This window comes from Hyperoodon ampullatus (genome assembly GCF_949752795.1).
Source record: "Hyperoodon ampullatus genome assembly, chromosome: 2".
Lineage (NCBI taxonomy): Eukaryota > Metazoa > Chordata > Mammalia > Artiodactyla > Ziphiidae > Hyperoodon > Hyperoodon ampullatus.
In genome coordinates, this window is record NC_136915.1 from 193,043,981 (window position 1) to 193,165,876 (window position 121,896).

General features: G+C 35.7%; 2 protein-coding genes across 4 annotated transcripts in view; one reads left to right on the top strand and one right to left on the bottom strand.

Moving 5' to 3' along the window:
• KCNT2 (potassium sodium-activated channel subfamily T member 2) overlaps nt 1-3,776 on the bottom strand; it is a gene marked incomplete at both ends in the record, with an annotated part of 353,426 nt that extends 349,650 nt beyond the window's left edge. For all 3 annotated transcript variants that reach the window (XM_079727058.1, XM_079727057.1, XM_079727056.1), the window contains one exon: nt 3,682-3,776. In XM_079727058.1, coding sequence (XP_079583184.1) covers nt 3,682-3,776 — 95 coding nt within the window. The remainder of the gene's footprint in view (nt 1-3,681) is intronic.
• A 27,458-nt stretch (nt 3,777-31,234) lies between these two features.
• LOC307066761 (complement factor H-like) lies at nt 31,235-120,842 on the top strand (the record flags this gene model as incomplete). The annotated part of the gene is made up of 27 exons (XM_079724007.1): nt 31,235-31,292; nt 46,777-46,962; nt 47,408-47,513; nt 51,400-51,476; nt 53,019-53,210; nt 55,197-55,367; nt 60,767-60,940; nt 64,431-64,619; nt 65,059-65,235; nt 73,278-73,460; nt 75,308-75,484; nt 79,380-79,556; nt 80,347-80,529; nt 80,637-80,816; nt 83,187-83,366; nt 87,994-88,176; nt 97,104-97,313; nt 98,036-98,209; nt 98,910-99,086; nt 100,138-100,311; nt 103,405-103,587; nt 104,046-104,234; nt 113,665-113,754; nt 115,593-115,787; nt 116,144-116,320; nt 120,012-120,194; nt 120,646-120,842. 27 exons carry the CDS (start codon nt 31,235-31,237, stop codon nt 120,840-120,842), a joined length of 4,542 nt encoding a protein of 1,513 aa, XP_079580133.1.
• Nucleotides 120,843-121,896: the final 1,054 nt, after the last annotated feature.

Genomic DNA, 121,896 nt, shown 5'->3' on the forward strand with positions numbered 1-121,896 from the left:
GGATAAATGACCATTAAAGAAATATTATACAAACCATTTAAATTAGATTTTTGTGTTCTATTCAGGATGCCAAAAAAGTAAACACGCATTATATATACAACAGACATCCCTAAGGCGTAAGCAGTGTTGGCATTTAGCAACTCTCAAACTTATTCATGGCCTCCCAGAACTAATGTTATTCCTATGCTAAATTATCTTCACTGCTCTAACTCTTTTCCCTTCCGTGCTACTTAGAACAGGATACCAGAATGCAAATAAGGGAGAGGTAATTATGTAAGGACGCACTGACCTATACGTTACATAGTCATTCCATATATTTCACATAGAATACAGATCTATCACATATACATTATACATATACATACATATTGCATGTATTTTAAGTGTGCGTCTGTTTCCCTACCAAAAGGCGGTACAACATAAACGTAAGTGAACTATCCAAGGCTAGTTCACAATCTACGGTGTGGAGTACACACTTCCTGTATCCTGGTAGACCCACCAATATTCCCTCTGTAACAATACCCTTTCACACAGCAGTGATATGCCTCACTCATTTTCACATGCCATCCCAACATATCCTACTAAGATTGAATTTAAAATTCTTAAAATGAAGGGCGGGGTAGAACATGTCTACTTTCCTATCATCTAATTCCCCCATCATTTCTAGGATGTGACTCTAGATGGGGAAGGTTTCCAGCCTGATCCAGATTCCCCCAGAAGAAGACCTTGAGTTAAGGACTGAAGCCTAAATAGCATATTTGGGAAATGATACAGAAAATACCAGTTAGGGAGAAGGGGGAGGAAGCCAATAAACTCGCAGTACCAAGCCATTTATCACCGTGAGCCAGCTAGAGCTGAGTCCCATTGGACACAGTGTAGAGAACATGCTCCAGAATGGTCCCAAGCAAGGAACTAGGAGGCTAAGGTATTTGTCTAACAAATCCGTATTTACTCAGTGGCACTTCTGCCTTGCTCTCCAAGAGTCCCTGGTGTGCACCTGAGGCTAGGAGAAAACAAACAAAAAACCTCAGACAGGCAGAGGGTGTTCATAGAAAATATCCAGAGAACATGGGCAGAGCAGTAGATGCATCTGTTGTTAGAAACTGTCTACATATTCCTGTATGAAAGACTACTTCCTCCTCAACTCTGCAGGAATTGAGTCCACAAGATAACTGAGTAGAATAAGATTGCTATTCAGCCTTAATTGCAAAGAGGAATCTGTGACAATACTAAAAAGAGAAGACTTTACTTATTGCATATTAATTTAAGATTCTGAAGAAAATTTTAAAAGTTGCAAACTTTGAGTCATAGGTGAAGAAGAGAACTAACATTAAGAGCACCTCACCTATGCTAGATGCTGTAAAATTATTCTTATAAATTCAAATTTAATTAAGTGGAGGGAACTTCGGAGCTTCTTGAGTAATTTCAGTCACAAAGTCATCTTTACACTTGTAAGATATATCACCAACACAAGAATTTAATTTCCCAGAAACTGAGTTTCCTAGTCCTTAAAATAATTACCTACAATTCAGGGACTATGTGAGGATCGACTGAGATAACACATATCATAAGTTAACATATACATGTGTTTATATATATATATATATATATATATATATATATATATATATATGTTATCCACACACATACATATAAGCATATAACATATAGCATAGTTAACATATAGCACTAGCCAAGTACTTAGTACCAACTAAGTGTTAGTTTTACAGAAATATCTTACAGAAATAAGATTACTGAATTTCATAATGGCTGAATGACTTGCCCAAGGCCACTCAGGTAGTGAAGAAATAAGCATAGGATTGAAACCTGTGTCCCTATTAATCAAAGGCTCTTGTCTTCGAAGATGGACAACTAATAGAACCAAAACTAAGTTTTCACGGAGCCACAAAATTACCTTTAAAGTGGACCCACCACGTTTGGTTCAGTAACAATACCAACAGTACATATGGCCTAATTTTAAAGTTAAAGTTGGTCTAGCATAAACTTTCATTATAATACGTATTTTAAATAAACGTGCAAAACTTTTTTTAACATAGCAACGACTCATTTAGGAAGCAGTCAACTAACCAAACTTCTTAATTCCTGAAATATAACTGCAGCACCCCTAGAAAAGTGAAGGCAACCACATGAACAATTAGTATCTGGGATACGATGTTAAAAAAACACAAGCAAACAGTGCTACCACCACCAAGTCCAAAATATGTACTCCATGTGCTCAGTCCAGCTCACACTTTTACAATGAGGGTTTCTACTCTACATGATGATCCTGACCTCCTGAAGTAACAAATACAGATCCAATTACGATGAACACCTCACTGTACTTCAAGAGCCATTGAGCTAAGTTAATATAGTTTATCTAAATGTCAATTAGCATTGAAATCTGTTTAAATATTCTTTTCTTCATCTTCAGTCAACCAGAACACCTTACATTCCAAGCATACTCATAAATTGGTATTTGTTCTTTAATTTTTTACCAATATATATGTTTTTGCCTAAAAAGAAGAGATTGAACTGAAATATTATCCTCTACAAAACATCCATACCCCTTTAAATTACTAACATGAGACCAAAGAAGAAGTCCACAATTGATGCTCAAGATAAAATCCCCTGTGTGTAGGGTAGGGGTTGGTATTGAGAGCTGAGATGGGAAGAAGAGGAAGGAAGGTATTTCCCAGTGGTTGAACAAGAGATTCTGAATGGGACCAATAATGGATCTTTTATGCAATTAAAATAGAACATCAATACCAAACTGAACTTTAAGGGAACATTTCAATTGAGTTGAAAGACTACTTAGTATACACATATTATTTTAAAACAAGGAAATGTGGCATGTGATACCTAAATGACTATTTTGGAAAATACTAAATTCAATGAAACATAAAATGTGCTTCTTAAATAATAATAATAAGACATAGCAAGAGGAATTCCAGAAGTTTAACTAGGCAAAACAGTGATGCTATAGATAAAACACATGAGCAATATTATTATCATTATTTACGAAAAGGTTGGATCATACTATACGAACACCATTATTAATAATAGTCATAGTTACCCATTCAAAGTGAGTATTTTCCATTGCCAACGCTGTCATTTTCACTAACTACCTGTTACATATTTAAACCAATTGTCTACCTGCGTCTTCAAATGTTTAAAAAGCATAAAATTCCCAGTGGCAAGTGTCTTGACACCTAATCAAGACAAGACTGACACGGAGTAAGTAAACAGGTGGGTGCAGGTGATTTTAAGTTTCTAATGTGCTTTTTCAATCAACTTGGATGCATTTTCGAATTTGGTTAACAACACCTAAGGAAAAAAAAATGAAAATTGACTGGCACTGATATTGCGTGCCATTTGGATGTAATTGTACCTCTCACGCCAGCCTCATACACACCCTAAGAAAGCACAGATAGACAAAAGAATAAGCACAAATAAATGCAACAAATACATTGCAGGGATCAGAAAGTGAAAAGGCAAAGAGTTCCTTGCCTACAGCAATTGCTCTAGAGAGTCAAAATGGAGAGACACGTCAAAGAGTCCCTTTTCCTCCCTCCCCCAGCCTCTGGCTCCTTTCCCTCCTCTCCCTCCTTTTCCCCTTCCAGCCTCCCCATCCCTCCCTTTTCCAGCTGTATCTACGGAACCACAATGCAGCACACCACTCACCTGTCGTCGTTCTGCCATCCTTGGTCCCCTAGCAGCAAATCCCGAAACCTGTACCTGGGAGGCAGAGGGGGCACTTCGCTCTCCAAATCAACCATCCTTCCTCAAAGAGTGGGAAACGTAAAACAACGAATGGAGGCGAGGAGGACGAGAGAAAGAAAATATTGCGGAGTAGAGGGCGCGGACTAACGAAATGCGGGAGACGGGCTGGAGCAGGGGAAGGGGCCTGGGATGGGGGAGGGGGGTCTGCTCCCAGCCGGAAGCTGAGGCTGAAAGGGGCCGGCTCCTCTCTCCTGAGGGTGTGATGGGGATGATGCAAACCCAGCCCAAGAGCAAAAGTCTGGCTCTGACAAGAACCAACGCTGCCAAGGAACCGCCCCCAGGATCGGCGCCGCCTCTGGTCCCCAGGACTCGGGGGAGGCGGGAATGCAAAAGTTACTTCGCCCGAAAGAAAAAAGAGAAAAAACGCTCGGTGGCTAGAAAGAGGGGAGAGGGGTGGGCGTGCGCTCAGCGTTAGGGTGAAGCACTTTCCCGCACGGCGGGCGGCGAGAGCCTCCTCCGAGGACAGCTCCGGGCAGCAGGTTCCCTCAGGCGGACGCCCCGCACCGTCGCGCAGGCGCCGGGGGTCCCGGGGTTGGAGTCCCCGCGCAGCGGACGGGCTCTCCCCGTGGGCGGGGCCGCCGCGGAGGCCCCGCCAATGAGACTCCCCTCATTAGCATAACGGTGACGGCGGTGCCTGGGGAAGACCAATGGGGGCGAGCCTAATTAGCGGGTTCCAGGGCTCCAACCCCCTCTCTGGAGGAGGGGGACGCGCGCGTGGAGTGTCCCCAGGTCCCCCAGCTCCTTCTCCTTGGCCGTCTCCAGCCAGGTAGGCGGGGTAGAAATGGCACGCTCCGGCAGAGGGAATCCCCGCTCCCAGCCCCAGGAAAGTCTTAGTCTTTTTTCTCACTGGCTGAAAGCAAGGGAGGTGTTTCCCTGATCCTGAAGAGAATGAAGGGCCACTTTAGGCCGCTGCAGAGAAACGATTAACGCATGGAGGATGACATACTAGGAAATGAGAGCTGCTGCTACTCGTGGTGCTGTGGGCTTCCAAGTGACCTTCACCTTGCCAGGTGTGCTCTTGTTAGTGGCCCACGCAGTCAGAGGAAGGGTGAACCCGAGGGTCCACAGCCTGTTTCTCAGTATGGACCGCAGCTTATGGGAACCTGCTGTGTATACAAGCCCTAGTCCTATTTGCCTATACTGTTTTTGCACCAAGAACCGATTCCATCAGGGTACGTACAGACACCAGATATTTCCCCTCTGAGAGACTCAGGCCTGAGGATACAAGACTATCGCGGCCCGTGCCCTCAGGAATCTCATCGTTTGCTTGCAGGAACAAGCTTATAAATGAAGTGATACAATACGAGACACAGTAATCAAGCAACATATAAAGAGTTTTGGAAATACCTGTAAGATAACACACTTTTTCATGCAGGGAAGGGTCAAGACATAGAAAGTGAACTAAGTCTTCTATTCTAGTTTGCAACTTACTCAAGGGAAGGGAAGAAAGCAATGGAGTGAGGAAAGAGAAGCCTATGAGTAGAGGCAAAGGGATATTTTTAAATGTCTGGTTTATTCAGGAGACAGTGATTAATCTGGTATGATTAAATTCTCAGTGAGGTCATGTAGTGGAGGGCTTAATACAGAACGTTAGAAATTCAAGAAGAAATCAGCAAAAAGGTAATAGCAGATAAAATAGAATGAGTACCTACCTAAAGCTGAAGAATCAGTGGCAACAGATGTCTCTGTCGTCCAGATCCAACCCATTCTTCCAGACCCATCTCAAATGACATCTCCTCTATTAGATTTCCCGATGCGTCCAGCTGGTTACAATGCCTTCTTCCTTTGAACCCTTCATACCCTCTGTGAGTATTTTGCTTGTAGTGCTTATTATATTATGGCCTGCTGTGCATTTTTCTACATCTTATCCCGCTTCCTGTGGCTTATCTCTCTTAGCACAGTGCATTCAAAATGAGTAAAATCTTAACAATGTTGAGATGCATTAAAAGCTTTTAAAGACAGTAAATTAATCTTTTTTCACATTTGCTTTCGCTCCAAAGTTGTGTATTTATTTATCTTTTTTTGCATGAACTTTTGTCATCCCTTTGCCAAATGAGAAAGTTATATCCCTACATTGTTAGTTGGGGGGAGATGAGGCAGGAAGAGAGAGAGAGAATATGTGTTTTATATTTTGGACCTTATCATCTGCTATTAAGATAGCTCTGTGAAGTTTCCTTTTTTTTAACGTTCCAGGCTAATATTTATATTTTTATTTATATCATTATAGTCTGCCTTTATATATCTGGCAGAAATCTGAAATATTTAGGTATCAGTAACAGACTCAGAAGCAAGGCGCTAAAAACAGGAAAAAAAATAGATGTTGAGACTCCTGCAATGCTAGAGATTAGAGAGTAAAGCAAAAGCATTTGACTTAAAAGAAAGTTGTGTTATGCAGCAGCTTCCCACTAGCTATTTTACATTCGGTAGTGTATATATGTCGATGCTACTCACACTTTGCCCCAGCTGCCCCCTCCCCCCATGTCCTCAAGTCCATTTTCTATGTCTACCTCTTTATTCCTGTCCTGCCCCTAGGTTCATCAGTCCTTTTTTTTTTTTTTTTTTTTAAGATTCTATATATATGTGTTAGCATACGATATTTGTTTTTCTCTTTCTGACTTACTTCACTCTGTATGACAGACTCTAGGTCCATCCACCTCACTACAAATAACTCAATTTCATTTCTTTATATGGCTGAGTAATATTCTATTGTATATATGTGACACATCTTTATCCATTCATCTGTCGATGGACACTTAGGTTGCTTCCATGTCCTGGCTATTGTAAATAGTGCTGCAATGAACACTGGGGTACATGACTCTTTTTGAACTAGAGTTTTCTCAGGCTATATGCCACTAGTGCAGTATTGTGAAGCAGTTATACTCCAATAAACATATATTTTAAAAAAAAAAAGGAAAGAAAGCTGTACACCTTATTTTGGTGTCACCTTTATGGCAGTCTTAATTATTTGGCTTCCAAGTGCCCAGAAAACATTTTAAGAGGGAGCAAGTACCTCAGAAAGAAAGAAAGAAAAAATAGAATAAGTAAAAACTTGCTCAACTAGTAGTGTCATAGCCCAGCTGTTAAGGATACAAAGGGTACAAAGGACCCTACTGTGTCAAAGCAGGTGGAGACCACTATGTACCTTAAAATTGTCACAGTGAACAATCTTATCTTTCTAAGTTTAAGAAAATTAAAAGAATAATGCAATCTAACAAATACTATCCTGACATTCTTAAAATATAGCAATATTTGGACATTGAAACTTAAATTTGTAATTGGAAGATCCTTTGCTGTCCATTCTATTTTTTTGTCAGTTTTCTGAAGGCAGACTTTTCATTTTTTGTCATTAATTTTGACTTTTAGCTCTCCCACCTGTCTTTCTATACTTTTTTCTCTTTTTTTGTCATGTCATTTCCTGCTGTTAAAATATATTTTCCTCTTTCACTCTTTTTATCTTGGTTTCCTTTTTTTCATTGTGCTCTTTTAATGTCCTATTTCATAGACTCTTTTTCTCTCTCTCTGTGTGTGAAAGCTTTCATCCTACTATAACATGAAATTCGATTTTTAGAAACATTTTTAAACTTGGTTCTGTACATTACAATTTTGCACCTTACTCACCGGTGTTCTTAAGCACCTTAATCAACATCTAGTGTAGATTAGAGCAATAGACTAATTTGGTCCCATACTACTAAGAGAGTACTCACCAAAAATCTTCTGAATTACAATGGTGATGGAGTAGAGTATGTTAAGAATGAGAATTAGGGAGAAGATTCATTCCCTAGTTTAAGAATTTTTCTTTCCAGAAAACACATTTGAGAATATCTTCTAATTTCTTTAAAAGAAAAACAAATTGTTTTTTTAAATTGTTGATTTCCAGTACACTGATTGATTATATTAATATTTAAATATAAAAAGAAATGAGTCATTCCCATGAGTGAAGAATGATTTTACTTACAAAAAAAACAATTTCTTGATAATTATCTTGTGAATAATGAACATAGCTGCGAGTATAGAATAGGATGGGTTTTTTTACCCAAAAAATATGTGCATATTACATCTGTTATTTTTATGACAACATTTTCAAAACTGTCAATGATTATGTCTACCTAGACCTGTAAAAGCTATTTGAAAATAAATTTTAAATAGAAAAAAAATAACTTTCTATGGGTTAGACTACTTACTTCATAGATGCTTCATCTGTGTAGGCAGAAAAAGACAGGATAATCCACATCTATTCAGCATCACTAAGCTACATAGCAACATCTCAGTGTAATGGAGAGAGATGTGTTCAATTATTTTTTTTAAACAAAGATTCATGGATTGAACCTCTCATAGTCTTAATGGGGGAGAGGAAGACCATCCAATAGTTACACTAGAATGTGGCAGGTCACACTCATTAGCACTGGCAGCCTTGTTGCTGAGGAGCTCAGAGAGACATATTCTGGTTTTGGAAAATCAGGGAAGGCTTTGTGGAGGAGCTCACATCTATACTGAAGGATGAAAAAAGTGAGTGAGTAAGAGAGGCATCAGCAAGTATACAGGTACAGATAATGGATATAAGAAAGCAATGGTAATTTGAGCTCAGGGTCTGTATTTAGATGGGGAGGGGGCAGAGAGGAGGGAGAAAAATTGGCAGGAAGATTAGCAGCCAGAAGCTGCCTTCATTTATCATCTGGAGAGGCCAGGCAGGTCATGCCAACAAGTTCGGGTTTCAACTTGTAGACAGTGATGAATCTCTTGAGGATTTTTAAGTAAGTAAGTGACAAAGCCCAGTTTATATTTGGAAAGACCACCACGGTTAGCAGTGCAGATGATTGATTGGTGGGGAGGACAGGAAGGGAAGAAAGGAGACCATTTATGAGCCATACAGTATGTCAGGAGAGATATGCCAGTTGTCTGAAATGAGGCAGTGGTTACAATGCAGATGTAAAGGAGAGGACAGATTTGTAGGAAATTAGGAAGATGGTACTGGCAGGACTGGATAAGTGAGAGAGAGAGTATGAAATTTAATGGGGAGTGAAGAATCGATGATACTTTCCAGGCTTCTGGGATGAGTAAGCAGGTGAAGAGTTTACTGTTGGGTGAGATAGGAATATAGAAATAGGTTTGAGTGAGAAAATGAGTTCACTGTGAGCCATCTGCAAAAGGGAGAAGTCAAGAAGGTTTGAATCTGTGGGTCTGAATATAAGGAGCAAATTCTTATCCAGACAGAAAAAATCAGGAAGCATCATATAGAGGGATAAATGCACCTGGCTCGAGGCACTGGGAGAGAAGAGCAGGGCAGACACTGAGCCTGTAAAGGTTCCTGGGAAAGGGGATGGGCTGGAGAGGTGGGAGGGATGACAGAAGGGAATTCAGCTTCTACCCCCAGCGTAGAGACGGGTATTTCTCTATTTTCTTAATTAGTTTTATTATGTGACCCTTGATTCAAGCTAAAATAGATTCTATCTGCAGGAAGAAAAATGTAACAAACCCTGCCCTATATTCTAAGCATGTCCAGCCACATGAGCAGAATAATTTTTATTTCAGCAACACTGAAAAGAGGAAGCAGTAGAGAGAAAAGGAAAAGGCAGACTATCATAACTGATTCACCAATTCCACCTGAAACACACAGGTAAGTAGTTTAGAGGAAAGCCATCTGGAGATTTATGAAGATATTGTGGTAATTAACATGATTTACCCAACACTTCTAGTGGTTTTAGTCATTCTAAAATTAAAATTTGTCCGAGAGGCAAAATCTGTGTGTGTACTTTACAGTGGAAGCTTGTCAGGAGTTATATTAATTTAATATATTAATATAATATTTTATTATGAATGTATTAAGAGCAATGTCCTCTGTGAGCTTCCTTCTTGCTTCCTTCCCTTTTCTCAAAGCTGTCCCTCGACACACATCTTATTCAGCGTCACTCTTAATGATAACACACATCATCTCCCTTTACCTGCTTCTAAACTCTCTTCCTTTGACTGAATTTTTGGAAGAAGAACACAGAGCCAAAGGGGGAATTATTTAGTATCAAATGTGATTCAATACCTTCGAAGCATGTTATCCGACAATAATCCAGGAATCACACCCACATGAGTCTTCTACCTACAAAACAAATATATTTTCTGCAGGGAAAAAAATCTCCAGCAGGTTTGGAAAACTCCAGTTCTCATCTTCGATCTACCCATCCTTATGTTGCTAGGGTCCCAAATCCAGCTCACTGGTAGATCAAAAGAAGCACCCTGTTCATGTTCATTCCTCCACCTTCACCCTTGTCATCTCAAAACCTTCTAAAACAAGTAATGGCAGCTACGACTTGGCCTTTTTCACAAGGGTTGTCAATTAGTGGGTGATCAACAACCATCTAGTGAGTGAGTGAGAAGCTACATATGTGAATGGATTAGGTCGTATCCTTGTCATTCTTCAAGCAAAAAAACGCACAAATGCTAAAAAATTAATAGCTACAGTGTAACTGTTATGTGCCAGATATTATGTAGGAGATTCACAACAATCATGAAAACCAAATAATTTTGTCCAGTTTTGAAAGATAGGTAAACTTAGGCTCAGATAATATCACCCAGAGAGGAGGTGCTAGGCCAAGATTCAGAACCTTGATTTTCTGACTCCAAAGTGCATGTTCTTCCCAATAGAGCTGAGAAAGAGGTTTATGGTCAATAACTAGTAGATATCTGTGTTTCCCGATTGGTCATCTAAATTAAAATAAAATTATAAAATTGCCCAGTCAAAGTCCTACTGATCCACCATCATTTACCTCCTTTTGCACCTGAGGGACTTCCCATCACTTGTTTGTTTTCCCTGAACTGTATTCCCCCTTCTTGCCACGGCTGCCTCTAACTTCCTTGTCACGTCATCAGAGAAGACTCTTCTAATCATCCAACACGGAGATGCTCTTTGTGTTTGTGTTTCCCTAGTCCTCCACCGCCACTATGATCGATATAAGCTCTATGAGGGCAGGGGCCTTGTTGATCTTGTCAGCATGCAGAACAGTGCCTGGTATATAGTATGGACCCCAAAACAGAGTTTGCTCAGTGATAGAAAGGAAAGTAAGGCGGAGTAAAGGAAGAGAAAATGATTCAATAATCTTGTTGAATAATTGCCTAGATTTTTCAATTCCAATATGGGAAAATTGCATTGCACATATAGATATTATTTTTCTGTGTGTGTGTACACATGCATGTTCATGTGCCATGCTTAACTAAGTAAGGCAAGCCAATTTAAAAAGTGTTTTATCACAGCCTTATATTAGTTGTAATAGGTCCTCTCTCATGAGGGTGTGATTTGAGAAATAGAGTAATGTTTGCTTGCAAGAAAGAAAAAGTATATGGGGTATAATCTCTGCAATTAAAATGGTTTTACTTGTATTGAAACATTGTCTTAATTTTTTTATTGATTCCTCCTATTAGAAATGTAATTTACAAGGAGGAAAACTTTTGATGATTTCTGTGTTATTTCTATAATATATTAACAACTTACACAGTTACTGTATGTCCATTCCAGTGTTAAAAATGACCCCAGACTCATTTGTTTAAAATTTATAATAATTTGACAATATTTTATATTAAAAGAATAGATATTATTCTCATTTTGAAGATATTAGATAGAGGAAATGGAAAGCTAAAATAAATCACTCAATACCCATTTCCCTATAAATGATATGGAAGTCCAATTTTCCTGATTATTATGTAGTGTCCCTAGGCTATGAGCTAATAGTAGTAATTTTCATTGCAAATAACATGATGGTGTAAACACAGCACATAAAAAAATCAAAGAAATTAGAAAAATCTCACACTTTTTTTCACAAATAATAATATTAGATACATTGAGGTTACCAGTGTTTATGAATACCTAAGACTGGACACTCATGCATTTTCTTTAGCTATAAAGCTATGTTGTAAATATTAATTATATTGTTTTCATATACCAAATTTTGATCTTATTTTCAGATAGCTCTCCACTTTAAGGTTTTAAATGGTAGCTCTGCGTCCATTGCCATCTTGATTTGTACCATTTGAGTATACAAATTATAAAATGTGTATTTACTGTACATTTTTCTATTGTCATATAAAAATAAGAATGAAACAAAACTACAAATACTAATGCTAATGTTAAGATGTTGAATACTCGTTCTAGGGATTGAGAAAAGAGAGGGAATCATTAGGCACGGCCATTAGCAGCAACTGCTCAGCCTCAGTTGAGCCTTCTATATTCAGTCTTCAGGAAAATAACAAAATTATAGAAAATTAGATATATCTTTGAAGAGATTGCAGTTTAAAAGGTGATATATTATTAGTGATTTCACACTTGGTAGGTATCTGAAAAGTTATTATTTGAAAGTAGTGAGTCAGTATGTATCTCATTTTCAATGTAAATGCTACCTTTTTTACCCCTAGGTCACTCCAACCCGAGGGGTACAAAAGTTGTGTCCTATCTTTTACACACACACACACACACACACACACACAAATAAAATCTTAATAAATCCTTTCCTGCAGTTACATCATTTAGGCTCTGAATTCCAGAAGTGGGCATAATTTGGCATAAAACCTACCCTTTCGCTTGACCTCCCCACGTACCTGGTCCCATTGCCCACCAACCCATCCACCCAACTACCTGAAAAGCAATATTCTTTGGTGCTCAGGTATACACGTTCCGAGTCTGGACTGCTTGGATTTACACCCTGACACTGGCATTTATCTGTTGCTTGACCTTGGGCAACTTAACCACTGTGCTTCAGTTTCCCTATCTACGAAATGGAATAATTAGAGGACTTATTTTTTGAGGATCAAATACATTAACACGTCTAAATATTTTAGAAGGGTGTTCACCACATACTATGCCATTGTTATTACATGTGTTTTTCAAAATGTAGGCATCTTCATTTTTAGGAGTCTTTTCCTTAATATAAACTCGTCTTTGCTGTTTAGCAACTAATGAATTTAATTACGCGTTTCCAATTTCACACAACTGGTTGAACAGCTTTGATTACCTTTTAAGAGATAAACTATGTACCCTCAGAGCAATTGAAGCAACGTAAAAATATACTAAAACTAAAAAGAAAAAAATATCTGGCTGCTCTGTGATTCTTCTGAACTCCCATGGAAATAATAAATATGGATAATCAGAAAGTACTTTAAATATTCTCTAGTTAGAAGCCAGATCATGGAGGCTTTTAAAATTAAAACAAGCATCTTGAATTATTTTCACATGCAAAGCAGAAAAAAATACGCACCATATTGAGTTCAGATGCAATAAGCTGTACATGTGCTACAGAACTCCATGAGAAATGCAATTTTTACACTGGCTTCACGCAAACTTTACAGTTGCAGAAAATAAGGATATGGCAAAAAGCAATCTGGAAATGTCATAGCCAAATCAATAATTAGGAGGAAAGGTGACCACCTCCTACTCAAATATCAATACAAAGTATATTGAAATACTGATTAGTGTGAAGAAATGCAATATATAATATTTGATAGTATTACGATGAACATTTTTAACAAGGCATTCACCAAGATTTAAGAAACATGAATAAGAAACAACTTTAATTTGTCCTTTGCACTTCTATTTCTTTTTGTTTTGCCTATAAGCGTATACACTCACTTGGATTTAAGCCCTGAGAAAATCACCACGTTGCACAGGGTAGTACAGAATACCTGAATGCTATCATATGTTAATGACCTGACAGCCAAAGTGAGTTTTCAACTAATTTCTTGAAACATTAGTAGATAATTTTCCTAGGAGTTGACTACCAAATTCTCTAAGATCATACTTTCTCTGTGAGTTACCTGTTTTATTCAGACAGTCTTTCCAAAACAATTTATCCAGTTTAATTATACTAGAACATGGTTCAGATAGGACCAAGACTATAAAAATAATAAATCAAATAGCTTTGTTTTGAAATTTCCCACCTTCTCATTTTCTTTCAATGCTTTTTTGCTTTGCTAAGGCTCAGCTCCCTGATCACAGATGAAAGACCGATTCCAAATTCCTAAGTGAAATTCAGTTATTAGAAAGAGCAAACTAGAAGCTAGGTCTTTTATGCTAGAGTCATGTGAGAGCAAGTGAGTAGGAATGAATCAAATAGGAAAGAAAATAAAGTTGCCAAAATTGTAACTCAGTAGTAATAAAGAGACCATGTTAGAGATTCTGCAAAAGCTGAATGGGATTCTGAAGAAGATCCAAGTCAGTAGATCAAGTCAAAAGTAAAATGAGGATGCTCAATACAGAGGAAATATCCTAGGTACTGGGTCTAGTTAGATAGAGCAAGAGAAGTTATAGGAAGAGGGACATCAGAGAATATTGAGTTATAGGAAGAGGGACATCAGAGAACATTAAGGTGAATATGACATATCCAGATTAGCAGATTATTAATTCTCACGAAAGGAAATTTTGACACTTAGTCAAGGCTAAGGGCCAAAATAAGCTGGAGTGTCACTTAGGATGTTCTTGATTATTAGTAACAAAATACCTGATCTACTATGCCATAAAACATTAAAGAAATGTATTATGTCATATATGGAAAAATCAAGTAGAACATCTTTAGCCAAAGCTTGATGTGGTGACCTAATGGTACCACAAAAGACTTAGTTCCTCTGCATTTAATTGTCCTGCCTTCTATATTCCTTCCTGTGATTTCAAGATGCTTGAAGAAATTCAGAGGACTAGTTCATTCACTTCCAACAGAAACAAGAGAACATCTTGAAACCTAGGATTCCAAGCAAAACTTGGAACTGCCAGAGTAAATATCCTGGTGTTTGGTTTTCCAATCTGCAGCTAAAGACTAAAGATCACTGAAATAGCCTAGTCTTATGGTTTGTTCTTTCCTCCAATCCTCTTCAAAACAAAACAGAAGAGGCTTCAGGGACTCTGCACATACTTAAAGTAGAAATGCAAATCCTTTCCCAAGATTATATTGCAATCAGGATATTGAAAGAGTACAGCCCAGCTAATTATATTGGACTTAAGTTTTGCTCTACCAACATCCTGTTTTTGTACATAAAAGTCCTACTGTTCTCATTTGATCTCAGTGGAATTCAACACACATTCTTACATAGCTGCATGATCCAAGTTGGGTCAAAGAGTATGGACAACAGGAAAGGGCAATCTTTCATGTATGGATATTGGGAGTGATCAGTTCTCTTTCTGCTGGGGTTTCTACGAAGTTATGTGTGTCCTTCTTGTAAATAACTTGGAACTGACCGGACTTTTGCAGCAATACAAGATATTTTTTAAGCTTCTGGGGCTGGCCATGACTAAAGTAAGCATGATTCTTAGAATACTCAATCATAGGAATCAATAGCTCTCTTTTTTTCCTTAAGATGGTTTGAATTTCTATCATTTGCACCTGAAAAAAAAATCCTAACCAATAAATAAACTTATGTCACATATGACAATCTCCTCAATAGTGCTATGAATAATTACCAGTCTTTTTTTGGTCCCATACCAGAATCACTTCCTAATAAAACTAAGTAGTACAACAACTTTATATTTTCTTTCTCAGCAAATTTCACTGCTGTTTGGATGCTAATTTTCACATCATTGGCATGGACTAACATTCCATATGCGAGTCCCAAATTTTACATTCTGCAGTATTCAAATCACCACCACAAAGCAGTGCACCACCTGATCCTACAGAAAAATGTAAAATTGCATGATAATAACAGACTTTAAAAGATGAGCAAATTAGAAAATATTTTTACTGACTGAAGTTTTACCCAATTTCAGAGAATTAAACATTGTTCCCTTCTGTAATTTTATCTATTTCATTCTATAATGCAAACTGAAAGAACAACCAAATATAAAAAATAGAGACTGCTATATCTTCCATGGGAACAGGAGATAGTCACAGTCCAAATCACAACCTCCAAAAAGAAATTAAAGAAAAATATTATTGGGACCAAAATGGCAAAAGGTGATAAGAGCAAATGCAAACTCCTAGAGACACCTTAAATAGTACAGAGGTCCTTCAAAGTAGAGACAACAGCTCTAAAAGGATCAAAGATACCTGGAATGGAGGTGTGACCAGAGTACAGGTGTCTAAAGCAAGCCTGAGAAGTGAGGGAAGGCTAAATAAGAAGATTCATACATACATCATCTTTTCGGGAAGCAGACAAGAAGATAGAGCATACACCACAGTCATTGTGGTGACAGCTAATCAAAGTCCATGAAAATTAATTAATAATTGTGAGATATATCATAGACACCTGAAACATCAGGCTTTACTGTGAAAACTCAAGATTTTCTGCTTACCAGGCAGGGGAAAGCTAATAATGAGTGGAAACATTTACAAAGGAGATGACAAAACAGAGGTGTCCTAAGCTTCCACTGCTTTAGTTTACACCTCTCAGCTTTAATATATTTCAGCAGACACTTCAACCAGATGTATGTGTCCCATTCAAAATTAGTAAAAGTCAGAAAGAAATAAGCATAGATGACATACTCATAGGTAAAAAAAAATAAACATGTAGGAAAAGAGAAATGTAAGAAGGCGAGAAAACTATCAACAAAGTGAAAAGGCAACCCATTGAATGGGAAGAACCTATTTGCAAATGATATGTCTGATAAAGGGTTAATATCCAAAATATAAAAAAAACTCATACAGCTCAATAGCAAAGGAAAACGAGTTGAGTACAAAATGGGCAGAAGACCTGAACAGGCATTTTTTCAAAGAAGTCATATAGATGGCCAACAGGCACATGAAAAGATCTCAACATCACTAATCATCAGGGAAATGAAAATCACCTGGTCAAAGTTAATAGACCAATGACAGAATGGGAATCTGACATTTACAATACCTAAAATCAATGAGGGGTAACTTTAGACTATATTAGAAATATATGATATAAGAAATTTCTGCATATTTACAATGAAATATATGATTTCTCATTAAAAACATAAAAGGGATATGAACAGGAATTTTGTAGGAAGGGAAAGGAAAAAAGCTAATAAGTATATGAAGTATAGAAAGCGATGTTTACACACATTAATAACTAGAGCAATGCAAATTAAAACAATAGTGAGATATGAGGATACAGGGAACTTCATGTACTGTGTGGGAAGAGAGAGACAGGTATAGCCATTCTGGAGAGCAGGTAAAGTGACTTTGGACTAGAGAGTAAGACTGTATCCACTGCTTCTGGACTTCAATTTTAAAAAATACATAATAAGCTTAAAGTAATGATTACATAGCAAAAAAAAAAGCACAAACCAATGTTTTTGAAAATATTGATTTTCAAAGATGGATAAGGAATTTTACAAAGATAAAGTTCTATTTCTTAAGCAGGGGTAGGTTTGTTTCATAGTAATTCTTCATTATATGTTATAAATAACAATGCATATGTTTTAAGTGTTGAATAGAAATTTTAGGAGGAAATGGGAAAATCTTCATATCTTTGTATAGCAGTATAGAAAAAAAAACTGTTGAGTAGTATAAAACTGTTAAATAATTTACCTTAAAGTAACTTAAACAGTGCATTATCATTACAAATCCACAGAAAATTGCTAAAATGAAAAAATCACACAACACTGAGAAGCATTTAGAGAAACCAGAACTCTCACTTATTGCTGACAGAAATGGACATTGGTGCAACTACTTTAGACAACCCTTTGGCAGAATTGACTAAATCTGAACACATGTATATCCCACAATCTAACAGTTCCATTCCTAGGTATATATTTTTATGGGAAATGTACAAAACTGCCCAAGGCAACACTATTTGTAATGGTCAAAAATTACCAAAATGCCTATTAACAGCTGAATGGATAAATAAATTGTTGTTTAGTCACCAATTGAATATGATACAGCACTGAGAAAGAACAAAGTACAACTACCCAGAACAAGGAAAAGAAATCTCACAAACATAAAGTTGAGGGAAAGAAGCTACAAAAGAGTGCATAGTATATGATGCCATTTATATAATGTACAAAAACACTAGTTTTAGAAGTCAGGATATTGAAGAGGGACTTCTAGAATGTTGGTGGTTTTCTGTTTAACGATCTTGTGTTGTGTACAGTTATGATCCATGATCATTTATATATAATTCTTCAATAAGACATTTTATCAAAAAGACCTTGCTAAATAGACTTATAATCACTAATTTAAGATTTTTTTAAGAAGCATCATTAAACACACGGCAATGAGTCAAAACTCTACCATCCTTTCCACATAAGTACAATCATTGACACCTGAAGGTATGGAAATTTAGTCTTCTTTCAAACTGCTCACAAAATGTAGTTCAGATATGATTATTCAACCTATGCATGCCTCTTTTCATTTGATATGGCACTCTGTAAGCAAATGCTTTTACTAAGAAAAAATATATAAACTTCGCGTCACGTTCCATCTGTCTTTGTTCCTATGTGAAATTTCATTTACAAAAGAACTTCTTTGTTTTCTGTCCTTTAAAAAATAAGCAAAACTATTTTAGCTGTTAGAATAGTGATTACTCCTTGGGGAAGGAATGGAGCATGAGGTGGCTCCTAGAATGCTGGTGTTGTACTGTTTTTTTATCTATATGCTGATCACATTGGTGTATTCACATTTATAAAATTAATTTGCTTTATATATATGATTTGCACATTTTCTGTATCTGTGTTATAATTTAATAAATATTTATATTTTTAGAAAAACAAGCTTAGGAGAGGACATTGGTGGAGGATATAAAGGCTATTGACATTTTCTCTGTCTCTGTGCTATATGAATGATTAAAATACCACATCTTATTTTGTAACTTAAAAAGGTAAATAAAATTACATTTAAGTTAGTTAAAAAATAAAAAGCATCCTATGGGCATCCTGGGGACAAATCATGCAAATTAGAAAATAAGAATAATATTAAAGTCTTGCACATAATCATATGTTTAAAATGAGTGAAATAATGTTTATGAAGTCCTTATGAAAAAGAAGTGCAATTCAAGACTTTTTAAAGACTTTTTATATTCAGTCAAGTTGACATTTTAGTATAAAAGAAATAAATTCATGAATATGCAAGAAATCAAGGAATACAGTCCAAAAGCCTGTCTTTAAAATTTGATTATGAACTTCAAGGAAAAAAATCAAAATTAAGATCTCAATAACAGAGAAGCCACAGTTGGAAAGTACCAGTGATTTAAAAAAAATACACTCAGATATAAAACTAAGATTTTCAGAAAATGGAAAAATTAGTTATGAAATTGAGCATAAATGTTAGAACCACAGAATACATGTTAAACCGAAGACAACCAGGAAGCGATGAAAGGAGGGTGCTGGAGTTACACAGCAGAACTGACATAGTTTTTATATTAAAAACATGCCTGGAACCTGACTTGGATGATGAAATGAGAGCTGAGGTGACTTGTGTGATCTCAAGGCAGAAGCTTTAAGAAATTGTATGCAATTTGCATCTCTTTCCCTCTGCCCTAGGGACTGGTAGTCCCACATGGCCTGGACCCTGGGGTTAGACCAGCATGTACTGTCAATCCATGGGTTGCCTATTAAAAACAAGTAGCATGAATGAGAGAGAATATAAACAAGTGTAAACTATTGTTACAGAAACATATTTATAAAACATAATATTCACTTAACTGTTTTGCACTTTGTATATTGTATGCACAATTACAGTATTTTGTATATGTTTGCATTTTTTGTGTTTGTATTTTTACATATAAAAACAAATAGAAATATCATCTTCAGCCATTGAGATTCTAGGATATCTATTGCTACCACTTTATCTAACTGCTGGGAGGGATATTTGGGGCTCTAAAATGTTCCAAGGCACAGTGCTGACTTCTGGAACCTGGGAGAAAAATAGGCCTTCAGTATTCCTGCATATCAAGAAAATATTAGTTGACAATCAAAAATCATCAAACACATACAGATTCTTGCCTTCAAGAGTGAGAATGATCAAAAACGAAAACCAAAAGATTGACAATCACATGGACTTTAGATACTGAAATTATCAATCAAAGAATATAAAATGTATAACTGTGAATAACCCAAAATGCATGTGAAAGAGAAATAGAGGAAATAAAGAGAAGGCATAATGTATCTCTAATCTGAGTCTGAGAAAGAATATATAAAAGGAAAAAGAGAGAACTCTTGAAGAGATCATGGCTGAGAATTTTTCAGAACAAATGAAGATAGGAAGCCAGGAACACAGAAGGCATGTAAATGACTAAGTATACATCTACACCTTGGCATATATTCATAAAACTTAAGGACACCAAAGACAAAGAGAAAATTTTAAAGCAGGCAAAGATAAATGACAAATCACCAGCAAAATGAAGATGACTGGACTTAAGATGCCTTTCAAGCAAAGATGGAAACTATTAAGGTGGTGGAATGCTCTCTTTATATAGCTAAGAGTAAATAAAATCAGCCTCTAATTGAGAATGTAGAAATACTATCTTTGAAGAAAAAATATTAAAAAATTATTTTTAGATAAAAAACTAATAATTTACTAAAAATAACCAATTCAAGTAATAATCTCACCCAGAAACACCTTCACTGACACACCCAGATATAAAGTCTAGCTAAATATTTGTGTTCCCGTGACCCCGTTAATAATTAAATATAATTAACAATGAATGTTTCTATAAAATAACAACAGAAGGATAGTCTAAGGTGCAGTTAAGTTGGTAAATCTATAGATATATTTAAATAAATATTGCTTTTTAAATTTATAATAATTTTTAAATAGCAGTGTTGAAAGAAAGTTGTTCAATTATTGAACAATAGTAGCATGTAAATTGGGAAAGGCATAAACAGATATATTAAGTATTAAAATGTTCCCTTGTTGAAAGGTGAGTAAAATATGGATTAACTTTTTATTTATAAAATTTAAAGGTAATCATTTAAATAATAAAAATAGACATAGAAAATTGAATAAGAAAAGGAAACTGAAAAATGAAATCTTGCTATTTGTGACAACATGGATGGATCTAGAGGATATTATGCTAAGTGAAATAAGTCAGACAGAAAGACAAATACCTCATGAACTCATTTATATGTGGAATCTAAAAAACAAAACAAAAGGAAAACAGACTTATATATACAAAAAACAAATGGGTGGTTGCCAGAAGGGATGGTGGAGGGAAGGGTGAAGAGGTGAAGAGGATTTACAGGTACAAACCTCCAGTTAGATAATAAATAAGCATATGGAATATGGTCAATAATATTGTAGTAACTTTGTATGGAGACAGATGGTTACTAGACTTGTCATGGTGATCATTTCATAATGTATGCAAATGTCAAAGCATTGTTTAGTACACCTGAAACTAACATAATATTGTATATCAACTCTATTTCAATTAAGAAAAAAAAGTAGTTTCCAACCACCCTTGCCCTTCTCCTGTGAACTGTTGTCAGTGACAACCATCATGTTGTACTGCCCTATACAAGTTGAGTTCCACACCAGACACTCTTTTTAGACTTTAGTACTTGGATAAATTTTCTCTCTCAAAAAGTAAAATCAATGTACTTTCATTTCTTAGAAAAGGCATTTTCATCTATTTTCACACTGAATTTGCAGTTGTTAAGGAGAACTTTGTGAACCAATGTTTCCCTTTGTGTCCTGGTTGTTAGGAAGCTCAGTGCCAAATTTAATATTAAATTATTGTACTATGGTAATAAAGTTTTTCCTTTGTATAAAAAGAAAGAGAACACTGAAAAATTCAGAAAATGAGAGAAATAGAAAAGTATAGAAATAGGGAATAATTATTATAAGATAACAGGAAAAAAAATAGAGACAATTGAAAATCACAATTACACTCATTGGGCTGAACTCAGCAGTGAAAAGCCAGAGTTGTTGAATTGAACTGAAAAAACTCCATTACACTGCAAAACATTAGCAGAGGTAAAGAGGATCAGTACGTAATGGCAAAATGTGTATTTAACAATTTATAAAAACTTTTAAATTTTATCTAACAACATACGAGGGAGGAAGAAAGGGAGGGAAAAAAGAGAGGAAGAGAGATTGAGAGAGAGAGAAGAGACAGCAAGTAAAATTGACAAAAGTATCATCATTCGTGTTACTTTATTATATCTCTCTTAGTAGTTGATAGAATAAACATTTTAAAAATAAGCAATTTGAAGGCTCTGATCACACCATTGCCAAATTAGAACTAATAATATATACAGAATATTGTACCTTCACACTTGAAAATATACATTTTTTCACACACATATAGAATATTTATGAAAAGTGATGGTGTGCCATGTCATAAAAGTAGTTTTTAAAACTTTCAAATATTTGCTAATATTGGAACTTGTCTGATGACATTGCAATTAAGGAAGATAATGATAACAAAGGATGACTAGAATAAAACTACATTTGGAAATATAAAAATTAACACATGCAACTCGTGGATTATAGAAGAAATCACTATGGAACTTAGGCAATTTTTAGACATTTAAAATAGTGGAAATACTAGGTATCATAACTTGGAGTGTTGGGTAAATGGACAGACTAAAATTCTTGCATTAGGAAAGAAGTGTAAAAATTAATGAGCTAAGTATCTATCTTATGATATTAAAAATTAAAAAAACAGACTAAATCCAACCAAATAAAAGGAAAATAATAAAGATAAGAACAGGTCATAATGAAGTTGGAAAAACAGATGACAAATAAAGTCAAAGATTGATTTCTTTGAAATGACTAGTAAAGTAGATAAACCTTTGATAAGATTAAGATTAATCAGAACTAAAAGGAGAACGGGAAGAATTAAACACTATTAAGAATGAAGTATTGTACATAAATAATGCTACAGAGGTTAAACAAATAATGAGGCTATTATGAACAAATGTATGCCAATATATTTGAAAATACGTGAAATAAATTCCTAGAGTTCCTAGAATTCTTATTATTTAAGTAGAAGTTGATAAAAACTGACTTAAAAAGAAATAGAAAATCTGAACAGTCACAAAACCATTAAAGACATTCAGTCTTCAGTTGAAATTTACATGCTGATTGTAAGCAGTCCTGCGAATCCTCATTATTTCACAGCATGGACTAGGCATGCATGGACTCTGTGGACCACGGCCAGGAGCCTGGGCAAGATGAGAGTCTCCAGAAGAGAGAATAAGCCCTGTCTCCACTTCATGTTACATATATTTAAGTTAGTTAAATGCTTGCGAATGCATAACTTAATTAACAAAAAATGTTCAAGTAATCCCCAAAAGAACACTACAGAGAGGTCATTCTAAGACCCAAATCTGCAAAGCAGGTGCTATAGGGAAAACCTTGAACGCCAGGAATGCTGTCATCAGTCAATGGTTTTGTTCCAGTCAAGCTAGTCAGATCTTTGCTATGCTATCAAAAGGGGCAAGGACATGAGCCTCAAAACCATCCTGATGTGTCTCCCATACCCTGGGGAGACTCAGTAATTGTAAGTCATTCTATTGGTTCTGATTGACACAAGCTCCTAGTGGGTTTCACAGTGTGTCTGGGAGTTGAGATGTTTGCCCACTATTTTCTGAGAGTGGAGCATCAGTGAGAAGCCATGCAGCTGGATGAAGTGGGTTGTGGCATAGCCACACTGAGGAGGGATTCAGATTTATAAGGCATTGCCTAAAATCTTGGTGGAAAGATATTTCAGGCTGTTTGTACATGTCTGTAATAGAAAGAGGAAATATTTTATTTACTTTCTCCCCCCTACTCATCTCCCAGGGTCAGGGATTTTTATATCCAACCAGCTGAAGTCTGAATGCCTTCTTGGGAATGAGACAGACCGATTGTCCTGTGTCCAGAATAATGAATTGTGTAGGGACATAAAGCCGTCATGTTGTTCTCATAAGCAATCTATGGGGCTGAGAAGGGGGTCCATAAAACCACTTGAGGCAAACTCAGTGTCCAAGGTCATGTCTGCTCAGGTGTCCTTGTTTGAGCAATACAATCTTTGCCTCCACCTACTGAGGTTAAAGCAAGCATTTAAAATTTTTTCCTTGTATCTTCAGAGATCAGAAAGAGCACACACGCACACACACATGGTCGATGTTACACATATTTAACAACACGGCTATGAAAAGGAGGAAGACGTACCGTTTCTTCTCAAAATTTTCTCATTCTCCACTCCCTGATTCATGGGTTTCTAGGAGTACTACCCCTTCAAGGCAGAAGGGGTATGGCCATGTGAAACTTACAAGAATTTAAAGACAATCAGATCATTTGTCCTTGCTTGTATAATCACAAATAATAAAGGCTTTGAAAATAACACTGGCATTCTTATCTGGTTTCATTTTCTTGGTACCTTTGAGTGTACCATGTGGGATACACCAGAAATAATAGCCCTATGTTCTTGATTGGGCTTTGTCGGAAAATACTTTGACTGAAACATAGTCCCTTTACTTGGACATACATGTGTGTGATGTAAAGATTAAGTTCATGAACAAGTTATTATATCCAGTTTCATATAGATGTATTTTTAGTATTATAGCCCTAAGTTCGTGTCCAATAGTCTGACAATTTTTAGGCTTTTAGTGTTGGCCCACGAGTCTGTGTAAAGATGAATTTCAGTTAGTGTTGAGATGATGTGCTCTGTGTCTAGAACACTTTTGATGTTCAGCCCACTTTGCAGAGCCTCACTGCTGTGGGCTATTGGTGGTCCATCATTATGTTGGAAGGCTGCATTAGTCCTCTAAATGCATCCTCTTTGTGTCTAAAGGTGGATTTGTTAGGGAGGCCAAGGATGCAAGGCACTGTTTGGCACTTATTTGGAGGTTCCATTAGAGAGTCATGACTTGTAGTGAGACAATCTCTGAATCTACTGGGCAAGCTATAGGCCCTTTCATGCAGAATCCTGGAGGCTGAAGGGTACTGATGGTCTATTGCCAAAGGTTCCAATCAAAAAGCTCTGAGGCCATACACAGATATGTGTAATATTGTGGGTTCTGAAGGAGGTGTGGGCTTCAGGACAGCACTTGAGGTATTAATGTTTGGATTGATTTCAAGGCCTCTAGCTCAGGAGATTAGGCTGTCTGTCTTTTGGTTTGGTGCAGAGGCAGCAACAAAATTTCCCCTTGTGCTATATGCTATCTGCAACATCCAAAGAAGTCAGTCAGGTGTTGGGCCTAACTTTTTTATACCTGCTGGCTGCAGAACCAACAGTTCATCTCTACCATTTGTATTAGTCACTTAGGGCTGCTATAGCAAGATACATAAACTGGGTAACTTAAACAACATGCATCATTTTCTCACAGTTCTGGAGGCTGGGAGTCCAACATCAAGGTGCCAGGGTGGGCTTCTAGTGACACCCCTCCTCCTGGCTGGCAGATGGTGGCCTTTCCTCTGTGCATGTGTGGAGGGAAGGGGATCTCTGCTGCCTCTTCCTTTTCTTACAAGGACACCAGTCCTATCGGATTAGGATCCACTCTTAATGACCTCATTCAATCTTAATTACTTTCTTTAAGACCCTATCTCCAAATACAGTCACATTGTGGCTAAGGGTTTTGACGTCTGAATTTGGAGAGGTACAATTCAGTCTATAACATAACTATAAATTACAGTCCAGAATGTTCCCAGAGTGGTAACTTGGTGGTACCGTGGACTTTGGCTTCATTCACGGTTGATCCATTTTGTCACTTGTGCTAGGATGGCACATGATGTTATGTAAGGAGTTTTCTCAGAATAGTTACATTCAAAAATCATCATTATAAGAAAATCTGAACATACACTGAGTCAGTATTGTTTTACTATTTGTCCAACTTATTAATGATTTGTCATTCGCATGACTTAGTTTCTTTCTTCAGAATCACTGTTATTTCAGTGTGGAAACAGTAACCACTATATGCCTCTATAGTGTGAAGTGGCTCCATTGTCTGGTCAGGGCTGTTAAAATTGGAGATAACTTGAGACAGTGTTTCCACTTCCACTAATCCCTCTGTGAAAAGACCAAATACTGTTTCTTCTCCTAGTGTGAGACATTGTCTCAATTGTTCAAGCTAGACAAGCATCCCAGTGACCATTCTCAGTCATACAGTACTCTGACAGAGGTCACCAATAACTATATCCAATCAAGATATTTTTGCATTTGAGCAGCTGGAACATTTGTATCAACAATATAGAGAACCTTTGGGGAATTCCCTGTCAGTCCAGTGGTTAGGACTCTGTGCTTCCATTGCAGGGGGCACAGGTTCAATCCCTGGTCGGGGAACTAAGATCCCTCAAGCTGCGTGGCAGGGCCAAAAACAAAACAAAACAAAAAACAAAAACGAACAACAACAAAAAAACCCAAAACAAACAAAAACCAAAAACAATATAGAGAACTTTTAGTTCCAGCAAGTCTTCACTGCTGTTCTTACAAGAAGAAAATCTCAATAAATTGAAAATCAACAATTTTTCTTGAACCCGAAAAAGAATTGAGTTTGCAGAAAAACCACTACCCTGAAATCTGGAAAGAAAGGTAAATCCAGAGGATCACAACCAAGACCTGCTTATCTGGAGCACAAGTCACTTGATCCATGAACTGGTAAGATTTAATTGATAATGTTGACAATTGTTGGAGACTAAGTATGGACTAGAGTAAGATGAGAAGCTCCTGTGGGCTTTACTTCCCAGAACCCCATCAGGTTCTCAAAATGAAGATCTGAGAAATATTCCCCTCCTGAATCTGCAGGGACAGAGGGAGAGTAATCCTTGTGAAATATGCCCAGACTTTCTCCATAACAAAACCCGTCCCTCCAAGAGGAAAAACTTGACCTGAGCCTTATCCCAGAATCATAGGAAGGACATTCCTCTCACTCCAGCCCCCTCTGTCCTTCCTGTCTTACCTTAAGAGTTTCCTCTGCCCAGAGGAAAAATTGATGATGAAGTTTTTGGAATAATACACTGCAATAATAATACACAATAATAATAATACACAATAATAATGAGTCTAGTGTTTAAATATTCAACTGTGGGACCATACAGTTTGGGTTCTAATACAATTAAATAAGTTGCTGAACCCTCTCTGAAATTCAGCCTCCCTGTGTGTAAAAAGGGAATGATAGAACTATCTCGTAAGGTTTCTGAGGGAGTTAAAGTATGTAATACCTTTAATACAGTACCTGACACACAAAAATTAGTAATTATTAATTATTAACAGATTAATAGTGTCTGGAAGGTTGAAGCAGTGTTAGTGCAGGGGCAATCAAGTGACTTTGCTCACAGATTTCTAGAAAAGGCTCATAAATGTGCAGTTACATTGTGTGTTGTACCCTATGGTGAATGCCTGGAAAAGGACATTAGGGAAGGGACAACCAGTTTTCTCTGAAATCTTTTAGAGCTTTCTGCATGTGCTCCATATGCTTGAATAAGTTGCCAAGGAGACAGCAACTTGTTTTTTCTTCTTCCTCTAAAGGGTTGAATTATTTGGAAGAGCTTGCAATCTAGTTTTAGAAATGCACCTAATAAAGTAAATGCAATAATTAGGAACTGAGGCCATGTGTGTTTTCACTTCCTTACAACTAGAATTAAACAAATCCAGAGTCAGTGTTCTTCACTTCTATGCAAATTATTAAATTGGATTATGCTGGCAGTGTCCCAATAGGAAGAAGTAAAGGTACTAGCCTCCTAAGGAGTGGGAAAGGGAACTCTGGAATGTTTAGAGCTTCTCCATGCAAGTGAGGAGATATTCTAAATAAATCTGAAGGATGATCTTTATCTAAGGCCATGTTGTATAGTGCAACTTGTACATTGTTTTTCAGGATATCAAGGAGGAAAAATGACAAGAAAATGTGTCAGGATGTTTTAAGCTCTTTCCTAAAGGAGATCATTACACACCTGAGTAGGTAAGGGGAGGAAAAGTTAACCTCAGATCAGGAACAGTGACAGAAAATGACAAGCTGTTCCTGGTTTAAATTAATTAGAGAAAGGATAATGAACTCTTCACAATTTCTTTTCCTATTTTTTGCAACTCTAATTTGTATTTGCAATAGTAGTGGTGTTCTCAAATTGGTCATATGAAAAAGAAGGCAACATTTTCTATAGGCTGACATTGATATATACTCAAAAGAGGAAGACGTGAGACAACAGTTAGCAAATTATATACAATTGTGACCACAGAATATACCTCACTCATTTCCAACTACATGTATTCTCTCCTTGACTTCTTGGTTGAGTCCTCCAAAACCTGTAATGCCAGCTAACTCAGTGGAAATATGATGAAGGGGGAAATTAGAGCAGAAAAAGACAGTAGTTTATTCTCTTGCAATTAAGACATCTTTCCAATTTTTACAAAAATATATGACCTCGAAACAACATCACTAGGGTCCCTCTCAGGTCCTTGATGTTATCTGTTCAAACGAGAAGCCCTGAAGTGTAAACTCCACCAGCCTCAAAGGAAATCAAGCTCTTGACTGTTTTCATCAGTTTTTCCCTTTTTCCATCCATTGAGCTTCTGTATAATTGTTGCATGATGAATTCATCCAGTTATCTGCTTAATTTGTTCTCCTTTTCTCTCCATCCAACCTAACACAACCGCCAAAACAATGCTACTTAAACTGCATTTCCTACATTCCTTTTCCTTAATTAGATATATCAATGATTACATATTGCTTATAAAATAATTTACAAATGTTTTATCTGGAATTCAAACCTTTCCTCATTCAAAGCCCCTCTTACTACTTCCACAGCTTCCTTGTGCAAAACCACTGCTCTGCTGTCGATATTCTCATTAATTCTAGAACACTCTCTACACTTTTCCATACCTCAGAGTCTTTGCTTGGATGTCCTCTTCCCCTAAATTAGAATTTAATGACTAAATGTTCTTGAGACCCTCCCAAATCAAGTCTTTGGAAGAAATTTCTCTTGCCTTCAACTCCTGTGGTACATATTGACCATAATAGTCATTTGATACTTAGTACAGATATTACTTATAATTTTAAAATAGGAGAATTTTTAAAGTCTCTTAAGTCTTATAAATTTTTCCTAACTTTTTGCCCTACAAATACATAGAACACATTTGTTGAGAATGTGACAACATGGGTATTGAGAATAAATACAAGTGTTTGGGGCTTAAAAATAGTACTAAGGGTTAACTATTTGCAGTCTGTTCTTGCTAATGGTAATCTAATATGGTAAGTCCCCTACATATGAACCTTCAAGTTGCAAACTTTCAAAGATGTGAACATGCCCCTGTATGCCAGCTGTTGTACTGCACTACTATAGTTTTCAAGGTACTGTACTGTAAGATTAAAAATGTTTTCTTTATTTTTGTGTTTGTTTGTCTTTTATGTATTATTTGTGTGAAAAGTATTATAAACCTATTACAGTACAGTACTATATAGCTGATTGTGTTGGGTACCTAGGATAACTTTGTTGGACTTATGAACAAATTGGACTTACAAATGCGCTCTCGGAATAGAACTCGTTAGGGGACTTACTGTACCATATAACAACTTTGTGTTATGAAATAATATGTTGGTAATTTTCTTATGCTCTAAATCTCTTTGAAATAAATACTTGGTTTTAAAAATATTGATGAAAATAAAAAGGAAACAAAAGCACTCAACTGATGATTTAGCCATCAGTCTTTGAAATCAAATAGAAGAGAAAAAACAGTAAAAATAACACATCTAAAAGATATTGTTGAAATTAATTTGAAGCCATTATTTTCACTTGAACAGTGGAGTGGCATCTTAAATGTTCAACAACTGCAAATAAAGTGAATATCTGTAAAGTAAAATCACTCCTGAAAATACTTTAAATTCTACGTAAACATGTATGTGTTTGTGTACGTACACTAAAAACTTATACAGTAATATGTTTACATAATTATAAAATAAACACGTAAATGTGAAGATATTTACTAAAATACATATGCAAATATTTATAGCATTTTAAATTATATAAAGGAGTTATTGACAATTTAATTTATACGCATTTAATAGTATGGGAAGCAAATCATTTGAAAGGCAGATCTGTATGGGTTAAAAGTAAGATTCAGGGAATCGGATCGCTGGGTTCCACTGTGGTTGTAACACAATGTCTTTTGACTTTGAGGAAGTTGCTTAAATGGCCTACGGCTCAGCTAAATGACCAATTGTGGCAGGAAAGTCACTCAACTTCATTCCTTATCAGTAAAATGCATATTAAAACCTCAGAGAATTACTGCTCCGTGCTCACCAGAATGTCTAAAACTACAAAGATGGAAAACATCAGTGTGTTGAGGGTGTGGAGTAACTTACACACTGGCTAATGGGAGTGTCAGCTGATATAGACCTTTTGGAAAGGTGTCTGATGATCCCTATCACACCGAGAGATATTCATACATTATGTCCTAATGTTCCACTCCTAGGTATGTACTCATCAGAATTGAGCACACGTGTTTCCCCAAAACCTCATAAGCTGATGTTCACAGCAGAACTATGTGCATTGTCTGCGAACTAGAAGCTACCCAGATGCCCACTGACAGACACACAGATAAATAAAATGTGGCATATTCGAAGAATTGAATATCATACAGCAATAAGGGTTAATAATCTACAGCAACACCCAACAGTGTGCTGGAATAATCTAAACATAGTTTTTAGTGGAAGGCTCCAAGCACAAAAGAATAAATATCTTATTATCTGATGTATACAAAGTACAAAACCAGGCAAATCTGTCCCCTGTTCACAGAGATCAGGAGAGTGTGTCATGGGGGAGGGTGGAGGGGGGGCTGAAGTGGAGGCTGGGCCTCTCCTGAGAGACTGTTGTTCTTCACCTTGGTGCTCTTAGCACGTGTGTCTTCACTTTCTCCGTATTCAGCAAACCATTTGCTTACATTCTCTTTATGCATATTATATTTCAGTACAAAGTTTAAAAAATTCAGCATTTCAATTTCTTGATTTTTGAATTATTAAGCTCATTCATACCTAAGGAGAGTGAGCCTGTTGCTTTATACACACATTTATAACAAGTCCTTAAAAGACTAATTTCATGAACTGCCGGCAAAGCAGGCCCCCCAAATCAACCAGCACTGCATTCCTGGCAAAGTTTAGTTATGTTTTCTGGGTCTTGATTGTGAAAGCATTGCCTAACCTCAAGTTCTGTAAATGATTTCTGAAAGAGCTTTTATTTATTTATTTATTTATTTATTTATTTATTTATTTATTTATTTATTTATTTTAATCTTCTGAGGTCTACCAACAGTAGATCTGAATAGGGTCTAAATAATTGGAGGGTTTATGAAATGCAGAGAATATCACCAGTTATGCACATTCCAAGAACCTGAACGTTTCCAGTGAAGAACATGCCTGGGTCTATAAAAACAAATCAAGGGCAGGTCACGACATTAGCTTTCAGTGGGAGTGCAGGTTCAAACTCTGGCACTGCTGGGGCTCCTGGCTGATTGTTTTCTTTTACTTTGCAAAAGTTTCTGATGGGCGGGACATGTAGCAATGGCTTTAATCCCCAAGCTGTGTTTCGACTTCCTTTTGGAGCAAGTAGTTTCCTGCACTTTTCATAGTTTTTAACAGAGGAGAACCTGACTCAGTGTTAAGCACTGAAGGGTCCCCAAAATGAGATTTCCAGCAACAATTGTGTGGCTTATGTTGTGGAGTGTTTGTGTCGCAAAAGGTAAGATTAAAAAAGGAAGGCTTTTTTTTTTATATTGCAAAACATTTGCTTACATGCTTTTTCCGGTGGTAATAAAAATTTGGTCTAGAAAATGTGTTTAATTACTGTGCTGTAACCTAGTGTGTGAGACGCTTTTGACACTGTTCAGTTTAAAAAATATAAGCAGCTTATTTGAATGGCATATCTAATTATTCATCATAATTTTATTTAATGTAGAAGTTCAGAAAATGTTTTAATAATTGTTTTCAAGAAACGTGACATGTCATGATCATTTCCCTTGTGATTATCATAAAATGTAATTTACTTTTTTGCCTAGAATTTTCACCAAAATGCCTATGTGAATGTATTAAGAATTAGGTGAACATAGAACAAGAAAATTAATTAGACAATAAAAGCCTTCAAACTGCAATGATTGGACTTATTTCAGTTAGAGATGTTAACTCTTGCTAAACAAAAATTGATTTATCATTTACAATTGATATAGCCATGGCTTTAAAAGTCTTGGAGACAACCATCACTTGTATCGTTTGAATAAAAATGTATAAATTTGAAAAAAAATTGAATATGCAACCTTTGTAAAAGTTACTTAATAGGGTTTTCTTCCCCTATGGTTGATATAAGATATGCTAGTAGGAAAGCCTTTAAGAGTAGTGAATCTGAGTGCAGGAGTTTTTTTCTGATACCAGTAAGAATTTATGGATAATTAAATTTATTTCTATCACTTTTCCTTGATAGATGAAAAAGTTTCTTCTTGGAGAAAATTTGGTTTCCTAGTTCATGATAGGTAACCAATTATGTGATACATGTTTGACTGACGTTTTTTAAAGTTATCATTCATAAATTCCCAACGTTCTTCACTAGGTCAACAAATTTCGATTGAATGCTTATTTCAAGTCAACCTCTAGGCAGTGAGGAATATTAGCAAATAAAACAAAACCCCTGTCCTTGAGGGTCTTTCAATCTAGAAAGTAAAGATATCTTTTTAAGTTTTATCCTTTAGTAATTTTTTTCAGGTTTTTCTCAAATGTGTTTAAGAGTTTTTGAAAGAGAGTCTTTTTCTCAGTTATACACACTAATATGCTATTGCTTGATTTTTAGCTTGTAAACCTTATATCCAGCCACTTTTTAAACGAGGTATACAATCATTTCCCTGTCCATAAAAATATTACAACTAATAATAACTAATATTACAACACAATATACCAAAATATGATTATATTGACAAAGAGTTCTGGAACAATGTTAATGTTACCAATAGCAAACACCTTTTTCTTTACACAAGTGTTTTTGTCTTTTCTTTAATAGGAATACTCTTAGTGCTTCACGATTTACATATTGTTTGCTGAGGTTTTATGTAGATTGCATTTGTCATGTGTGGAAGACTTGTTTGGTTTCTAGCTCATGTTTAAAGCTAAGAATCAATGCTAAATTTAATTAAACTGTTTCAGTGATGACAAAGTGGAATTTGAAATATTATTAAAATTGGGTGCTACAAAGTGTAAGTGATAAAAATTAAATAATAGTGATTTAAAACTCCCTGCATCCCTAACTGATTCCAGCTGATTCATTTCACTTGTATTTTATATTTCATGAACGTATGTTGGAATGTGACAGCAGTTTCTGCTGGTGAATTGAGCTTTAGCACTACACACATTACAGTGAGAGTGGCTGTAAATCTGGCCACTTCCTAGATAAAGTACAGCTTTGGTATTTAAAGTAACACTTACATTAGCCTCATGGTTTTCACAAAAGCACACACAACGCACAACCAATTCCATCAGTCTAGCCCTAACAGAAGTTTTACTCAACAGAGTGGCCCTTGATCATTAAAAATATCCACATATCCTTCAACATTTGCCTCTGTTTTTGTCTGCCATGTAGAAATGACGATGGAATACAAATTGAGAAACTGAAAAATACTAAACTGAATACTGAATGCTAATTTGAGAAAGTGAGAAAAAAAAGTTGTGTATACTCTCACGATCTGCTTTACTCAACTAGATACTGCATTTCAGCCTTTCCTAAGTGGTCTCCATCCTGTTAAGAGTGAACATTCCTCAAAAATACTAATCACTACTAAAGAGGAGTAGGAACCAACAGGAAGAATTTATAAGCTCAACTTTCTATTTTCCCCCCTTTTTAGAAAAGGATATTGGAGACCAAGCAGTACCTTTTTAACGCAGTAGGTGGTCTGTGTTTTCATCCCTAGCTGTACAGGAACGTCAGCTCCTTGATGGGGAGTTCACCCCAGGCTACTAAGAGCCTGGTCAGATTTACAGAGTTCAGAGTAACCGTTCCTCAGTTATACCACATCATTTCTGCTTTCTGGAATATCTTGTGACCAAGCTTTTCAAGAACTTTTAGATTTAAGATCCAAAAAGCGTATACTCTTTGAAATTAGCCACGGTCCCAAAATTCCAGGCTGATTAAAGTAAATAAATCAAAACACAACTGAAATATGTCCAAGTGCACGCTGGCTATGTTGTTTGGAGAAATGTGTTTTCTAATTCTGGAGGTTTAAAGGGCAAAAGTGTTCTTTCAGGACCTGAAATATGTTACATATCGGAGAGATTCTATTCCAACAGAGAGAGGAGAATTTATCTCTTTTTAATATATTGTTTCAAGTACAAGATGGTTTTGAATTTGAATTGACTAATACAAAAAAATCAATATTATGATCATAAGAATTAATTATAAATTCATAAAAATTACTCTTTTTTAAGGATAGATGTGAATATTATGTATATTCATCTAATCCAGAAAACTTGTGATAGCGGTTTATATCCTAAATTCTATGTTTCAGTTCCAGTGTGATAAATAAGAATTCCCCGTCTCCAAAAAATCCCACATTTTCAGAGGTAGTAGTGTGGGTATTTACCTATACGGTGGGATCTAAAGCGGAGCAATGGCCCAATTGTCTTCAACATCTTCCCTTCTCCTAAAATGTTTTGCATATTAATAATACCATAAATTCAACCAGTCTGAAACTTATGTGGAGTGACGATACTCTGAGTAAGATTTGGGACAGTTAAGTTTAGTATTATGCACCACAATTATGTGAATTATTATTCACAGTAAGTTTTCTGTCTGATAAGTTTTCTGCAACAATTTTAATGGGCAGAGGTAGAAATGAATGAGGATAACGTAAGAACAGGACCCAGCAATCCTGGAAGATGAGGTTTCTCAGGAAGGAAGATCTGATAGGGGAAGCACTCTCGTGGGTGCTTTGACCAGGGGTAGAGGAAACACCCCCAGGAATGTCACGAGAGGGAGAGCCTTGCTGACTTTAAGTTTAGGCACATTCTGGGAATGCACATGCTACTCTTCTGCCTGCACGTAATTTCAAGTTAGAACTAAATTATTTAAGTATTGCTAACAGTATTCTTAACTAGAAGTAAGTTTTCAAATATACGTGGAAGCACAGTTTAGGGAGCATTCTTTATTTTGGGCCTTTGGTTGCTAGGGCTTGAGCCTTGGGCTGAGTTGGCCCACTTTTTTATCCCCTCCATCCCTGATGGTTCCACAGCCTTGGCCATGTTTCCTTCTTCCCGGCTCTGTCTCCTTCTCCTCACCCCACACACCATCCCCACCTGCCTGCCTGTGAGAGTCTGCCAACCAGCCTACCCCATGCTCACTTAACTAATGTGGACTTTACCCACTTCTTTACAGCTTTAACCAGTCTCAGAACGCAGTGCGCAAAAAAGGACGCGATGCCCCTGAACAACTAAAGTGTTACATTCTAGCTTAAGGTTATAAGGAAACACTATAAAAAAATGGTTCCGAGAGAGTAAAGTAATGGGACAGAGAAAAAAATCACAAAGCTAATAAAAAGAAAGGGAAAGAAAAAGATGTGACAGAGCACTTTTATTTGTTCTGACATTTTGACCGAGAGAGCCAAGTTTCTCCCAAACCTTGTCAACCAGAACTGTAATAGATAGAAAAGTGATTATAGAAATGTTCCTTCAAAGGTTCCCCAAAGTTTTTTGAGCTAAATTAAAATGATTCCTCACTTCAAAAAGTATAACATACATTCAAACATAGGACACATAGACAGGATGTGGAATGGAATTTTACAGATGTTAGATTTCTTGGATTCATGCAACGGAGGTTTAAGTGCACTAAACATTTGTTCCCTTATCTTATCTTTTGTTTGTTACCGTCTACAATGCCTTTTCCCCAGGTTATCCATAATCTACAGATAAAATTGAAAGTCTTCAGGATAACTTCACATTCATTCATCCATTCATTCATCTATTTATTTGCTCATCCAATGATCTTTTTTTTTTCTTTTGAGTGACTGCTAAGTGCCAGGCACTATGACAAGCACTTTCCAACAGGAGGTCACTTAGGAGGCAAAACAGAAGGGATGATTATTGTATTTTACTAATATATTGTGTTTTATCATATAAAGCATTTTGATGGACATAACTGAAAACACTGTAGGATCACTTAGGGAAGGCAAGATGCTCAAACTGGAATGAAAGGATGGAATAGGGTGGTGAGAGAAGTTAGTTTGTAAGACGTGCAATGAAGAGAGAGAAATATCTCAGGGTTGTGATGACATCATGGGTAGGTTTTGACGGATTGTGGTGACGGTCCTTATTCTTGCAGAAATTACATTTTGATGGGAGGATAGATACATAAACATAACTATGAACCATGAATTATGTTGTGAAGGAAGTAAAGTAGGGGCTGAGGGAAAATAACAGAGATGGGGTAGTGGGGTGTCTTGCCTACCGTGCCTAGAGGTAAGTGGACCACTTGGAGGAAGTGGCTGAAAGATGAGACAAAGCCAGACACCAAAAATCTGTGGTTAACGTGTTCAAAGAGGAAAAAACCGACACGTGCAAAAGGTCTAGGGGGAAAAATTCATTTGAGATGCTCATCTCAATATAAACAAACTAGGGTGGCTTTGGCACAGTGAATAAATGGTAGGGGTGATAAGATGAAATCAGAGAGCATGGCTAGAGCCAAATGCAGGTTCCAAATCCAAGGGAAGGAGAAGTCACAGGAGAATTTTAATTCTAGGAGTGGCATGACCAAATTTGCAAAAATCGCACGTGGTTGTGAGGCCAATGGGAGAGGGGAGCTTGGGGACGAGTTAGCAGGTTGAGTCACCACTGAACTGACAGATGATAATAAATCAGAACTAAGATTTTGGCGATGGTGGTGGAAAGATGGAACAACGGAATAGGGGGCGATAACCTTTTTTTTCTTACAGAGTCAAGAGATACAATTTAAAATTTATGGATTTTCACTTCTCTAATACTTAGTGATGTTGAGCATCTTTTCCTGTGCCTCTTGGCCATCTGTATGTCTTCTTTAGTGAAATGTCTATTTAGGTCTTCCGCTAATTTTTTAATTGTGTTATTTGTTTTGTTGATGTTGAGCTCCATGAGCTGTTTGTATATTTGGAGATTAATCCTTTGTCCATTGCTTCATTATACAGCAGAAACTAACACAACATTGTAAAGCAATTTTACTCCAATAAAAAAAAATAGAGAAAGAAAAATACACCAAAATAAATAAATAAAGTTTGTGGAAAAATCACGAGAGTTTTAAATATCATTTGAAGTAAAAAAGTGTAAGGAATATGAGAACTCTTTTTATGTAGTAAATATGTATACACAGAGTAGATATTGTGAGAATCTAGTAGAAAGATGGTATGAAAGAGATGTATCCTTGTCTTTTATGTCTGGGTGTTAAAAGCAAGTAACACACATGATTACTCTTTGGGTAAATGCATTGCTTTAATAAAAATCATTTAAATTGAATAAGTTAATTGATAAGAAAATTTGATTACTTTTTTCCTTGCATGAGCTTAATAAAAGGATAGGAATTAAATTTATCAAAATGTTAATATATTAGTGAAAAGTGGTTCTCCACTCACAATGTTGGCATCTACATTTGAAATTTAACTAATTAATTTTTCCAGTAACCTAAACGCCATGAAGTGGATCTGAATTTAGAAAGTGGAAAACACACATATTATCTTGTAGTTAAACACAAAATTTCCATGTAAAAACATGATCCTTAAGTTGAAAAAACAAAACCAAAAACTCGGGTTTTTGGGGGGAAACAGGGTTGATGGTAGGAAGAGGCACAGGCGGTTTGTGTTGTTTTATGGTAGGGTGTTAGCACCATCTAGTGGAGTAAAAGTGTGTTTACTTAAATTTTAGAAATCAAAACTAATGTGGAATCATCGATTACAAAGTTTCTTAACAAATGTGCTAAACATTTGCAAAAAAGTCAAAGAAAAATTAGTGCATATGAAAGCCCACACAAGTGTTATTTGTTACACAAAAATGAAGTTTCATATGGAGTTTCTGTTCTACGAAATGTAGAATGTTTTTGTAATGGGATCCAGCTCCATTGATTATTTTTTCCCCTTGCCTTTACAAAAAGAAATTCTAGAATAGAATGTTAAACCATTCTTATAAAACCAAGTAAGAAAAGGAATTTAACAATGAAAATTATATCAATAAATATATATATGGTGAGAAGTATCTTTGAATTTGCCAACTTAAAAGTAATGTGTTAAAGGTCAACTAATGAAATCACCCTAATATCAAGGGTAGTTGTATCTAAACTAAGCAGCAAGAAGTATTAAAAAGATTAGCAATTATAATCAGTAGGCATGAGCTTCATTATTAATTTTATGTATTCCCTTCTTTATGTGTCATTTTGTTAATGAATTACTTTTTTTGGAAAAAAAGAATCGTACGGTACATGCAGATTCTATTACTTTAGTATCTTTATTGTGAAGTATATGAGTGAATAAAATATGAAAGTACTCTATTTAAAAATAGTTACAATTACCCATGTCAATAAGTAGAGCATTCCCAGCAGACCAAACAAATGAAGGGGAAACAGGCAGTCTACCTGAAAAAGAATTCAGAGTCATGATACTAAAGGTGATCCAAAATCTTAGAAATAGAATGGAGAAAATAAAAGAAACGTTTAACAAGGACCTAGAAGAACTAAAGAGCAAACAGACAATGATGAACTACACAATAAATGAAATTTAAAATTCTCTGAAAGGAATCAATAGCGGAATCAATAACAGAATAACTGAGGCAGAAGAATGCATAAGTGACCTGGAAGATAAAATAGTGGAAATAACTACTGCAGGGAATAATAAAGAAAAAAGAATGAAAAGAATTGAGGACAGTCTCAGAGACCTCTGGGACAATATTAAACACACCAACATTCGAATTGTAGGAGCTGCAGAAGAACAAGAGAAAAAAAAAGAGACTAAGAAAATATTTGAAGAGATTATAGTTGAAAACTTCCCTAATATGGGAAAGGAAATAGGCAATCAAGTCCAGGAAGCACAGAGTCCCTTACAGGATATATCCAAGGAGAAGCACACCAAGACACATATTAATCAAACTGTCAAAAATTAAATACAAAAAAAAATTATTCAAAGCAACAAGGGAAAAACAACAAATAATATGCAAGGGGATCCCTATAAGGTTAACAGCTGATCTTTCAGCAAAAACTCTGAAAGCCAGAAGGGAGTGACAGGACATATTTAAAGTGATGAAAGGGAAAATCTTACAACCAAGGTTACTCTACCCAGCAAGGATCTCATTCAGATTCAATGGAAAAAATTAAAAGTTTTACAGACAAGCAAAAGCTAAGAGAATTCAGCACCACCAAACCAGCTCTACAATAAATGCTAAAAGAACTTCTCTAGGCAGGAAACACAAGAGAAGGAAAAGACCTACAATAACAAACCCAAAACAATTAAGAAAATGGGAATAAGAACATACATATTGATAACTACCTTAAATGTAAATGGATTAAATGCTCCAACCAAAAGACATAGACTGGCTGAATGGATACAAAAACAAGACCCATATATATGCTGATTACAAGAGACCCACTTCAGACCTATGGACACATACAGACTGAAAATGAGGGGATGGAAAGAGATATTCATGCAAATGGAAATCAAAAGAAAGCTGAAGTAGCAATTCTCATATCAGACAAAATAGACTTTAAAATAAAGACTATTACAAGAGACAAAGAAGGACACTACATAATGATCAAGGGATCAAACCAACAGAAGATATAACAGTTGTAAATATTTATGCACCCAACATTGGAGCACCACAATACATAAGGCAAATGCTAACAGCCATGAAAGGGGAAATCGACAATAACACAATCATAGTAGGGGACTTTAACACCCCACTTTCACCAATGGACAGATCATCCAAAGTAAAAATAAATAAGGAAACACAAGCTTTAAATGATACATTAAACAACATGGACTTACTTGATATTTATAGGACATTCCATCCAAAAACAGCAGATTACACTTTCAAATGATCATGGATCATTCTCCAGGATAGATCATATCTTGGGTCACAAATCCAGCCTTGGTAAATTTAAGAAAATTGAAATCATATCAAGTATCTTTTCTGACCACAATGCTATGAGACTAGATATCAATTAAAGGAAAATATCTGTAAAAAATCCAAACACATGGAGGCTAAACAATACACTACTAAATAACCAAGAGATCACTGAAGAAATCAAAGAGGAAATCATATAACATCTATAAACAAATGATAATGAAAAGATGATGACCCAAAACCTATGGGATGCAGCAAAAGCAGTTCTAAGAGGGAAGTTTATAGCAATACAATCCTACCTCAAGAAACATCTAAAATAAACAACCTAACCTTACACCTAAAGCAGTTAGAGAAAGAAGAACAAAAAAACCCCAAAGTTAGCAGAAGGAAAGAAATCATAAAGATCAAATCAGAAATAAATGAAAAAGAAAAGAAGGAAACCATAGCAAAGATCAATAATCTTAAAAGCTGGTTCTTTGAGAAGATAAACAAAATTGATAAACCATTAGCCAGACTCCTCAAGAAAAAAGGGAGAAGACTCAAATCAATAGAATTAGAAATGAAAAAGGAGAAGTAACAACTGACACTGCAGAAATACAAAGGATCATGAGAGATGACGACAAGCAACTCTATTCCAATAAAATGGACAACCTGGAAGAAATGGACAAATTCTTACAAAGGTATAACCTTCCAAGACTGAACCAGGAAGAAATAGAAAATATGAACAGACCAATCACAAGTAATGAAACTGAAACTGTGATTAAAATCTTCCAACAAATAAAAGTCGAGGACCAGATGGTTTCACAGGTGAATTCTATCAAACATTTAGAGAAGAGCTAACACCCATCCCTCTCAAACTCTTCGGAAAATTTGCAGAAGAAGGAACACTCCCAAACTCATTCTATGAGGCCACCATCACCCTGATTCCAAAACCAGACAAAGATACTACAAAAAAAGAAAATTACAGACCAATATCACTGATGAATATAGATACAAAAATTCTCAACCAAATACTAGAAAACAGAATCCAACAACACATCAAAAGGATCATACACCATAATCAAGTGGGATTTATCCCAGGGATGCAAGGATTCTTCAATATATGAAAATCAATCAATGTGATACACGATATTAACAAATTGAAGAAGAAAAACCATATGATCATCTCAATAGATGCAGAAAAAGCTTTTGACAAAATTCAACACCCATTTATGACAAAAACTCCCCAGAAAGTGGGCATAGAGGGAACCTACCTCAACATAATAAAGTCCATATATGACAAACCCACAGCAAACATCACTCTCAATGGTGAAAAACTGAAAGCATTTCCTCTCAGATCAGGAACAAGACAAGGATAATCTTATTGTTGACTCTCGCAACTATTATTCAACATAGTTCTGGAAGTCCTAACCACAGCAATCAGAGAAGAAAAAGAAAAAAAGGAATACAAATTGGAAAAGAAGAAGTAAAACTGTCACTGTTTGCAGATGACATGATACTTTACATAGAGAATCCTAAAGATGCCACGAGAAAACTACTAGAGCTAATCAATGAATTTGGTAAAGTTGCAGGATACAAAATTAGTGCACAGAAATCTTTTGCATTCCTATACAATAATGATGAAAAATCTGAAATAGAAATTAAGGAAACACTCCCATTTACCATTGCAACAAAAAGAATAAAATACCTAGGAATAAGCCTACCTGAGGAAACAAAAGACCTGTATGCAGAAAACTATAAGACACTGATGAAAGAAATTAAAGATGATACAAACAGATGGAGAGACATACTATGTTCTTGGATTGGAAGAATCAACATTGTGAAAATGACTCTACTACCCAAAGCAATCTACAGATTCAATGCAATCCCTATCAAACTACCAATGGCATTTTTCACAGAACTAGAACAAAAAAGTCACAATTCGTATGGAAACAAAAAAGACCCCGAATAGCCAAAGAAATATTGAGAAAGAAAAACAGAGTTGGAGGAATCTGGCTCCCTGACTTCACACTATACTACAAAGCCACACTAATCAAGACAGTATGGTACTGGCACAAAAACGGAAATATAGATCAATGGAACAGAATAGAAAGCCCAGAGATAAACCCACCCACATATGGTCACCTTATCTTTGGTAAAGGTGACAAGAATTTATGATGGAGAAAAAACAGCCTCCTCAATAAGTGGTGCTGAGAAAACTGGACAGCTACATGTGAAACAATGAAATTACAACACTCCCTAACACTATACACACACAAAAAAAATCTCAAAATGGATTAAAGACCTAAGTGTAATCCAGACACTACAAAACTCTTAGAGGAAAACATAGGCAGCACACTCCATGACATAAATCACAGAAGGATACTTTTTTGACCCACCTCCTAGAGAAATGGAAATAAAAACAAAAATAACAAATGGGACCTAATGAAACTTAAAAGCTTTTGCACAGCAAAGGAAAACATAAACAAGACAAAAAGACAACCCTCAGAATGGGGGAAAAAATTTGCAAATGAAGCAACTGTCAAAGGATTAGTCTCCAAAATATACAAGCAACACTTGCAGCTCAATATCCTAAAAAGCAAAGAACCCAATCCAAAAATGGGCAGAAGACCTAAATAGACATTTCTCCAAAGAAGATATACAGATTGCCAACAAACACATGTAAGGATGCTCAACATTACTAATCATTAGAGAAATGCAAATCAAAACTACAATGAGGTATCACCTCACACCAGTCAGAATGACCATCCAAAAATCTACAAACCATAAATGCTGGAGAGGTGTGGAAAAAATGGAACCCTCTTGCACTGTCGGTGGGAATGTAAATTGATACCGCCACTATGGAGAACAGTATGGAGGTTCCTTAAAAAACTAAAAATAGAACTACCATACGACCCAGTAATCCCACTACTGGGCATATGCCCTGAGAAAACTATAATTCAAAAAGAGTCCTGTACCACAATGTTCATTGCAGCACTACTTACAATAAATAAAAAGAGAAGACGTGTGTGCTCTGCATCTATCTCCTCACAGAGCTGCATGAACAGACGTGAGTTAAGGGCATGTATTTTAATGTGGTTGATAATTTTAATCACAGCCTGCAAAATGTTGTTAAGTTCAGGTGACATTTTTTAGCTAACCAGCATTTCTCTGGATGACACAGTGTGTAGACTTACATTCAGGAGTGACCTCTTTGACCTAAGTAGTGAAACCAGAAAGCTGTCCAGTCATGGCAGCTGCTCCATCCATGCATATACTGACACAAAAGGACCAATTCAGTTTTCCTGGTATGTAATCATTCAAAGAGTTGACTAGTTCTGCAACTGTGGTGTTGGTTGGCAACAAAAGTGCACATAACATATCCTCATGGACATCCTCCTGAAAAATATATCACACAAAAACAAGCATTGTTGCCTTGTTGTCAACATCAGAAGACTCTCAACCTAGATTGCATACCATGGTGACTCATTAATCCTCTCTAACAATTGTGCCTCAATATACTCTGCTATTTCAATTCATCTAGTTCTGGTGTTAGCTGAAAGAGGAGGGACACATGCCACCTTTTGAACAGCAGCCACTCCTAAAATTTCACAACAAATGTCCTTAGCAGCAGGCAGAATCAACTCTTCATCCATAGTAAAGGGCTTCTTAGCTTTAGCTATGAGGTTAGCCACTAAGAATGATGCTCTCAGGACAGACACATTTGATGAAGTGGTGGCCTCCAATAATTGCTTCTGTTCTTCATGTTCACTTTTTTTTTCTCTTGAAAAACTCCAAAGGCTTGTCTTTTAATGCATAGTGCTTGGTCTCCATGATAGAAAGCAGTTTTGAAGTTTTCATGGCTTCATTGGAGAGCCGGTCGCCACATATTATACAAAGCGGCCTTGGAGAATGTGAAACACCTGTTGCAATGAAACTGTAATTTAAGTAGGTCTCTTGGTATTTTCTTTTAAATGTAGCTTTCTTTTTGTTGGCAGTCTTAAAGTCTTCTGCTGTCTCATCATTGGGTGCGATGATGAAGCTTTTCAAAGAAGCTCTCCAGCGAGCTCATTTTGGCTAGGGTTAGTTTGCAGGCTTACCAAAGCTGTGACTGAGACAAGGGCACAGTGTAGGAAGGAGGGGCGGACACAAGTGGTAAATAAAATAATGGGCAGGCCACATGTGGACTAACATAAGTGTCGGATTCTGACTTAAAGCCTGCCACCAGATGCAGCTGTACAACTGAAGTGCATCAACTCCCTTGCCACTATAAAGCCTGCCACCAGGTGCAGATTAATTGTCACTTGCCACTCAGTGATAGGGTTTTGATATGAAGCTGCAAGCAACTGATTTATTATGGTCTCTGTGCAGTCAAACCTCTCTGCTAATGAAAATCTCTATTTGCAGCTGCTTCCCAGTGCTAGCGTCACCCCCTCTGCTACACCTCAGATCATCAGGCATTAGATTCCCATAAGGAGTGCACAGCCTAGATCCCTCACAGGTATAGTCCACAGTAGGGTTCGCACTCCTATGAGAATCTAATGCTGCCACTGATCTGACAGGAGGCAGATCTCAGGCAGTAATGCGAGCGATGGGGAGCGGCTATAAATACAGATGAAGCTTCTTTGCTCACCCGCCACTCACCTCCTCCTGTGTGGCCCAGTTCCTAACAGGCCATGGACCAGTACCAGTCCATGGCCCGGGGGTTGGGAACCCCTGCTGTATTTTATGTATATGTACGTGTGTGTGAATATGTATGTATTTTAAATCATGTAAGGCTATAGTTTCATTGTTTCAGAGCTGGCATTCACTTAGATTTATTTGTTTAGGTACTGTTTTTGTTTCTTCTTTCATCACAAACCTTATATCTGGGATCCTTTTTCTGAAGTACAACTTTTCTTTTCCCTTAATGTGAATCTACAATGGCAAATTCTCACAAATTTTGTTAATCAAAATCTTGAATCTTGAAAAGTTATTTCTTTGTATTGAATTCCAGGTAGAGAGTTATTGCTTTATGCAAATGGGAGTGATCAGTTAACATCTTCTGGTTTCTGTTACTGCCGTTGAAAAGTTAGGTTTAAGTCTAACCATTCTGATCCCTGATCTAATATATCTTCATAGAAACAAAAAGTCTGTACTACCTTCCCCCTTAGTCTTATGTTAACATATACCCACATTATTAAATATTCCCCAAAACACAATTTTTAAAAACCATAAAATGTTTCCTCTGGTGAATGTACCACAATATGACAATATTCACATTTTTAACATATTTTGTCCAGTATAAAAATATTGGAATAAACTCTTGTACATAAGAATCTCAGCAAACTTTTCATTATTGCTTTAGGATGCTTTTTTCAGATTGAAATTATTTGTTAATTTACTTGAGCATTTTTAAGACTCTTTATAAATATTACCAAATTGCTATCTATTAAGATTATAGTCATTTATACCTCTAATTTAATTTAATAATGATATTTATGACCATTGTCTACAAAATTAAGTGTCATTTCCTTTACATTTTTGTCATTGAAATTTGTCAAAAAATATCATTTACATTTAATTGTCATGTCTTTGATTTTTAGTAATTTTTTTTTATTGGCCATTCTTAAGAAAATTGTCTTTCATCCTCTGATATTTTTCCTGTGGTAGTTTTCGTGCTTTTGTTATTGCAAGAAGTGCTTCCATGTGGAAAATAATTTTGCAGTTAATTTTCCTTTGAATTTTGCATAGATTATATCCTCATAAATAGAATTTTTAATTTAAAAATATTCTGTGTGTATACTCTTGTTATAGTTTGCTTTATTTCCTAAATTTATGATATTCATAACTACAATTTTCTGAAAAAAGTAAGGATTCAATTTTATTCCATTTCACCTCCGCTGGTTTCTAATTGCTAAACTGCCAGAGTGGGTTTCAATTTGAGATTGTCAATCACATTTACACAATACACTTGACCTCTCCAGTTCCAAGGTTACTGAGCTTCAAGAGATAATACAGAATAAGAGTATAGCAGCCGGTACAAGAGCTTGATGAAGATTTCGGACACCCGGACACATTATCTCTTTGAATTTGTAGTTAATAACTAACCTCCTTACTAGAGTGAAAACACTTTGAGAGCAGATATTTTCTCTCTTTATCAATTTTTTTTCCTTCAGAGCTTATATTAGTGCCCAATATTTCCTGAATTTAAGAAAGAATAGTATTAGAGAATGCAGTGCAGCAGTTAAGAATAATATAGTAAAGTATAGTTATTTATCTGGAAAGTTATTCTTACAAATCTATGTAGATTTAATTTCTGTACAGTAAAATATATATCTTATATATATTAAGACTTACATTTGCAGAGAAATGAAGACTAACAGTGATATTATGATTAATAATAAGAAATATACATTTTGGCCTTAATCCATAGTTCCTGGCACACACCTCCAAAACTCTTATAATTTCCTAATTAATACAGAGCAAAGGAAGTATCTTTTTTTGATAATTTTTTATCTTTTGTTCTCAGTCCTGAAATAGCTCCAGAGGATAAGAGGTTAAAGTAGTGTATTTTGTTATTCACAACAAGCCTCTTTCAACCACCCCTAAGTTTATGTTAATGAGGTGATTTTTGGGAAGGCCCTAGAGAACCAAAGGATGGGGGCTGGTTGCCAGAAGGAACCAACCACTTGATTAGAAGGTTGGAACTTTTAGTCCCACCCTCCTCACCCTACCCCAGTGCCCAACCTCAGGGATTCTGGGAAGGGAGGCGGAACTGGAGGTTTAGTCAGTCACCAAGGGCTAGTGATCTGATCAATCGTGTCTATGTAATGAAGCCTCCATAAAAATCTCTAAAGAATGGCATTTGGAAGCTTCCAGGTTGGTGAACACAGGGAGGTGCTGGGAGAGTGACACACCTGGAGAGAACATGGAAGCTCCACACGCCTTCTCCCAAGTCTTGCCCTATGCATCTCTTCTATCTGGCTGTTCCTGAGTTGTATCCTTTCATAATAAACTAGTAATCTAGTAAGTAAAAAAGAAAAAAAAAAGACTTACATTTGGATGGACCTGTATAGTTTTTTTGAAATAAAAAATAACCTAAACATACTGCATTTTTAATAGTTATTTAAACATCTATTGTGTTTTCATTTTTTTTGTAGATTGTCAAGAACCCCCTCCAAGAAAAGCAACAGAAATTCTGTCAGGTTCTTGGACTGAACAAACATATCCAGAGGGCACTCAGGCTACGTATAAATGCCGCCCTGGATACAGAACTCTTGGGAGTATTGTAATGGTATGCAAGGATGGAAAGTGGCTATCTCTTCATCCTTCGAGGATATGTCACAGTAAGTCATTCCTACATTTGTGAAATCTGTGAAAACTTTTAGTTGTGAAAATACTAGGTGCTACTATGGAAACGCTGGCTGAATTCTATCACTATTGTCATTTAAATACAAAATGATACATCCTCATTATTTTCCTTTTAACTTTTTATTTTATAATGGAGTACAGTTTATTCACAATGTTGTGTTAGTTTCAGGTGGACAGCAAAGTGATTCAGTTATACATACACAAATATCTATTCTTTTTCAAATTCTTCATCGTCATTATTCTTAACAAGGTGTTGTCATCTTCCAAAAGGTACAGATAACTTTGCCATTTTTCACTTTTCCATATTTTCAATTCTGTCCTCTAATACAATAACAAATATCCCTGTCCTCGAACTCATGTAAATTGTTACTCCCCGTGCTACATACTAACAATATATCCTTTTTTTTTTTTTCATTTTAGAAAAGCCCTGTGGACACCCTGGGGACACTCCATTCGGTTCTTTCCATCTTGCAGTAGGAACTCAGTTTGAATACGGTGCAAAGATTGTTTACACATGTGATGAGGGGTATGTAGCCAATAGAAAAAGAGGCTTATAATTGAGATAATTCATAATGGAAATAGTAAATAGAAACTGTACTAATTTATGTGTTTAAGGTTACTATATTTTTCTATGAACATATTTATAAGTAACATACAAGCAACCTGAAAATTTAAACTATAATGGAAATGATTATATATTGATACAATTATCATCTCCTCAACACTGAAAAATTAGAATGAATTATGATTACTCTGGGAGAGTGTAGTTATAGGAGAGTGGGAAAATAGCATGCATATCAATAAAAATTCACTGCAATGAATCCTCACTACATTCTATTATGTGCAGAGTATTATAGGAGTTTGATATGTCAGGGAGAGTGGGAATGGTAACAAACTTACAGTACATGGTCTATTTTGATAAAATTTTATAAAATTTAGCAGAAACAAGACTTTTACACTGAAATAATAACTACCATTCTTTAAGGTTCCACAAGCTGTAAATTATCACATGGACCGAAAATGCTGCTATGTTCAGAATCAGTGACTTTGTGCTTTCTAAGCACCTGTTGGTTTTCACAGCTAATCTTAACCCTATGTTATCTCCTCAGTGTTCTTTCTTTCCTAAGATCCCCAGCCAGGCCAAAAAATTGTTTTGAAGAAAGCTTCATACTTGGGAAAACAGGACCATTGCACTTTTAAACTACATAAATACACATAGGATCAAGAAATTATACATGGAATCATGGAATTACACAAGAGAATCATTATTCTCTTTCCATTTATTTCTTGAATTGAGGCAGTAAAATAAAATATTTTAAGGCTTAGGCTTTGGAGTAAGCCTATATTCCAAAACTCTATCACTTAATAACTATATGTATTTTTTTTTAAATATCTCTTTACTCCCATGTCCTCACTTATAAAAGTGGAAACATATCAAGTGCATCATAAGATTGGTGGGAGAAATAAATATGACACACACTTGAGGCCCTTAGAAGAGTTCCTGGGATATTGTAAATGCCCAATAAGTATTAGTTCTTATAACTTAGTCTCTCCTTGGTCACTACCACAGGGAGATTTTTCAAAGAGTTTTTGCCCCAATCAATGAAATATCCCTTTCAATCCAGGCTAGTCTGGTCCCTTTAAGTTCCACCCTTGACCTAGCAAAAGGGATCAAAACTCATAAACTTTTTCTACTAGATTCACTAAATCTCTGTAATAAATAATATTTATAATTTGATAAAGAGGTTAGTGACATACGTGCTTTGACTCTGGCTCTGTTTAACTCATCTTTGCCACGTTCTTCTTGTATTAACTATGGATAAACTGTCATAGACCCTGTAAGAGCAACTATCTCCACCACCAAGCTTGGGCTTTCAACAGGACTAGATATTTGTCAGTGAAATAAAAGTCCTTGGACTGTTGTAAGATCAGCATCAGAGAGCATATAAGTCTTCTGACCCAATAGTGGAATCTGACGATAGAGTGGGTTTACTGTACCCACAGTTTCTGCCAGCCAACCCACCCTCTGTGTCCTCTTGTCCCATCCCCCTTTTGTCTGCTGTGCACCCATTTAGCTGAATACTAGCCACTTACCAGAATACTCAATATGGAAAACCAGTTTGATCCTCCTACGGGGAGGGAGTCTTATAAGAGGCCCTCTGCACAGTGTTTCTGGTATTTTGCCAGCTTGGGGTTGCAGAAACACAAGCCCTTACTTTTCTCCAAACCAACATTTGTACAATCTCTCTATCTTTCTCCCTCCTTCGATGTACATGGGCCCTAGCATTACTGACCTTTTCGAGTTGTCTTAACAAGGGTCCTTCTGCCCGGTGTTCTTTCAGCCAATAGAATGAGACCGAGTTGGGTTCAGAAACAAAGGAAAGCTTCATCTTTTAAAAAATTATTTTTTATTGGAGTATAGTTGATTTACAATGTTGTGTTAGTTTCTGCTGTACAGCAAAGTGAATCAGTTATACGTATACATATATCCCCTTTTTTAGATTCTATTCGCATATAGGTCAGATTGTCATACTGAGTGAAGTAAGTCAGACAGAGAAGGAAAAATATCATATGATATTGTTTTTATATGGAATCTTAAAAAAGGGTATAAATGAACCTATTTACAAAACAGAAATAGAGTCACAGATGTAGAAAACAATCTTATGGTCACTAGGGGGGGAAAGGGGAGTGGGGAGGGATAAATTGGGAGATTGCGATTGACATATGCACACTACTATATATAAAATAGATAATTAATAAGGACCTACTGTATAGCACAGGAACGCTTCATTCTCCCAACAGGTTGCAAGTGAGCGGGGCTGCTTTATAGGGTCTTGTCAGCTGGGAGGGGGCGGGGCAGCTGCTCTGCTCAGGCTCCAGACCACAGTGCTGGGTGCAGTATCTCTGCATATGGCCCGATGCCACCATCTTGGATGGAGTGTCGTGTGCAGGGTCTGCACATGGCCCTAAGCTGAAGTTTAGGGGCAGCCATTTTGAATGAGGAACTCTAGTTTGAAGAGCCAGGTGCAATTCCTCTGCATGTGCGACCCTGTGAGCCAGTGAAACTAGACTAAACACAGCAGGGGTGGGGGAGGGGGAGAGGTTAGATTTATTCCCCAGATTCTAGTTTTATTCCCCAGGAATTGTGAATACGCTTTGCTGGTGATGCTAGGTGGTTTTGTGTAGAATTTTACAGAACTCCTGAGAGAGATTTGGGCGAATGGATGGGTCCCTGGTGTAGATGGAAAATATTCACCAGGAAATCTCCTTTTCTGTTATAAGGTAGAGCCAAGAGAGAAACCAGAGAAGAACCTTTAATAACCAATTATTTTGTTCCTTCGTGTGACAGAAGCACAGAGTAAAAGTTTGACTTCAAGTTCTGTGACTCCCATTTACTCTGTTGAAATGTTTTCTTCCTGTAGAGAATTAGGAACAAATCAATCCCAATCTAAGAAAGACACAGTGTTTTTTGAAGGAGAAAATTTCTTTTACTTGTGTAATTTGCAGAACAACTCTTATTTGCAGACAAAGGAAACATTTGTCCACGTAGAATTCTTTAGAAGTTCATGAAAGACCATTTTTCAAAATTCTCTCTTTTGTGGTTATCAGAAATGCCTTCCATTATTTATTTTTTGAGAAAAAGGTTTTGTTTGTTTGTTTTGTTTTTTGCCTCCAACCGTCCAATGTAATAAATGTTGAGAAGGATGCTTTGCCTTCATCTGAAGCATCCGGGGATGACTGCACACTGTACACCTGCCCAAGGACCTTGTGTTAAAGTACAGCATCTTTGGTTTTAAGATCAGACTTGATGAGTTACTATAATTCGACATTGAATGGCTTCTATAAGCCAACTTGACTCAGTGACTGCACTCTGGAAAGCATCTCGGATCTCGGAGATGGAGATAGGGAGATGGAGACCAGTGCTGAAAATAAGCCACACTAAGACATTTTTGTTAGCACTATCCTTGATCATGTAAAAAGCCCAAAGCATCCAGAAAATATCACAATCATGGAGGGTAGGAGTATGGATAGAAATATGGAAAAAGAGTAGATGGGGGTGACATACAGTGACCTGTTGTTTACTATCATGTTTTTATCTTCTGTTTTTGGTGATTGTTCGTGGAGCTTATTACATTGTTAAATGTACCTCATTAGTGAAAAAATAAATTAATGAAGGAATAAAAGTGCATTGTGCATGAAACAGTAATGAGTTTGTGTCATGAACCAAGGGTTATGATTATTCCAAGTCCATACACCTGAGGGTTCGAGGGCCTTTCTTAAGAAAGGAAGGAGGGAAGTATATGCTGTTAATTTTCCTTGAAATGGAGTTTCTGGACATTTGAAATGGTATCAAACTTAAAACTGGGCATAAACACGCATTAGCTCACAACTCCGTTATTGTTGGTTTTCAGGTATCAGATGCTGGGTGAGATGAATTTCCGTGAATGTGAAACAAATGGATGGACCAATAATATTCCCATATGTGAAGGTAGATGTAAAACTGATTTACAAGTATATTAAAGCAGATACTTAAAATATTAGGATTTTTTGAAATGTCTTACATCAAATATTCATAAAGTCTATAATTAAATATTTCTTACTCAAATTATTTTTGTGGATTCTACTGTAGTACAGAGTGTTTATCTAATCCTTTTATTGTTACATTATTATGTATTTCAATAACCAAATATAAACACAGGCTCATCTGATCTAATAGTTAATGTATTACAGATTAGAAATATCTATTTTTTTTCCTTTTGGATTCTAACCACTAGAAATAACACAAGTATCACATCAAAATGAAGCTGAGAATTTCAACTTTATTCATGAAGAGGCACTCCCCCAAATAACGACCCCAGTGCAGGGATCTCTGGTAGCGGCTGAAGTGGAGAACATGATTTAGCCACCTCCTCCCTCTTGCCTGGCAAGGGGAGTTTTCCTCTGGTCTTAGTTGTACTGAAAAGAGGCAGGAACTAAGGAAGACCTCTGTCCTTTCTTACTGATCCAAAAAGCAAACAATGAGAATGAAAAAATGCACATCCTGTTCCCAAATTTTGAACTAGTAATTCCAATCTCTAGTCATCATGAAAATAAGAGATCAATCAGAACTGTTTTTCCAAGTTCCATGGTTAGGAGTAAGGAGAGAGGGAGAAGAGAGAAGGAAAGGCACAAACGGAGACAGAGAAAGAGAGAGAAAAACAAGGAGGAAGCAGAAGAGGAAGAAGGGGAAGGGGGGGAGGAGAAGAAACATGATGACTCAAAAATCCCATTGTCTGAAAAAGAGAGTGGATCTTTCATCTGCAGAAACGAGGGGAAGGACATCAATGTTCTAAGGAACATCCACATTGGAATCACCTGGGGTGTTTCTTAGAAACTGAAATTTTTGGTTAGTAAAGACGTATAAATCAAGTATCCCTGAGGTGATAGGGCAGCCATAGAATTTCCATTTAACAAGCATCCTGGGTGATCATTGTAAAATAAAGATTGAATATCATAAGCTAAGGGATACTGGAAAATATTAAGGAAAATCAAAAAAGTGCTCAAGTTATTTTGATATGGAAAAAGGAAAATTAAAGACTATTTAGTTATTGAAATAAACATAATCAGAAAGTTTGCTTTTACACCTTTTAGGAATACAGTTTTACATTATTGTGGGACTTAAATGGAAATTTGTATTTAATTATCACAAACTTTATATTTCTCAATTATTTAAGAAACACTTGTTTGTTACTACAAAATATATAAACTGTCATTCAAAAATTCAAAGTAGTAATTTTCTTTGTTCACTCTCATAGAAAAGAATCAGAGATAAACTTACAGTTTTTTTTTTTTTTTTTTGCTTGTTTGTTTTGGGTTTTTTTTTACTTAGTAGAATTTATTTCTGGCTAACAGGTATATTAAATACATCTTTAAAAAATTTAATTTCCTCCAATCTTGCTATTGGTTATGTATATGTTATATTTATATATACTCATTTTTCATAATAAAATTTTCCAATTCTATTAGAAAAAATTTATATTTATTTTTTCAGTTGTTAAGTGTTTACCAGTAACAGAACCAGAGAATGGGAAAACTTTCAGTGGTGCCCTGGAACCAGACCAAATATATACTTTTGGACAAGCAATACAGTTTGAATGTAATGCAGGCTACATACTTGATGGACCTAAACAAATACATTGCTCAGCAGATGGTACTTGGAGTGAAGAAAAACCGAAATGTGTAGGTAAGATACACTTACTGTTTAATTATTTGAATGAGTTCAGTTTTTTTCATGAAAATATGCCTTTCAAAACACTGTGCATCCTACAGAATCTGAAAAATACTAACTCACTAGCATTTATTAAGCATTTACTATTTCCCAGTAAGTGAGCTAAGTTCTTTACACATGTCATCTATTTTACCTTCCAAATGACTATGTGATTTATGTACTGTTTTCACCACTACTTTATAATTGAGGAAATCATGGTGCAAAGAAATTAAATCACATGTACAAAATTATCATGGCATATATGGTAGAGGTAAGATTTAAATGTAGTTTATCTGACACTAAAGTCCATGCTCTTAACTATAATTAAATTGTAATTGCCTCTTATGACTAAAATAAAATCTTAAGCATTTCTGCTACAAGTTTAATATTAAAACTCCAGAATAGGTCATTTTTTTATTTGAAAAACTATCATTATTTATTTCTATTGATGTATCATGATAACATTGTGTTTTTGAATAACGCTCTAGGAAGTGGCCCTGTTTTATACTTGCACTGGGAGTTTAGTATAAATATTGCTGAACTGAATTGAATCCATAAATCTTTGTCTGTAAAAAAAAGTTCCATAGTTAGCTAGAAGTTAGCACTTCTTTAGTTTTAGTACTACTGACCTGTGCCTGATGACCAATATGATGATTCTGGCTTTTGTAATAATATATTTTGGTCAGTTTATTTAAAAGTACCATACTTCGTTTGACCAGTATTTCTTTGGCAGAAATTTCTGCCATATTTGTTTTTTAACATTATCTAAAATCCCCAAATTATTTACACTTTCTTAGTCTAGTCTGTCCTAGAGTGAGATGAAGAGAGAAGCGTCCCTCTTCCTAGGAAGTCTTTTTTACAAAACTAGTTCTTCGAGTTAATAATGGCAAACATATTTATATTCAGTGTAGCAATTACTGTATACTCTAGAGGTTCATGGATGGGGCTTATTTCTTGCAACTAAATTTCTGTGGTTAGTGAAAACTTTCTGGAATGACTGATGCAGAAGATAAGTCTTAAAGGAAGAATGAGAATCTTTCAGATGAAGTTGAGGAGGGGAAAAGCAAACCAGTCAGAAGTTAATGGAGAGGAAGGGACAATGGCCTTGAGGCCTCTTTGAGCATGAAGCTCCCCTATTCCCACTGTTCTCAGGGGCCTTAACTTAGTATGCAGGCAGGGAAGAAGTCAGTGATGGAGTGAAGATAGGCAGTCCAAGGTTCTGCGGGGCTACGTATACCATGCTGAAGAATTAGGCTTTTATACAGACTGAATTGGGAATCAATGAAGTATTTTTAATGGAAAAAGAAAAAGAAAAAAATCATTAAGTTACAAACAGGAAAAAAATATTAAGATGAAGGGAGAATAAGATCTGGGAAATTAGTCACTATTCCTGGAGTCCCAGAGAAAAATTTTGGAGTGAGGATAGTGTGAAAGATGATGGCCAGCTCTTTTTTTTTTTTTTTTTGAACAGAAAACTTGGATGGATAACAAAACCACACAAGATGGTCAGTTGCTTTTTGGAGATGTAATAACAATGAGATATATTAATTTCTTTGACAAAGTGTTTTGTCAATAATTACTCTATTATCAATAACTATAAAATATGTAAGTTTTACCAGTCACTCAGTGAAAATACATATCACATTAAACCTATTTCTGTATTCAATTTTATATATACAGTTGATGAGTGTTACTGGCCACTATTTATTTCAAGAGGACTAATTTATCCCCAAACTAAATAACTTAGCAACATGATTTAAATCAGAATTTTTACTTACTTCAAAAATGAATGTTAAGAACAACCGATAAATTATTCACCAAGCATTGAAGTCAAAACAGGACTTTTGTTTAGTTGTCTGATTTACCTAATGGAAACAAGAGTTGTATCTTTATATAACTATGTTTGGGACACAGTCCTTTAATATATAACAAACCTGTTGGAATTTAATCCCTTTTGTTTAGAAATTTCCTGCAAACAACCAACCATTTTAAATGGATATCCTATATCTCTGAAGGAAATTTATAAGGCAAATGAACGAGTTCAGTATAAATGTGCAAGTGGTTTCGAATACAGGGAAAGAGGAGATGCCGTATGCACTGAATTTGGATGGGCCCCAGTTCCTTCATGTAAAGGTAATGCTATGTTTCTCTTCTATATCTTTTGCTGTATATTTTTACCAATTGTTTTAATTCATATACTCCTTATGGTTAAGCAGTTTATTTTTTCTCACTATGGAGTATTAATGTTTATAGGAATCAACTATTACAGAGACATAACATTTTATGTGTGCAAGGCCTGTTTTGAGATCAATTGGTGTGATTCTCTCACTCTGAAGATACACATAAACAAGACCAGAAAAGTTCAATAGCTCATTAAATCTTTGGTCTATGGTCACAAAGCAAATCTAGAGCAGAGGCAGGACTGTAACAGGTTTCCCAATCCCCAGGTATATATACCTCCCAAATAATGAGATTCCTCTCATAAAGCCCAACATTTCACTTTAAAAAGTAAATTATATTAATACCAGATGAGGCAATCCTCCATGGATAATGGAATTAAATAGAAGAAACTGGAGATTTCATTAACCACAGGCTTCATATGAATCGACTGTGGTGATGGCGCTGAAAACAGCTCCTCTTTTAGGCTTCGTAAGGGAAGGATGTTACACAGACTCAAAGACTTCATTTCAACGGTGCTCTTTGCCCACCAGAAATTATGTCAGCTTTTTTTGTGTTCTACTTAGCCCACTTCATTTAGAAAGGGATAGTTTCAACTATCATGGCTTAGAAGAGAAAAATATATCAATAAATGGTTGAGGAATGTAAGAAGTCTTAAGAAGAGCAGGCAGATACAGCTATAGCATGGTAATAACAGTGTTGAGTTATTTGCAAACACTTATGAAAAGGAGGGAGTTAGCTTTAGATGAGGGCTACTTCACCGAGTAAAACAAGTAACAGTATTATCACACATGACGTCCGAGACAAGTGACTTTATAAGAGGGCGACTTTTACAGGTATTGCCACACTGTGACCTTCACCTCTTAAGAGCCCTCTGAACTTTAAATCATGCTATTCGTAATAACACATATAAACCTTGCTTTGGTGATCCTCTTTTACAAAAACTAGAGGTAGTTTTTGAGCTGATTTTATTCCTAAAAAAATTTAGTTGAGCCAACAAGCAGCTCCTTAGAAAATACATCCTCCTGAATGACCTTCACTTTCAGGCATTGTTAAGAAAATATTTAGAAAGAAGTTAATGAACACAAGACAGCGATAACTGTTACCGAACCAAAACCTGGGTCTGCTCACTTGCACACAGTAAAGCTAATCTACTGACACCTGGTTGTGGTGAAGGGAAGTGCAGCATTTATCATAAGGCACCAAGCAAGGAGTCCAGGGCAGCTAGTGCTCAAAAAGCCCAGCCTCCCCGATGGGTTTCAGCAAAGCATTTTTAAAGGCCGGGTGAGGGAGAGGTGTCTCATTGTATGTGATCAGCTCGAGCGAATTCTCTGATTGGTTGATGAGAGGTAACAGGGCAGTGTCACAGGGGTTAACATCATCAATCCTCAGGTTCCAGTAGGTCTGGGGACTATGTGCTCATGGTCATCAAGTAGTTAACATCTTCCATTCGGTGGGGTTTTCAAATGTGTAAAACAACTCAGGAAATGTGCATCAGATACTATTATCTAGGTAGTTCAAAGAGGAACTACAGCAGAGGATATGGGGGAGGAGTCTGTCCCGGGAAGGCCCCACAGGGTCCTGCTCGGTTACACAACCACAAGAGATCTGTGTGAGGCTGATGCTGTATGGAGTCCAGCTGTTTATCTCCATGGCATTCGTGGCTCCTGAGCAAAGAAGGTGGATGCACAAGTTCTCTGGCGTCAAACTCTGCCATATATACTACTTCCAGAGCCCCTCTTCTATCCATCTGATCACCAAAATAGAGCTTATAAACTACTTATTTTGTATCAGGACTCTTGTCCTGTATTGAGGATAAACATTAGAATAAAGTTTCAATGAATTCCAGGCTTCAATGAATTCAAAGTAAAGCTTCAGGAATTCAATTTTACTTGGACATAGGACTCAGGATAACATGACATAAAAGTCATTGAATTATTCCTTTTTCTTGGTCACTTACCTACCTACTTAAAACTCTTCCTTAGAAAGATCCATTTTAGTAGTGGGAAATCTCTGTTTTTCCCACAGTGTTACTACAATTTCTAGGTTTATTTCTCTTAAAACTAGACTCCTTTACACACACGCATCAAAGAATCCATATTTATAAGACATTTTCCTTTTAAAAGTTCTTTTTCATTTTCCCAGTCACAGTCATAACTTAAAAATTCAAGACTGTATGCTTTAAGGTCCTGCTTTCTTTAGCGAAAGACATACCAGGATTAGGATTGGTATTCTCTCTTTTACAAGATAATTTGCTAAAGATCAATATAAGTAAAGAGTATCTCACCCCAAATTAGATAAGCATGCTCTGTCTCTTAATGATGCTTCATTTTATTAAAATGTATTTTACATTAACTAGATATAGAGAAGTCTTTTATTAAAAGAAACTCACTCTCTGTACCTCAGCTAATGACACAAATACCTCTCCCTATTTTCATGGTACATTGGAAGGATCTACCTGCTGATAGTGATAAATTCCAGATCTACATATCTTATTTTATAGAACTCTATAAGAAATTTGGAATTAAGTCATAAAAGTAAATTTAAATAAAATAGTCTAGGATAAAACACTTAAATTGTCTTCTATCTGGTCTATGATTTGTATGTGTCAGGGGTTTTACTTGAGGGTGATTTGTCAAAACTTTGGTCTCTGTATCCAATAAGGAACAGTCTCTGACAACAAGTCACTCACAGGAATAAAGAAAAGTACCAAGACCTGTTAAATAAAAGCCACCTTTGATGCAAATCTCTCTGTTCCCTGTACAGACTGGATTTTTTACGATTCACAACAGAATGTTAACCTTGAATTAATTATTATTTCAAATGCTTAATAGTTGTTTCTAAAAGTAGAAAAAATTTGGCTTTACATATTCAGACAGTCTCAAATATTATTATTATTATTATTATTATTATTATTATTTTAATAGAAGCACCTACCTAGGCTTACTTCTCTTAAACATTGCCCTGGCAATGTTTTAATAACATTATTTATTTTAATGGAGATCATGAGTAGGGAATCAAAATTTATTAAAAGATTTATATATACTGCTTGAAAGTAATCCCTAGAAGTTCTCCTACTCTTAATTAGTTTAACAAAATCTCCCAATATTATTTAGTAGGTATCTTAGTGAAACACATGTTTATTTATATATTGTGACTTTCGACTTCAAACTCTGGTACTAAGTTCAGCTGTAGCATAAAGTAAAAACTAAGACATGTAAACTGGACTTCAATGTGTATATGAAAGTATGATAGATATAGCAGAATGAAGTGAAAGAGAAAAAACAGAAAATAATAAATGAACACATTTAAGGCTTATCTGAAGTTAGTGTTAATTAGTGAAAACCTATTTCACATAAAACTTGTGTTTAGGTGATCACATGTAATTTCTATTATTTCTAATATAATCATTGCTAATAATTATATTATCATGTTAGCAACAGAGGCATATTGAAGCTTATCTGGCAGAATGGAATATAAATTTAAGACCAATTAGGAGACTACAGCACTACCTCTAAGAGCTGACCATACACAGTGGAGGTGTCTTATGAAAGGGAGGAGATATATAAGCAATAATACCAACTTTATAGAATATGGTGTTTGACTGAATTTTGAAGTGATGTGGAGGAAGGAATGTAGGGGTAACTTTCCAGTCTTCTGTCATGAGGTTCTTGTGTCACAAATTCCAATGTTATACACAGGAAGAAAAGCATATATTGAAAGAAGGATGATGATTTAGTTTGATATAGGATAAGCTGAGTATGCTTTTGAGTTGTACACATGGACCTGTCCAATGTGAGCTGCAACTGGATATATGGATTGGGATCACACTGAAGAATTTATTAGCATAACAGGGAAGCTTTTTGTCATGGACAAGTCTTGAATTATACAGATAATATGATGAGGAAAAAAACAAAATCAAGGTCAAATACTCATGTAGAACCAAGTACAAGGCATCTCTCTTCATTCACACAACACTTATAGGGTCTTCAGGGAAGATGTTTCTGGCGTGGTGATAAGCATCACTATGAAGATTTAGTGGAGAAACGTTCAAGACACAAGGAGCAGAAAGTGCAAATGATAGGCATAAACTTGGCATGTGTGAAAACCAGACTGAAGGCTAGTGTGGTGGTAGCACAGAAAATAAGTAGGAAAGTGGTAGGGGATGTGATTGGAAAAGTAGGCTGGGCCTAAGAATTAAGTGGAGTGGTGGAAGAAGAGGAGTAACTATAAGTAAACTAAACAAAATTAAATCGTGTTGTTCAGACAAAGGTAAGGAGAAGTAGAACATAAAAAAGTAATGCACTGGGGAACTTCAAGAAGTTGGTGATCAGCAGTGTCAAATATTACAGAGTTTAGCTAATAATATACACCAGACACTGTAATATGTGGAATACAAAGATTTTTGAATTTGGAAATTAGAGGACATTGGTGACTTTTGTCAGAGCAATGTCAGTACAATGGTGGTGTGAGAAGCCAGAGGGAAACAGGTTGAAGAATAAATGGGAGGAGGAATAGAATATCTTAGTGTAGTGTAAGTGTCTGCGACATTAAACTTTTGAATGCCAAGGCATACTTTTATTTATTTATTTATTTTTTGTGGTACGCAGGCCTCTCACTGTTGTGGCCTCTCCCTTTGTGGAGCACAGGCTCCGGACGCGCAGGCTCAGCGGCCATGGCTCACGGGCCCAGCCGCTCCACGGCATGTGGGATCTTCCCGGACTGGGGCACGAACCCGCGTCCCCTGCATCGGCAGGCGGACTCTCAACCACTGCACCACCAGGGAAGCCCTCCATGTTCTTTTAATCACTGGAGCTGTGGGGAAAAGAACATTAAAAATTCACACAATGACTGTTACAGTCAAAATGACTGTTCCTCCCTAAAGGAAAACATATTACTTCCATATTCATTTCATTGTCCTGTGCAAGCCATGTGTTTACGTCTACTTCAAAGGGGCAGGGTGTACTATCCAAACAAGCGTCTAGAGGGAGTAGACTCAGAATATTTGTAAATAGTACTTGTGAGAATGACAGAAGCTGAGGAACTTGAAGAAAGTGGAAAGAATAGCTGAAGTGATATACCAAGAACTCATTGCCGGGTATGGAATATCATGAAGCATGTGTTGGCTTTAGAGAAAGAGGATTCAAAAGTGCAGCGCGGACAAATACATTAGATGAGAAATACAATGGAGGGAAATATGATTGATACAGCAGGAAGGGTATGAGGCTGTGTTCATTTTAATGACGTTTTATGCTGTACTAAGAACAAATAACATCCACATTTATATTTTTATATACTTGATTGTTTTTAATGGATAATTATTTCTATATGGTACACATCTTTTTTCTTTTCAGAAATAACATGTGATCCTCCTTATATTCCAAATGGTATTTACACACCTCAATTAACCAAATACAGAGGTGAAGATAAAATCACTTATGAGTGTAAAAGTGGCTTTTCTCCTGTGATCCAAGGAAATGTTGCAATGTGCACCAGCCAAGGCTGGTCACCTGCTCCAAGATGTTCCTGTAAGTTTCACTCATATCTTGACCTACTTCTTAATTCTGAAGTTTCTTTCTCTTAAACACACAAAAATGGGGACAGAGTAAATCCAAGTATTTGCCCTACTGTGTATGCAAAGTAGAGGCTTTAGAGGTATTCTTCACTTTTCAAAGTAGACAGTTCTAAGGAGGAATAAAAACATTTTTGTAAACTAAAAACTCTTTAAATATTTTGCTACTCAAAGTTAAATATGTGTCTGTGTGTTTGAATATATAATTCTCTAATATAATTCCAATATCTGAACTAAGACATTGAGTAAGACTTACATTACCTAACACCTAGTATATTAGTTATCTAGTGCTGTGTAAAAATATTCTCCCAAAACATATGGGCTTAAAACAACACACCTTTATATTCTTAGAGCTCCTACGGGTCAGGAATTAGGAAGTGGCTTAGTTGGTTAGTTCTGAATCACAATTCTTGGGTTGCAGTCGGGGTGCTGGCCTGGGCTGCAAGTCACCTGATGGCTCATTTGCTTCCTAGGCTCTCTCACCTGGCTTTGGGCGGGAAGACTCAATACCTTACCACATGGGCATCTCCGCAGATTGCTTGAGAGGAAGCTCTCTTTCCCCAGAGCTAGTGATCCCAGAGAGAGCAGGAAGTTTCCATACCATTTATGACCTGTTCACACACTGTCACTGTCACTTCAGCCATATGTATTATTTAGAAGTGGGTCACTAAGTCCAGCACATTCAAGTGTGGGGAATTAGGCTCTAATTTTGGGAGGGAGGAACGTACAAGACATCGTGGAATTTTCTAAAACTATCACATTTAGAAAAATGTCACTCAACTGAACAGAGTATTTTATTTCTAGGCATGCTTCATTTACCTTTTTTCAAGTGTTTTCTGTCTCTACAATCATATTCTTTTTCTTTATACATCACAGTTTATTGTAAAGATGCACTACAGTCATACTCGATCTTGCATGAAAGAAAAATGTAATGATACAAATAATAGATCAATGACCTCAATGTTAATTCCAGGCATAAGTCCAAAATTATGTTTCAAAGTAAGAGTCCCTTAAAAAGGAAGCTATTATCAGTATGAAACAGATTTCAATGTGCATAAGAAATATAAGAGAAATATTTAATCATGTTAAAGTTTGGTTTATGAATATGGCAGATGAGCCTCAACGAGTTTATCCCACAAGGGAACTTCCAAAGTTCTTGTGGACAAGATGGGGAAATCGACCAATTAGATAGTTTATCAGATAGTCATAATTTCATTAAATCAGCCTATCTGATTATCAGATTCAGGACTGTGTTCTCAGGCCTGCTCCATTCCTCTAGTTTAATGGTGTAGAGGAGATGCAGTACAAATTCACCGCTGGAATGATACAGGGCTGCTGAAAGAGAATCTGCATTAGGATAGATTCATCACTCAGAAAGACTCCCATGTGCAAGGTTGGACCTAGTAACATGAAATTTAACAGTGATAACTGTAAGATCCTGGGTTTGGGCCAAAGGAGTCAGCTGCACAAGTACAGAAAGACTAGAAACACTTTTAAAAATTAGTGAATATTTAATCAGTTTTGAGATCAGTCTGAGCCAACACTGTGATGGCACAGCCAAAGCTGCTCATGGGACCATACCTCGTGTTAGTAGAAGTGTGAGAGTGTAATGAGGCTGTTCTAAGTCCTGTCAATGTTAGTGCTGATCCGACCACAATGGAATAGTACACATGCTTCAGGAAATGATCTGGTTAGAGAGATACAAACACATTCACATGTGACCGAATGAAAGACAAGACTAGGAACAGGGCTCAGCCAGTGATAGTAATAATACTTACTTTCAATTATGCCCTCAGTGTGTACCTTTTGGAAATGAATCTCAGTGGATTATTTTACTGTATTCATATTGTATGAAGAAACATAATGAAGTGGATAAACATACTAGTTCTGAAATCAGATCATCAGGATTCAAATGTCTGCTCTACAATTTAATGGCAAAGTTAATTGAGTTCTTTAAGATTTGGTTCTTGCAAATACAAAGACTCAAGTTTGCCCAACATAAAATTATTGCTAAATACACATATCTTAACATAACATGATGGAATTTGTAAAATCCATGGATGAAGAGAAAATCTTCTAAATCTCCAAAAAGTAGTGTGAAAAAAACTAGTCTGTTACTTAAAAGGAATGAGAGTAAATAAGCATTTCAATCTTAAGAGTGGGAAGCTTCACAAAAGTGCGGAAAATCTATCAATGATGAGAGATACAGACTATAGGACAAGAATCTATACCAAGAGAAGGTATCATTCACAAGTCTTTGTTAAAGAAAGACATTAGGATATGCAAAGATTCCAAGTTTATAATTCACATAGCAAGTCTGTAAAAACAGCTTGAAAGATTTCTGTAATCATACAAAAAAGAAAACGGATCATTGATCTTAAGGAAGATAAAAATGGTAATGAATATTGTGTGTGCATGTTGTACATTTTTTTAATGTGTTGCATGTGTGTTCTTGTAATATCATATTTCATGATGTAAAATAAATACTAGTGTAGTATTAAAAGTATTAGATTTTCTCCAAACCATCCAATAAAAAGGGTAAATTTTTCTGAAAAATATTATATATAAAACTGTTATAAACAACATAACACTTAAAAATACATGTGAAAATTACTCAATATATAAGAATAAAAATAAATATAATTATATTATACCTCATTTAAAATATTTATAAGAAACTGAAAAAAACAAATTAAATTAAATTAAATTAAAAACAAATTAAACAAATTAAATTAAAAACAAATCAAATTAAAATTAGAAATAAGCATTCAAGTGTTTCCCTTAATCGTAACCATTTGGATATTAAGAATTATTCATTCATTGTTCATTTCTCTGATTAGATAAAGAAGGGAAATATGCCTTAATGTCTAGTTTGAGGGTTAAATTAGAATTTTTTTTTCTGTGTAATGTGATCAATGGATCAACTGTTGTGCTTCTCTACACTTATCACACATTTCCAATAAATAGAAAAGTAAACTAATGAGTGTTAATCTAAAAACAAAAACTGTTTTCCTACATTGACTTGGTCTGAATATAAAAGCCAAGATCCTGACTTCTGATGAGAATGAAAAAGAAGACAGATGAGCTGCATGATAAAATTTGTACTTTCATCTCTCGATTAAGATGCTAATTTAGTTAACCAAGGCTAGGACTTATGTACTTAAGGATAATTAAATCAATAGCTCTGTATAGTTTTCTACCAAGAGAGCTCACATATAAATTTTATATAATATGACCCACAAGACATAATTTGATCTTCATTAGCAAGGACCTCCTTACATACCTCAATCATCTGAGTTTTCTATAACTTTTCTTTTCCTAGAAACTCTAACACAATGAGGGTAATTAAGCTAATAGGAATATAATTCATAGATGAAACATCTGATCTCTAATTTGATTGCTTACTAAGATAAAACATTATTCATACCTTTTTTTTTTATTCCAAGTTAAACCTTGCGATTTTCCAGTAATAAAACATGGAAGGCTTTATTATGCATATAGAGGATACTTTCCAGCAAGCATAGGTCAACAGTTCTCCTATCACTGTGACCAGTATTTTGTGCCTCCTTCAAGAAGATACTGGGCTTACCTTACTTGCAAACGAGAAGGATGGGTTCCAGAAGTACCATGCCTCAGTAAGTGAACCTCTTTAATTTTATGTGTATAAATCTTCCAAAGAGTGGAGAAACAATAGTACATAAGTGAGTCCAATTAAGTCTTGCACAACAAAAATAAGGCCAAGGGTCAAGTTCTGTGAGCAAAAAGACCCAAATAAGCCTTCTTTTTATGAGGAGCTCTCCATGGAAATCACATAAGAAATATAGAGATTTTATAAGAATATCTGCATATTTACACATATTGTAATTATAAAAACTAAAGATAAATAACATGGTATATTGATTATTTTTTCTTTTTTAACAAACACGTGGTAGTAGCTTTCATTTTAATTAAGTTATTTGTTCTTTTTGAATACTAATGCATTGTCAGGTAAATACTATTAAGTTAATTTTTAATGTGCTATTTTACCAAATATATGTTATTTTTTTTCTTTTCTATTGTCTTTATGATCCTTAGGACAATGTACTTTCAATTACTTGGAAAATGGACGTTACCCAGATTATGAAGAAAAATATTTACAAGGTAAAACTGTAAGAGTTCACTGCTATAATGGCTACAGTCTTCAGAATAACCAGAACACAATGACCTGTACAGAGGATGGCTGGTCTCCTCCTCCCACATGCATCCGTGTCCGTGAGTAAACTGGTCCGAGATCCCAGTATATTTATAATTTTCTAAGACTCAGCTATATTATCCACTGCAAAATGTTTTTATCAACTTTTTCTTGTTTTGCCAAAGGACTTATTTAGTTTTATTTTTTACAAATGTGTGTGAGTGTATGTACAGACTTCTTGATATGTATATAACAAAATAAATGTGCCTATTGATAGACATTAGTCAAGAATACGAGGGGGAAAACACAAAGAAGAAACCTATAATAACAGAGAGATGTCAGAAAGATGGCAAAATAGGAGTTTTACTGTCTCTCCTGATACAAACTTTGACCATGATGAATCGACGAGAATATCTTTGTGGGATTCTAAGAGTCTAGCAGAGAAATTATAGCACACTGTTGGAGCACAGAGATTCAAGACTGAATGCATCAAAGAAGGTTAGAGGAACAGTTTCACTTTACCTGTGTCACCTCTCCCTTAAAGTAGAAAAGCTTAGTGCCCAGAGAGACCCCCTCAGCACAGGATTTCACCTGTGGGGGAAAATAAGAGCATGTGAGTAAGGGCCAGCTTCCTCAACTTGCAATACTGATCAAAAGGCCCACTTTTCTCTCACATCCAGAATACTGGGGTAATCTGCATGACTGAGGAGTGGGGAGAGGCCAGGAGTACAGCATCCAGGGCTAGAATTCATCAAGAGACAAGGATCCTACTGGCCATTTTGTAGACACCACCAGCTGGCTGAGGTAGAGGTGAAGAAGTTCAAGAAGATGACAGAGGGCCTGGGTCCCAGGACCATCAGGGACCTCGCTGTGTCAGGACTGGAGATGCAGGTAAAACTTCTCCAGAGCCTGGGACTAAAATCAACCCTCATCACCGATGACTCCACTCCCATCCACCTCTTCTTCAACAAAGCTTTGAGTCTGCTGGGGCTCAGGTCTGAGGTCCAGTCCCCAGCTAGAAGGCAGCCTTGGGGCCCAGCGCCCAAGAGGGCTTGCTTCTCCCCTCCACTGCTGGCTCTCTAACTCTTAGAAGCAACATTTCATGCCTTAGCCCCCTACTGCATTGACAAATAAAATAGACACTTCTGGGCATTTAAAAAAAAGGAAGCCCACCCTCTAACCATTGCAGAGGCGTAGTTTGTGAATCCCTCTCACCCATGGGCACCCTCAACACATCCAAATCCCCCTGCCCCATGGCCAGCTCCCTGTGTATGTACCCAAGGAGGCAATGCAAACTTTTGCAGATGACTAGTGAGACATCTAGAAGCCAACCTGACCCTGTGGGATTGGGAGAAAACACAAAAACATGAGCATTTGTCATTGCCCCAGGGAAAGCAACCAGGAAGCTGTCAGCACACAGACTGGCTTTGCCAGATAGAGGGAAGCATACAATTTTCAAAATTCTCTCCCACAAGGGATCAAGATGTGTGGAACAGGTGTATCCATAAAAAAGGTCTGGAGAAGCCTGTAGCAGTGTGACAGAATGTATTTTCCTCCCCGGTCAGTCTGTAAAGACTGGAGGAAGCAATTGCTTCTTTACGTGTGAAGACAGCAACAGGCGACTTCAAGAAACAAAAAAATCTAAGGACTACAATACAAACAAAGGAGCATAATAGTTTTCCATTAACTGACCTCAAATAATGGATATGTACACTTTATCTGATAGATGCTTCAATATAGTTACTTTAAAGAACTTCACTGAGATGCAAGAAAACACAGATAATTCAAAGGAGTCAGATAAACAATAATTAAACAAAACAAGAAGTTTAACAGGGAGATAGAATTCTGAAAGTAAAGAATACAATGAATGAAGTGATAAATACAATGGAGAGCATCAACCACAAACTATCAAGCAGAAAAAAAAAACCTCATTTTTAAAGTATCTTGTCAGAGTGAAGAGAGCCTACAGGAATGATTGGAGACCATCAAGAGAAACATTGTAGAGATTATGGGTGTCCCAGGAGAAGAAAGTTTATTTAAAGAAATAATGGCTGGGAAGACATGGACACTCAAGATCATGCATTTCATAAGTCCCCAAGCAGATTCAAACAAGAGATATTCTACATACAAGACACATTGTAAAAAACTGTCTAAAATCAAAGGCAAAGAGAATTTTTGAAGCTGAGAGAAAAACCTCCACAAACAAAAGGGATTCCCCATAAAGATATAAGCAGGTTAATAAAACTGCAGAAACACTGCACACCAGGAGAGAGAGGGATGAAATATTCAAATTACTGAAAGAAAAAACCTGCAACTGAAGAATTATTTGCCTGGAAAATCGGTCTTGTAGCAATGAAGGGGGTATAAAGACTTTCCCAGATGAATAAAAACTGAAGGAATTCATTAGTACTAGATCTGTCTTACAAGAAATGCTGAAAGGAGTTCTTCAAGCTGAAAGAAAAGGATGTTAATTAGTAATGTGAAACCATGAATATATACAACACATAAAAAATAATGTAAATTGTGATATCAAAAACAAAATAGGTGGGGAGGAAAGTGAAAGGGTAAGGTTTGTATGCAATCAAAGTGAAATTGTTATCACCTACAAATAGACCGTTAAACCTATAAGATATTTTGTGTAAGCCTTGTGGTAACCACAAAACAAAACCTATTTTAGATACACAAAAGATAAAGGAATCAAAGTGTACCACTACAGAAAATCATGAATTCTCTAAGAAAGGGTTCAAGAGAAAGACCAAGGAACAATATTTACTATATAGTGGCCAGAAAACAGTTAATGAGATTGTATTAGTAAGTCCTTACCTATCAATAACAACATTAAAAGTTGTTAATTCTCCAATCAAAAGACATAGAGAGTGCATAAAAAAACAAGGGGAGAACAGATAGAAACTCCAACTATAAACTACCTAGATGTAAAACTAAACTGAAACTCACTTCAACATTTAGGACACCCAAAGGCTAAAGTGAATGAAAAGACAATATTCCATGCAAATGGACATCAAAAGAGATCAGGGATAGCAATACTTATTTCAGAAAAATAGACTTTTAGTCAAAACTGTGAACAAGAGACAAGAAGGTCATTATAAAATGAAGAGATCAAATCAAGAGGATTTAACAACTGTAAATATATATGTATCCAGCATGGGAGCACCTAAGTACATTAAGCAAATTCTAACTGATCTAAACAGAGAAATAGCAGTATAATAATAGTAGGGGAGTTCAATACTCTACTTTCAAAAATGGGTAGATCATTCACCCAGAAAATCAATAAAGAACAATTCGACTGGAACCAAACTTAAACAAATGTACCTAACAGACATATCAGAACATTCCATTCAACAGCAGAATATATATTCATCCTAAGCATACAGAGAACATTCTCCAGGAGAGATAACATGCTAGGTGACAAAACAAGCCTTAAAAACCTTAAGATGATTGAAAGTATACCAAACATTTTTTAGACCACAGTGGTATGAAACTAAACAATCAGTAACAGGAAGAAAAGTAGAAAACTGACAGTATGTGGAAACAAAACATTTCTCAACAATGGGTCAAAATAGATATCAGGGAGAAATAAAAATATATTCTAAAGGAAATGAAAATTTAAGCACAACAAAAGCAGTTCTATGAGGAGCATTTATAGTGATAAAATCATACATTAAGAAAAAAGGAAGATCTGCAAAAAACAAGCCAATTTTACACTCAAAGAAAAAGAACAAACTAAGCATGAAGTTACCAGAAAGAAGGAAATAATGAAGATCAGAACAGAAATATATGAAATAGAGACCAGAAAATACAACAGAAAAGATCACAGCATACCTGCTTTTGCAAAAAGATAAACAAAATGAACAAACCTAAAGCTAGATTAAGAAAAAAAAGAGATAAAACTCATATAAGTTAAATCAGAAATGAAAGATGAGCTATTACAATTGATGCCACAGCAATGCCAAGGATCATAAAAGACAACTATGAACTATCATATGCCAACAAATTGGATAACCTAGAAGAAATGGATAAATTCCTAGAAACTTATAATTCAACAATACTAACTCATTTAACAATAGAAAATCTGAACAGAATAAAATTAGAAATAAAATGGAATCAAAAATTTAAAATCTTCCAATGAAGTAAAGCTCAGGACCAGATGACCTAATTGGTAAATTATACCAAGGATTTGAAGAATAAATACCAATCCTTCTCAAACCATTCAGCAAAACCCAATGGCATATTTTACATAAGTAAAATAAATAATCCTAAAATTCATATGGAATCAAAAAATACCCCCTTTTCTTGAGAAAGAACAACAAAGCTGGAGGCATTACACTTCCTGATTTCAAACTATAGTTTTAGAGCAATAGTAATCAAAATAGTATGATTCTGGCAAAAATAATAGACACATAGCCAATGGAACAGAATTGAGACCCAGAAATAAGCCCGTGTGTCACCTAATATTTAACAAGGCGATCAAAAATACACAATGGGGAAATGATGGTGTCTTTAGTAAATGGTGCTGGGAAAACTGGATATGTACAAACAAGAATGAAATTGGACCCCTATATTGAAACACCAACAAAAATTAACTCTAAATGAATTAGAGACTTAGATGTAAGACCTGAAACCATAAATGTCATACAAGAAAACTTGGGGAGCTAGTTTCTTGACACTGGTTTGGGCAATGATGTTTTTTGATATGTCACCAAAAGCACAAGTAATAGAAACAAAATTTAAGTGGGACTGTATTAAACTAAAGGTTCTGTTCAGCAAATCAACAAATGAAAAGGTAAACTATGGAATTGTAAACCATATATCTAATAAGAGGGTAATATTTTTAAAAAAGGACTTTTACAACTCAATAGCAGGAAAATCAAGTAATCTGATTTAAAAATGAGCAAAGGATCTGAGTAGACATTTTTCTGAAAAATACACGCAAAAGGCCAACAGATACATGAGTAGATAGTAAAACAATTACTAATCTTCAGGGAAATACAAATCAAAACCACAATGAGATATTACTTCACACCTTTTAGTATGACTTTTATCAAAAAATATAAGTGTTGGCAAGGATGTGGAGAAAAGTGAATCCTTGTACACTTCGGTTGGAATTTAATTTGTTACAACTCTATGGAAATCAGTGTGGAATTTCCTCAAAAAAATTAATAAAACTTTCATATGACCCAGCAATCTCATTCCTAAGTATGTATCCAACAGAAATAAAATCAATATCTCGAAAACATATCTGCAGTACCATGCTAATTTTAGCATTATTCACAGTATCCAAGCTTTGGAAACAACTTAGGGGTCAGCAAAAAAATAAATAAATAAAAGAATAAATAAAGATGTGATCTATATATGTAAAATGGAATATTACTCAGCCACAAGAAAGAAAAGAAGTCCTACCATTTGATACAACATGGATGAGCATAGAGGACATTATGCTAAGTGAAATAAGAAAGAAAGAAAGAAAGAAAGAAAGAAAGAAAGAAAGAAAGAAAGAAAGAAAGAAAGAAAGAAAGAAAGAAAGAAAGAAAGAAAGAAAGAAAGAAAGAAAGAAGAAAGAAAGAAAGAAGAAAGAAAGAAAAAAGAAAGAAAGAAAGAAAGAAAGAAGGAAGGAAGGAAGGAAGGGAGAGAAAGAAAGGGAAACAAAAGATTCAATTCATAGAAACAAAGAGAAGGAAGGAAGAAAAGGAAGGGAGAAAGGAAAGAAGGAAGGAAGGGAGAAGGAAAGAGAGAAAGAAAGAAAGAAAGAAAATCACCTGTCTCCATTTCATTAGTGTTGGTTTATAGATACTTATCTTGTTCTTCTGACTGGAACATATTTCTCTATTATTATTTTTCTCGAATCTCTGTGTTGATATCTGTGCATTAGATTAAATACCCACACATCTCCTAGTCTTCACAGACTGGACTCATAAGTAGAAAGCCTTCATCAATCAGCCTGGCCAGAGATTCTGGATGCCCCTCTAAACTCTATGCTCATCCAAACTGCTGCCTTTGTATTTAGCATCTTCCAGGGGTCTAGAGTATGCCAACTCCCATCTATGTCCTGAGACAGGTGACCTAGAAGCCAGAAAAGCTGGTGAAGCTGGGAGCTGGAGTTTATCCCCTCATTCACTCTGCACTGAGTTGGGGAGAAGGACTGTGGAAATGCCTGCATGCTCCTCCAAACCCTGGGCTCTTCCAAACCATGATTTTTTCTCTGTAGTCCCAAGGCACCAACAAATTCTGGGCTTCATCAGCTCTCAGAGAGAGGTTAGTTAGGAGCCAGTTCCTTAGGCAGCAGCTAGAAAAGATGAGGGTCTAAGGTTTCCCTGGTGGCGCAGTGGTTGAGAGTCCACCTGCCGATGCAGGGGACACGGGTTCGTGCCCCTGTCCAGGAAGATCCCACATGCCGCGGAGCGGCTGGGCCCGTGAGCCATGGCCACTGAGCCTGCGTGTCCGGAGCCTGTGCTCCACAACGGGAGAGGCCACAACAGTGAGAGGCCCGCATACCACAAAAAAAAAAAAAAGAAAAAGAAAAAGATGAGGGTCTAGATGTGTAGTCTAACTCCTTCCATGGAAAAACTGGGAGCTGCTCCCTTTGCACTAAGGTAGGGGATGACCTGTGAGCAGTGCTAGCACAGCCATTCCACTTTGTCCTCAGTAGTCCCAGGAGACTGGAAATGCTGGGTCCTCCCAGAGGCAGGTGATTTAGAATCCAGACCCTGGACTAGCAGTTGGAAAACTGGAGTCCTAGATTGTGGTTCAAACTCTTTGCTCCTCCAGGAGAAGCTGGGAGTTGAAGTTTCCCTCCCAATTATATGGTGCTATGCCTAGGTGGGGTTTATTGTGAGAGTGTGTCTCAGTTTTTCCTAACAGTTAGGATTTTAGCATTTTCTCACTTGCCTTGGATGCAGGAGCCTCTCAACCAGTGTTCTGAATAACGGGAGCTGATACGTGCATAGCTGTTAATTCAGAGTGTCTGTGGGGAGAGGTCGAGGCATCCTATTCCATCATCTTACTAATGTCACTCTATTCTTTCAAATTTATATATGTTGTGTTTGTTTGCTTTCCTTTTTATAATTTTTAAGTAAAAATAATTATTGATTTTCAATCTTTATTATTTTCTATTATTGATTTTCAATCTTTATTATTTTCTATTATTGCTATTTAATGTTAAAATTCCCCTCTCAGCATACTTTCGTGTCATTTCATAAATCTTATAAAATTTTACTTATCATGTTTTTATTTTCATTCAATTCAAAATATTCAAAGTTTTATCTTTTGATTTCTTCTTTATCCACGAGTTATTTAATAAATGAAGCTGAGCTCTGTGAAGAGACTTAGTAAGTGACAGAAATGTACTTTACTATTTCAAGTTTAGTTATACATAGTTTGAGGATGCATCATTTAGTCCTTTGTAGAATGAATACATGTGTTGATCATTCTCATCTTCATTGAACTCCATATATTGACATGGCTTTAAGCACCCAATTTTTTTGTTTGTTTGTTTGTTTTTTTGCGTTATGCGGGCCTCTCACTTCTGTGGCCTCTCCCGTTGCGGAGCACAGGCTGTGGATGCACAGGCTCAGCGGCCATGGCTCACGGGCCCAGCCGCTCCGCGGCATGTAAGCACCCAATTTTTTATGACAAACATTTCAAATTCTCAGATACAAAGGCTATGGTAACTGTGGTGGAAGATTCCGAGATCATCACCTGATCTGAGATACCCCAATTTGTTAACTGTGTTCTGGGTTTCTTAAGAGATCCTGACTAAGCAATGTTTCGAACAAGTCCCAGGAAAGGAAACCCATTGTTAATAGAGTTCTGACATGCTGTAGGATTCCAGATCCATTAGACAAACAGATTTCTAATAATTTCCTAGTAAGGATTCTGAGTACTTTAAATCTTGCTTTGTTCTAAAAACATGAATAAAGTGTCTTGATTTAATATCTTTGGAAACTCATCGATTTTTTTCTCTCACACAAGAACTTAAATGATTAGAATTTTTCTAGGTTTACATTTATAAACGACTCCCCATTTTTCTATAGTTATATTATTTGCATCCTTATAAAATGTTTATCAAATATATGCTTATCTTTTCTTTATGCTTTCTCCCTTTTAGAAACATGTTCAAAATCAGATATACAAATTAAGAATGGATTTTTTTCTGAATCCAGCTTTACATATCCTTTAAATAAACAAACAAAGTATAAGTGTAAATCAGGATATGTAACAGCAGATGGTAATACATCAGGATTAATTACATGTCTGCAAAGTGGATGGTCAATGCAACCTGTATGCATTAGTAAGTAATTGATTATTTTAGTATTCATTATCCTAATGATCACTCTAGAGAAGTTTTCTTTAACTTCATTCTTTTTACCCTTTTTTTTTTTTTTTTTTGCTGGAGTGGGGTGGTATGAGGTGTTGATGTGGTCCCATGGCTGTATTTGAAAAGATAAATTTAAAAATGTGTATCATTTTTTACCTTTTATGATTAATTACTAGTAGGGTAGAATATCATTGCATCCTTCACTTCAAGATTTTTTCACTTTAACACATCCAGTGATTAAAAACTAATTTAGCTAGGAGACATACCTATATTCTGGTATAAACTCATTTATTTTTAGCTGAGTCATTTATGCTGATTGTATCTGATTTTATTTTATGAGACTTTTATGTCAGAATCTTTCCTCCTAAGCCTAAAAGTTATGTTTTTAAGTGAAGATATGAGTCCATAGTGCATAATCTTCAAATAATATAACTTGTAAAATGTGTATGTTTGAAACTGTAGGGTAGATCCACTTGCGAAAAATTCGCTCTGTTAGGAAATCTTCATAAACATCTAGTAAGTGGAGACACAGAAACAATTCTAGATAGGACCAAATTCTGCTGTGCTGAGAGATTTTTCTGTCCCACCACACAGATGGTTATGATGATTTTCTAAGGACAATTTGCTGAGTTTATCTTATTCATCCCAAAGCCGCACAATGATATTTTTGAAGTGATATTTTACATAGTCACTTCAAGTGAAGTGGATATTTAAAATATCCCTTTCTACTGTTTACATTTTATTTTTCTTTCCAATGTCTATGCTTAATATGGGCACTAGCCAAAGAGAAAATGATAAAAGTTGCCCCCATATCAAACTCACTTTGTACTAATATGTGACCAATTTTCCATTCTAACACTCTTTTCATGGAAGAGAAAAGTTCTCAATTACTTTTGTCTTTACTTGTATAGTTTTGCTTTATTTTTTTAAAATTTTAAGCTAGTTGGCTACATAACACATTATGAAATTTGAGATTAATTATTTAAGCCTTGATTAACATCACTATTATAGTGTTAGTGAAAATTGTTACTGTTCAATTTTACTTTCTTGTAGAGAAACATTTTACTTTCTTGTAACTTGTTATAAATAATAGAACTACTTCTGCATTCAACCTTGATAAATATAAAAGAATACACAACCATTAAAAATATATTTGGGAAAGCAAAATCAGCATGTGACTTTAAATATTAGTGTGTTTTAAAGTAGAATTCTATATAATGTTTAAAAATTTACTTACCTTGTTGAAAATTACTCTTTTTTTCAATTAATCAATTTTTCTTTGACATATATGTCACAACTGCTAATAAGTTCAGCATATTAATTCAGAAAATGCTGTTATAAAAATAGTACCATACATCTGTAATGGCTTATTTTATTACTAGCCTGGGAAAAATGCATAAGTATAATTAAATTGAAAAAAATGTTCATAAAAGAAATATTTCAGAGACATTAAGTGTTGAGAAAAATGTTGTGTAGAAACATATTTTTTCAGGAATTCCCTGGCGATCCAGTGGTTAGGGCTCTGCATTCCCAGTACAGGGGGCACATGTTCGATCCCTAGTCAGGGAATTAGGATCCTGCAAGCCGTGTGTTGCAGACAAAAAAATAAAAATAAAAAAATAACAGAAACATATTTTTTTCATTTTGAGTAACTATTCCAGGACAGTGATCTATCACTGGTATTCTTGGATTATTTTTGCATCATAATTTATTAGCACACACTAATTGGTAAAGCCCCCTTTCCCCTTGAGATGAGACTTAATCAGATTGCCCACTAAATAATATTAGAAATGAAATATTTTTATTCCATTATCCCTTAGAATCCTGTGATATGCCAGTATTTGAGAATGCCAGAGCCAGAAGTGATGACACATGGTTTAAGCTCAATGACAGGCTGGACTACGAATGCCTTGATGGGCATGAGAGCCAAGATGGACACACCACAGGCTCCATAGTGTGTCGTGAAGATGGCTGGTCTGATAAACCTGCATGTTATGGTAAGAACTCCTTTTCAGCTGTTCTTCTTTTCAAGATGAACATAATTAACAATAATCATCAAAAATGTTTTATTTTTACCAAATTTGACTGATCTAGAGTCATTTTTAAGGCATGATGATTAAAATCAAGATGTCTCCTTCTGCTTTAATGTAAACTGGGTGGAGGGGAAGTTTTGAGGTCCAAAGACTCACTCATTACCAAGATGACAGTGTCTTACAACCTCTTCAACTATTTTGCTCCTGAGTTTCTGCTTTATACCTCCTACCTTGAGTATTAATTTCTGCAGGTACTGAGAGGAGCTCTTTACTTTCCCACTGTGACAAGTTCTGAGGACAGTGACATGAATCTCTTTTATGTTTGCCAATCAGCTGTCTCGTCTCCAGGGCTAGAAACAGGGCTTCAATTTCTGGCCAACTGAGTAGATGTTGAATGTTCCGAGCCAATGGAACAGTATATGCAAAGCTTTGGCAACAAAACAATATTTGGGAAATACCAAGATTAATGGATTCTACTCAAGATGTGGGAGAATTTTATGAGCTGAGGCTGGATAGGAGGTAAAGGAAAGATTATCCAGGTTACTTCAGGGCATGTTCACATTTGGATTAATTTTATGATTGATGAAAAGTCATAAGGAATTTTAAGGAAAGAAATCATATAATTTTATTTGGATTCTTGAAAAGAGTGGGGATTAGATAAGGTTATGGCTGAAGAGATGCACAGCAGAGGATAGATTTGGGATATATTTTTTTGGCAGAAAACACAGATAATGTCACTAAATGGTGGATGTCGAAAAGAGCAAAAAGTCAAGGAGCTCGCATGCTTGCTCTCCATTGCTTCATAAGCAAGCAGGTAAATGGAAATGACTTTGTCAGGTGCTACTGGCAGGAGAGAGAACACTTTGGGAAGAACACCACAACTTTTGACTTGAACACATTGTGATTGGGCTGCCCATGGACCATAAAAATTGGATATATCCACTACAGAGTTGAATACATGGATCTAGCCAGGAGATACACCTGTGAGATTATCACCCTATAAATAATGATATCACATTGGGAAATAATGTAGAATGAAAACAGAAGAGAGATCAAGACTGAGCCCTGAAGCATTCCAGCATTTAGGTGTCAGACAAAGAGGAATAGATGGCAAAGTAGATAGGAAAAAGGAGAACCCAGAGAATTTAGGGAAAAAACTTAGAAATGAATGTCTCATAGATGTGGAGAGAAGAAAATGAGTAAAGGTAAAGGAAGTATAATAGATCGACTAATGGTGAAGCCTGTGGAGTCAGCCTGGTTGGGTTCTAATTCCAATTCTACAGTTGGTTAGGCATGTATCTTAGGGCAGCAACCAAGCCTATTTGAAGCTTTGTTCATGCTTCCTAATCTGTAAAATGGATTAGTAATTACCAATGTTCTAATATTTCAAAGGATTTTGGACTAAATTATTCATATAAATTTCTTGCCATAATGCCTGCTATACAATAAAATCAAGGAAATTGTCATCTAATTACATTATTATGATTGTTAGAGTGGTGAATATTTCTAATTCAGTAGATATGTCCAGTTAGAAGACTGTAAAAATGTGGTGGATTTGGCTACATAGAGGTCAACAAAAACTGCGACAGAGATGGTTTTGGATGGAGTAGACAGGGAAAAACCTACATAGAATCTGCTGAAAAAAATGATTAGTAAGAAACTTAACACAGCATGTGGACATAGCTCTTTCAAAAGATTTGCTTGTGGCAGAGAAGAGGAGGTTCAGGATATATTGCTAGGGGAATTACGCACTGAATAAAGAATTATTTAATGGGAAAGATGAGAGTGTAATGAACACTGAAGAGGATATGCTAGAGAGGGGAGCAGGCAGAGACTGAACACAGGAAGTTCCCTGTGAAGAAGGGAAAGGAACCAGCGCTGCTGAGAAAATCCTGGGCTTTGGTGGCAACAGCTCTACTTCCAACTTCCTATCAGGAGGAAGGAAGGAAAATGGATGTGTAAATCTAATGCTGAAAAGAAGCAGTCGCTGATGGTTTCTATTTTCCTTTGAGGTAGGAGACAAAGTCATGTGAGATTAAGTGGTGCACAGGGGAAGGAGGAAAAAGAACACTAGGCAGAGTAGAAAAGATCAAAAATAGAGATTTCAGACAGACACACAGAGTGAATTTATAACGGAAGTAAGACAGGCTTGTTCAACAGTGTTCTGGGCACAAATTTCACTTTTCAGGCTGTCAACAAACACCTAATATGTCCTAGAAGTAGGCTAAGAGAAAATGATAAAAGATACACACAGGGGATCTGCCTTTCAAGAGCTTTCATTCCACTATGAAAAAACAACAAATAATTAAAGTAAATAATGAACCAAAAGGTAAAATATTTCTACTATATTCTCCAAATAACTGTATTCGAAGAACAAAAGAGTCCAAGCGCTTAGAAAATGGGAGGGGACTGAAGGCTCTAGTTCCTACAGGAAGACATCTATGCAAAGAAAAGTTGGAAACCATTCATTCGGCATAGAGATAAGGGTCTGTGCAACAGCCGAGGCAGCAAAGAAATTGACCTATTTTTAAAAATCTGTATTGACTCCGACTCCAGGGGCAGATAGATGACATTGGAAGTGTAGGCAAGGAATGGATTGTAAAGTGTTTGGAGCTTACTCTAAGTAAAAGGGGAGGCTCTTAACATGATCATGGCTTTCTTAAACTCACTGTCTTTATGTGAAGACAGCAGTTGGAAAGTAGCCTACAACCGATGTTATTGTTAATGCAGCATTTTTCACAATATGATAAAATAGGAATTTTATATAAGCACAAAATATATAAACACAGACACATACCAATAAAAGTATTGCTATGTGGAAATTTGGAGTAGAATTTTTGGAAAGGAATCTCAATTGTTCTCATCAAGTGTGACCTTCTCAACTAAGCTACAAAACTCAATATTAACACAAAACAAAAACAATGTTTTGAGTTATTTTTTGTGACATTAGTTTTAAAAATAGTTAACTTACATCTAACTTTATGACTATGTGTTAAGACGACTTTCAGACGGTATGAATTTTCATTTTGGTGAAATTTTTATTTTCAAATTCCAGTTTTGAATTTTATAAATTAACAAGATAGGAAGATTCCAAATAAGAAAAATGCAATTTTTCATAATTTGTAGCAATGTCACAAATTTCATACATTTTATAAATTTGAGGGTATAATTTTACACATCTCTAAATTGAATCAGAATAATTATAAATATATTCATAGTAAGATCTTTTATAGATACAACAAGAATAGATACTTGTATATCATATACACAATCATGACCCCTAGAATATGTCTATCTCTGTGGCCTTAAACATGTTCCTCATTTTGTTTCATGTTTCAATTTGATAATGTTTCAGTTTGATTTCCACACTTGTAAAATTAAGGGATTTTTAATGTTCCTGTAACTCATATACATGAGAAATGTCTCCCTTATGTGTTCTGGTTTCCCAATTATATTTTTAAAAATACCATTTTTCATTTGTGTGCAATTTAAAAATTGTAGCATTCGTTTTCTTTAACGTGAGAGAATCTTTTTACGTTTTGAGACAGAAAAAGTAACATTAAATTCTATAAGTGTCAGTGATAAAATCATATCCAGTTCAAACAAGCTGACTTAACAAATAAATTATCAGGACACATACGTTGCTGTTCAATACCTTAATATTTCTCAAAGAGCCCCATATGAATGGAGAGGGTGTATAAAACCTAATATGTAATGTTTTTCAAGGAAGAGAATTTATGTGCTGCCCCTCTCTATATGCATGCAGTACCCAGCACCTCATTTTTACATGACACATATAATATTTATTTGGCAATGATTAGTTATATATTCTCACTAAATTATTTTTCTCTTTCTATAGAAAGAGAATGCAGTATTCCACAAATGGAAAACAATTTAGATGCTAATCCCAAGAAAGACAGATATAAATTTGGAGACGTGTTGAAATTCTCCTGCATACAAGGACTTATTATGGTTGGAGCAGATTCAATTCAGTGCTACCACTTTGGATGGTCCCCTAATCTTCCAACATGTAAAGGTAAATATTTATCTTACAGCTGCTGAACAAGAGTTAAAACCTTAGACATCAACCATTTTTTTCCTCTCTTAATTTTCTGTCTGCTTCCAGTGCATCTATAATCTAATGCATTAAGCCAGAGGTATACCCACCAAGGACACTTGTTGGGTTGTAGATAAAACAGTTTTCCTTATTTAAGAAATTAATCTCCAGTTGCTTCTTGAAAAGTGTGGTGGAAGTATCCACAGATATGTATAAGGAACCTGACACCGGTAGGATTTCTTGTTAGTTTTCCTTTTGCCTACAATTCCACCATTAATATTGGACATTTTATATAATGTGGGACTTACCTTAAGTGTCATCAAGTGTGTCTAAACAATGTTCAAGTAGCTTATAGTCAATTCAATCATATGTAAGCCTGGAATAAAAGTTAAAACTTGATCAAATGCTTGTTTCAAAGGATAATATTTTTTTCCAAAAGTTTTGATACAATGTTTCCATGGAATAAGAATATTGCTATGATTTACACACCCATATTGATTAATTGTTTTGTATACCTATTTAGGGTATCTAGATTATTGAACATGTTTTCTGGGCTTACATAGGCTTCCAATATGTAAGCTCAGGATGAGTAATAGAACTACAAAACAGAGTCTGGTGTCAACACCATTGTTTTTTCATTGTTTAAGAATGCTAAAATAAATTATGTAATAAATAATAAACTAATTAATAAAAACTCTCTGCATTAGCTGGATTTTTAAGCCGTAAAATAGCCCACATAACCATTATTTACACAGCATGTCTACTGTAGGGCGAGTAAAATCGTGTGCTCCACCTCCTCAACTGCTCAGTGGGAAAGTTAAAGAAACACAGAGAGAAGAATATGGACACAGTGAGGTGGTGGAATATGTCTGCAATCCTGGATTTCTGATGAAGGGCTCTCATAAAATTCAGTGTGTTGATGGACGATGGACAGCTTTGCCCGTGTGTATTGGTAATGTATTAAAAATAGTCATATTTAAAGGTAAGTCAACACTTTTATTTGTATTCTTATACAAACTTAAATGATAAAGATGAACATATTTTTGTGAAATTTTCCAGAGGAGAAGAGTACCTGTGGAGATATACTGGAACTTCAACATGGCTATGTCAACAGTTCTGCCCCTCTCTATCACCATGGAGACTTGGTAGAGTTCAGTTGCAGAGAAGGATTTACAATGATTGGGCCCAGATCAGTCACATGTATTAGTGGAAAGTGGACCCCCCCTCCTCAATGCATTGGTGAGAATGCACTTCTCAAATTGACATTAACATTTGCAACCATATTGTTGAAATTTAGAGTTATCCTTGAAAATGTCAACTTAAATTATAATGATTCCCAACATTTGTTGTTTATAATTCAATATGTGTCTGAAGAGGAAAAGTATAAACTAGAAGAGAATTTTATGAATCTTTCTGTCCTGATATTAACATTGTTTATCTTTACAAGTGTGAAGCTAAATCTTACTGATATTCACATGATTAAAATATGAGTACTAGTTACCAGGAAAATACAACTATCTCTGCAGAAATACCATTTTTGTTTTTATATGATACTCTTTCTTTTAGAACCTTTAAAACAAGGAAATATAGCTAAGAAAATACCCATTTCATGCATTCCTTTAGGAATCTTGCCACTCTCAAACCTTCTAACAATGATGATTTCTCAGTCAGTTTCAAATGCAGCAAAAAGAAGTTAACGTGCTGGAGGAAAGGTGGGCTCAGGCCCTCCCAGTCAGTAGGTAACTCAGTCACAGGAGGCCCTTGGGCTGGGGCCAGGAACCTGCCCTTAATGATGCATTTCACTGTAAGTGAATCATCCTGACCTTTGGATGACCAAGTCTTTGATGACTGACCACGAGAATCTTAGCTATCTTCCTTCACTTTTCCCTTAGATGATTTCTTTCCTGGAGTTTTCCTGGGTCCTCCAGTCAAAGAGAGCCCTGGATGCCCGGTCTTATTTATTCATCAGATTTCTAGTCATTAATTATTCCAAGAAGAAGGTAGGGCTTAGGCTCAGGCTCCATGAGAGCAGGGATTCATACCTGTTTTGTTCACTGATATATTACCAATACCAAAAAACTGGCTGACAGATGGGAGATATTCAATAGGAGATTATTAAGTTAATCAGTAAATTTCATTGTTTATTACTCCCTACATTTCTACTAAACACACTCCGGTCCAAGGTGTTGCCAGTTCTTCACCAAACCTCATCTTTATCCTCTTCCATCTCCACAAATGACCTCGCTTCATTAACTTTTCATTCTACCTTACATCAAAACATGTGCTTCAGTGATTACTCCCCTGATCTCAGAGTTTTCCTTGCAAAGGTTAATCCTCTGCTTGTATTCAGTTTAACATAATCCCTCTCAGCTATAATAGACCTTATTCCAATTTTCTCCTCTCAGTGTTTATTTTGTCAATCTGTCTAGTCTAGATTTTCATTCTTCTTACTATATTTATTTTCTCCTAATAAATAAGTTTGCTTTCCTTTCAGAAACCAGTCAATCATAGGATGACGACAGCAGCCACCACTGCTCCTTTTGAGTATACATCTTCCTTTGGTTACCATTCCCTGAAGAATACTATCGGCTTTGTCTCCCTCAACACTCTGAACAAATCCAAAAAATAGGGCTGATTCTCAAGCCTCTAGTGTGTTTTGAATTCATCTCCTTATTTCATGTTATTTTTTCAGGGTTGCATTTTCAAATCATTACTTTTCAATAGCCAACTACTTGACTTTTCTTTATTCTGTTATCCTCACTTGACTATTATCACTAACAAATAATTAACAAATACTACCAATGACCTATACTGATATTTTGTCATATTCAAAAAGGACTTCCACCTGCATTGATTTTTTGAAATAGGTAGCTATATAAAAACCTCTTTTAGTCCATATTTAACTTTTTTTCTGGAGCCAGAAAAAAAAATTGTTATTATGGCATTATATTGGATCATAGAATGACCTGGTGTATAATATAGCTTCTCAAAGGCTCTACGTGTATATAGAGAAAACAGGTTTTAACTTTAAGTACCCACTTTCTTACTCCAAGTATTTGTTATTTTTTGGTGATCATTCAAAAGATCTGCTTAAAAATTAAGATTCTATAAAAAAAAAACTTAGATGTACTTTTCTTATTATGTTTCATTACTTTTCTTGAAAAAATATATATAAACTATCAACTTGATATTCTATGTCCACACAGAATTGTTTTTATTTTAATGTTTTAAGATTGTGAATTAAAAGTAATTCAGAGATGCTTGAGATCTAAAAACAAATGAATGTGAACATTTGCACATGTTTCAAGTTTGGGACCACATTATTCATGCGATGACTATTCACTATGTAGATCATGCAAAAATGTTCCAATCCAAAATGCAGAATGTCTTTAGGCTGGATATTTTCTCTGAAATTTCAAAAACTGGATGCAGGACTCAGGTTCATATATAATAGTCCATTTCATGCAATTTCTTCAGTAATAACTTGGTTGGTAGAATCTGTAGGCATAAATTGTAAGTTCATTATATTACTGACTTCATAGCTATTTATTGTATTTGTTATTTGGTTCTTAGAATTAGTCTTTTCAAGAGAATATTTTCATTTTATAGCGACAGAGGAACTTAAGAAGTGTAAAGGGTCAAAAATATTTGCATCTGGGGGAATTCCATCAGATACGATTGAATTTGACCATAACACCAGCCAAAGTTACAAATGTCGAGGAAAATCAGAATACAAACACTCAATCTGTATAAATGGAAGATGGGATCCTAAAGTAACCTGCAAAGAAGGTAAACTCTTCTTTATAATGTTTTAAAAAATGTATTCTATTTCTTTCTAACTTGTAAAAGTAGTATCTTTGTGTCTTTCAAGGAAATTTAGTTATATATCATTACAAATACATTTCAATCTGAAAGGTAATTTAGAAACAAACCAAAACACTGTTTCTAAATATTAATTGTATCGTGTGCATTAGTCAGCTATATGACACAATACCCAGAACTTTGGTGGCTTTAAATTAACATCTGGGCAGTAGGTGTGCTCATTAGCATGGGAAAACCATTGCTTTTGATTTCTTACATTACACATAAATGTGCTTACGTCTATGCTGAACTATTTTGTATTTATTCATGTATCAATCTATTTATTTATATTTATGTATCTATGAAGTCATCTATTTATCTGTTTGTGTATCTATAGCTATCTTAAAAAGTCTTGAATCATATTGACATCATCAATTCCAATTGAATAGTCTCATTTCAGTTTTTTACTTTCACATCTGTATCTCTCTTCTCTAACTGCTGGACACCTTGACTCACTATCCTCAATATTTTTACCAATTTCTACAAGCCTATAATATATAGAAAGTAGCTTCAAACCAACATAAAAACAAATCTACTATCTACTGTTCAACATCTTATAGTTCTTTCTTATATGCAGTTCTCTGTGTAAAAATTGTACCACACTAAAGCTGTTAAAGGAGAATAAATTATTTAGAAAAACATAAATATTTGGGAATTAAACAACAAACTTCTAAACAACTGCCATGGCAATATATAATGTGCACTGTATATTATACATGATACATTTATGATTGCTTAGTCCTTGTGAATTAACTTTTTTATAATTATAAAATATTTATTTATAGTTTTTGTAACACACCTTGTCTGCAAGTCTATATCAGCTTATTTAAATATAGTTAATTTATTTAAAACAATTTATTACTTTCATATGATAAAGGAATGCCCAACAAATTTCAAGTAATCAATGTCCTCAAAGCAAATATAAAATTAAAAGAGAACTTGCTACACAACTGCATCTTTAAGGAAACAAGTAATATTTAGAGGCAGTGAAGTACGAGTTCTTCTATATTTTCTTCTAGAAGCTTTATATTTTTAGTATGTATATTTAAGTAGATTATCTGTCTTACATTAACATTTAAGTGTTGCATAAAATAGGAGTTGATTTTTTTATGTATGGATAGACAATTGTTTTAGCAGTATGTGTGGAAAAGACTTTGAAATGAAAACCAATTGACTATGGAAGTGTTGATTTATTTCTGGACTTGCTATTCAGTCCATTTATCTATTTGTCTATATTTATTCCTGCCAAATTGCCTTTGTAACTAGCTTTTTAGTAGACTTGAAGTCTGTAAAGTCTGATATGTAGTCTCCAAGTATGTTCCTCCTACTCAAAATTGTTTTAGTTATTCTGGTCTTTACATTAACATAGAAATTTCATGGAAAGCTTATTAATTTTTATAAAATATTTGTTTGTACATGGAAAGGGATGGCTTTATGATGATAAATAAATTAGGGAGAATTGACATCTTTACCATGTTGAATATTCACATCATAAACATGGTATGTCTCTTTATTTATTTCTGCTTCTATTTTTCCAGTAATGTCTTAAGTGTAAAACACTTATAGTTCTAAAAAATTTTGAATTTAGATGTGAAGTCATCTGATACGTAGTTTGCTTTTTTTGGAAGTTTCCCTTGATGAAGAATTCAATTTCAATAAGGGGTATGCTATTCACTTTTTCGATATTGTCTTTTGTCAAGGTGTGAAAGTTGTATTTTTCAAGAAATGTCTCCATTTTACCTAGTTTATGAAATTGATTGATGTAAAATTCTTTCTAACAGTCACTTAACATTCTATTTTTCGTTTAATTCTACAGTATATTTGGTGATATCACTTCTTTCGTTCTTGGTATTGATAGTTGTTTCTCTCCTTTATTTTGATCTTCTCCCAAGAGTTTTGTTTTTCCATATTATTATTTTCAAATAACCAATTTTAACACTCTTAATTTTCTCCATTTCCTCTCTTCTCTCATTTTTAGCTTTGTTAATTTTCTCTGTTTTCTCTTTTCTATTCATCTTTCTCAATTTTCTCTCTTTTGTGGACTTAATTCTCCTTCCTTATAATTTCTTGATTTTAACTTTACTCTCACATTTCTTAAGATAGAAAATTAAAACATTGATTTAAGCCATCCTGCTTTCTAAATGTAAACCTGTAAAACTACCTTTTTCCCTTCTAAGTACTGCTTTAGCTGTGTCTCAAAAAATTATAAATACATCCAATTTACTTTCATTTAGTTCTATGTGGAATATTTTCTAATATTCCTAGTGACTTCTTCTTTGACATGGCAGTTGTTTAGAAGTTTGTTGTTTAATTCCCAAATATTTATGTTTTTCTAAATAATTTATTCTCCATTTAAGAGCTTTATAGTGGTATAATTTTTATAGAGAGAGCTGAATATATTTAATGTATACAGTTTGATAAGTATCATGGGTGTTTGCAAAGATAATTTATTCCTATTGATTTCTAATCTAATTCAATTATCACAGAACACACCGTGTACTTTTTCAGTATTTTGAAATTTGTTGTTTATTGCACAGCATATTGCCTATCATTGTGGTATATCCTTTTTCATATAAAGCATATGTATAATCTAGTTGCTAGATCAGGTTAAAGTGGTTCCTAGCATTCTAAAAATTTATCTATGTCTTAAAATGTTTTTTTCTAGTTGTTCTATCAGTCACAGTAAGAAGGCTGTCAATATTGTTAACTAGGATTATGGATTTGTCTATTTCTTCTTTTAGCTCTGTCCATCTTTGCTTCATTTATTTGATATATTTTTAGATACATTACACATTTATGATTGCTTAGTCCTTGTGAATTAACTTTTTTATAATTATACAATATTTCTTTATAGCTGTTGAAATACACCTTGCCTGGAAATCTATATTAGCTTATTTAAATATAGTTAATTAATTTAAAACAATTTATTACTTTCATATAATAAAGGAATTCCCAACAAATTTCAAGTAATTAATGTCCTCAAATTATTCTCTCTAAATTAAAAGCAAATATAAAATTAAAAGAAAGCTAGCTACACATCTTATTCACACATGTCAAAAATCCCTAAACTAAAACACCCCATTTTCGTTAGTTTGCTAACAGAAAATACTTTAAATTAAGTAAAATGAAAAGGAAAACAGTATACTTTGAAATCTATGGTATACAGTAAAAACAAAGATATTTGTAGTTTAAAGTATGCATTACAAAACAAGGAACAAATTTAAAGTAATAGGAAATACAATCTAGAATCTAGAAAAACACATACACCCAAAGAACATAGAAGGAAAGAATAATTAAAATGTCAATTATTATAATAAGCTAAAAAGTCATACATAGCTGATTTACAGAATATTAATTCATTTTTTAGGGAAATGTAGTGGATAGACCAACTTCTGCAAGACTTATTAAGAAGTATAGATTAATATTATTAGGACAAAAGTGGTTAAACATCAGACACAAAAGAAAATAAATTGTTGAAAATACATTGAAAAAATGTCAAGATAGTTAAAACAGAAATAAGAAAAATATTTTGGATGAAATATAAAATACTTCTATTGATGTAGAGCAAAATAGAAAATCTGATGATATTAGTAAGCATGAATGAAGGGTATTCAGTCAAATATTTACCTGAATTTAATACAAAATATTAAACAATTGAAAGGATTTACAAGACTTTCCAGTATATACTTGCATATGGCTTCTAATGAAATAAAAATGCAGTATGGCAGGAGAAAACAAAATCAAGGCGTCACAGAGAGGTCCAAAATCTTCCAGGTATAGTCATGCAGAGTCTTCCCTCAGTTGAGCAGGACAGGCTTTGTCTTCAAATTATGAACTGCCAATATATATCTGAGGTATCTCAATTTTATGGAACTCAGACACAGTTTACAGGGGTGTCTTTTATACCCTGCTGGTCACGTAACTAAAGCCAGGTTGCCTAATCCGTTAAACCAGGTGTATTTCATTAATATGTATATCTCTTAACAGCACAGGAAAGCTAGTAAATTGTACCTCCAGAAGAGTTCTGAACCGTAAACAGTATACTATAAATCCCAGTGAACATATCTAATTCTTACCTTGGCCAAGACTTTGCATCAAATTAATCGATCATTAACTAAGTGTAATTTTTCCTCTGGCTAATCTGCTTCCACTGGGAGAAAATCTTGTGAGGGTTTTAAGTTGATTCCAATACATCTGATCACCAATATCTGTAAAAAAAAATACCCTGATATCAGTTTTTACTTAGTGCCTGTAATTGAGTGAGCAATTCACTTAGAACATCCTAAAGGTTAGAAGTAATTAAAATCGATTTTACATAAATTATGCAAGATTGACCACAGAAAGAACAGAAGGAAGAACCTGCAAGGAAGACCATGACACTGTAAACCAAGTGTGAATATATTAAAGTGCTAAACAAGCTTAAGAGTGTAATTGAGTCAAATATTGTTTAATCATTTATGATATATTATTAGAGCTTTCTATTTATTGAAAATTATTCCTTTAATATTTTTAACTTATGGTTTTTAATCAAGAAATCTAATTTTAATATTTTCAGAAGCACAAATACAATCATGCCCACCCCCACCTCAGATTCCTAATAGTCGAGATATGACAACTACAGTGACATATCAGGATGGAGAAAAAATATCTATTCTCTGTCAAGAAAATTATCTAACTGAAGATGCAGAAGAACTTGTGTGCAAGGATGGGAGATGGCAGTCAATCCCACGCTGTATTGGTCAGTAGTGCATAACTTGCTTTATAACATTCTTTTAAATAAGATTAATACTCCTCTAAGCTTTTTATGGGTCAGCAAGGTCAAGGTCTCTCTATTCCAATTTATCTTGAAATGGTAAATCACAATTAAGTATATAAATTAATGAACACTCTTTCACTTCTAGTGAGAAGTAAATACAGACAAAATCTTTGGCCTACTATGTAAATACCAGGCAAAATTTATGTTTATGCATATTTTATTCCTAATGATCAAAAGGACAAGAATGAAGGGGCAGTTGGGCTGCCCAGCCTGGGAGTCACAGACTTGGAAGATAATCCCCCCACATGTCTGACTTAGAAGTCCAGTGTAGCTGGTATACAGGAAAGCCAGAGGGCTGTAGGAAACAGAGACTCTGTTCTTAAAAGGCACACAAAAATTCTCACTTGCTCCATGTCCCAGTGCAGAGGCAGTAATTAGAAAGAAGTCTGGGTTAGACCGACTCGCTGATCTTTGTGAACCTCCCAGAGAGGCAGAAGGCAACTAGGGACATGGATGCTGGTGTCAGCCATTATAAGACACAAGTGCCACTTTGGAGTTCTCCCTATAGCTTATTAGCACCAGAAGCTTACCAACCCACTACAGCCACAACCCCAGGCCCCACCAGGCCACACAGCTCCTACAATAAGACCTGGCCCTGTTCCTGGGTGGGACAGCACCAGCCCAGGTACCCTTGAGCACTGCAGCCAGCTGCCCCAGGACTTGGTCCTGCTCACCAGTGGCTGACAGCCTCTGCATGGGCAGAGTCTGGTAGCCAACCTGGTGGGGGGCCAACCCCACCTACCAGTACACACACAATAATTGGCCTTGCTACAACAGATGGGAACCCTTATAGCATATAGATCTGGTGTATAGATCCTATAGAGGGGAGCATGCTGCTGGGTCCCATAGACTTTTCCTACATAAGGTCATTCCTCCAAGATCAGGAACATGCCTCACACATATAAATAAAAACAGAGAATTAGGCAAAATGTGGAGACAGAGAAATACATTCCAAATGAAGGAGCAAGACAAAATCTCAGAAAAAACTCTAAACAAAGTGAAGATAAGCAGTATGGCCAATAGAGTTCAAGGTAATGACCATGACAATGCTCAATGAACTCTGGAGAAGAATGGATGAAAACAGTGAGAATTTTAAGAAAAAGGTAGAAAATATAAGGAAGAACTAAACAGAACTGAAGAATACAGCAGCTGAAATGAAAAATTACACCAGAGGTAGTCAACAGCAGATTAGAGGATTCAGAAGAATGGATCAGTGATCTGCAAGACAGGGTAGTGAAAACCACCCAAACAGCACAGGAAAGAGAAAAAAAGAATTTTAAAAAAATGAGGATAGCTTAAGGGACATCTGCAACAACATCAAGGATAGTAACATTCTCATTATAGGGATCCCAAATAAAGAGAGACAGAGAGAAACAGAGAACGTATTTGAAGAAATAATAACTGAAACATTCTAACAAGACATAAACAGACCTACAGGTCTGGAAATCAGAAAGTCCCAAACAACTTTTACCCAAAGAGGACCACACCAAGACACATTATCATTTAAATGGCAAAAATTAAAAATAAAGAGCGAATCTTAAAAGTAGTAAGAGAAAAGCCATTAGGTACATACAAGAGGATTCCTCTAAGACAATTAGCAGATTTTTCTGCAGAAACTTTGCATGTCACAAGGGAGTGGCACACCATATACAAAGTGACGAAAGGAAAAAACTTACAACCAAGATGACTGTATCCAGCAAGGCTATCAAAGGATGGATCAACAGTTTTACAGATAAGCAAATGATAAAAGAGTTCAGTAGCACTAAAATGACTTTACAAGAAATGCTAAAGGGACTTTCTAAGAGGAAAAGTAAAGACCACAATTAGAAATAAGAAAATTACAAAAGAAAAAAATCTTAATGGTAAAAGCAAACATACAGTAAAGGTAGAAGGTGCTAGTCAGAAGGTTAAAAGACAAAAATAGTAAAATCCTCTGTATCCACAATAAGTAGTTAATATAGAAACACAAAACAAAAGGATGTAAAATATGAAGTGGGGAATAGAAATGCAGGGTTGTTAGAATGTGTTTGAACTTAAGAGACTATCAACTTATAACCACATATGAATATAGGTTGTTATATATGACTCTAATAGTAACAACAAAACAAAAAATCTATGATAGATCCACACACACAAAAGACAGTAATCCGAACATAACACTAAATATAGTCATTAAATCACAAAGGAAGAGAGAACAGAAGAAAGGAACAAAAAAGAATTACAAACACAACAAAAAATAATTAACAAAATGGCAATAGGTACCTACCTATCTATAATTACTTTAAATTTAAATGAACCAAAATGCTCCAATCAAAAGACATAGAGTGGCTGAACTGATTTTAAAAAAACAAAACAAAAAGATGCATATATATGCTGCCTATAATCACTCACTTCAGATCTAAAGAAACACTCAGACTGAAAGTGAGAGAATGGAAAAAAGCATTTCATGAAAATAGAAATAAACACAAATCTGGGGTAACAAAATTTATATCAGACAAAATAGACTTTAAAACAGAGACTGAAACAAGCGACAAAGAAGACATTATATAGTGAGAAAGGGACCAATCCAACAAGATTATGCAACAATTTAAAATATATATGCACCCAAAATAGAAGCACCTAAGTACATAAAGAAAATACTAACAAACACATACAGAGAAATAGACAGTAACAAAACAATAGTAGAGGAATTTAACTTCCCACTTACATTAAAGGACAGGTCATCCAGACAGAAAATCAAGTTTAAATCCAGTGAAGAAACATTGGACTTAAACTATAGGTCAGATGGACTTACTAAACATATATAGAACATTCCATCCCAAACCATCAGATACACATTCTTTTCAAGTGCACATGGAACATTCTCCAGGATAGATTACGTCTTGGCCACAAAAGAAAGTCGAGAACATTGAAATCATAGCCAGCATCTTTTCTGACCACAAATGTATGAGACTAGACTTCAACTACAGGAAAAAAAAACCCCAAACTGCCAAAAGTGCAAACAGTTAGAGTTTAAACAATATGCTACAAAACAACCAAAGGGTCACTGAAGAAATCAAAGAGGATATTAAGAAAAATACTTGGAGACAAATGAAAATGGAAAAACAATGGTCCAACATCTATGGGACTCAGCAAAAGCAATTCTAAGAGGGAAGTTTATAGTGATACAGGCCTACCTTAAGAATGAAGAAAAATCCCAAGTAAGTAACCTAACCTTAGACCTAAAGAGACTAGAAAATGAAGAGTAAACAGAACCCAAAGTTAGTAGAAGGAAAGAAATAATAAATACAGAGGAGAAATGAATGAAATAGAGACTTAAAAAATAGAAAATATCAATGAGACAAGAGCTAGTCATTTGAAAAGATAAACACAATTGATAAACCTTTAGAAAGACTCATCAAGAAAAAGAGATGAGGGTCTGACTCAATAAAATCAGAAATGAAAGAGGAGAAGCTAAAACTGATACCACAGAAATATAAAGAACCATAAGAGATTACTATGAACAATTACACACCAATAAAATGCACAACCAAGAAGAAACTGATAAATTCCATGTAATGAACAATTTCTCAAATATAAATCAGGAGAAATATAGAAAATATGAACAAACTGATTACCAATATTAAAATGGAATCAGTAATTTTAAAACCCAAGAAACAAAGATCCGGACTAGACAGATTCACAGGTGAATTCTAACATTTACAAAAGAGTTAACACCTATTCTTCTCAGAATATTCCAAAAAAATTGAAGAGGAAGAACACTTCTGAACTTATTCTGCAAGTTCAGCATCACCCTGAGGCCAAAAACAAAGACGGTGCAGAAAAAGAAAATTACAGGCCAATATCACTGATGAACTTAGGTGTAAAAATCTTCAATCAAATATTAGCAAACCAAATTCAACAATATGTTAAAAGGATCATACACCATGATCAAGTGGGACTTTTCAGAGGGATTCAAATATGTTTCAATATCTGCAAATCAATGTGATATACATCAACAAATTGAAGAATAAAAATATGATTATCTCAATAGATGCAGAAAAAGCCCTTGACAAAATTTAATATCTATTTATGTTAAATCTCTCAATGAAGTGGGTAGAGGGGAAACATACCTAAACATAATAAAGGCCATATATGACAAACGTCCAGCCAATGTCATACTCAATGGTGAAAAGCTGAAAGCATTTCCTCTAAACCAGGAACAAGACAAGGATGCCCACTTTCTCCACTTTTACTCAACATAGTATTGGAAATCCTAGACCCAGCAATCAAACAAGAAAAGAAATAAAAGGAATTCAAATTGGAAAGGAAGAAGTAAAACTATCACTATCTATAGATAACATGGTACTATACATAGAAAAACACCAACAAAAACTATTAGAACTAATAAATTAATTCATTAAAGTTGCAGGATATAAAATTAATATACAGAAATATGTTGCATTTCTATGCCCGGACAGCAAAGTTTTAGAGGGAGAAATCAAGAAAGCAATCCCATTTACAATTGTATCAAAAAGAATAAAATAGCTAGTAATAAATCTAACCAAGGAGGTAAAAGACTTGTACTCTGAAAACTATAAGAAATTGATGAAATAAATTGAAGATGACAAAACAAATGGAAAGATATCATGTTCGTGAATTGGAAGAATTTATATTGTTAAAATGACCATGTTACTGAAAGCAATCTACAGATTCAATGCAATCCTTATTAAATTACCAATGGCATTTTTTACAGAATTAGAACAATTTTCTTTTTTTAATTTGTAAGGAAACACAAAAGACCACAGATAGCCAAAGAAATCTTGGGAAAGAAAAATGGAGCTGGAGGAATCAGGCTCCCTGACTTCAGACAATACTACAAAGCTGGAATAATCAAAATAAAATGGCATTGGCACAAAAACAAACACAAAGATCTAGGGAACAGATTAGAGAGCCCAGTAATATACCCACATTTATATGGTCAATTAATCTATGACAAAGGAGGCAAGAACATTATGGGGAAATGATTGCCTCTGTAAATGGTGTTGGGGAAACAGGAAATTTACATGCAAAAGAAGCAAGCTGGACTACTTTCTCACACAATATACAAAAATAAAATGAGGGCTTCCCTGGTGGCGCAGTGGTTGAGAGTTCACCTGCCGACGCAGGTGACGTGGGGTCGTGCCCTTGTCCGGGAGGATCCCACATGCTGCGGAGCGGCTGGGCCTGTGAGCCGTGGCTGCTGGGCCTGCGCGTCCGGAGTCTGTGCTCCGCAACGGGAGAGGCCACAACGGTGAGAGGCCCACGTACTGCAAAAAATAAATAAATAAAAAATAAAATAATATAAAATAAAATGAAAATGAATTAAAGACTTAATTGTAACTCTTGAATCCATAAAACTTCTAGAAGAAAACAAAGGCAGTATGCTCTTTGACATCAGTTTTAGCAATATTTTGGGTTTTGGGGGTTTTTTGGGGTATGTCTCCTCAGGCAAGGGAAACAAAAGCAAAAATAAGCAAACGGGACTACATAAAATGAGAAAGATTTTCCACAGCAAAGAAAATCATCAATAAAATGAAAAAGGCAGCCTACTGAATGTGAGAAGATATTTGCAAAGGATATATCCATTAAGGGGTTAATATTCAAACTATACAAAGAATTAATGCAACCAACATCAGAAAAACAAAAAACTAGAAAATGGGTAAAAGACCTGAATAGGCATTTTTTCCAAAGAAGACATACAGATGGCCAACAGACACATGAAGAGAGGCTCAACATCATTAAAAGTCAGGCAAATGCATGTCACAACCACAGTGAAATGTCCCTTCACACCTGTCTTAATGGCTGTCATCAAAAAGGCAATATCCAGTGTTGGCGAGGATGTGGAGAAAAGGAAATCTTTGTGCACTGTTGTTGTGATTGTAGATTGGTGCAGCCACTATGGAAAAGAGTATGGAGTTTCCTTTAAAAACTAAAAATAGAACTACCATATGATCTGGCAATTCCACTTCTGGGTATTTATTCAAAGGAACCAGAAACATTTGAAAAGATATATGCACTCCAATGTTCATTGCAGCATTACTTACAATAGCCAAGGTTTGGAATCAACCTAAGTGTCCATTGATAGAGGAATGGATTAAGAAGATGTTGTATATATACACACAAAATGAACTATTACCGAGCCATAAAAATTACACATTTCCATTTGCAACAACATGGATGGATCTAGGGTGTATTATGGTTAAGTAAAATAAGTCAGATAGAAAAAGACAAATGCCACACGGTCTCACATATACGTAGGCTCTAAGGAAGCCAGGGGGATGTGTATTCAGCATAAGAAATATGGTCAATGATATTATAGTAACTTTGTATAGGGACAGATTGCTATTAGACATCCTGCTGGTCATTTCATATATATGTAAAAGTCAAATCATTATGTAGTAGACCTGAAACTAGCACAATATTTTTTTTAATTTATTTTTTCACACCTTTATTGGAGTATAAATGCTTTACAATGTTGTGCTAGTTTCTACCATACAACAAAGTGAATCAGCCACATGTATACACACATTCCTATATCCTCTCCCTCCCAAGCCTTCCTCCCATCCTCCCTATCCCACCGCTCTAGGTTGTCACAAAACACCGAACTGATCTCCCTGTGCTATACAGCAGCTTCCCACTAGCTACCTATTTTACATTTGGTAGTGTAGATATGTCAATGCTACTCTCTCACTTCATCTCAACCTCCCCCCACCCCCATGCTCTCAAGTCCATTCTCTACTTGTGCGTCCTTGTTCCTGCCCTGCCACTAGGTTCATCAGTACCACTTCTTTAAATTCCACATATATACGTTAACATACAGTATTTGTTTTTCTCTTTCTGACTTACTTCACCCTGTATGACAGATTCTAGGGCCATCCACCTCACTACAAATAATTCAATTTTGTTCTTCTTATGGCTGAGTAATATTCCATTGTATATATGTGTCACATCTTCTTTATCCATTCATCTGTTGATGGATATTTAGGTTGGTTCCGTGTCCTGGCTTTTGTAAATAGTGCTGCAATGAACATTGTGGTAAACGTATCTCTTTGAATTATGGTTTTCTCAGGGTATATAATAATATTCCCTGGGGTCTGAAGTTCTCTGTTATCCAGAGTTTTGGACTCAGAGCTCCCACCACAGGAGCTCAGGCCCGACCTCTGGCCTGGGAACCAAGATGCTGCAAGCCACGTGGTAAGGCAAAAAAAAAAAAGATAAAAGAAAGGAGCTGTACAATAACAAAGACTAAAAAACAAAATAAAATTAGAAAGATAAAAACTATATTAGGTAAAATAAAAATATAATTGAAACAACTGCAATAAAGTAAAACAAAACCACAACAGAAAAAAAAGGGGGGAGGGGGCTGGGCACAAGCCAAAAGGAGAACAATAACAAGGTATAAAGAATAAAATAAAATTAGAAAAGTAAAAGATTTATTAGAAAAAATAAAAATATAAATGAATCAACAACAAGGTAAAACAGAACCCCAATCTAAAAGAGGAAAAAAGAAAAAAAGAACAAAAAAGAAAGGAAGAAAAAAACAAAAAGAAAAAACCTTGGCTATGGGGGGTAGGTGTTTAGGCAGAGATGGAACTTAGGCAGGGGCGGGGTTTAAGGTGGAGTGGGACCTATGCAGGGAGGCTGACATTTGAGCATGAGGCTGAGCATAGGCCGAGGACCCACGCAGCCAGAAAAGGCCTTGGGGATGGGGCCTAGGCAAGGCATCATTCAAGTGGAAGCATAGAGACAGCAAATCTAAAGGGCTGCCTTTGTAATGTGGAGTTCCAGAGTTTGGAGGTAAGGCCCTGGTTGAGGGTGTGTGGGTGGGATTCAGGCCCTGCGTGGTTGGAGTGGGTCTCAGAGGGGGTCTCCAATTATAGAGGTAGGGCCCTTGATGGGATGTAGGAGTGGGGCTTGGGCTCTGAGCCGCAGGAGGGAGGCTCCAAGGGCAATGGATTAGGCCCGGGAGCTCAACAGGCTCCTCAGTGCCTAAGTGGACAGGGAAAGTGCTGGCTGCCTTCCCTTCCATTCCTCTGTGTCCCCTCCACATCTCCACCAGGGTCTCCCCCATTCCTGCTGGACCCCTGACTGTTGGTGGGTCTCGCTGGGTATCAGAACTCCTCCTCTCCCCCAGCCGCCCCTCAGGAGTGCAAGTCCCAGAGGTCCAGGCTTTACTTTTGCTCCCTGTTCCCACCCTCCCACTCGCTCAGGACCTCCACAGCTGGAGGGGGCCTAGGTTACCAGAGGATCAGGCCCGGGATCTCAGTAGCCTGCTGGAGGCCCAAGAGAACAAGAGAAACCTGGCCACGCTCCCTTTTGATCCTCTGCCCTCCCAATGGTTCCCCAATTTCCCCCTTTGGGCAAGGGATCCCTTTCCCTCCCCCAGCCACCCCTCAGGGTCGCCAGTCCCATCCCACCTCCACTTCTCCTCCCCCCTCAGTCCCCCCATGACCCACCTTCTACCTGGTTGTTGGGGGTTCCTCCTGTCCCCTTAGGTGTCTGTGGTCCCCCACTGGTGCCTGGTAGGTGCCCTAATTGTACGGAGACATGAATTCCACATCCTCCTAGTCCACCATATTGACTCCTCTCCCTAACATACTATTATACATCAAATATATTTCAATAAAGATAAATTTAAAAAAAGGATGAAGGGGCATACTGAACAAGTGGATAGTAGCATAGTGTTTATGGAGACAAATACCTTGCAAGTTTCAAATATTTTTCAGCTTTAAAATTCTTTAACTTGTTCAAATTATTCTTATTTTAATGTATTTTTAATTTAAACATTATACTTATACTTTACCCTTTGATCTCTGTTCTTCATGTAGAAAAAGTTCCATGTTCTCAACCACCTCAAATAGACCGTGGAACGATTAACTCATCTAGCTCTGCAGAAGAAAGGAGAGAAACATTTGAACCCAAGCTTTATGCACACGGCACCAAGTTAAGTTATATCTGTGAAGATGGTTTCAGGATAGCTGAAGAAAATGTGATAACATGCCACATGGGAAAGTGGAGTTCTCCACCTCATTGTGTAGGTGAGGACAGTATGCAAACCAAAATTCTATTTTCAGTACCATTCTTTACTAATCAATTATCATCAAAGTCATGGAACAGAATCCTTTAGATTCCTAAATATATCAATTATTTATATATTTATAGGTCATTTATGTATTAATATGTAATTTATATTTGTCTACATTTAATCGATTTTTGTATAGTCATTTTCTGTTAATGTCATCGGTTCAGTATAGAATCACTTTTAAATCTGGCACTTTCTTTTGTATTAACACTGTATGTGTAAAAAAAGTAAACCTACCTATTCATATAGTTAAACCTATTTATATTCCTACTTATTCATATAAGTTGCAGTGTATGCGTTGCCACCAAGTTTTTTCAAAAAACACTTATGTTCTTCCTACAATGTCCCTTTTAATGTCTTACAATATATAGTACTTTTCTTAAGATGATGAAACCTCAGTGTGTTTTCTTTTATTAATCATAATTGCTTAGAGACGCACTGATAGTCTCGTTCAAAAATATTGGTATTTTTAGTTTCAAGTTCTTGTTCAAGTGGACAAATGGAAACACACCAGAATGGTGATTTTGGGGTGCATTTGTGCATTTCTCTGCAATGTGATGGAAGTTCCTATATAATCATTTATTATTTTCAAGTAAAACTACCAAATATGGCAAGCAGTACATCAAATTAAATTTCAGAGTTAGTGAAACATGAAATCGTTCTTTCACTTATTCCTAGGACTTCCTTGTGGATGTCCACCTTCGATTCAGAATGGTGTTGTATCTAATGAAAAAAGCAGCTACCAAGATGGAGAAGAAGTTACATACGACTGTGATGAAGGTTTTGGGATCGATGGACCTGCATCTATAAGATGTTTGGGAGGAAAATGGTCCCTTCCACCGGAATGCATAAGTATAGTATATTTCATTTTATTCTAAGGCTGAAAAATATCTTTAATTCAGGACATAAATGGCACAAGTATGAAACTAAGCTGTAATTCTAGAATTAAACAAGGTGTCTTTGGAAAGTTCTGGATTCTGGTAGAGAATTAATAACCCTAGTAATAATAAAAGTTTGATTCATGAACTAAATTATCTCACTATCACATCACCTTGTGTACACTTTGGACATCCTCTGATACACATTCTCAGACTTCTGGTCTCTGTTCCTATAACACAGCTGGCCCCTGCTCATCAGTCTTATCAGCACTCAATTTACTGTTAATTTATCAATTATTTCTTTATAATATACAATTTTCTAAGATATTTGACATAATTCAAGGGAACAGATTTTGACAGAAGCAAAAGAAAGAAACACATCCATAATGTAGGTGACCTGTGATGGGGAAAAATAATTTAAATGTGAGAAGTATGGTCTCAAGCATCAAAAGCATCCCTGTCTCTTTGAATATCACCATTCCCATGTTATAGTTTTGATAAATATAGACACATTCAATGTAACTAAGTCAAGACTTCTAACATTTTAAGTTGTAAGAGAAATATTGTACAGTATTCATTGGTTTGATATGTATATATCTATTATTCTTGAATATAATTATTGGCCACTATTATTTTTAAAGATGTACTAAAAAAATACTTTTTTTTTTTTTCAGGCACAGACTGTTTGAACGTACCCAGCTTTAATGATGCTGTACTCATAGACCAGGAGAAGCAATCGTATAGGTCAGGAGAACAGGTGGCTTTTAAATGTCTACCATATTATCAGTTGGATGGAGCCAATACTATACAGTGTATTAAGAGCAAATGGATAGGAAGGCCAGCATGCAGAGGTACTTTGGTAAAATTTAAAACTTTATTTATTAAAGTATCTTAAGTAACATAATACAGAAAATGCCTCTACCATCATAAAATGGACACAGATTATTTTCAGGCCAAGTCAAAGAAGGTTTATGCCTGAACATAAAAAGGGATGGAATTGTGTACTCAGTGCTCAGTCTTGTAGCCCAATAATTCTCAAAGCACAGCCCCTGACACAGCAGTCTTAGCATATTCTGGAAGATTATTAGACATGCAAGCACAGATTCACAGGCTCACTCACACCTGTTGTATCAAAAACCCTGGGGATGGAACCCTGAAACTGTTTTAAAGATTCCCAAGGGATTCTATGCACATTTCAGTTTAGGAACCATAGCTACAGTGTATTGTACTTTCCATCCACCTGAATCTCACTGATGAATTACACATTACTCGTTGTATACTGAAGCATTTGCAAAAGTATATTATTAAAGAGCATTTTAATAAATACATACATTTATTTTTCTGTTAGTTTTCCAGATCTTTGTTTGGATCTTTTAATTAATCATCTTCTTCTTTCAACTACGGTATTCTTCAAAGTGTGCTAACTCTTGATCAAGTCTTTAAAGAAGTACCTAATGTGTTTATTTTTCTAAGGGCCTAAAGTTACAGTTCATAAACAGGATGACTATAAACCGAATCCTGATGTCAAATGATCTTTTCTTATGATTTTCTTATGGTTTATAAATTCATTTTGAATTTATATAATTTATAACACTTATTTTACTAAACTCAGAAAGAGTTGTCCAGAAAAGCTTTCATTTTCACTGGCCTAAAAAATGTGTATCAACCTTCTAGTGAAGGATCGGGGAGAGATTTAAGATACAGAAGCTTAATTTGTACTAAAAAATATTGCTTTATCTCCTTCTCCTCAAACTTACATGTGAATTTATTAAAATTAGCAGTCTTTCATGGCAGATTAACTCTTGATTTTAAATGACCATGGAATATATGTGACATCCCACTTGTCAGCTTGCTGTTCATAATGATCATTATATTAGATATACAATTTTTCTTTCTATCTAGATGTTTCCTGTGTGAATCCACCCAAAGTGGAAAATGCTATTATACGAAAAGAGAGGTCTAGATATGAAAATGGTGAGAGAGTACATTACGAATGCATCAGGCCTTATGACCTTTTTGGGGAGGTAGATGTGATATGTTTAAATGGAACTTGGACAAAAACACCTCAGTGCAAAGGTAGAGTATCTTACACCACCACCACCACCCCAATTTTAAAGAATATATTAGGGACAAAATATGTTGATATAAATGTATAATGAAGTAGTTCTTATGGAATTTTTTTTGGATGCAAATAAAATGAAGTTGCTTAAAATCCAGTTCTTTTGTGGACTGAATAAGTAATCTGATATATTTATTGTTTGAAAGAGTTGACCAGATTTGAACAGTTGGAATCTTCTAACATTTCTTACCTTAAATATTAAGATGTTCAGTTACTTCCTGGTGAATAAATGTGTTAACGATACCATAAGTATATTTGACAGCCCAAGAAATTCCACTTTGAGACATGGAATATAGGCAGCCAGGGCCTGATCACTGAATGTGACTTATATTTGGGCATCTTCCCCCTATGGATGATATTTAAAGATATGTTACTAGCTGAACTCATTCAGGGAATTAGTGTACATAAAAAAAAGGAAGTCTGAGAACTTGGTCCAGGGACACTTCAGTGTTTAGAGTTCAGGAAATAAGGGAATGCAAACCAAGAAATATATTAGCCACTTCTAGTTTTTCAAGTTAACTTTTTTCTGGTATGTATTTTTTGCAGTCTTCCACTTGAACATGTTTTCATGTTTAGAGTGATTTTCATGTAGACGGCATATAGATGAATCTTGTTTATGTGTCCACCCTGCCATTTTCAGTCTTTCCACTGATATATTAAGGCTATTTACATTGAAAATATCTATTAACATAATAGGGACAATGTCAGCAATTTTATTATTTGTTTTGTGTGTGTTTCCTCGGTTTCGCATCCCCATTTCCTTTTCTTGTCTTCCCTGTGGATTTTTGAACATTATAAATAAGTTAATTTTTATACATCTGCATTGCTTTGGAGTATACGTCTTGGCATCTTTTTATTAGCGGTTGCTCCAAGTATTAAGATACACATAAGCGGCTTATCACTCCCTACTTGTATTGGCATTTTACCACTTCAGGTGAAATGTGGAAACCTTACTTCCATTTAGATTCTTTATATATCCCCACATTTTAACATAAATGTCTTTAGTATTCTCTCTATATACATTGAGCAACATATCAAGTGACATAATTTTACACAAAATTTAACCAAATCATTAGGGAAAAGATATTCTTATTATACTTACCCTTATTTTTCAAAATCAATTCCATTATTTTTTCTTCCTTCCTAAAGTCTCGATCCCTTTTCTAGTTTCCTTTATATTTGAAGAATTGCTTTAGCAATTCTTTAGGTATAGGTCTGCTAGAGACAAATTCTCTCAGTTTTCCTTTGTCTGGGAACGTCTTTCTTTCTCCCTTTAATCCTAAGATATATTTCACTCGATATAGAATTTGGGGTTGACAACTCTTTTCTTCAAACACTGAAAAAATGATGTCACTTCTTTCTGGTTCTATGGTCATGGATGAAAATCCTACCAGTTTTTGAATCCTTTTTCCATATAAGTATTGCATAATATCTATCTAACTCTTTTGAGATTTTTTCTTTCTTTAATTTCCAGCAATTTGATTTTGATGTATCTTGACATTAATTTCTTTGGTTTTATCCTGTTTGGAATTCACTCAGCTGTTTTATTATGTAGATTTGTGCCTTATGCCCTATTTCAGAAATTTTCAGCCATTATTTTTACATTTTTTTTCATCTCATCCCCTTTCTTTTCATTTTCTGGGTCTCCAATCTTTTGCTATTTTCCCATGGGTTCCTGAAGCTCTGTCCATTTTCTTTTCAGTCTATTTTCAAAGTTAGTCTATAGTCAAGTTTATTTATCCTTCTGCCATCTGCAATGTATTATTGAGCCCATCCAGTGTTTTTTTTTTTAAGATATATTACTCTATTTTCCAGTTCTATCTACGTGGTTGGATTTTTAAAAACCATTGTCCAATAATTTCCATATGTATGTCATCTCAGTGTTGTCTTCTTTTGATTGTTTTTTCTCTTTTGAGGTTTTCCTCATCCTTGGTATGATGAGTGATGATCAACTGTATTCTGGATATTTTGGGTATTATGTTTTGAGATTAAGGACATTATTGGAATCTTTTATTTATCAGACCTCCCTTACTGCCAGGCAGGGTGCAAGTCCAGGGTTCCCACCTGGCTTCCACTGACTCCTGGAGAAAGGGGAGAAGTGTCTTTTTCCCTCACCATGTGGGTGGAAGTCTGGACTCCTCACTTGGCCCCTGCTGATCAAGGCAGGGAAGGGTTGGTCTTACGTTCTATGGCGTATTTCTAGGGAAAGTCAGAATTATAAAAACTGTTTCTGTCTTACTATGCTGATCCTTTCCTTGGACTTTGATTAAAGAGACCAAGAGCTTGTTGGGACTGTTTTGGTTTTTTTTTGTTTTTTTTTTCTTTCTGAACTTGTTATAATTTCTGGGTTGCAGTCTCAGTGGTCCATCCAAGATACAAAGAAAGGAATAGGAAAACCCAAACAAGTCTCTGGAGTGTAATTCCTTGAATCCCAATGTCTCTAACCAGATATCTTCTCTACATCTTTCACAGTCTCCTGAATTAGTTTATTATAATATGCTCAGGATTTTTAGTTAGCAGAAAGAATACAGAGCAGATGCAATAAGCAGAAATATTTCTACCTCATCTTGTCCAGAAAAGGAAGACAGAATTCCCTCTCCCACTATTGAAATCAGTAATTCTTTGACTTTTATAAGAGCAGCTGATGGGGCTGATGTTCGTTTTGTAATAAAAATGAAAATCAATAAAAATGACTAGAGATTCAATAGACACTGCTGTATGTTGAATACAAGGATAAGGTTTTTTATCTTAACTATCCATCTGTCCAGCATATATTCACTAAGAAAACATGTTTTAATACCAGAACACTGCAAAGCAGACATATTTGTTAATGTATTATGTGTACTTTCATGTGGGGTAAAAGTAGGGACTTTAAAATGTGCCTTTTTGTTTAAGTGTTTCAAATTTCTTCAATAAATCATTTCTGTCATCAGAAATCAAAAGGCTGATTGTTACATATTGGGCTATATTTTTATCTTTTTATTTTAAACTATGGGATTTCTATTTCTTTTTTTTTTCTCTTTCAATAAATCAAACAACATATTTTTTAGACTCTCAAGGAAAATGTGGGCCGCCCCCACCAATAGACAACGGAGACATTACCTCATTCCCAGCACCAGTATATCCTCCAGGATGGAAAGTTGAGTACCAATGCCAGGCCTACTATGAACTTCAGGGAAACAGATACATAGTATGTCAGAATGGAGAGTGGTCAGAACCACCAAAGTGCTTAGGTAAATATTTCAAACTTCTTGTGGATCCTGGGAAAATCGGTGCATTGAATATGATGTTTAGCTGTTTATAATAGAATTTTCATGGATTAACTACCAACCATTCTGTTGCATGCTTGACTATCACATAATAATATGTGTGGAAATAAAGTTTGAAAATTTCCTGTTCAAGCAACAATAGCAACAAAAGATTCCTTAATGAAAGCTCTTCATATGATAATTGACATTATGAATCTTTGATTATAACTTTTAATTATTACACTAAAAATAGTACCTCATTCTTACAACATTAACTGTTTAAAATGATGGAAACTACATACTGGATTTTCAATGAGTTGGTTTGTAAAAGGTTTTGAGAAGGAATTTTTGGACCAGAGCAAGAGATTCTACTTGAAAGCCTGAAATTCTGTGGAAAATATTTGTATACTACTTAATGGTTTATGTTTATTTTTTAACTTCAGATGCATGTGTAATTTCAGAAGAAATGATGAGAAAACATAACATACAATTAAAATGGAGACGTGATAAAAAACTTTATTCTAAAACAGATGACACTATTGAATTTACGTGTAAAAGTGGATATTATCCAAGGACACCTGACTATACATTTCGAACAACCTGTCAGGAGGGAAAACTGGCATATCCTACTTGTGGATGAAACTGTGGTTAAAGTGCAGTTGTAAAACTGAAATATGTACATGTATTCAGAATTTTTCATTCTTATTCCAGTTCTCAGTTTCTTTTTATCAAGTATTGTTTAACTCATCTTTATTCATAAATCAGCTTCATGTTAAATATTATAGGGATGATGTAATTATAATCTTGGAGACAACTAATCACTTCTTAAAAGCACCTTATTAAAACTTGCCAAACCAAAATGCTACGTGTCCTGTTGACAAAACATCTACAGCAAGAAATTAGATGCAATCACTTCAGTACCTCCTTTCATCCATCAATTTCCTAACTTTCTAAAGATTTCTCCATAACTTCTTAGGTTTCCTAAGATTCTGTTTCAGAAGAAATGGGAAGAAATACTTGTCTCCATTTTCAAAATAACATCACTTCACAAACATGTAAAACGCAAACTATGTAATACCTATATTAGTAATTACATGTAAGTAGTTATTTCTTACTTTTGCTCATCCGTCAATAGATAAATATACCAAAAAATAATGAAATACATGATCTTTTACAAGACGCCTATCTAGCACACATAATAATTCATATAAAGAGGAATTAGAGGACTTCCCTGGTGGTGCAGTGGTTAAGAATCTGCCTGCCAATGCAGGAAACATGGATTCAAGCCCTGGTCCAGGAAGATCCCACATGCCGCGGAGCAACTAAGCCCGTGCGCCACAACTACTGAGCCTACGCTCTAGGGCCCTCCAGCCACAACTACTGAGCCCATGTGCCACAACTACTGAAGCCCGTAAGCCTAGAGCCCATGCTGTGCAACAAAAAAAGCCACCGCCATGAGAAGCCAGTGCACCGCAATGAAGAGCAGCTCCCGTTCGCCACAACTAGAGAAAGCCCACGCGAAGCAACAAAGACCAAACACAGCCAAAAATAATAAATAAATTAATAAATTTATTTTAAAATACTACACTAAAATCATTAAAAATAACAATATATCTTTAAAAGATGAATTAGAATCAAATTGGTTGCATTACTATCATAACATGACATATAAGTGATTTTAAAAATCCAACATCAAGTATAAACACACATACACATATAAACACACTATGCCTTGAACACTGAATACGTTATTGTAGAACAAATATTGGCAAGAAGTACAATAGAATATTTAGAATAACTATAGTTGAATTTAGAGACAATAGGGGTAAAACGTGGTGTTTAAGTCCTTTTTACTTACCTCTATTGTAAAATTTTCATTGTATATCACCTTTGAACCATAGCATGTTATTTTAAAATAAAGATGTATACAAGGTAAGACAACATATAGTGCATATAGTGTTGAGAACTACAGAGACCTCTTTGGTAATGATCTCCAGGTCTAATAACATTTTCATGATTTTGCTGGTATAGAGAGTTTTGGAAACTTTCAACCACAAGAGTCTGAAGTGTGATCTTTAGGTTCATACATTTCAAACAGCATAGTTAGTTTAAATCAGTTGACTAGAAACATTATAAATTTCTAAAAATCATGAAAAGTTTCACATGAAAATAGGGATACAAATAATTGAGCTAAAATATTTTAAGGTGATATCTTGTTACTCCATGTTGCATCAAATCAAGTGGCCTTGTTAGCATAAGAAGCATGGCTGTCACCATTGGAGCTAATTGATCTAAATCTGAATCACTGGTGACAGCTGCTTTTCTCATCCTTAAATTAAATTGTTACAATTGGAAAGTCATCTCTGCTGTTAATGTTGACATTTGTGTATATACTATTTCTCCAAATTCTTCACCTAATGGTTGTAGAATCTATTTATGACACATGGCTACAATCAGCTATTTCACTGTTGACTAGAAAATCGTGATTTTAATGATAAATCTTATCATTTTTCTGCATTCATTCATTGTCATTCTGTGTACAGATGAGTGTTAATTTACAGACTCTGTTCACCTTCAACTTTTACCTAAAAAGTTTTGGGAAATCTTTATTTTTGCCCATTAATTTCCAATTTTTGGAGGAAGGACTTGAGGTAATAGTAACATTTCATGGTGGCTTTAAGACTTTTTGCCTTTAAAAAAAATTGTTCTTTGTATCAGCATGGATTCCTACATTTTTATTTATTCAATTTATCACAATCAATTATACTCATTCTTTGAAGATAAAATGATCCAAATTTTGGCTAGTGAGTGCCTCTTGAAACTGGTTCTGATTGCTCCTGATCTATCCCCGTTGGTCTTTGAGCATTCCTCTTCTTTTTAGCCCAACACTGATGATCCAGTCTCACTAGATACCTCCCATGCCCAACACCAGTAATCATCTATATTTCAAAAAACATCTGATTCTTTTTATTGAAGAGTTGTTTTAAGAACTCAAGAATTGTGTTACTGGTGCTAGATGGGAGTTTTCAATACTGCTGACATGTCTTTTCTTCCAGGGTCTCTTGGTTGTCAGACCTTTGAAAGAGAAATGAAATTTTTTCCCATAGTTGGATTTTTAAATATTTTTTGATTGAGGTATAATTGATTTACAGTAGTTTCAGGTGTACAACATAGTGATTCACAATTTTTAACTGTACTCTATTTATAGTTATCATAAAATATTGGCTATACTCCCTGTATTGTACGATATGTCCTTGTAGCTTATATATTTTGTAGCTTATATATTTTATACATAATTGCTTAGCTTATATATTTTATACATACTTAGCTTATATATTTTATACATAATATATTTTATACATAATACTTTGTACCTCTTGATTCCCTACCCCCATCTTGTCCCTCCCCCTTTCCCTCTCCCCGCTGGTAACCACTTGTTTGTTCTCTATACCTGTGAATCTCTTTCTGCTATGTTACATTCACTAGTTTGCTATATTTTTTAGATTCCACACATAAGTGATATAATACTTTATTTGTCTTTCTCTGTACGACAAATTTCACTCAGAATAGTACTCCCCAAGTCCATCCATGTTGTTGCAAATGGCAAAATTTTATACTTTTTTATGGCTGACTTGTTCCAATGTGTGTGTGTGTTTATATGTGTCTATATATACACATATATACATATGCAGTGTGGTGGGTTTGGGTAAACCTAGTTGGGTATAAAGATAAGAAAACAATCATACTGGGTTTTTCTTTCAGTGTCATCCTGGTTATTGCAGGTAAGCTAGGGAAGAGAAGATTTAACTTTGGGTCACATTCATCTAATTCATCTGTTTACATTGAGGGAGGAGTATTAATTTCCAAGCTGAGATGACTTTTTTTTTTTTTTCGGTACGCGGGCCTCTCACCGTTGTGGCCTCTCCCGTTGCGGAGCACAGGCTCCGGACGTGCAGGCTCAGCGGCCATGGCTCATGGGCCCAGCGGCTCTGCGGCACGTGGGATCTTCCCAGACAGGGGCACGAACCCGCGTCCCCTGCATCGGCAGACGAACTCTCAACCACTGCACCACCAGGGGAGTCCAAAGCTTACACTTTTTAAGCAGACAGTTCAGTGAGTTCTGACAAATGTATTCAGTTACACAAGCACCATGTTCTCCAGCTATGGACGGTTCTATAACCTGAAGAGGTTCCTATGCAGACAATCTGCTCCTTCCAACCCTAGCGTCTGGGACCCTTGATTCGTCTTCTGTGCCTATAATTTTGCTTTTCTGGAATGAATAGTCACAAACTGGGAATAATCCAAGTGTCCATCAACTGGTGGGTGGATAGTCCTTTGTTCTTTTCTTTTAAAAAAAATTTATTTATTTTTGGTTGCGTTGCGTCTTTGTTGATGCATTCAGGCTTTCTCTAGTTGCGTTGAGTGGGACTACTCTTCGTTGCGGTGCACAGGCTTCTAATTGTGGTGTCTTCTCTTGTTAGGGTGCACGGGTTCCAGGCACATGGGCTTCAGTAGTTGTGACATGTGGGCTCAGTAGTTGTGGCGTGCGGGCTCTAGAGTGCAGGCTCAGTAGTTGTGACACATGGGCTTAGTTGCTCCATGGCAGGTGGGATCTTCCCGGACCAGGGCTTGAACCCGTGTCCCTTGCATTAGCAGGCAGATTCTTAATCACTGTGCCACCAGGGAAGTCCCTAGACCTTTGGTCTTATTGGCCAGCTTCTGTTAGTCACATGTTTCACTACTGGTGTTAAAACCATTGATAGTTATTCTTCAGTTTCCAATATTATCATATCATCATCAATATACATTTGAGATCTGCATTAACTACAAATCTCTTCTAACCAATTTATGACCTGAATTCAGGTAGCACTTGGCAACATAGTAAATGTATCAATACACATGAAAGAGAACTGAAGTTAGCTGTTTTTCAAAGAGCTATTAATGTTGGAAAGAAGATGGAATGTGTCCCCCAAAATCCCAATGTTGAAACCAAACCCCCTAATATGATAGGATTAAGAGGTACGATCTCTGGAAGGTGATTAGGATTAAATGAAGTCCTCAGGGTGGAGCACTTATAAATGGGATTGGGGCCCCCATAAGACTAACAATAGCACTTGCTTCCTTTGGCTTCCATTTGTGCTTTTTATACCATGCTCTCTCTGAGAACTGATAGAATTTTCTTTTCTACTCTGTAGCTTCTGACGGTGGCCATCAGTCTGGGTGTTTCTTGGCTTGCAGCTGCATCATTCTAATCTTTGCCTCTCTGGTCACAAAATATTCTCTCTGTGTGCTTTGTCTTTACTTGGTATTTTCTTCTTCTTAAGTGGACATCAGTCATATTTCACTGCAGCCCACCATAATGACCTCATCTTCACTTGATTACATCTTTTAGACACCCTAATTCCAAATAAGATACTTTTAAGTCTTGGGTGTAAGGACTCTAAAAAATCTTTTGAGGGACACTGTTCAACACATAACAATCCACATTGTAGCCTCTCAAATTTTTATCTTTCCCATGTGTAAAATATATTCACTCAATCCCAACATCCCCCAAAGTTTTAACCCTTTCCAGTGTCAACTCTAAGGCCCAAGTTTCATCTAAATATCTTCTATATCACTTATGGGGAAGACTCACTTTCTGGTCCATCCTTGGGCAAAATTCTTATTCATGTACGACTCTGTAAGCCCAGAAAACAAGTAATATGCTTCCAAAATAACATGTTAAGACCGATATAGGATAGATATTACCATTATAAAATGGAGAAATAGAAATTTTTAAAAGGGGGTCTCAGGTCTCAAGGAAATCCAAAACCCAGCAGGAGAACTCTCATTCGTTTCCAAGAACAGAGAACACTCCTCTGTGAAATTCATGCTCTGTCCTTGGGCCCCCTGGAGCGGCAGCCCCAACTTTTTGGACCACCAGGGAAGTGACCCCACTTTCTCAGCTGAAACAGTCCCTGTTGGCCCAGGCCTCTGTATGCATGGCCCAATCTTTGGAGACTTTCCTCCTTTATTTGCATGATCCCTGTCCCTTTCATTCCCTGCTGGAAGCATTTCTGTTAGTATAACATTCTCAAAAATCTTGTCAGTCCCTTGTGCACTAATAGGTACAAGCTCTCAGACGTGAGGGTACATTCCAGATCTTCCCTGGATAATAGTGTTTCTTCTGACTTAGGCTGAGACAATTGCTTGGAGTTCAAGTCACATGCCTAACATTTTAAGCAAAGGATTATCCAGCCTCACTCTGGCCTTGATTGGTGAATACACTATGTGGACAGGTTGAGAATTTTCTAATCATCTCATGCTGCTTCCTTTTTGCTTGACAGTTCATCCTTCAATTTACATCTTATCTCACATATTTTCCTACAAGCAGCAAGAAGAAATCAGGTGGATCTTCCATAGTCAGTTAGGAATCTTCTTAACTAAATACGCAAGGTCATCACTGTGCTGGTTAATTTTGTGTCAGCTTGGCTTAGACTACACTACTCAGGTGCCTGGTCAAAGTATCAGTCTAGATGTTTCTGTGAAGGCATTTTGAAGACATGATTAACATCTATTCACAGACTATGAACAACACAAAGCACCTTCCGTAATGTGGGTGCACTTCATCCAATCTGTTGAAGCCTTTAAGAGAAAACATTGAGCTCCTTCCAGGAGGAAGGAACTCTGCCTCTAACGGCCTTCAAACTCAAAACTGCAACACATGCCCTTTCTGGGTTAACAGGCTTCTCCCTGCCTTGCAGGTTCCAGACTTACCAGCCTGCCCAATCACACGAGCCAATTCCTTAACACAAACCTCAACATCTGTGTTTGTCTCTCTGTCACTTCCTGTGTGTGTGTGTTTTACTGATATAGGATATTGCTTCTGTTCCTCTAAAGAGAACTTTGACTACTACAGATTTTGGTAATGAGAGATCCTAAAGAAAGAAAATCTTCAGGATAAGTTTTCTAACCTGTTTCTGGGATTTCTGTAATTTATTCTCAAATCTGATATTTTTAACATCACTAATGAATCTACTACGCCTAGGAAAGAGGGCACCAATAGTCTGTGGCATGATGTGACAAGAGAGATACACAAGATATCAACACTGGGTACTTCCAATCATATTTATATGTGACAAGTATTTGATATCATAGAACATTTTTGTCAAACTAATGAGAAGAATTGGATTGGCTGGTTGATCTTCATTGCACGAGATGCAGTGGGGAAAGAAAAGGTTGAGCTCAGAATTCAAATCCACAGTTCAGATGCTGAACAAATTCCCTTAAAGTTTCTCTGTTGACCCTGAAGGAAACCCTTATCTCCTGTATCCCCAGAGCTGAGATCTCTGGAAAGTAAACCCAGAGTCTGATCCTACGAGTAGGTGGATTACAGTGCAAATTAAATTTCCAACTACACGGGATGTCTGCTGTTCAAGTGGGAAGGAATGGGGTCCTGAACATTGGTAGGAAAATTGGTCACAAGGAGATGAAAAGAGGTATGTGGATAGATCTCTCTGATGAGCAAAAAGGTGAGGATATTTATATCCTATGTGATGCTCAGCAAAGGCTGATCTCAGCAGATGCAGATTTATGGATCCAGGGGATAGGGTGACCTCTTTGATGGATTCCAGTCAGACTCTGTCCCCAGCCACTGCTGTCATTTCCTGGTGGGGTCATGTACAATGGCCATGGTAATAGGAATGGAGGTGATCTGTGAGATCAGAAACATGGACTTCCTATCCCCAAAGCCTATCTGATTAGCCACTGCTGAGGGCCCTGTCTCCTAGCAGCAGAGACCAGATGAGTTTTTAGTGAGGCACAATTCCTGGTGTGATCAGCCAGCCACCTGATGGCAGGTTGATTACTTTGGACACTTCCATCATGGAAGGGGCTGTGTTTTGTTCTTCCTGAAATTGATACTCAACCTGGGAATGGATTTGCCTTCCCTACAAGAAAGCTTCTGCCAAGTCAACCCTCTGTGCACTTATCCACATAGCAGTAATCCACACATCATTGCTTCTCATCAAGGAACTCACATGACAGCAAATGAAATGCAGCAATAGCCTACATTTTTGGAATTCACAAAAATTCAAAGAATTTTTCTTGGGTCATGTTCAAAACATAAACTAATTGGGAAATTTTGACATCTTTATGATGTTAAATGTTCCAATTCAAGTTCATCATCTTCTCCTTCCTTGATTTGTCTTTTAATATTTTTCTCAGCAATGTTTTGCAGTTTTCAGTGTAGCTCTCTTGAAATATTTTGTCAAATGTATTCCTTAATACAGTTTTTAGAGTATTTATAAAAGATGGTGTCCTTTATAATATTTTTTCAACTTTGGTTTCTGTATAAAGTTTTGTATATATTATTTCTAATAGCCTTTTTTGTAGAATCCTTAATTTTTAAACATTACTTAATTATGTTTTACTCTGTCCTTACATGCCTCTTTTTCTTTTGCCTTGGTGAATTCAACATTATCTGAATTATTTATTATTATAAAATAGTCTTCGTTATTCTCTGATAATCCTCTTTTGAATTTTATTTTATCTGATATTGGAACTTCAGCCCATAAATGCTCATGTGGATTTAGTAGATAATTTAATGAGTAATGGAAGATTACCGGGAATATCCCTGGTGGGGCTTCATGGATTTCTCCTCTCACACGGCAGATATCCTGGCTGCCCCACACACAGGTCCCTAAATTGTCACAAAAAAACAAACTCTTGCTTCCTCCTGGAGCTCAACCACTCATCACCATGTGTATGTGAGTGTGTTCTAAGTTCAGAAAATGGGTAAATACGGATCTCACAGTTTGGTTCCATTCTTTCAAAGGTTGGACACTTTCTATTTTCTGCTAGCTTTGACTCCCTCAAGCAGTCATTGTTAAAATTTGTGTTAGCAAATAATTTTTATTCATAGAAAGTTTAGTTTGATATAAGCTATTTTGCTATTCTGGAAGCCTTAATTACATATATTAATAAATTATTTTATATTTTGAAACTATTGTAGTTATATTAAGAAAAGAAATAAATAATTTCAATGCATTAACTCTCTGACTGGTTTTTTTTTTTTTCTTTATAGTAATACTATATTTTCCATATTAATTATCTGTTTGAAAGCAATTCTCATATTAAAGAATTGTATTTTACATTACGTTGAATAGAATTGACTATATAAATATTTATACATAAATAAAATAGAGAATAAGTGTAATTAAGTTAGTGAAAGACTAGGTGAGGATTTTTGAGCTATATTCCTACAACCAAAGGAATATCATTGTGTGCATCTGAATATTAAAAAAAAAAAGAAGATGCCTCAAGCACATTATAGAATATTTAATGCCAAGAATATGCTGAAACTCTTGTACTCACTCGTGTGATCTCACATAAGTTAAAAAAAAAAGAATCAGTGCTTCCCTAAGCACAAGAAAATACAGATGTTAGGGCTTCCCTGGTGGCGCAGTCGAGAGTCCGCCTGCCGATGCAGGGGACATGGGTTCGTGCCCTGGTCCGGGAAGAGCCCACATGCCGTGGAGTGGCTGGGCCCGTGAGCCATGGCTGCTGAGCCTGTGCGTCTGGAGCCTGTGCTCCACAACGGGAGAGGCCACAACAGTGAGAGGCCTGTGTACTGCAAAAAAAAAAAAAAAAAAAAAATACAGATGATAGAATAAGATCCAAATACACGTTGGTTTTCCTAGACCCCTAAGCAAATAAGCTGGATGAAGGTAAATAAAAGACATGAGAAAGTGATAGTGACATGGACTCAGAGTTATTCACATATGACTCACCTGGTTGAGAAAGAACTCCACTTACTTTAAAGAAGTGTTTAACAATTAGTGTTTTATATCACTTCTGGAGCCCGCCTATTACTGCCCCCCAAAAAGGTTGTACAAGTACTTAACAGGGAATGAACTTAAGAAATTGTTGTGAAACCACTACCCGTAATTCAGGGATTTTGCAAAGCTGTTTGAACTTTGATATTTACTAAGTGACCTCAGTTAACTAGCATCATATTAATGTCCTTAAGTTCAGAGTCACACTTGATAAACTGCTAAACAACCAAACAACACAACTGGAATATTTGTATGAACGTGCCTTTGGGAATATCTAACATGCTGTTACTACTCAATGTCATCCTCACCCTGTGGGTTTCCTGTGCTCATGCACAAGGTAAGTTGAAACACCTCTGAACACTCAGCTTCCCTCTTGAATGTAACTCCACGTTTTATCTACTTTCACCTGTCTTTATATTTTAATGATAGACTAATAGGAATTGTCTGTATTGTGTCATCATGATAGAGTGTAACCTCACAGGTAAACTATCTCATATTCTCTTAAGGGAAAATGGAAAAAAAAATATGTTTTTTCTGTTTTTTGTGTTCCACAGCAAAGGACTCTCAACTCTGATTATAAAGATAAGTGAATATGCTCACACAACATTAGGAAAGAAGTCACAGGCTAGCTTCTGACTTCAAAATGGATGGAGGTTTCTTTCTTTTTTTTTTTTTTTTGCGGTTAAAATCAAAATATCCTTTCCAAGTTATTGTAAACAAAACCTCTAATATGCTTAAGGATTTCTCATTGCACCATTTATGATTAGAATATGAAACACTATTTGTTATTTTTAATTTACAAGAAGAGTGAATCTAAATAATTTTTTGCATGGTTGGTTTTGTATGCTATATAAGTCTATATTTGGGCAATTTCTTTCATCAGCAATAGCAATAACAATACAACAATGATTCCTGTCCAATGTAAACTATTCTCATTCACTGAACCCTTTCTAAAAGTAACCTTTGAGCTGAAAGCCCCATAAGTTTGGGTTGCAACAAGGTTTTTCAACAGAGAATGGAAGCCATTTTGTGGAAGCACACCTGTGTGTAAATAGAAACATCTTTGTGTATTTAGTGGACGGACACAGTTTGAATTCTGTCCTCCAAAATTCATATGTTGAAGTTCTAACTCCCAGGAGCTCAGAATGTGTCTGTACATGAAGGTACGGTCTTTAAAGAGGTAATTTAAGTTAAAATGAGGTCATTATGATGGGCTCTGATTCAATAAATCGGGTGTCAGAATCAGAGGAGGAAATTAGGACACAGACAGATAGAGGGCAAACCTCGTGAAGACACAGGGAGAAGATGGTCATCTACAAGCCAAGGAGAGAGGCCACAGAAGAAACCAGCCCTTCTGATACATTTATCTTGGACCTCTCACCTCTAGAATTGTGAGAAAATAAATTTCTTTGCTTTAAGCTTCCCCATCTATAGTACTTTGTATGGCAGCCCAAACAAATAAATACAATCATACTTACACATTTTGAGTGTACAGTAATAATCAAAAATTATTTTTCTATTTTCCACTCAAGTATATTTAAATTCTTACATACATATTTTTAGAGGACATTCATCACAAGTTAGTAATTATATCTTAGCAGTTTTTTGTTGCTAATATTTTTCCTTTGTGAATATTTTATATTCAAATTGTCTTCACTGAAAAGATTAGACATAGTCATATATACATGTATGACTATATGTATATGAATATATATATATTCATATGTGAATGTATATTTGTTCATATATGTCTCCTATGCAACATGTGACATGGACTGGGGGAGGAGGGAATGAACGGGCTGAGATTCTGGGGAATCTCTGTGGAAGACACAGGAAGAAGAGGCACAAGAAATAAAAGGAGAACTACTGACAGTCTTCCCATCCCTCCAGAAGCAAACGGCTTAGATCTGGGAGGTTTACTACATAGACCCACTTTTGTTCTCTTCCTCAGTGTTTACATTTTTCTGTGTGATTTTAATCTTGAAAATGCATCCAAAGAACTTAAACATCCTGAGCTCTTCAAATACCTATGTACTCTTAGTTATACATTGTCCCAGATCTCGGTCACTAATGCAAGTGGAATAATTAAGCTAAATAGAATAATAAATTCAACAATGGGATTAGTAACATAAGTAGAACTATTCATTAATGTAGGATACTATTTCTTTTCTTAAGGAAGAAAGTGTGATTTTCCAGAGATAAAACATGGAAGCATATATGATGAAAACAGTTATAAACAAATCTTCCCAGTTGACATAGGGAAATATTTCTACTACACCTGTGATCACAGCTTTGTGTCCCCTTCACAATTACTCTGGAATCGAATAATCTGTACACATGAAGGATGGTCACCAAGACCAAAGTGTCTCAGTGAGTAAACACCCTCCTCATTGTCTGGATGCATTATCCAGTGTGTTCAGTGAGTGGAGAGGCTCTGCCTGAAGGCATCACAGAGCCTGGACAGTCATAGCAGTGGGAACCGGAGGGGCCAGCAAAGATGATCTATGTCATTGCTCGTTGTGAGAAGCTGTTTGTAGAAAGTAGCTTTACAAATGTAATTTTTTTCTATATTCAAGTCTTAATTACTGGTATGGCATTTTAATTTTTTACATGCATGGTCTAATTTTTAAGAAACAAAATTTTTGTACTTGATTTCTCTTCTGAAGTTTGCAAAATGTAATGCTCTTTCATTGCAAGATTTGTATCTGTCATCTTTTGGCCTTTAGGACAGTGCTTTTTCCCTTGGGTGGAAAATGGTCATTCTGCATCTTCAGGACAAACACACCAGGAAGGTGACACTGTACAAATTGCGTGTGACACTGGCTATAGCCTCCCAAATGATCGGAGCAACGTCACATGTGCAGAAGGTGGCTGGTCCTCCCCTCCTAAATGCAGTCGTGTCTGTAAGCAAAACACTGTCCTCTGGGATCTTGTATTCTTTTATATTTTATAGAGAGATAACAGTATTTAGTATATGCAGTATTGCTGTTTCTACTATTGTCACCTTTTCAGTATCAGGGTTCAAACTGTGTCTGAGTAGACATGTAAATATCTGGATCATCACTAGAAAATCATCTTGTCTACTTACATAAATTAAATGTAGGTACTAATAGAAAACACTAGCCAAGTACACAGTGAAAAACTATAATTCTCACATTATATAGTTTCTTCAGTGTATTTTTTTATCAGAATCAACAAACTTGTTAATACATATGTGCTGCTTCTCAAATATACAGCATTTTTAATATAATTCCTAATAATTTCACATAATATAACAATGCATCAAAAGAAGCAAGTCAAAATATGGTTCTCTCATGATGCCTTAAAAGGTAGCACAGTTTAATTCTGACAAGGTCATTTGGCAAGTTAGTGAATGATTCAAAGGAAGGAGACAAAGAGAGAGAAGAAAACTAGCGTTTTTTAAGTGTGCAAAACCAAATTTATAAAATTGAAAATTTCAGTTACCACATATGGCTTTTACTTTACTTCCACTTAGGATAAGTCTATTTATAATTCTGCTGAAATATGTCATTCACATTGTTTGATGATCTTTACTATTATGATGTATGTGTGTTTTCCATACCACTAAGTAATTCTCTGAAACTGTCTAACTGGAAATATTGTCAGATCCCATAGGTAAGATCTCAGGCCCCCAAGGCTGCTCTCCTACCCCACCCCCTTCAGAAGTCAATCACAAGTCCAGCTTGTCATCTGTGCTTCTGTTTACTGGCTATACATTAGAGGTTCCTGGGACTTCCTCTTCAGGTTCAATTAGTTTGCTAGAGTGACTCATAGAACTCAAAGAAACATTTGATTTACCAGATTCCCAGTTTAAGGAATATAACTCAGCAACAGGCAGATGGAAGAGATGCATAGAGCAAGATACAGGGAAAGGTGCAGAGTTTCCATGCCCTCCTAGTGGCCACTCTCCCAGCACGTCCACATGTTCGCCTGCTAGGAATCTCTCAAAATCCCATCCTTTTCATGTTTTATGGAGGCTTTATCACAGGGGCAAATTGATTAACCCATCGGCCATCGGCAGTTGATGCAATCTGCAGCCCCTCTTCCCTCCCTGGAGGTCAGGGGTGTGGGACTGAATCTTCTAACATTCTCATCACAAGGTGGCTCCCTTGGCAACCAGCTTAGCTGCTTTCCATTGCATATATACAATGGAATACTACTCAACCATAAAAAAGAAAGAAATAGTGCCATTTGCAGCAACATGGGTGGACCTAGAGAAGATTATCCTTAGTGAAATACGTTAGACAGAGAAAGACAAATACTGTATGATATTATTTATATGTGGAATCTAAAAAATAATACAACTTTGAATGTATATGCAAAGTAGAAACATACTCACAGATATAGAAGACAAACTAGTGGTTACCAAAGGGGAGAAGGAAGTCAGGAGGGACAAGTTAGAGGTGTGGGATTAAGGGATACAAACTACTATGTACAAAACAGTTATGCAACAATGATATACTGTATAGCACAGGGAATTATAGTCAATGTCTTAACCTATAAGGGAGTATAATCTGCAAAAATATTGAATCATTGTGCTGAAACTAACACAATATTGGAAACCAACTACACTTCACTTTAAAACAACAAAAAAACTGATCATGCTGCTTGTTGGTGAGGATGAGAGTCAACTGGAATGTTTACACATTGCCAATGGGAATGTAAGATGGCACAATCACCCTGAAAACCAGTATGGTAGTTTCTTGTAGATTCAGTCAAGCACATATCAGATAGCCCAGCAATTTTACTTTTAGGTGTATATCAGGAAATAGTAAATAAATGTTCATTCAAAGACTTGAGTTCAAGTGTTCAGAAATAGCTCAATCATAACTGTCACAACCTGGAAACACTCCAAAAGTCATTCAACAGAGGATAAAATAGATAAACATATTTTATATCTATAGAAAGTTACCCTGCTCCACAATGGAAAGGAGTGACCCAGTGATGCAAGACACCACATAGAAGAATGGATCTGACATTGGATGAAATAAAGCAGCCAGATGTAAGAGAACGCATGCTGTATGAATCCATGATACAAAGTTGTAGGAAGGCAAAATTATAGTGACAGAGAGAACATGGGCTTCCTAGAGGAAGAGAGTTGGGGGAGGTGGAGTAGAAAGGAAACAACAGACTTTTAAAGGAAGACGAAAACTGCCTCTAGTTTGGTTGGGTTTGTGGTTACACAGGTGTACACATTGTCACATCATTGGCCCACATGCTAATATGTGTGGATCTTATTGTATGTAGTTCATATCTGAATAAAGGTGATTTTAAAAATGAGCACTTGGAAACCAAAGATATAGCTGTCCAAAATATTGTAATGTGATTGAGTCACTAGAAGAAAAGGAGCCATAGAAATCTGCCTAAATAGGAAATTAGAAGTGAGAGAATATATAAAATTATGAGAAACCAGAAGTCCAGACAGAAAGAAGAGAAAAAAATTATAAAATATAAACAAAAATAGCACAAAGGAGAGAGCAATGTCAGCAAGATAAAGGATAAGACAACCCTCCTGGTATCCCACCTTCAACAATAATAATTTAGCATCTATCTGCAAAAACACCTTTATGGGAGATGCAGTACCCAGGTTCCAGGAGATTATGAAGCCCCAGGGATGCGGTCCAAGCACAAATACAGGTGTCTTGTTCCCTCCCAGTGTGGGTGAAAGTCTAGACTGAACACTTGGCCCCTGTTGATCAAGGTAGGGAGAGGGTTGGTCTCAGGTTTCTTCGGTGTTTTTCTAGAGTGAGTCCTGTACTGTGAAAAAAAATGTTTCTTTTGCTAGGCTGATCCTTTCCTGTGCCTTTGGCTAAAGGAAGCAGAGTCTTCCTGGGACTTTTTTGTTGTTGTTAATTTTGCCTGAACATGAGATCATTTCTGGGTGGCGGTCTCAGTGCCCAGTCCAGGATACATACAAGGCAAAGTGAAAACTCAGACAAATCACTGCAGTGTAACTCCTTGAATCCCAAGGTCACTAAAAGATCTACTTCTTCTACACCCTTCACAATCTCTTACATTGGTCTTTATAACACGTTCAGGATTTTTAGTTAACAGAGGGAATATTTAGCAGAAGAAATAAATAAGCAGAAATGTTCCCATCTCATTTTGTCCAGAACAGGAAGCCAGAAAGTCCCTTTCACATTATACACATTTGTAATTCTTTGAATTTTATTTAAAAAGCTGATGTTTCTCTTCTAATAAAAATGAAAATCAATAAAAAAATTACCAGAGATTCAATAGCCACTGCACTATGCTTAATATACAAGACCAAGAAACTTTCTTTGTTTATCTTAGCTATCCATTTCTCTAGCATATATTCATTAAGGAAAGCATCTTTAAATACCAGAATACTGCAAAGCAGACATATTTGTTAATGTATTATGTGGGCTTTCATGTGGGGTGAAAGGAAGGGCTTAAAATGTGACTCTTAGTTTAAGTGATTAAAATTTTTTCAGTGAATCATTTCTGTCATCAGAAATCACGTCTTGATATTACATATTGTTCTATACTTTTATTTACTTTCTTTAACCTGTGTTTGTCTTTGATCTCTCAATGAATCAAATTATTTTTCAGACTCTCAAGGAAAATGTGGGCCTCCCCCACCAATAGACAACGGAGACATTACCTCATTCCCGGCACCAGTATATCCTCCAGGATGGACAGTTGAGTACCAATGCCAGGCCTACTATGAACTTCAGGGAAACAGATACATAGTATGTCAGAATGGAGAGTGGTCAGAACCACCAAAATGCTTAGGTAAATATTTTAATCTTCTCATGGATCCTGGGAAAATCAGTGTAATTGGTATAATATTTTGCTGTTTATAATTGAATTTTTATGGATTAACAATTCTATTGAATGCTTGGCTAAAAAATATTAATATGTGAGAAAATAAAGATTGAAAAATTCTTGTTCAAGCAACTATAACAATGAAAGGTTATTTAATAAAAGCTCTTAATGTGATAGTGACATTATGAATCTTTTATTATAACACTTAATTATTAAATTAAACATAGTATCTCATTTTTATATCATTAATTGTTTAAAACGATGGAATCTACATAATGGATTTTCAATGAGTTGGTTTAGAAAATATTTTGAGAATGAAATCCTGGACCAGTGTAAAAGATTCTACTTGAAAGTCTGAAATTCTTTGGAAAATATTTGTATGTTACTTAATGTTTTTTGTTGATTTTTTTAACTTCAGATGCATGTGTAATTTCAGAAGAAATGATGAAAAAACATAACATCCAGTTAAAATGGAGACGTGATCAAAAACTTTATGCTAAAACAGATGACACTATTGAATTTATGTGTAAACATGGATATTATCCAAGGACACCTGACTATACATTTCGAGCAACCTGTCAGGAAGGAAAACTGGCATATCCTATTTGTGGATGAAACAGTGGTTAAAACGCAGTTGTAAAATTGAAATATGTACATACATGCATTCAGAATTTTTCATTATTAATCCAATTCTCAGTTTCTTTTATCAAGTAAATCAGAATTTGTGTTAAGTATTATGTGGATGATGTAATTAAAATCTGGGAGACCAATGAATCACTTCTTAAAAGTACTTCACTAAAACCTGGCAAACCAAAATGCTATGTGCCCTGTTCACAAAACATCTGTGACAAGAAATTAGATGCAATCACTTCAGTGCCTCCTTCCATCCATCATTCTCCTATCTTTCTCGAAGCTTTCTCTGTAACTTCTGAGGCTTTCTGAGACTGTTTCAGAAGAAATGGAAAAAAAATGCTTGTGTCCATCTTCAAAATAATATCACTTCACAAACAAGTAAAAAGCAATCTGTGTCATACCTATGCTAGTAATTAGATCTAGTTATTACTTACCTTTGTTTATCGATCAATAGAAAAATATACCAAAAAATAATGAAATCTGTCTTCTTCTATAAGATGTCTATCTAGCGCATGTAATAAACAAGTCATAAGGAGGAGTTAGAATCTAATTGGGTATATATCTATCGTGTTGACATAAAAAGTGGTTTTAAAAATCCAATATGAAGTATAAACACACACACACACAAACACTATGCTCTGATACTGAATAAAGATTTATAGAACAAAGATTGGTAGGAAGTGCAATAAAATATTTTTAAAAATTATAGTTGAATTTAGAAATAATAGGGGTAAGAGATAGTGTTTAACTTCTTTATACTTATGTGGATTCTAAATTTATTAACGTTTAAAGTATATATATCACCTTTGAATATTTTATTTTGAATAAAGATATATATAAAGCAAGACAATACACACTGAGAATTGTAAAGACCTCTTTGGTACTGACCTTCAGATCTCATAACATTTTCATGAGTTTGCTGGTATAGAGAGTTTCGGAAACATTCCATCATAAGAGTCTGAAATGTGATCTTTATGTTTTTAATTTCAAACAGCATAGCTAAAAATCCGTTGACTAGAAACATTTTAAATTTCTA